A 144,179-nucleotide genomic window follows, 5' to 3' on the forward strand; every position below is an offset into this window, starting at 1 on the left:
TTGCCCCGTACGGCCCTTTTATGACCCCCACATCAAACCTAGGGGTTCAGGGGGGGTGTACCCTGCCCCCTTTTGCTCATTTCCCCCTTTGATTTTTACCACCTCAATCCTACCGAGGTACAAGATGGTGGCCGCTGCGGACTGTTTCGAATGTTTACAGACACCCGAGAGCCAATCAACTTTCCGTACGCAAGTCGCGTGGCGCGCTTTGAGCGCGGCTCTAGATATATATATTTTTTTTAACCTAAATTACTCAAAATCCACTGGAGCACATATCCTGAGACATAGCAAAGGCACATCGGGCTACAAGTCCCTACAATTTTGCCAAATTAGGTGGAAATCCATTCAGCCGTTCGGGCTAAAAATGAAATCGACCGCCCTATGGAAATTAACATGGGGAAAACGCGTTTTGGGACCCCCCTTTTATCTCGGCCCCCGCTTGACGCATCCCCCTCAAACTTTCAGGGAAGGACCGGAGCTCCGCGAGGCCATTTTGAGGAAATTTTCAGGCAGATTCGTCAACCGGCGCCAAAGTTATTCCAAATAGAATTTTGAGATTTAACATTGAAAAAAATCCTAACTATAACTACCTACTGGCGACCGCCAGTAGGATATATATATATATATATATATATATATATATATATATATATATATATATATATATATATATGTTTGCAAAGGCCCAGAAGCTTTTGAGGAAGCACACGACAGCAAAAGAAAACCAAGAGGTTTATTTAAACAGAGGAACCAGCATATGCATTCCAGTAAAGATTCATAGCGCCCGACCCGTTTCAAGGCTCCTGCCTTTCTTCAGAGGCGACTTATAGATTTGTGAATGTTTTCCAGAAAGGATTAAATACCCAGCTGCATGTAATGTTCATCAATTACTTTGCTCAGTGCGTTTTTTTATTTCAAAGCATGCTGGAATAGGTAGTCCAATTTAATACCAGTCATTCCCTTGGGTAAGTTCTGTTCCAAACTTCATTACATGCAGCTGGGTATTTAATCCTTTCACAAATCTGTAAGTCGCCTCTGAAGAAAGGCAGGAGCCTTAAAACGCGTCAGGCGCTATGAATCTTTACTGGAATGCATATGCTGGTTCCTCTGTTTCAATAAACCTCTTGGTTTTCATTTGCTGTCGTGTGCTTCCTCAAAAGCTTCTAGGCCTTTGCAAATATATATATATATATCTGCATTTTTGCCTGGGGCCTTGCTTCAATTGTGTGCTTTTCTCAAAAACAAGCTCTTGCACTTTTGTAAGCAATTCTTAGCTCTAGTTCTGTTTATGTGCTCTTGGTTTGCCTTTTAGTTCTATGCAATATCCATGGTACATAATATTCAACATTCATTTTCTGTTTTGACTATACTTCATTCTTTAAAGAAATGCTGAATTCTACCCATAACATTTGTTAGACGCCCATGTGAGTAACTTAGTTGGTGTACTTACTCTCATGGATCAACTGTTGGATTCACTTCTTCCTCGCATGCTAACCCAAAAGCTGGTGTGTGGACAAACTACGTTGCCATTGTGAAGTTGTTTGGGATGCTGTAATAAATCAGGTTATTAGTTAAGGCGGGTACAAGTACCCACCATGAATAATATTCATTATCCTTTCCAGGGTGAGCCACTGAAGTCACTAAAGAAGGATGATCTGATGAAGATACTGGAGTGTTGAGGTCAGGTTTATGACCCAAGTCTTTATCCTCAACACAAAAGAGAGCAGGTCAAATCTTTCAGGCTCATCAGGTCCCAGCAAGTTTAATAATATTCTGATCTTCCACAGGTCTAACATTGTTCTGCAATTGGTACCTTGAGGTCACATTTATGCCTAGCACAAGTTAATTAGTGGGAATGATGGATTAGTTACTTACCTGTAATCCTAGTTCTCTTCCAGGAGTATCCTCATTAAAGTTATAAGCACTTGAATAATCCCACCAATGACCGGGACCCCAGAAACACAATCATATATCTGACCCACATATATATATATAATAACTAAGTTGTTACCTGCTATTTTAACAGGTTCTTAATTTGTCCTATTTAAATCTCGTTTTTTGCTTCGGTCACCTCATATTAGTTTCTTTGCCCTATACGTTAGTTTTGTTGTCAGCTTTTTGTAAGAAATTGTCTTATGATGTATTACAGGAAGAATGGAAACCAATAGGGATTTATCCCAGAAGACTACGACATCCTGTACAGCAGAATCACTAACAGTTTCTTTATTTTGTTTACTGTTATGTTGGTACCTCTCCATCCAGCATTTATGCTGTTATATGAAATATTGCATATTGATCCAGTTCAATTTCTTATTCCCTAATTTTCTGTTTGAACAACTTTTGTTCTATTATGGAAAATGAATTTATTGCCTATCGAATGACAGTTTTACCATAATCTATCTTCTATGTCTATGTTCAGGTGATTGTTGTGACTAATGCATTTAGTGGGCATGTTTTTCACAAGCATTTATAACAAGCATTTGCAATGCAATAGGTCTCGGGTTAATTAAGTTTGAGCTATTGGCATTGCTAAATATTGCAACACAAACTGCAACAAAAGCTATTGGTGTTGCATTATTTAGCAATGCCAATAGCTCAAACTACCTTGGGAGAGTGCGGCGCCGATGGGGCGCAGGGCAGCCATGGCACACAACGCAGGTGCAGCAGGGCCCTTTTCCTATCCATCGCATGGCAGCCCAGGAAGTCCTGGTGCCCTACACTATGCATAGCGGTAGCGGGAGCAACATACCCTATGCAAGTGTGCACGAACGCGGAGCATTTCTGATTCAGGCAGACTTACGGACGTTTAAGAAGGTAATCATTGACAGCCCCTCGCCTGCTACTTTGTCTAACTGCGCGTCTTAATCACAAATATTTCCCTGAATTGTGTTTGTTCAACCTGCTGTAGGAGGCGGTGAACATCACTGAAGATTCGGTCCCTCCTTTTTTCAAAACCATCTCGCGGTGGATGTAGGAAAGCGTGGAACATTGCACTTTTATAATTAATGTTTATAAGCGTTTCCCGATTTACGCAAAACTCAGACTGCTTTCACTTTTACCCTTTCTTTAGGTAGAATTGCACCCTCCCATGAGAAGTGTTAATTTATGACCGAGGATAAATTTCCTGTAGCTTCTCCCGGTAATGTTACCTATTTGATTGATTTTTAAATTAATGTTCCTTACATTTCACGTTTATAAGCTGTCAATGATTTATGTAAATTAGATTACTTTCTCTCCCCTTAGGCAGATTTTCATGCCGATTTCCCGAATAGGTTGAATTTTCCATATGCGTCCTCCCAAGAGAAGTGGTAATCTATAAAAGAAAAAGTCTACTGCTTTATAGGATAATTCTCCTGGTAATGATACTTATTTACAAACAAAGGTATCCCAATAGCCCCTGCTAATGAAAGACTAATACCAGTTCACTGTTCAAATTTCTTTTTACATGTAGGTTTCCCACCAAAAATCGTGGGTGCCCCGAAATGGAATAGCATGCCTGAGTGATTTCTCCTACACATTTTACACAGGATCCACCTATTCTATTCACTAATCTGGTGATAGTGGTAAGCCTGTTTAGGGTGATTGTTTGAAACACCAAGAATGGTTCCAAGTATGATATTTGTTCTGCAAGTATATATTCCATCTTTCCATCTTGTAGGCTGAATAATCCCTATCCGCCGCCAAGAATTCCTAGAATAACCAGCCAAGACGCTAACCTGTAGAGGTCAACAGGTAAAAATACTTAGGATTCTATGACCCTTCATCCTTTTGAGCTTATAGCAATGTGTGCGGCTAAGTTCTTCTAAGCATAGACGGCTTTGCACATCATCATTTTTAAAGATATGTTCTAACTGTACTAGCTGACACCCCATAGACTTGTTTTCAAACATCAATCTTTTCTCTAACATCTAGAGTTTCTAACCATCAGCCTGGACTAAGAAAATCCATCCTTTGATTCTACTCCTCTCGCTCCTTGCGAAAGGTGAGCATTAGTCTATACCTTTCAATCTTACATGTGGGATTCAGACACAGATAGACAACACGGCCCCCCCTTTTTACTGATAATCATGTACCACCATCCTATGAATTTAAAGACTGGAATGGTGTGTTTCAAATTAGTTTTTCTAATTGTCCCTTAGGAGGTTGCCCACCCACAACTTTCTTTGTCCTGATGAAGACCCTTTCGTAAGGAAAAGATTCCTACTGGTATTGGGTCGAAACGTAGACGACTACATAACCACGACCAGCTCCGGTCCCCATTCAGACACTTACGGCTGTAACGGAGTTAGGCCTGTTTTGCCAGTCATAATTTTGGACTCGATAGGAGCCTCAAACTGTGGCCCTGATTTTAAGGGACCACATGTACATGGTCTTAGAAGCTTGAATAAGACTTGTCACTGAATGATTCAGACCACGTTTGTCCTATCCCCTACACTTTCCCTCACGCCACCCCCTCCCCGTTGTGAATGTGGGCACGTACACTGTATATAAACTGTTGGTATTAAATAAATGTATAATGAGTACTATATCCATTGAATAGGATGCATGCAATCTTGAATTAAAATCTTTTTTGCATCTAAAAGCTTTGTTCTTTGAATTCATGAATACAAATGGTATGAATTTGTAATTTCTTTTCCCAAGTCTCGGGACCCCTTCCTTTCATTCTCTTTCTCTTCCTATGCATAGAAGGCGGCACTCAGCGCATATCATCCATGCCTCGTGCCTTCTGCGCTGTTCGTGGTGCACAATGAGAGGATTCCTAGAGGCAACGAAACTCAGGGCATGTGATGTCCCTGGCACTATATCCAACGGGCAGCCCTGGCACAGCTCAGCAGGAAGGCACTGGCATTCAATTATCACCCCTGCACACTCAATGCAGAGGAAGAAGCACTGTGCCTCAATCCGAGAGCCCTGCACTCGGAGGCAGCGGCTGCAGCTCCCAGCATTAGCGCAGAACTTCACGATGAACAGCAAACAAGATCCAGGTGACCGCCCCCTGCTCCATCTGAAAGCACTGCACGGTACCGATGAGCACAGGACATCCATCCCTGCATCTCCCCGGGTGCACAGAGCAGCGAGGAACTAGAAGCACCACTTGCTCCGGCTATGCCCAGAATGCACTGCACAATGAGGAAGCTCTAGTTCCCATTTCAAGCCCTGCTTCACCCCAGAGCGTTTTGTGCGGACCCGGTCTTCACTCAGCAGACCTATCTGGCAGTACCCAAGCTGGCTATGCTGGTGCGGCCGGATGTGCACCTTCCTCCGCTGCCACCAACGGGCCCCAGGATCCCAGCCCCCGGGGAAAGTGCTTATGGGAGCTCCGCTCCTGCCCTGTACCAGCCGTGGCACCTCCAGTTGCTGCTCTGAACCGCTACTGCCGCCGGCCTCTGACGTCAGCGGATGGCTTCGCCACTCCAAAGCACTGCATGGAGTTGCTGTGCCTCGCTCCATTGGTAGGCAATGTTTGTATCCCCAAGAGAGGACAGGCGGCCGCTAGCAGTTTGGTGAGACCGAGGAGACGGACGCTTCGTGTAAGTACTTGGCAGGTGGGCTTGTTAGTTATCCAGGGATATAGGTTTTGCAATGTCCTAAAATAGAAACATTGGCTCGTTGTGAAATTAGCATTAAGTGCTGTTGTGAATAATTTCACATTGCAAGCAGATTGGCAGCATTTCTGGATCACCCAAAATGTGAAATTCAGAAAACACTGCATTGGCGGAGAGGAGTGAACGTGATACCATGAGGGCGTGTTATTAAAGCTACGAAAACAAGGAGGAGTTAACAACTGAAGAGGGAGAGGCTGAAGGTGGGAGGGCGGGTGAGAGAAGAGGCAGCCAGCTTGTTTATGAGCGCCACGTGCCTCTTGAACAGCGCCGTGCGCCAATCTGCAGGCTCCCCCTGCATTCCAGAGAGGCGCGCAACACGATCCGGTCAGCCATGCAATGCTGTGGAGACAAGACCTGGCCGCGTGCACAACGTTAACCTAGGGGGAAACGCTGCGCACAGCCAGGTCTTGTCTCACTTCGGCGTTCTCAGACTGCTGAGATCTAGCAAGAACACACTTTCAGCGCGTTACTAGCCAAGACCTAAAAAGGGAAAAAAATAGTAACAATACATGTGACCACTGGTCCAAAACGCCGATATATATATATATATATATATATATATATATATATATGTGTGTGTGTGTGTGTGTGTGTGTGTGTGTGTGTGTGTGTGAGTGAGTGAGTGAGTGAGTGAGTGAGTGAATATATATACACGCAAATGCAGCCTTACATACACTACAGCTGAATAATGCTGTAAGGACTCTCCAGTATATCATGAAGAATACATTAGAAAAAGGAAGGGAAAAAAAACACAGCAGAGCACGTTTGAAAAACTGTTTTAATGCTTAGCACAAACTCAGATAGGACTGAAAGCATGGACAGCTCCCAGGCTGCATTGCAGAAACCATAGCCTAAAAAGGCTGAAAAGCTAACTCATGGCAACATAGAAATAAACTGGCACCGTGCCTTTTCGGGCAGTCATGACTCCTAGCTTCCCATCATGCCTCAGGGGTGACAGGTCAGTTGTTCTTTGCAGTGACTCAAAAGCCATGGCATAAAGAGTTGACATTACCTTTAAAAATACAATGATCCTTTGCCCGGGGAGGCAGGAGGGTTGCTTATGACTGATGAGGATACCCCTGGAAGAGAACTATGATTAAAGGTAAGTAACTAATCCTTCTCTTCCAGGGGATCCTCATAAATAGTCATAAGCACTAGAATAGCTAGCCTCACCTCATCCCCCTGCAGGCAAAGGACAAGAACAGCAATTAACCAACAAGCTCAGACAGACATCTTATTATCCGAACAGATTCCTCAAGGAAGCTTGGCCTACTTGCGTATCCGCCCTGGAATCGGATTCTAAACACTAATGCCTAGTGAAAGTGTGAATCGATCTACAGGTTGCTGCCTTGCAAATATCAGCCATTGGAACATCATGCAAGAAAGCTATTGTAGCCACTTCCCCCTAGTGGAGTGTGCTTTAGGAGACAACAAAAGGGGTTTATTTGCCAACTGGTAGGTCAATTTTATACAGAACACTCTCCATCTTGAAATGGATCTTTTGAAGGCTGGAAAGCCTGTTCTCATGGCACCATGATTTAAAAACAATTGATCCGATATCCTTATGCTCTTCTATCCTTCCAAATAGAACTTGAGCACTCTTTTAAGGTCTAAGGAGTGGAGAGACCTTTCCACAGGAGTCGCAGGATTTGGAGGGGGAAAAGGACAGTAGGGAATTTGTCTGGTTACCATGAAAATCAGATACAACCTTTGGCAAAAAATACAGGGCAAGTCCTTAACAGTACCCTGTTGTGGTGAAACACAGTATATAGCTCTTTAGCACACAGCTCTTGGATCTCACTTACTCTGCACGCTGATGTTATTGCCACTAGGAAAGCGGTCTTCCATGTCAAGTGCTGTAACGTGGCTTTATGAATGGGTTCAAAGGAGGACCCATCAATCTAGACCGCACCAGATTCACTGCCCAAGGAAGAGACAGAGTTCGAACAGGGGTATACACTTTATTCAACCCCTGTAGGAAATAGTTATCCACCTGCAATTGGAAAAAAGAAGGCTGGTTGGGGACTTTCTGTACACAGTAATGGCTGACAAGTGAACCCTGATCGAGGAATATTTTAAACCTGTTTTGGCTAAATAAAGGAGGCAAGGAAGAATGACCACCTCCTGCCCCCTTTGTAGGATCAAAATGATTATGAACACACCAGAAGTAGAATCTTCTACTTAAAAGCGTACAACGCTCTCATGGAAGGCCTCTTAGCCTCCTTCAGGATGTGCATGCAGTCCTGCGGTAGATTCAAGTGTCCATATTGCAGGACCTCAGGAGCCATGCTGCCAAGTTCAGTGAGGGAAGGCTGGGATAGAGAATGCTCCCTTCCATCTTGGTCAGTAGGTCCACTCTGTAAGGTAGACTCTTGGGGGGGAGGGAGAGGGGGGGGGGGGGGAGGGAAAGAGTACTGACAACGGCAGCAGGTCCAGGTACCACCACTGACGCGGCCAGTCTGGAGCTATCAGAATCCTCTTCATGTTGGATCTGATGAGCTTGGACACCACCTTCGGGATTAGAGGCAGAGGAGGAAAGGCGTATGCAAATGTTCCTGACCAAGTCAGTGGAACCTGGATGCAAAGGCGTGGCATTTTTTTGTTTTGTTCATCTGCAAATAAATCTATTGACGGATGACCCCACTGATGGAAAATATCTTCCACCACCTAGTCATGCAGCACCCAGTCTGGCTGATCTTCAAAGCGCCGACTGAGCACGTCTGCTCACACGTTTTGCTCCCCTGGAAGGTGAACTGCCACAATGGAGAGGTTTCGAGCCAGTGCCAGATTGCTTGAGCCTCCAGGGATAGCGGGCAAGAGTGCATACCACCCTGTTTGTTTAGATAATACATGGTGGTCGTGTTGTCTGTTTGTATCAGAATAGAGTCGGACGTGATTGATGGCCAACAAGCTTTCAGAGCAAGGTGAACTGCTTGTAGCTCCAACATGTTTATATGGTAGGACCGCTCCTTGGTGGACCACCGGGCCTGCATCTGTAGGCAACCCCCGTGTGCCCCCCACCATCCTTGCAGAGATGCATCGGTTATTAAGGACTGCGCTGGAACTGGTTGATGGCAAGAGACTCCTGACAAGAGGTTCTTCGGCCGAGTCCACCATAGGATAGATAACTTGCAGCTTGAGAGCACTATTCGGTCCTCCAAGCAACTTGTTGCTTGGTCCCACTTGTCCTCTAGATCTTGTTGCAAAGGTCTCATTCTCAGCTTGGAGTTGGGAATGAGAAATATCATATGCAAGAGGCCATTGATCCCAGCAGAGATGCCACTTGCCGGACCGTTGGGCGATCTGTCTGGAGCAGAGTCTTGCACTTCTGTTGCACGAAAGAAAGTCTCTCCACCGAAGGAAACGCTCTTCCTTTGTTGGAGTCCAGAGTGGAGCCCAAATAATGGATAGTTTGGGTGGGCCGGTGAACCAATTTTTCCATGTTCACATGAAGATCTAGTCTGCGGAGCAGATTCAGACAAACTTGAAAATCGTTCCTTACTCGTAGGAGATGGCCCTTTGAGGAGCCAATCGTGCGAATAAGGGTAGACAAACAGACATTTTCTGTGGAGAGCCACTGCCCCGTACTTGGTAAAAACACAGAGCAGATTTCAGTCCGAAGGGTAAGACTTTGAACTGGTAATGCTTGCTGTCGACCACGAATCGAAGGCATTTGCGATGACACAGAATTATCGGTATATGGAAGTACACATCTTGGAGGTCCACTGAACACATCCAATCTCCTGTCTGCAGATGTGGACATACTTGCTGAAGGGCCAACATGCAAAACTTTTCCTTCACGATGACTTTGTTCAGCAAGCAAAGGTCCAGGATAGGTCCGAGTTTGTGCTCCTGATCTTTTTGGCACAAGAAAGTACCTGGAATAAGCTCCCTTCCCTCGATGAGCGGAAGGAACCTCTAAGGCCTTTTTTCACAGAAGGGCCATCACTTCCTGTCAAAGCAACTTCAACTGGTGAGGACGAGATCTTTTCAGTGGAATGTTCTTTGGAGGCACACGAAAACATAGCGCATATCCATTGCACAGTATACAGAGCACCCAACAATCTTTTGTTATGCTGCACCACTTTTTCAGATGATGTGAAGCACTCCAACCCCCCCCCCCCTCCCCCCCCCCCGACTGGAGTGGGCAACGGCACCAGAGGAAGCTCCTGCTCAATGCTTCCCTGCTGTTCTGGCCGGGTTAGAGGACTGCTGCTGATGACCTCCTCTACCTCTGTTGGACTGGGTAGAGGAGGCCTTCAAACTGCGATTTGCCTTGGTTTTATTTTGGGACCAAGGAGTGGTTTGAACCATCTGTTGGTAGCCCTTGCGTTGGGTCTGCATCTCCGTTTAAACTCTTTCTTATCCAATCCAACCCCCTTGAGGGTATCTAGCTCAGTTTTCATCCTAGCCATTTCCTCATCCGTATGTGTGCCAAACATGGAGGAGCCGGAAAAAGGGATGTTTAGGATCCCCATGCGCATATGAGTGCGCCGACAGCTTAGCACCATACACTGTTGTGCAAATCACTTGGTTGGCAACAAGTGACCCTTCCTTGATGACCTCTTCAAAATCCTTTGATCTTTCTTTGGAAGTTTTTCCTTGAAGCGGTCTAAGGAGTCTTATAAGGCTCTGTCATAGCAACCTAATAAGGCTGCAGCGCTAGAGACCTTTAGTGATGATGCTGCCAACCCACAAACTCCTGGGACCTACTTTCTTTGTCCGGCGGGACAGACGAAGATGCAGCTACTGCAGGAGTTTCTCGCTGCTGCAATTATAACAGAATCCGTAGGCGGGTCTGATTTTAAGAACACAGGGTCTGTTGCTGCATGATTGTTTTTCTTTTGAATCCTAGCCGGTGCAGCTTTAAATCGCAGCTGGTGTGAGGACAATGTCCATCATCGGTTCTAGAAGACCAGGAACTAGAGGACAAAACGGATGAGATGCTGCCCTCCGATGTATAGTCTAAAAAAATAATGGTCGTTGCCACCAGAGGAGCAGACATTTCGATGTTCAGCTGCTGAGCTCCTTTCTGAAGCACATCATGGTACATGTTAATGTCATCTATAGGTGATACCCTTGACAAAGGGCTATCTGATAGAGTGGGTGAATAGCCCCTCTTCGAGGAGAGAGTGGATGAGGAATACCATGTAGGTGCCCTTCTCCTTAAACGATGGGAACTAGGTCTGCGCTCCTGTGACCTGCCTGCACGTTCCCTACATCTGGGCGAGGGTGATCTATCCACTTCCTGCACCAATCTTAGCAGAGGTGATCCGTGAAGAGCACTGGTGTATTCTTCCTCCCCGTCAGGATGCTCCTGTAGGATTTTTACTCCAGTGATGCCGGGGGAAGGAGCCATCTCTGGGATAAATGAACAGCAGGGGAAGCCTCCCTGTGATGTAATGGAGATCTATGACATGGTCTGTCTGAATGCCTTTCTGGCAATGGCAATGGTGAATGTTCTGGGTAAGGGAGTCTCAAGGAATGAGAAGATGTGTTGTGACGCTGATTCTGTCGCTAGAACCACAGAGCCTTCTCCAGACCTCACTGACGTGGGCCTAGACGTCAGGTGTGTGACTTACCCTGACTGAGCCCTTCGACGTTGATTTCTGGACTGGTGTTGGACCCGGTCTCGACGACGACTGTTCAGACAGGGTGCCTTGCAGACAATGGAGTAAGTCTGTGCCTAGACGCTGTGCTGATGAAGGCAAAGGGCTATTCCTCAACGCCGATCGTAGTCGAGATGACAGCGGAGGGCTTCCGATCCTAGTCAAGATGAGGACGACAGAGTGCTTCCGATCCTAGACACCGATCATCGTCGGGTTGATGGCAGCAGAGGACTCCTGCCCCTTGATGCCGATCGCTGTTGGGCTGACTACAGCAGATGGGGTACCCGTCCTAGACGCCGAGCTAACAGGAGGGTACTTCTGCTCCTCAACGCCGATCATCGCAGAGTTGACGACAGCAGAGGTTCACGATTCTTCGACGTTGACCGAGAACAAAGAGACGTACCTGAATAATGATGTTCAACAGCGAGCCAACCGTCAATGGTCTTCTTTGACCAGTAACCCACCGTTGGTAAATTCTTCAAAACCGAGCCAGACACTGAAGCAGAAGAGCAAGGAATTTTGCTTCTGGGTGCAGATCTCTCCCTCTTAGAGCCCTTCCTCACTGGTGCCCTTCCTCACTGGTGACCTGCCTCTGGAAGAGGATTTATTTTTTTCTGCCAGCCCATAAAGACGGATCCTTTTGCTGTCTTTTAGAGCCCTTTTAGATAAGGACTGGCAATGAGGGCAAGTCTTGGGGACATGGTCCTTAGACTAACAAAGAATACAGACTGCATGAGATCTGACCTGGCCTTCTTTCTTCCACAAGAAGGGCAGGGGTCAAAACGAGATGGCATTTTGGAGTGGAAAAAATGCCAAATTGTCCAAAAAAGACAGAACTTTACTTCAAATGGTGAAAGACGAAGTAAGTCAAAATTTTCCAGAAAATGGAAGATTATTTCTGACTAAAATCAGAAATAAGTGGAGCTGTGTAACTAGGGTCCTTACTGAAGGAGCCGGAAAGTACAACTGACCTAACTGTCACCCCTGAGGCATGATGGGAACCTGGGGGGGTCATGACTGCCTTAAAGGCACAGTGCCAGTTTATTTCTATGATACTAGGAGTTAGCTTTTCAGCCTTTTTAGGCTATGTTTTCTGCAATGCAGCCTTGGAGCTGTCAATGCTTTCAGTCCTTTCTGAGAGTTTGTGCTCAGCATTAAACAGTTTTTCAAACATGCTCTGCTGTTTTTTCAGTTTCTAATGTATTCTTTATTATATACTGGGGAGTCCTTCAGCATTATTGAGCTCTAGTTTATGTAAGGCTGCATTTGCTATATATATATATATATATATGATTGTGTTTCCAGGGTCCTGCGCATGGGTGGGAATATTAAAGTGCTTATGACTATTGATGAGGATCCCCTGGTAGAGAACTCTGGATGCCCTAAACAATCAGGTAAAGGTCACCAAGACTAACCATACCCAGTGTGGGCATATCAAGATGGACGAAGTCTTCAATCACCCTATTGTTAGGCTCAGTGAATGGGGAGTGTGCTTATGCTAAGTCTAGTTTCCTCCCACTAGAAACACTGAAATCCTGTTTTAGACCGCCCCTATATCCACAACAATCTCCTAGACAAAAGTCTGGTATAACAAAGCAAAGTGAAAACAAATTGTTTTGTCATTCTGTTTCCCTCCCTTGAAGTGTGCCACAAATGCAATATGTAAACTCAGCAGACCTGTCAAACTGGCTGTGATATTCAAGGACTTGACACCTTCATGTCAAGACCCTCCCAGTCCCCTTGCATATTCTGTCATGCTGAGAATTGTCATCACTGCCCATTCAGAGCAGCCTATTTTTTTGCTCTGGGCATCCAGTTCACTTTTTTTTTTAAACTCTTTTTATTGAAAGATCACAATATAGCTGCAGCACTCCGAGCCCCAGAGGCACTGCAATCAAGTCATACCATCAATCACGATCTGCTAAGCATATTGCTATACCCTAATCCCCCAACATCTCTCCACCCAACGATCCCCCCCCTCTCCCATAGCACCCACCCAAAGTCCCTCCCCCCGCACAGTGTTGCCTTGTCCTCTTACAATGCAAAAACAGAAAACACATACGATAAACTCGTGTACTATATCGCCCCCTGGCACCATCACACCGGTCCCTCATGGTCTCTGGTTATTGGCGGCAGCTCTAGCCATATCCCCCGGTAATCTGCCCATCGTTTCCATATTTTGTAATGTTTTAGGGCATCCTCTGGCTTCATACACAGGTCGTTCAAATCCCATACAAAAGTCTAGTCTCTGTTTCCATACTGTCACTTTAGGAGCCCGGGGGTCTTTCCAGGCTTTAGCTAAATCCCTCTTCACGATCGTAAGGCCCAGCAATAACAAATGTCTCTTCTAAATATTGCCCCCCACCCCCTCAAGGACATGTAGAAGCCCCAATTTAGGGGTGCGTGGGAGTTCCCAACCCAGCACCTCTGACAGGCAGTCCCATACCCCTGTCCACCATTGAGTCAACCGGTCACAGCTCCACACTGTGTGCAGGAACGTGCCAACTGCTTGACCACATCTCAGGCATTCGGGGGACACAATCAAGCCAGCCTTCCACAGTCTCTCCCTGGTGTACTATGCCCTATGTAAATATTTAAATTGGATAAATCACAAGCGCACAGCGATAGCCGCCCCCCTTGGGGCCTCAAGAGCTTCCCGCCAATCTTCTTCCTCCAGGTCCCCCACGTCCCCTGCCCAGACTTCCCGCAGATGTTGTAGGGACGACAAACAATGAACAACTAGGGTCTGATAGATACGGGAAATCTTCCTGTCATTCAGTTCTCCCATGAATACCTTAGCTTCTAGTGGGCTGAATTCAGGCAGAGAGTCTAGACCCTCCAACGCCGGTGTGATAGCATGGCGAAACTGCAGGTACCGAAAAAAACTGCATCCGAGGCATGTCATTCTTGGCTAAGCTCCTGAAATGATTTAAGGAATGTGCCCTGCATAATGTGTCCCAAGTTCGAGATTCCAATAGAATCCCACCCCGGAAGCCCTGCAAGGACACCAGCATCGGAAGTTGGCCATTGCGGGGTCTCTTCGGTAAATCTGCCCCACCATCCCATTCTGCGCAGCACCCGACACCAAATTTGAAAGATCACCCGTGTGGCATCAGGCAGTCCCTTCTTCATCTGCGCCGAGTACAACATAGTATGAAGCGAGTACGGCTCCATCAAATAGCGCTCAAGAGCAAATGCTGGGTCACCTCTGTCCCCGTACCACCATTCATTTAGGACAAGAAGGTAATATGATAGGATATCCGACATGGCCAATCCTCCGCAGTATGTAGACAAAAAGCAGGTACAAAGTGCCACGAGTACAGCACCCCCTGCCCACAAAAACCGGCCCAGAGCAGAGTTCACTTGTTGGAACCAACGCGGCAAAGTTGAAAATGGGTGATTCTGCAACTGGTATAAAAGTCTCAGGAGGGCAACCATTTTAAAGATTGCCGACCTACCATAAATATTGAGAGGCCAGGACTTATTTCGGACTGAACTCTGTCCCACACCGGCACCACGTTGCGTTCCCAGGAGACGTCAGGCGAAGACTTCAGGCCTCCAACTGCTTTTTGCAAGGGCGATGCCCACTGACCCAAATCTAGTCAATCTCCCAACGTCCAGATAGTAGAGTTCTGCGGGTTTAGCTACAGCCCAGATACTTCCCTGAAGATTTTGATAATCTCTAGGACTCTAGGCCCTGACCTATTCACATCCGTGAGGAAGAACAGGACATAGTCTGCATAAAGGGCAATCCTATCAGAGGGCCCAGCTTCCAACTCAATTCCATGCATTTGAGCGTCCATCCTGACCCATGCTGCCAGCGGTTCCATGGCCAGCGCAAATAAGTAAGGCGAGAGGGGGCACCCCTGCATAGAGCCCCTCCCGATGGGGAAGGCCACTGACGTGGCACCAGCCACCCTCACCGAAGCTGTCAGACTTGTATATAGGAGCTTCACACACGACAGGAAGTGCAGCCCTAAGTTTAACGGCAGAAGAGCAAAGAGGTAGGAGCAGCTGAGGGAGTCAAATGCTCTATCAATATCCGCCAAGAGCAGCGCCGCTGGGGTTCTGGAGCCCCCAATCGCCGCCACCGCCATATGGGCACGTCTGATGTTATGTCTTGTTGCCCTATGGGGCATAAACCCCACCTGCTCTGGGTGTGCTAACTCTGTTATGTAAGGGAGAAGTCAGTTCGCTAGCACGTTGGCCAATATCTTGGCCTCGATATTCAGCAGGGAGATCGGGCGGTACGACTCATGTTTGTATGGCGGCCAGCCCGGTTTACAGAACACCACAATCTCTGCATGTCTCCAGTCCACGGGCAGGAGCCCATGCTCTCTCGAGGGCTCTTGTAATGCGGTCCCAATTGAAGATGATATCTCTTAAAGAACTCGCTCTGGAATCCATTGGGTCCCGGTGCCTTACCCGTATTAAGTTCCCCCAGAGGTGTACAAAGTTCTTCAGCTGACAGTGGTACTTCAAGGCTGTCTTTCGCAGCCTCCGACAGTGCACGCAGTGGGAGGTCTGCAAGGAATTTGTCGATATCTAGTGGGGAAAGACATTCTCGCGGGGCATACTGGGTCGCATAGTATTTGGCAAAACTGTCGGCTAGAGACTTGGGGGCCAAAAGCGGCTCCCCAGTGTCGTCCTTGAGGCCCGGCAGCACCTGCGGGTGATATGTATTTTGGCAAAGTCTATGCAGCATCGTACTCTACTTATCTCCCCACTGATCTATCCTGCTCCTAGTCACCAGCCAAACCTGGTGCACCTCAATCCGTAATATAGATGCATAGGATTGTTGTGCTAGGAGCAACTGTTGCACTCCTCTATAGTCACTTGCCGCGCCACAGCGTGACTCCAGGTCTTCCACCTTCACTGCAGCCTGTTCCAACCCCTCCCTGCGCTTCTTACAAGCCGCCGAGCACCAGGCGATGTCTACCCCACGCATTGTGGGCTTGAGGGCCTCCCAGACTGTCCGTGCATCAGTCACAGAGCCCAGGCTATGGCCGTCCCCATGTGCTCCAGGTAGTCCTCCTGCTGTAGGTGCCAAGCTGAAAGACGCCATCTAAACGGCTGTCTCTTCTTCCCCAGCATTACGGTTACCGCCACTGGGGAATGATCCGACAGCCCCCGAGATAGGATGGAAGCCAATCCCACCCTCCCCACCACAGCTGCCGGAACAAACACATAATCCCGCCTGGAGAAGGATTTATGCACTGCTGAGACATAGGTGTATTCCCAACCATGTGTGTAAATAGCGCCATGTGTCCACCAAACCCATTCCTCGAACAACATCACTTAGTTTGGTGGGTGAGTCAACCAACTGACCCCCGCCAGTCTTCCATCTGTCCATTCGGCACTGCATGACGTCATTCCAATCACCTCCTATCACCGCCAGGCTCTCGGGAATTTCAGACCACAACATATAAAGCTTCTCGATCAATGCCCATTGTAGCAAAGGGGGAGCATGCACGCTTTTAATCACCCATGATTCAGCCCCAATCATACCCTTAATATGTACCTACCCTGTGGATCAACCCACTGTGACTCCTGGACATAGGACAGCCTTCGATGCACTAGGATTGCCACTCCCCAGGAGCCTCGCACAAACCCAGCGTGGTAGACCTGCCCATACCCATATCTTCTCAAACTAAGCACCTAGGTACCCAACAAGTGTGTCTCCTGCAGCAGTAAGATAGCCGCACCCTCCCTTTTCCCAAAGCGCAACACAGCTCCTCTTTATCCAACATGCCTCATACATTCCAGCTCACTACACGCATGTTGGCCATAGACCCCCTAGATTCCACACCCTCAACTGCCATCTAGCCGCAAACATACATTTTGACTGAATGACGTGCCCAGCCGGCAAGTACACGCTTGAGTAGACAATATCAGCAACACTGTGCATGGCAACTGACCGCCCTCCCCTCCCTCACCGCCAACCCCCAACTCCCCCGTACACCCCCCACCCCGTACCTCCCAAACATGGAAGCACCTGTCACAGTCGGAACGCGGCTGGGCCTCCAATAGGAGAACCCGAGCCGCATCCTCCAATGACCCCTTTGTGGCAACCCATAGGAACTAGGCTGTCACTCCCTCCCCCCCATTCCATCTGGGGCAAGGTCCCAGCCCCTCATAACAGAGCACCTGAGCATCTATACATGGCATCTACATAGAATTGTAACCCATGTCCCACAGCAATCAGGATCAGTCGGCTGTTCCTGTGTGGAGCCCTCTTGCCGGGCAGCCGATCCCTCCCGCGAGCCCCTATTAGAGCGCGATCCCCTGCGGCGGCGCTGACTTCGGAGGCCTCCCCGGGTCACACTGCTGGCGGAGGAGTCAGATTCCCCATCTCTTGCTACGTTGACCCGAAACTTCACCGTTTCGAATGTCCACTGGAACACCTCCTCAGGGGGTGTCGAAGAACATGGTACGGGACTGAAAGATGACCCGCAACCTAGCTGGGTAGAGCAGGGCATATTGGAGTTTGAGGCCCCGGAGTCGGGCCTTGGCCGCCTGAAACGACTGGCGCTGTTGCTGCACCATCTTCGCGTAGTCTGGGAAATGAGGATACTGGAATTGTTATATGTGAGTGCGCCCTTGAGTCGTGCCTGCTTCAGGCTAGTGTCCCGATCAGAATAATTCAAGAATTTGGCTATATCGGCATCGGGCGCACACCCACCAGCGGTTTCTGCACCAGCGCCCTGTGGGCCCTTTCAACCACAAAGCAGCGAGATAATGTGTCTGTCGGGATCCAGTCTTCCAGCCACCGGGTTAGGAAGGTTTCCATCCTGTCCTCCCTTGCACCCCTCCGGAAATCCAACAAAGCGAAGGTTATTCCTTCGAGGGCGCCCTTTTGAGTCTTCCACCCTCAGAGCATCTTTTCCATGGCCGCGACTTTCTTTTTCAAGACCGCAACATCATCCTCTACCTCAGAAGTGCGGGCCTCCACTCCAGTGATGCGTTCACCGGCGTTCCGCAGGTCTTGTCTGAGAAGGGTAACATTGGCCCCCACAGCACCTATTTTGGCGTCCAACATGTCCCTCGACTGCGTGATCGCAGTCAGCAGCGCAGCATTGTCGGGCGCCGATGATTGGGAGCCGCCAGCGCCCGCCGAGCCTGTATATTTGTCCATTGGCCCCTGTTTGCCCTGGCCCCCACCGGCTCCTCCTCTAGTCATGGAACACCGAGGTGCTTCAAGACTCCGGGTCCCCGTGTGCAGATATGCGGCCCACTTCCTATCAAGACTAAAGGTGGAGGATCAGGATATAGTAGTCCAGAAAGCAGGGGCCACACCCCAAGTCGCCGGCGCCCTCACTCCTTACTGCACCAGGCGACGGAATGTCGGGTTATAACACTCTTCGGGGCACAGCAACCAATGTCACCTCAAGGGCCCCCTCCGCCTGTATCTGCGAGCTGTTGTGGGCACCACCAGTCCTCCCCACCGGGGCCTGATCTAGCCCCCGAGCAATCCCGACCGCCGCCACGCTCTGTGGAGCTCACTTCAAGCTTCGCAGGGGTCCAGGTCCCATCAACTGGTACCTTGCGGCCGAGAACTGATCCGGGCACCACTAGACCTCCCCACCGGGGCCCGATCCAGCCCCCGAGTACTCACAACCACCACCTGGATCTGCACCGCTCAAGTCGTGCACCACAGGGGACCCCGCAGCTCAGCCATATGGGGGGGGGGGGGGGGGGGGAAATCGCCTCTGCACGAGGTCAGGGCCATCAACTCCAGGCAACCAAGACGGGCCTGCCGCTCTCTCCGCTTCAATCAATGCCTCCTGCAGCTTTCGTCCGGCCAAGCGCCACGCCCGCAGGTGCAGGGGGACGCAAGATGTTGGCCGTCCCTCACAGCAGCCGCCTCTGATATTCGCCCAAGGATCCCCCAGCAGGGCATCGGGTCCACACCCAAGGGCAGGGGTGCAATGAAGTGCGGGGGGGTCACCAACCACTCCGGTCCCCCGTAGAGGGATGGGCTCTGTGTTTCCATCACCGCCGACCCCTGCAGGCTCACCCGGGCCGCACCAAAATAGAGGTCCCGGCATCGTAGGCCCCGCAGGATCAATCGCGCTGCCCAGTCGGACCACTGCGACTGCCACCCGACCTGCACCGCAGTAAAATTACAGCCCAACCAGAGATCTGGGCGCCGCACTCCAGATCTGCCTACCAGGGTCAGCTGGGAGCGGTCCGGGCCACCTCAGAACTCTAGGTCCTGGCTGACTAGGCCCCGCCGGACCCTCTCGGCTGTGTATCATCTACGGGTCACAGCACAGTCTCAGGAGCAGCCACCGGGATATAGTTTGCACCGATCGTTGCCCAGTGTTTCAGCTGCTGAATCTTCTGGGAGGGAGCACCCTCGGCTGCCCAGGGCCAGGATAATCGGACAGGATGATTTCAGGCTGGCCGGAGCTCACGCTTTAAACGACCGCCATGATTGCCGGCTAAGCCACGCCCCCCTAGTTCAAACTTTTGAACCTATTTAAATGCCATTTACTAGCTGGCCGAAGTGGGATAGCAAAATGCATATTTAAGTTGCAACTTCAGGAAGGGCAAAGTAATTTTTTAAGTTAATATTCCATAACACTTGGAGCCGATAAGATTTCACTGCTGAACTGGATTTTTACAGCTTAAAACTAGTTAAATAATTATTCTGAGCTATTCCTATTTGAGATACAGGATTATATTTAATATTGCATCCATGTGTTCTATGTAACACCCAACCCTGCTCAGTGGACATAGCTTTGAGGACACTTTTACTGCAAGGACATCTTAAATGTTTATATGCCAGACTTTTAACCCCTTGAATGCCCGTGACGGCTGGGAGCAGTCACTCGTCACAGTGGGCGTGGGACGTATCCTGCCTACTAATTAAAATGCCCGCACAGCGCGAACATTTGCACCGCATGCAAGAGGTTAAATACTGTGCACCCTGCCTCAAGGGGAAATTAAGACAGTTACTGTTCAGTCATGAAATGAGATTTTGACAGATTACATTTGCAGTTAAAACCTATACAGTCCAGCTACTAGTGGTAAGCCCGCAGACAAGTGTACATTGTCACTAGGGGATGGGGCTTCAGTCCACGTGACATTTAACGGACAAGCCCTGCACATACCATGTACTGGGGTCTCATGAGTTAAATATGCTAATTAGGAGTACACCAATCTTACCATGTTGAAAGGAGGAACACAATCACTTTACCAGCAGATGTAAAGTGTACATAGTTTTGTAGCCCAAAAAAAATTGGGTTTGGCAAAAAAATAAAACAAAAAGGAGGGTGACTGTAGGACGGGCAAACAGATGTGTTTTGGACACGGATTGCATATTATTTAAGATAAAGTCTATTAGCCCAAGGCTTTGTTGACATGGTTCCCAAACTAATCCGGACTTCACTTTGCTTGACATTTGTACCTTTGGTATGAAGCCAGAGTTAAAGTTTATTTATTTTAAAGTGGATAGTTATTAAAACCTATTGCACCAATGGTTAGAACGTATACAACATTTAAAAGTAATAGGAGCTTAAAATAAAAAATTTAAAATCACATCTTGTGCAAGCTAGCAAACGCTGAACAAGCCACACAGTTGAATAATGGAAATTGCAGCAATACAGTTCTAGCAGCCACTATTTGTTGGAATAAGTGTTTTTGATTCCTGTGGAGACAAAAATACATTCACTATCGTTATGGCGCTCAACGTACTCCTGACCAGCAGGGGTCAACACTGATTACACAGTATGGAGTTTTCAGCTCCGAGTATGCAGAAACATCAGGGCCTGTTGCTGATCAGTGAATAACAGAAGGCAATCCTTCAAGACAGGTCCCCTGGGTAACCATTGTGAAATGTCGGTTTGTGGTAAAGGTGTGTAAAGTGGCCGTGCTCAACTGCTCTTTATGTTCATAAATGCAATAAAGTGATGGTTTTTAACAGTTCGTATGCTGGAAAGATCCAGACTCCCTTTTTCGCCAAGTGCTAATTTTCAACAGGTAGGATTAGGAGTTTTTGCTCCACTCCTAACAGGTAGTTCACTAATCTACAATTCAGCTGTAGATCAGAAGAGCAGAAACAGGTTATAACAACTGGTTTGAAGTGGCGTAAAACACTTGTTTTAGTGTTGCTTTTATCCTCCAGTGCAGATTTGCAGATGCAAATGTGATGTACCATGGTTTCTGGGCACAGGAACTCTGGTCCCAGAATGGCATGGCTGCATCTACTGAATCGATGGATAGTTGGGACTAGGTTGCATGACACTATAAATGCCACCTTCCCCCAATTGTAATTCACTAGGCAGCAATGGGAGATAATTATTCTTTCGTTGTGACGATTAGTGTTTCTAGGATGAAGCATGACTCCTAGTTGCACCCCATACGTCGTTTTATCAATGCCAAGCGAAATGGATTTGAAGTTTTCCATATTTGGTATTTTTGACAGAGGGCTTAGCTTTTACTTTGCTGGAGTAAGTGTTTTCAGCAGAAGGATGGTTAGCCAAAGCTTTCGGCCACAAAACCAGTTTTCGGACAGTTATCGGTTACCTAAGTTTAAGTGAGTGGTATACACGCTATCAAAATCCTGGATAGGTTTCCCCCATGTCCCAGGCGGTCGGATTCCTCCTCATCAGAAGAGCTGTATTCTATTACTCTCGGTCCTTTTGCCTGCACCAAGAATTAGTATGCCCACCTTTGCCTCTCGCGATTGTTTGGAGTACTCACTTTAAAATGGCTGAAGTAATCAACTTACGATCCTTCAAGATACAGTAAGGGCTATTTAGTGTAACGTCCCAGGATGTAGAACCATTTCTTTGCCAAACGATTGCTTGTTAATCACCTTTAATCATTACCACAATATGTTTCAAGTTATCTTCTTTAGATTGAGAAGCCACAAGTTCGGTGGAGAGTGCTTAAGATCTTTAATGCAGTACAACATTCGCTCTACAAGTGGGAAATCCCATCACAGTAAACAACATTTGTCAGGAGTGATCATCAGGGCACACGTGGACTAACATCTCACACAAACCCTACACTGCTGGGAGTGCATGCAGCTCTGAAGCTGCAAAGATGGTGGGAGTGCAAGTAGTACAGAGGATGCATGAGACAGAAACCCAAGATTAAGCTCATGAACTCTGCAGGATATACTAGGCAGTCCTAATGTGGCGAAAAGCCATGTACACCTACAGTGGGGAGATCTATGCAGGTTTAAGACTGGGCAACAGCAATGCTGGCACATGTGAAAGGAGAGACTAATGGATTCATTCTCTGTAGTTAATCACCACTGCAATCTTGGTTCCTCGACACAGTAGTGGAGAGGACTACAAAGCAGGCCACTATGCATTTTTACATAGAGGAGCGAGTCAGAAGCATTGACAGGTGTACTGAATAAGTGCATTAATGTCCAACACATTCACACTAAAAGTGCTAAAATGCACCCATCATTCATCACCATAAATACAAATAAACATTACGCTTGGAGTCTTTGGAACAAGAGATCAGGGAATGCTCTGTTCAATGGCTTGGGGTCAGAATACAGGTACCAAGATAATGCGCAACCAATAGTACTGAGGATTTGAGATCAGACCATGGTGTTGTAACAGTCCGCAGTAGTCTATGCTTGGGTAAGGGGAGGGAACTGGGCAGAAAGCGCAAACTAATTCACAGAGGTAAACATGTGGACGAGTCGCTCCCCGACCTTACGCAGATTCATGGAGGCTTTTCCTTTGTGTTTGTTCCCAAGATACCTATAATTCAACATCCACTCTACAAATGTGACAGAACACAGCAAGCAGTCTAGGCTAATGCAAGTGAGGGTACGGGCGGAGTTTAGCAGCTTGTTGATCTTTAAGGGACTGGTACCACACGCATGGTGTTTGTGTAACCAGAACCTGGACGCCAGCCTGTCAACACGATTACCACATCACCAGACTTGAAGAAACCTCGAGCCTTGCCTGTAAAGAACAAAAACAGAAGAGTTCAATCATAATATAAAGAGAAGAGACCAGCCAGATACACATCGTGGTAGTCTTTTAAAAAAAAAACAGGAAAGGATTACAAATGGTTAATATTTCAGAGGATTTTCTGCTGGTGGTGGTTTAAGCAAGATAGTCAACATAAAAGAACTTAATGCAGAGTTAACATACCAAAGCACGGAGGTCTTATTTCCAGAGCATAGCAAGGACTCTCTCCCCATGCAGGAAACCCCTCGGGTGACCCACAGCCCTGTGTGAACCCATAAAGTAACTGTAGTATAACAATGTGCAATCATCCGGACCCAACACTAGGCGGCGATCTATGCACAGATATGAATTCAGCAGCCCACATGCCTCGAACCTGTAGTATTGGGTGAGTGCCACACTGAGCTGCTCTTGCCAAATTCCAGCTGCCAATGGACCGAGGCGGGGGGGTGGAGGGGCAGGGTATGGGCATTCTTCGAGGCATACTTTCTGGCAGCACAGCTCCCAACCGGCAGATGATACGTAGCAGTTTTGCAGCCATGGCCCTGCTGCATGCCAAACAGATGCTTACACTCCACTGGCATTCCCAAACAGGTCCCCAGATGGAGGCGTGGAGAGGGTGGATGCACAGGGTGCGGCAGCGGAGGACGCCTTTCAATATGAGGAGGCCCGCCAGTTGCCCCAGCTACCCATTTCCCCCCACTGGGCACCTCTACTCTAATGCTAAAACCTGGTGTCAGAGTATGACTTCTTGCCCCCATGAATGCACCCAACACTACCCACCCAGGCAGGCACCTCCTGGGATCAACACCCACCCTCTGTACTCCTAAGTCCGCCCCTACACGTTAAGACATGCCAGGGCACCCACCTGAACATTCTCCCGCCAAGCACGATCAGGCCAAAAACCACCACTTAAACTGAATGTGCCTGACCTCACCCACTTGGACCCTCTGCTGTTACATCAGAGTGGCATCTGCTGCAGCAGACCATACGCAGTCAGTACTCATACAGGGAAGATCTATGTGCCCAGGAACACCCAACACAGATGCCTTGACTGGTGCACTCCTGCTTAACTGAACAGATTCTTCGGCTTCATATTATTGCAATATGCGTTAAGACTTCATGAGTTACTGTTTATTATACTAAATAAAAATAAATATTTACCCCCCAAAATATGTATATTTAAAATAACTTTAGCTTTCCACCACAAGCAAATTAGAGCAGCAGAAGCCACTTAAACCACCCAGGCTACATATTAGCAAAATATCCAACAAACTGAGTTTCTCGGAGGGCTGGCAAATATGCATGCCAGCATTATATTTTCAGCTGTCAGTCATAGAACACAACTCCTACCACTAATCTAAACTATGTTCGGTGATGTCAGATTCAGTGCCTTCTCCAGAGCTAAAAGGTGTTCAGGATAGTTACACATCATGCACTATGCAGTTTATGTAGTGTAACTGTTTAACACCAATACTGTACCCTAAATCAATAGTGCAAAGATCCTTAAATAGTCAGAGGATAGTCAGTCAACGAAACTGCAGACAAAAAGTGCAATGCGTGGCAGAACAAATCTATTTATCCATAGAAATGATCATAAAGAACAAGTTACTTACCTTCGGTAACACTTTCTGGTAGATACAGTATCTGCCTGTGGATTCCTCACCTTGTGAATATCCCCTTGCGTCAGCAACATTAGGAAATTCTTTTGTAGCTTCGCACCGACGTCAAGCACGGAATCGCACGCGACTCGGCTGACGTCATCGACACTACAATAGGCCCACGCCTGCGTGATGACATCAGTTCCGCCCTTTTTTCAGTGCCTTCGAGGCAGACGGACCGACCAATGACAGTAGACATATACACAGTATATGCAGTACAAATATCAAGGTAACAGTGTGAAGCAAATGCAATAGAACATTTGTAATAAACAATTCCTTGACAATAAAGTAAATATATTACAGTAACTCTGGTATAGAAGAGTGGACAACGGGGAGGCGGGTGGGTCAGTGAGTAATCCACAGGCAGATACTGTATCTACCAGAAAAAGCGTTACCAAAAGGTAAGTAACTTGTTCTTCTGATAAATACATCTGCCAGTGGATTCCTCACCTTGTGAACAGAGTCCCACAGCAGTCCCCACTTCCGGAGGAGGGTGTCCACTCTGCTATACCAAGAAATCTTGGAGGACAGAGCGCGCAAAGTGGCCGTCCCTCCTCACTACAGAATCCAAGCAGTAATGCTTCGCGAAAGTGTGGAGGGAGGCCCAAGTCGCCGCTCTACAAATGTCCTCAACCGGCACACCTCTTGAAAGTGCAGATGTCGAAGACTTAGCTCTAGTAGAGTGAGCGCTTCTACCCTCTTGAGGATCCTTACCGGCCAAAGAGCAGCAGATCTTTTTTACAGAGGATGATCCATCTTGAAAGAGTCCTCTTATGTACCGCTCTTCCTTTCTTGCAGCCAGCAAACCAAACTAAGAGCTGGTCATCTATTCGATAGTCTTTAGTTCTATCAAGATAAAAACTCACCACCCTCTTGGGGTCCAGACGGTGTAGTCTCTCCTCCTTGGAAGGGTGAGGGGGGGATAAAAGGTAGGAAGGGTAATAGATTGACCTAGGTGGAAGGGAGTCAGCACCTTAGGGAGAAAAGCAGCCCTGGTCCTGAGAACCATTCGTTCAGCATGAATGGTCAAGAATGGGGGCTTGGAACTAAACTTTAAGCTCACTTACCCTCCTTGCCGAGGTAATCGCAACCAGGAAGACGGTCTTAAAAGACAAAAGCCTCATGGGACACTTGTGCAAGGGTTCGAAGAGAACCCATCAAGTAGGTGAAGACAAGATTTAAGTCCCACTGAGGTACAATAAAAGGAGTAGGAGGGAACTTATTTGCGAGGCCCTTCAGAAACCTCAAAACCACAGGAGATTTGAAAAGACGGCTGGTCCGGCAAACAGAAATGCCGACAATGCCGAAAGAACCCTTTACCGTAGCAACAGCAAACCCTTGCTGCGCCAAAGAAAGAGCAAACTGTAGTATATCAGATAATGGGCTTTCAAAGGGTCAACAGACTTCTCCCCACACCAAGAGACAAATTTAGACCATCTATAAGAATAAATGGATTTAGTGGAGTCACACTTAGCCAATAATATGACCTCCACCACATCGTGTGAGAGAGAAAAGGAATTCAGGTCGCCCCGTTCAATCTCCAGGCATGAAGGTGTAATGTCTGGAGGTAGGGGGGGTGTAGAACCTACCCCTCCATTTGAGAGAGGAGATCTGCCCTGAACGGGAGCCGGAGCGGCAGGCAAGAGGAGCGGTGGAGAAGATCCGTGCACCACACCCTTCTTGGCCAATCCGGGGCGACCAATATAACTTGGGCCCGGTCTTGGAGAATCTTCCTCAAAACCTAAGGAATCAAAAGGTATGGAGGAAACACGTAAAGGAGTAGTCTTGCCCAATTCAACTGTAACGCGTCCCCCAAGGCTCCTTACGTCGGATACTGGAGACTGCAGAATGACGGGCAGTGAGCATTCTCGCAAGTGGCAAACCGGTCCACCTGAGGAGTCCCCCACGTCCGAAAGACGTGACGAACCACCTCCGGGTGAAGCCTCCACTCGTGGTCGGCCGAGAACTGCTGACTGAGACTGTTTGCTCGCACGTTCAGAACTCCGGCCAGATTTGCCATCAGACAAATCTGATGGTCCTGAACTCTGGACCAGAAGCGCAGAGCCTCCCTGCGACCCCACTCCTCCCTGCTTGTTGATATACCACATCGCGGTCGTGTTGGCAGTCAGGACTTGTACCGACAGACCGCGAAGGGAAGGGAGGAAAGCCTTGAGCGCCAAACGTATCGCCCGCAATTCCAGAAGGTTGATGTGAAGCAACCTTTCCTCTGGAGACCAAAGACCCTTGACCTCCAGATGCCCCAGATGAGCACCACACCCTAGAGAGGATGCATCCTTTATCACTGAGGCCACCGGAGGAGGTAGATGAAAATGCTTTCCCTGAGACAGATTGCCTTCCACACTCCACCAAGATAGATCCGCCGCAGTTTTTCTGGAGATGCTCACCGACCCCCGAGATCTCCGTTGTGTTGATACCACTGCCTGCGGAGGCACTACTGGAGCGCCCTCATGTGCCAGCCTGCATTGTTGACCAACAGAATGCAGGAAGCCATCAGACCGAGCAGGCGAAGGACATTTAGGACTGAACGACCGCTCCATTGTAGAATAAAGGAATAATTTCCTGTATGTCGCGAATCCTTTGAGGTGGAGGGATTGCACGGCATACAGTTGTGTCCAGTACAGCACCTATGAACAGGTTCCACTGGGAGGGCACCAGGTGAGACTTGGGTACATTAATTGAAAAACCCAACCAGTACAACAACTAAGTTGTCTCCTGCAGATGCTGGAGCACTTTCTCTGACGACTCTGCTTTGATCAGCCTTGATCAGCCAGTCGTCCAAATAGGGGAATACCGGAATCCCAGACCTACTGAGATGTGCTGCCACCACCTTGGTGAAGACTCGAGGCGCAGTAGTAAGTCCAAAAGGAAGGATCGCAAACTGATAAGTGTTGCGATCCCACCGTAAAACAGATACTTTCTGTGAGACTTCAGGATTGGGATGTGGAAATACGCATCCTGCAAGTCGAGCGACACCATCCAGTCTTCTTCCAGCAGCGCTTGAAGAACCTGTGCAAGGGTGAGCATCTTTAATTTCTCTTGTTTCAGATAGAAATTCAAGATCCTGAGATCCAGGATTGGACGAAGCCTGCCATCCTTTTTGGGTATCAGAAAATACCGGGAGTAGCATCCCTGACCCCTTTCCTGCTCTGGGACCACCTCTATCGCACCTATTAACAGGGTCTGCACTTACTCCTGTAGAATTAACAGATGTTCCTCCGTGCAAAAACCTTGGCGAGGAGGGGAATTGGGAGGAAATTCCCGAAAGGGAAGGGCATACCCATTTTCTATGAGATGGAGAACCCAAAAATCTGATGCAACAGATTCCCAATCCCGTAGAAAGTAGGTAAGCCGACCCCCCCCCCCCCCCCACCGGACCCACATGATCCTGAATGGCGGATCTAGGGCTGCTTTTCTGAGGCTGGGGGGGGGGGGGGGGGAGCCCTTTGTTTTCCCCTATATGTCTTGTACAAGGGATTCTGCTGCTGCTGACCTTGCAGATAGTTGCGAAAGGAAGAGCGTCCAAAACCTGAGCCTCGTGGCTGTAGAACCTCTGATTTGAAGCCCTAAAGATTTGGCAGTAGCCCTACTGTCCTTAAATCTTTCTAAGGCTGTATCAGCCTTTTTGCCAAAGAGACCAGATCCATCAAACGGCAGATCCAGCAAAGCAGCTTGAACATCTGCTGAAAAGTCTGAGGTTTTCAGCAAAGCCAATCTCCTTGTGGCAACTGCAGTGCCCATGACACGTGCCACTGAGTCTGCAATGTCCAATCCACTTTGTATCACTTGACGTGCCGCTGCGTCTGATAACTCCTCAAAATCCTTTCTGCTGTCATCAGGGATCTTAGGAGCCAAAGAATGCATTGTATCCATAAGGGCATGTACATACCTCCCCATAAGGCAAATGGCATTAGTTGACTTCAATGCCATACTCGCAGAGGAGAAGGTCTTCTTCGCCACCTGATCTGGTTTCTTGGCATCCTTATCACCAGGCACTTTAGGAAACGCACTGTGTCTTTTTAGAACAGGCTGCTTGTAGGACCAAACTCTCAGGAGAAGGATGAGACGTCTGAAAAGCAGGGTCTTCAGGCGCAACCCTGTACCTTCTCGTCACACTCTTGGAAACCGCCGGTGCTGTTAGAGGCTTTTTCCACACCTCCATAATAGGCTCTGTTAAGGCCTCATTAAACGGAAGCAATGGTTTCACTACAGAGCTGGGTGAATGTAAAACTTCTGTAAGAAGATTAGACTTAAACTCCACTGTTGGCAAAGTCAATTGCAGAAGTTCCGCTGCCTTCTGCATCACCACATAAGGCTGGACGTCCTTTGAAGGCGCATCAGAACCGGATGGTAACTCCCACTATGGATAAAAATCCAGGCCACTAGCATCAGCTATTTCCTCAAAACAGTCATCCTCCAGCTCACCTTCCTCCATATCAGGATGTGACTCCATATATCTGCTCCTCCATAAGGTGCTGGGTCTCCCTTCTGGACCTCTCCTTAACACGCCTCGCCGCCGGATCCACCTATGACTCAGACTGAGCAGGAACAGACGTCGGTATCGAATCTGATGGTCCAGGGGTTTCCCTGGAGCGGGCGACGCCGGTACCGGAGTCTACTACTCAGCGGAGCCGGGTATTGCCATGGCTGCGTCGGAGCCGGAGCATAGGAGTGGGGGGGACTCCTAAATTGACGGCCAGAGGACCGATGGGACCCGAAGGTGCGCCAGGGGGATACCATGCCCTTAAGACACCATACATTGCGTTTAAAAACGTTGATGGGTCCTGGCCTGGGGCTGGAAAAGGTGGCTGAAGACCCTCATGCTGGTCTTAAGAAGGGTTCGGATTCGGCTCTTCAACAGGTGCAGAATCCTCATCCACATGAACTTCTTCCTCCTCTCGGGCCGGGGACAGCGCCGGAGACAGCGCCGGAGACAGATTCGAAGCCAGAGTCGGCGACTGAGCTTGCGACTCCGAAGGCAAATTCTCACCTTCCTGATCAGAGACATCCAGCGTGACCACCTTGGAACGTACCTTCTTCGGTGACCTCGAACTAGAGTCAGACTCCTTACCGGAATGATGCCGGGACTCATGTCTCTTCTTATGTCTCCTCCTAGACTTAGAAGCATGGTCTGAAGCGGACTTACGACGTCGACTCCTCTCCAGATCTGGATCTGGACTTAGACCTCGACCTTGCCCTTCTCGAACGAGATCTAGAAGATTTTCTTCCCTGGTCACCCTTCAGCTTCGCCACCAGAAGTTTAGTCTCTTTCCCGCAGGGCCTTTGGGTTCATCTTCCGACAAGACGAACCTCATATGCAGTCCTCGTGCGGGTCCGTGACGGACATCATTTTCCCGCATTCCCTGCAGGGCTTGAAACCGGTCTTGTTGACATAGTGTTGAAACAAAGAAGCAGAAAAGCAAAGATAAAGGCAACAAAGTCACTAGTTAGCTACTGAGATTCCCCGAAACGGTTAGTCGACGACGCGGAAAAAAGGGAACTGATGTCATCACGCCGGCTTGGGCCTATTGTAGTGTCGGTGACGTCAGCGGAGTCGCGTGCGATGCCGTGCCTCTATGACGTTGTCCACGCCCACGCGAAGCTACAAAAGAATTTCCGAATGTTGCTGACGCAAGGGGATATTCACAAGGTGAGGAATCCACTGGCAGATGTATCTATCAGAAACGTGCAATATTAGCTGGAGTCTTACTCACTACCTTAAACTTTCGCTGCATCTAGCATCTGGATGTAAAGGAAACTAGGCTGCGCATGAAGTGCAAAAGATAGGGACTCTTTATTGCAACACTTTACAGTAAAAATAGTCACCAAGAATGCATAACTTACCAATATCCAAGGCAAAATTCACCCGACGATCTACATCCTCTGCCCAGGACTCATCGACAGGCTCCTTGTACAGGACAGGAAAGATACCACGGTACAGATGTGCCTGTCGAGCTGTCTGCCCATTACGTGTAACTGCAATAATGGGAGCACGTGGCCGATATCTGGACAACAAGTGAGCAGACCTGAAGGAGAAAAGAGGGATAAACAGCAGCCTCTAAAATGTTTGCTCTAGTTTTTGTTTTTTCTGCAGTTTTCAAGTCTTAATCTTAGCATGTAACACCAGCAAGGGCGATCAAGTGCTTTTAAAAAAAAATGACACAAATGACTATGTACTGTATTGCCTTGACTTCCACCAAATGTTCAGCATTTGATTGCTTCCCTGCTAAATTAGCGCTATACAAATACACAAGCATAAATTGGTTGCTTTAGACAAATGTTTGTAGGGTTTTCTGTGATCCAACACTCTGGAGATCATGGTTAATGAATAAAGTTACACGATAGAGAAGCAAGATAATCACTTGATCAAGGGAAGAGGATCTGAACAAGCTGTGCCATGTAGATCTTTGCCTCAAGACTCAACCACCAGCTCCCATGCTTTTTCAATTGGCATTTCTCAGGCGGAGGCAGACTTTTCTACAAGATTGGAGTCAGTTTTGGGGGTATGCATTTCCTTCATTTGCAATGATCGCCAGAATCACGGAGGTGGTCAGATGGGGAAGTGATCCTGGTGACACTGCTCTGAGGTTGCAAGTAAGGTATCCAGTTCTGTAACTTTCTATGGATTTTCCACTCCAACTACACAGACTCCTCCGCTTCTGACGGACCCTCATGGCAACTTACACCAACTGGTTCAGAGGAGGGGCCTCTCCTGCTGCTGGGTTGTAAAATTACAGGAGACGTTGGGAAGTCCTGGGCCTTTTGACACAAGCTTTTCTCCCCCTCATCAGAAGAGCTCGGGAACATTGTCCCGCGATATGGTTCAGCATGGAGGAGATGTCACCCTGTTGGGATCAAGAACCTTTAGCATACAAGGGGACAGATTTACTGCATGTTGCCGATTTGTCAGAGTTTGATAACTTATCACACCATCAGCCCATGCAGATTGGCAATTTCTGCAGTTCATATGCCTATTCATGAAATCCCAATAGGGGAACATACTCTAGTCTGTTCTCTTGAGGGGTATTCGGTTATTCTTACCACAGGAACCCGAAATACTCCTCACTTTGGGATGTTAATGTACTCAAGAGTGCTGTATGCGTGGCAGGATAACCAACACTGGTCTTGTAAGGAGCAAACAGGTAAGTTAGAAGGTCTTAGGTTTGATTTCCTGTATACTAGTTTCGGGTGTTCGTGCCCATGACATTACGGTGCATAGGTTTACTCTGGAAGGAGTGTCTTTTACTAATTTGTGTCGTACGAAGTCCTATACTAGGGTGGTTCATTATCCTAAGGTTGCACATACAAAATTGTGTGGTCCCGCTGCCCGAGCATACATGAATCAATGACCGAGGAATATAGGCCATTGGGGGTGGCACAATAATTAATTTCCCCCAGAGAAGCTGGTCATGCCACTCCACAACAACTATCACCCATTAGGTGAGTTGGGTCCTACAGGAAGCAGGTATAGATACGGCCTCCTTCGGGCCCATTCTACTACAGGTGTTTTGGCTTCCAAAGCTTTCTCCATCTGGAAGATATTCCCAGGGTAGCCAATTGGTCTCCTGATTCTACTTTCAAGACTTTTTAAAATAAAATAAAAACTGGCATAGCTTCATCAGTTTTAAACTAGCATAATCTGAGCAGGCGGGTCCTGACAGAATACAAGATTTCCTAGCTAGCATGAAGGAAAGCTTCAATAAGGACAAGGCGAGGACTATCCCTCCCGATTGGATACAATTCGCTACCCTCCCTGCATCCTGAGAAGTCTTCAGTTGGACAAGTATGTTTGGTTGTGGTCACTTAAGGGGCATACATGGTGCTTTACGATTATGAATATCTGACTCTGTACCAATATTGTAGTTTGTTTTTCTACAGGATTGAGATTTTGGAAATTAACTTTGATTATCTTGTGATTTTCCTAGTATCAGACCAGGATGTCTCACTAAGGAAGAGAAGTGCCTTTCCTTGATGTATATTTAAGATGGACTATGGTTATGTTAAATTGCCACAAAGACGCTTGGGATTTGTAGTCTGAATAAAATATATGTCTTTTCGTAAGGCTGCTGAGAATATATCAAAGAATTCTCATTTCCGTGTCCTTAATAGAATTAAAATATTCCATCATGCTAGCTAGGAAATGTTACATTCTGCTTGCAAGGTGTAGGAGATCAAAGCGCAGGGAGTGGATCATCCCTCTACCTCCCCCTTCAATTTATTTTATAGTTGGTTTTCTTGCACTGTCACTCTATAGGTAGTCTGCAAGAAGGTTTTACTTGGTATGAAGGCTTTGGCTTTTAAGTTAAACCAAAACAGATAAAAAAAATCTGGAGGAATAGGCAGGTACTATTTCTAGAACAAGCTTGGTCACTTTATAGGATGTGTTGGTTCTGGGGAGAAGTGGGGTGGGGCAGAGGTGTTTAGATTTAGTATAATGTTTTTGAAACCTATGTATGTTCCAAGACTGGAATAATGAATTGTACCCAACGTATTGGGACAGGAAAAGGGATTAGTCCAGCAATATAGTGTGTAATGCAACTTCTTAATATTGACTGAAAATTGGCACACTGCTCATTGGACACAACTTAAGGACAAGAACCTTCAACTTTAAATTAACCATAAAAACTGAGTGAGACAAATTTATGAAGTTTGAAATGTATTCTGAAATAATCAAATGCAAGTTGGATTTCAATAACTAGATCCTAGTAGGCTTCCCATTTTCATGGTACTTTCCCAAAATATACCTACACCACATCTTCATCAATTTGTTTTTTGTTGTGAGCAACAATTGATTTATTTCGCCTTACTACATGGATGTCAGAATAATAACAGTGAGAATGATATGTATTGGCTATTTATTTTGGGTAGCACATCAGAAATCTGAGGCTACTGTAATTCCATGGGAGATATTCAGATTCCCTTTGTATAATACAAGATAGTGGAGTAGCACTTTATGTTGAGTACTCTCCACCAGCTTCAAGTAGAGAACTCACCATAAAATGGCAACACTAGCGTAGGGTTGCTGCCAACTAATAACTAGCCTAAGTGTATTGTATATTCACTGTATACCAATTGGATACATTGGTCTTCTCAAACAGTGCGGGACTTGAAATGTGCCTTAGATCTTTTCCCAGTGTTCAGCTCACACTGTTTGCATAATTTGAGGTAGCTCATTAAAATAGTTCCAATCCTTTATAGAAGTGCATGCAGTTCTTGCGGTTTTAAGAATCTTTTAAAATGGATAGTCAGCAATGCAATAACTGGACACATGTTCACAACTGTACCACCCATCAACTTAAACAGAGCCACTGAATTCATGGAGCATATCTTCAGCCCTATTACAAGTGAGTCTGTTTAATTCCGACCCATGTGTAAACCCCAGTTTTGCATGGGTCGGAATTATGAATTAAAGGTAATTAATAGATCCAATATCAGATGCATTAAATACCTCCAGCTTTGTTATGCAGGGGACATGCATATGTTAATTGCCATACCATGTGGATTTTGATAGCGTAAACCCCAAAATCTGCATGTTATTACCCACAATCTCTTAATGGGTGCCATGTATCGTACCCGATAAATAAAGAGCTCATTGGTGTAGTGGTTTATCAGGTGCTCTAAATAGCACTACACTTTTAAGACCATTCTGACAAATTACTGATCCTGTAACTATACGTTTTATAGCTTGTAATGGTGTAAACTTGCTTGCTCTGCATATGCCTGCTATATAGTGTTGTGTTGAAGTTTGTAAGTGGTTTGTTAGAAGTATTCTGCCATGAGTTATTTTGGGACTCCTCAACCCACAAAGCACCAGGACAATACTCCACCTCATACATTTTTACCCTAAAGGGTGAGTAATACAAGTGTACCACAGCATAACAAGAATGTGTACCATGCATAAGCCATACTATGGAAAAGTATCTTCGATCGTGGCTTGATTCTGGGGATGTGGCAAGGTGCACGTGCATAACTGGCCCCACTTTTCATATTTGTCTCAATCCACTTCTGGAAGAAGTCACTTGATCCCTTTTCTGAAAGAAGATTGTACAGTCCACAGCCAGGGCATTAAAAAAAGGCAATTATGTTTCTTTTAAGGAGTTTCCCAAAGTCATAAGACATAAGTCGCAAGGGTTTAAGTAAATAAATTTCCTTTTGGAACTCTGCCCCTTTCACTGATGGGATGAACAGCCCTGACCAAAATGGCAATGCTTGCCAGACATCTATATGTATTGCATGGTGACAACAGTCCGGTCCTCAAGGTATGCATTCAAAACAAATTAGATTGTAGGATTATTTCCTTGGCTGGGAGGTCTCAAGGTCTAGGCTGAAACTAGATAATCTGTAAGCTTCATATGAGCAGGCTGGCCGAACTCTGGGATTGTATCATCTTTCTGCCAAACTACAAAAGAAACTAGTTTTAGGATGAAGAAAACTGGAAAATCCACATTGACAGGTGGCACATGGCAACAACGAAGAGTAGCTGTTCTTACAAGAGAACCCCAGATATAGTGTCCTTAGGTCACAGATGTGAACTAATGCACATGTAGGGGCAGAGGTACCCATTTTACCTGATGCTAGGTCATAGGGATGGTCACATTTTTGTAATTCTATTCTTAACTTTACCAGTGTGTAAATCAATTTCCAAAGCATTCGCCCCAGGTCGTCTGTGGTGAGATGTGCTCAGATGGTCAGCAGCCAAAAAAAAACCCAGACTCAACATTGGCATAAGAACTTAGAAACGGAGATGCAGTGGTTCAAGACTAACCGCTCTGGACATGTGATTACAAGCCAATTGCTCACTAGCAGCATGTTGGTTTAGCAGAGCTGCCTTGAGGTGACTGGAGCAAATTGTCACATCCTAGAATATAATCCCAATTCATTGTCAAACTAGTTCACGGTCTGCTGTTTTACATCACATTGTACTGTCTAAAAGGCCAATTAAGAGTTGAAACCTGTTGGGTAGGACATTAAAATCCTTGCGGTATAGGCTGTAAGCACGTCAAAAATTCAGCTAATGAAAAAAATATATATCACTTTTGTGCATACCTAATTTCTACTGTAGGTGTAAACGGACATACATTTTATTAAGTTCAAAACTAGGGAATCAGAGCAGTGAGGTTCGACTAACTTCGTAAATAAAACACCTGGTTTTGAAGAGTATGCAGGATGGTTTTAGGCAGCTCCAGAGTGGGTGCTGCCCCTACTAGGACTTCTGCATGGAAGAGCCAAAAAGGTCTAGCTGTGATATTCTGAATAAACTATATCTGGCTGAGGAGATTTGCTGGATTATTTATCTGGTCATCTCTGCATAAGTGCAGCCGATTAGTGATACAATTACAGAAATTGAAGACATTAAGAGAATTTAACAGAAAATATTTAAGCAGAAGCAAGTAGATGCAATTTTGTTCATTTAGAGCAACAAGGGATGAAACTATTGAAATTAAAGTCCTACTTGCAAGTGCGGACAGGGTGGAAGTGGAAGAGATTAGCATGCTGCCAATAAAGGCTTACAGCCTATAATAACCCCAATTTTGACCGAACTGAGTTTCAACAAGTTCCTGTTCACCCGAGTCACCAGCATAAGATTTTAATGAGTCTAAGGACGTAATGCGAGCTACTAGAGACACAAATGTGTAGTGAACAGTGCTGAGTCAGGAAGACCATTCTGGAATACCAAATTAAAATAAACCTCAATGGGGATTTAACAAAATAAACTTCAGTTAGAATGAGCACCAGTTTGGCGCTCGGGACAAACAAATCCCTGGAAGAGAGGAAAGCATAAAATGTGAGTGCCAAAGGCTCAACATAGTTATGAAGAGGTTCAGTATGACAAAGCCTCATTCTTCCACCTCCAAAATGTTGGCAACATGAAATATTGCCTTCCAGGTGTATATTCAGATAGTTGAGAACCAATTGCTTTCTCTACCATTGTGGCTACATATGGTAGAAGATAGGCCAGGAGGTGCCTAAAACAGCAGAGTCTGGTGAAGGTTTCTTTAACAGGGGTCTATTAAGAGCAGCTTTAAGTTGCAAGAAAGTGAGAAACTAATATTGGAGATCCATTAGGACATGAGCGACAGACTAGGAAGATGAAGAATTTCCAGGTAACCGACTTAATGGACTAAAGTGCTCCAAAGTGGTGAAAAATTAAATGTAAAGAACTCTACACTAACACTTAAAGACCAGCTCTTAAAGAAAAAGCCTGGGATATGTTGTAGATTACTGGCATATTACAAACCTGAACTGCACAGAGAATTGGGACAGATTCACACTTTCAAGTAAAGCATTACTTGAAAGAAAGTTATAAGTGAAGGAAAAGTTTACATGGTGACTGAACTAAACACAAAAGGAGCTCAATAACGCGAAGGGCAGATGGCAGATCTTACATTAATATGGGACAGGTTATGTATTGTGCCAAGCACTGAAAGAGTATAGAGTGGGGCATACAAACTATATCTCACTATTTGGGCCACAAATAAAGGTTAATTAGGCTGGTAACTTATCTTCCAAAAAGCTGGTGTTGAAAGTGACATGTAGGATATTTGACTGGACAACTTAAACCAGGTCAAGAATCATCTGGCTGCATAATATACATTAAAATGTCTAAATTTTGACAATCCACATAGAATGTAGAACTAATCTTAACCTTAAAGTCGGTTATGCTACGTGCAGGTAACGGGACTGACTGAAAAAACAGATGTTGTGGTCTAGAACTGCATGCCTTTTCTATTCCAGGAACCCACAAGACTCATCACCTGTCACCCCAGTCATGTAGAGGAGGCTTCCCGCCCACTTTGGAGGTGGTTTACTGAGCACTATGGAGGGGAAAGGCCTCATTTCCTTGGTCACGCTATCATAAACAGGACCTCACATTTACCACTGGAAGTCTTTGTAGGTAGAACTATTCACTGCAACAACTGGGAAAGCACCTTTTAAAAGTAGTAATCAGAAATGCAGCAAGAGGGGAATAGGTACATCAGTTTCTGGTTAGATTGGGTTTGAAAGAGGTTTAACTTTATAGCGAAATTTATTGTTAAAGTACTGTCAGACAAAACATCACTACATCTGAAGACTTGAGCATTGTAAGACTTCGGGGAAGAAAAGGCTCCTTACCAGTATCTAATGTGCATTGGCAACTTTCATAGATTCACATGCTGGACATGAGACTGGGAACTCAGCAGTCCGTTATTTCAGTGTTTCAAACAGCAAATGGTATTGAAAATAAAGGAAACTAAATAGCTCATCCCCCATTATAGGAGTTGACGTCCAGCCAGTTAGGCGGAGGGGCTTAGGGCTTCAACCCTCCTCAGATTTTCATAGCTTGCTATATCGTAATTGGTAGCCACAAAGGCGAAGGAGGTGAGACGCATGAGAATCTATGAAGGATACCAGTGCTGCAGAACAGCACTTACAGGCATGCAACATTTTTCTGTTAATCAGAAACGGTGATTAAGTTACCTTGGAATAATAAGGTTTTGATTGAAGAGAATTAAGATTTCATAGGAAGGGGAGATGACATTTTGGTGGAGGGTGGTTACACCAATGATTCGGTAAAGTTAAGGTCCATTAATCTATCCCACCACCTCAAGTGTAATGACTTCAAATACAGATTTAGCACTAAAAACATTCTGCAATTAAAAAGGAAGAGGCATGCCAGAAACCGCATAAGTATAAGTATCAGTATGAAAGCTCAGCGCAGAAACTAGAGACTATGTCAGGAGCTTGAAGAAGTGGGAAAGTAGCCAGCTACACTAGGCTAAGAATACCCACTTAAAATATCAACGGTCAGACCCAGCAATGTTGCAAAGGCAAGGAGTCCAAGCAAGAGCACGCACTTGTGTCTTAGAACCATATCCCTCACAGGAAGAAAAAAACATTTCAATATATTAAGAAAAGCTTTCCAGTCCCCCCCCCCAGGATCAAAAAAGGCAGCTGACTTAACATTTGCTTTCCATCCCACACCCGATTTGTGACCTCCAACAGCTTGACCACAATATGACCTTCGATCTCCTACCTTCCAGACTTGGTGAGGACGATAATGGCTCCACTGGAGCATTTGAAGGAGGCCTCCACAGCTCCAACAGCAGTTGCTTCAGTTGGGTCACAAGTTAGGGGTGATACCCGCCGGAGTTCCTCAAACAGCTGACGGTGAAAGATGGCAGCTTCTGCCTCGCGGGCAATCTACAAAGCAATACGTGTGCAGGGGAGGGGGATGGAAACAAGTCAGTCAGCACATGGTGGGCACAGGATAGAGGCAGCCTGAGAGGAGACCACAGCAGAATTAACAAGCGTGTCATGCCTTGTAGAAACCATTACAAAGGATGGTTCGATATACACTGATGCACTGTGTAATAAGTGCACTTTGCACAAAACTCAATTAAATGAATGACATTCCTATGGAATGGTTTCACACGGTCATGCTAAAGTTTTCTGCCGAGTCATCCAAAGACCTTCCTCCTTCCAGTGTCCTCCCTGACACTCCTGTCGAACTGCCAAGATTCTGCTCCCCTTACCTACCTTGCACCAAACTGAGCAGCAATCTGCAAAATCAGATCGATTTGAAAGCTAATTCGGGTGGATGCCTGTGGAAGGAAAGACTCACATCTGTACTGCTATCACTTAATTAAACTGCCAATTTGAAGCCCTACCTGCCAGACTCTGTCAGAACTATCATAGCGGCAGCTAAGCTCTTAAAGGAGGCCTCCACAGCGCCTATCGCTACCGCCTCAGCCGGGTCTCTGGAGCTAGCAGTGACACGGGACAGTGCTTCGAACAGCTGGCGGTGAAAAATGGCAGCCTCAGCCTCACGAGAGATCTGCAGGCCGGAGATGAGGGAGGGGAAGGTGAAAGGGTAGGCAAAAACATTTGAACAGAACAGGGTAGGCATGAAAGAGGAGTGAACAGACAGGGGATACACCAAAGAAATAAAAGAACAGTTATGATCATAAGTTATGAGGCTAGACTGTACAGCAAGTCATGCAAACCACACGGGAGGGGGGAGATAATGGAATTAAAGTGCTGCTCACAAGCTATTCAGGCAGGGTGATAATTGCTAGACCTGGCCATAAGCAAGCCAATGGCAATAGGGTAGTTCCACTCAGCCAACAAGACCTCTACCACCAAGGCATGCTACTCCTTCAGTAGAGTGCACCACTATCTGAACATGCAAGCTTGGAGGGGAGTAAGAAGCTTCTCAAATGTATTTGGGTCGCTCTCCAAAATGTCAGAGGAAGTTTAATTTAGGGGATTAAAACACCGTGTTAGAGGCCAGAGTGTCATTTGCTTGGGGTTACCACAGTGAACTGCAAACTTTTTTGGGTGGAAAGTTATGGACTTTGACAGGTTTCTTCCTGAGTTGAACCCTCAGGTGAATTACTGTTATATATGCAGTACTTTAATTAGTCCAGTATGCCCTTTGACCACACCACTATATTCATCAGTAAAGACATTTTGACAGATAACTCGTTTTGGAAAAAGGTTAGGAATCAGTGGAAGAATATAAAATGAAGACTGACCCTAGATTCAAGCCACTCCATAACACTAATGTAGTCTAAAGCAATAACTCGTTAAATAATTTTCGGTTATGCTGCTTGCTGGAGTGAAGCAAGCAGCATAACCATGGGACATAGAGGCTGAGGCCACAGCCTCAGTTATGAAGGAAGTCAGCTATATATTTTAAGGGAACTGAGTCAACTGGGAACGGGGTGGTTATAAAATGGCATAGAAACAAGGTGGCTACTAGGACCAGAACAAGCAGGCTTTCTGCTTAAAGCAGGGGCTGTCTTTCAACGCGAGCAATGCATAAACATGGTCTGACAATCTGCTTTGGAATCAGTTTGGGTTGAGAGCCTCGTTGTTCTAATGGAGAAAGGAGCTTAAGCTAAAATCACAAACTAGAAAAAAAAATCGGCAACTCTAAATGCATCACTCGAAGCAATGGGACAACATAAAGTACACAAAACAATGGATCTCAAAAAAAAATAAAAAGCACGGTCTCAGGCAAAGGGAAAAACTAATGAGTACACAACCTTTAACCTGCTAAATGGTATTGGAGGTAACGCAATCAGTCATCCACGAACAAGACCCTAAGTGAAAATCGAACAATTCTTGTAGAAGCCCTAAAGGAACTTTGCTCCAAACTCACAACCTACAGCAAGTACACTCAATCCGAAGACAGAAGTGCCCAAAGCAACGTTTTAAGGCATCAATGTATCAAATAAACAGAGGACCCCATCATGTCAATCCGAAGTAATAGATATTCTACTGCAAATCAAAATTCACAGCTGTTCTCCTCTTTCAAGTTCTTTAACACATATGCAGGCCTCAGAGGAAGTACACAATTATTGAAATAGTGCACCAAATATCTTTTCTTAATCTTGAGTCCAAACAAACCAATATATCTAACCAGCTACAAGATCACAGATGGCATCGTTAGTAGAACAGCCATCCCAAGATGAACAAATCTGTTTATACTTTCAATTGCCCATTCAAATGAAACTAAATAGCACACTTGGGAATAAATATTCTCTATATGCATACATAACATCAAGAAAAACACTGCAACCTGTGCATCAATTATCTGAAGATCAACTAGAAGCAAAGATCCGTGTACCTGCATAGAAATACCTACTACTGGACGGAAAAGCAAGTCAGGAAAAACGAGTAATTTTCTACCGGCCTTGAGCACAAATGTTCCATTATGACCACCACAAATACAGTAGTCATAATGATTTACTGGCACAGATTGTGCAAGTGTAAGGGCTGGGTGGTGAAGTAGAAGGTCTATACAAGACTGATTTTCAGAAAAGCTAAAATTCCGCAGCTTAAATTTTGAATCAGTTAAACGCAAGACCGAGAGACTCCATTTTGAAGCACAATGCCGCACAAGACTTATATTACAGTAGCAGCCAAAGACCTTGAATGTTTCTCCAGTTTCCCTCAGAGTAAGACTATGTATCGCTTGCAGCTCTTCCAGATATACTTACTGGCAGGAGGCAGTCTATGTTACAGGCAAGGAATCCGAATGAGATCTGATCAGCAAGAGGTTCTTTAACACATTACTAAGAAATATGTAAGTAACAGATTGCGTTAGGGACAGGTTACTAGAATACACTAGTTCAGATACTATAGGTTCATAAGATCTGGAACTAGTGGATAAAGGAAACCATATTTGCTCAAGATGTTGAGCAATGTAAACTTAGCTCTTGCTGAAAGGATATAGTAGAATACTTGCAGGGGCTTGGCTTCTTCCTCAACTGCAAGAGATTTGACCATGTGCCAGTTGGTAGCAAAATCAAACACAATTAGTCAATAAGGTCTGAGAGCTATGTTCACATCAGACCAAAAGATCAAGAGTTGCTTCAATTGAAGAACATACATCAACATTTTCTCAATCATGATCCATTCCCAAGCTCCATCAGAGCTGCCTTCAACTTCTGCCAATGAAGACAAGCAGAATTGGGGTTATGAGCCAGACTTCCATAACCAAGCTGTACGGTGCAGAATTTTAAGGTGAAAAAAGGAAGGCGGGAGAAGTGTCATGTAAAGCTTGTACGAGGGAAGTAATTTTCATACAGCAGTGTCTCCCTGTTGAATGCATTGCAATTCGCATCAAAAGGTCTTTTGCAGGAGTCAATTTCCCCCTAAAGAGCGGTGATGAGGAGTAGTTGAATAGAGGCAAAATGGACTTCAAGACATTTCAGTTATTAGAAGGCAGCAGTCCCATTCCTAAACTGGAAGAAAATAGCAAATTCTGGGGCATGGTAAAAGGGAGGAGAGGGCTTGAAACTTCAGCCAGCCTTTGCTTATCACACACTTTATTTTAGTGTAGGGTGTGTTTGGTTTTCTGGATAGCAGGGAGGCAACTAAGCATCTGAAGATCATAGTTCCTTGCTAATGAAGAGAAAGAGGGTACGGAAGAGCCACACAACAACATGCATTCTCCTTTCCTTAAAAGTTTTTACCCATATGGCTAGTTCCTCATCCAGGTCTACTCCTCATAGTTTGACACGCTTAAGAAAGCAGCAGCCCACAAAGGACGGACACGCCTTGTGGCTTAATACACAGTAGCGGCGTTACTTGTAACATTTCTACAGCACTCTACCACACTAACACTACATATGAACAATACCCTCTTCCATACTATAAGACCTTTTGGTCTGAAATTCAGCGACTATGGTTCTAAATGATTACAGTATGACCAGTTAGCACCAAACCTTTGGCAGAGTCCATATTTCCTTTAGGATAGGATTAAACTTCATCCTTTTCACCCTTATACAGATCATGCAGCACTTCAGGCTTGTACCACCCATCATACTAAAGAACTGGGCAGACAGATTTTGCATACTAAGTGGCATGATTAGGCTGTGCACATGGGTAGAGAATCCTATGAAATTTGCATACCTTAAAGTTTCAATTTATTTTAGGAGAACATATGCACCGGGCATGTACAATGCTTCCTACAGTTCACGCGATGAGTCCATTATTAAATAGGAAAATGTGACAGAACCACAATACCAGTGTCAATTTCAACACAAAGGGTACATGGTCTGGAGTCTGGTTCCAGGACAAGTCCAGCACTACCTGGGTTGTCCCCAATGAATAGCCTGGAAAGTGATCATACTATGTTCAAAGACTGGGAAGAGCCTATGCACGCAGCACCGAGCATTTGGTCCTATTTGCAACATGGTGCTATGACTGGATTTGGGTCTATAAATCACTCTTTGTTTAGGATTGTTAAGTCGTGGTTTTGGGACTAGTTTTCATAATAGGAAGGGCACTTTCTCCTTTCAACAGGTGTCATAATATCTCCAAGTTTCTCAACTCAATCAAATGACTTTTGCAAGATGCCATCTCACCTTGAGCAATTGGTTTCAGATTACTCTGTCCCTATCAACTAACCAGACGGTTGCTCCTGAACCACTTTAATGGTTCTGAACGTTTATTTCACTTGCATAGAACACAATGTCACCAAGGACCAAACATACATTCTCACAAGGCCGCTGGCATCAAAGTCTTGCACAGAACAATGCAAGAGCCCATTGTAAATTATTCTATTCCACACGACTACTATATACCGTATAATAACCAAGCTCAACAGGTAAACTCCCAACTTGTTCCTTGTGTCTGCAGTCCCTCAGGCTTCCCAATTTCGTGATCAGGTTCAAGTGAATATCATGGAATACTTAACCCCAAGGAAGACAATGTTAAAGACAATGAATATCCACCAGCAAACTACAAATCCCTCGAAAATCAGGAAAAGCCAACTTATTAGTTTCCAAGTGTCTGGGTTACGTACAACATCCAGGACTTCTTGAGAAAGCATAAATATAAAAACCACTCAGTCTGAAACAGTCCTATTTTGTAGGGGAAATATAGGATCCGGTGATTAAGTCTGCAGTAAGGAGGGGGACACTAATTTCAGGCTAATGCAGACACTACAGTCGAGGAATGAAAGCGGCCAGAGTGCATAGTAGTCACAGAAGAGCAGAGAATCCTGGCAGTTCAAACAGAAAACTAACACTTCCTGTCTGTTTCAATCACAAAAGATTACAGAATAATAAATCAAATTTAGTAAAAGATCGAGAGCCATTCCTGTAGACTACAAAAGCTTACATCTGTGCATTTCAACAGACTTACACGTACGGGTTTCATTAAATATGAACTACAGCCAAAATAAGAGGGTTCTTGCTTGTTTCTGCCATGGGCATCTGGGGTAGCGACTCAACCGTCTAGTCATTTTGCTACAAGACTATACCGGCAAGTCCAAACTAGCAGAAAGGAGGAAGCTAGTTTGAAAGGAAAACAAACTGCCATAAGGGCATCTTCCATAATCAGAGTACATTACAGGCTTGCATTTGGGAGATGGTGCAGGAGCATACATTCTAATGGGAAATGCAGACGCAGGACACTGCAACATTTTAGGAGATTAATGTAAATCTTAAAAGTGCCTGATCTGTACCAAAGTCAAATGCAGTGGCAGAGCCGGATGTGCACAAAAGCCCAACATTAGTGCAAGATAGGGAGAGTTTGCACGGCAAGAATTCACATAGGCTGTGATACACAGAAGCCAAAGGTTTCCAACTGGCATGCACCTGCAGCACGCCAGTCCAGAGCACAGAGAACAGTTAAATGCTCTTGGTGTAACAAGCGTGCCTGCAGCCAGCCGCATACACACCAATACAAAACAGGTAGGCACAACTGGATTCACACAATTTAAAAGTTCTATTGTAGAGAACTATGCGCTACTCACAGCATGTTGCATTCTGACAGCCTCCAGTGGGTAATCTCCTTTAGCAGTCTCTCCTGACAACATGATGCAGTCTGCTCCATCCAAGACAGCATTGGCAACATCGCTACCTTCTGCACGTGTTGGACGGGGCTTCTTAATCATACTTTCTAACATCTGAAAGAGGAAACAAGTGGGTTTAGGAGATCAAAGAGAAAGCACATGGTTAAGATTGGATCTCTGGATAGGAGAGCGGTACACAACTTAATACCAGAAACCACTTAGACATGATCTTGTGTAAAGCATGTATAACTGATATGGGCAAGTAAGTTGGAGAAACAAAATATGCACAAGACAAACCACTACTCCATGTTGTATTGGATTCATGAGAGGAAGGAAAAACCCTGGGTTCAAATTAATTTGCTGGACACTAGAGTAGAAACCAATTATTCAAATTTAGACTTGGACAGCACCAATAGGCAAGGGTGCACGACATCTCCAAGTAGCTGAATACATTGCCTTGTGCGAGACCTTACACTGACTACTCACAAATGCGTAGCAATTACAAGTGGATGGCATGCATTTATATACATAGCTTGCATACTCTGATGCAAAAATGTATACTGTGTTACATTATATGTAAAATACGTAAAATACCTGTGTGGCACATATGACTGGCTTTCCTGCTCGGTTGCAACGCCCAATCATCATCTTTTGGGCAAGGAATACTTTCTCTGCAGGAATCTCAATTCCAAGATCTCCTCGTGCCACCATTATCCCATCACTGGCCTCCAGGATCTCATCAAACCTAGGTATAAAGAGGATGGTCAGCACACAAAACACATTTATAGTCTAGGGTACACACACACACACACACACACTAAGCAAAGTGTAAGCCAACCAAGTATACCGATCGCTAGTCTCTTTCACAAGTCCCTCACAGTCTGGGCATTTTAATTATTTTATTTAGAGCCTGTTCGCAAAACGAGGCAGACTTCATTAGTACCAAAACTATATACAACAATGGATCATACAATCTTCGGATGTTCAAAATGGCTTTCAAAAGCACAACTATGAATTGAGAAAAATGTAACCAATATCTGGCTGGCAGATACAATTGCTTCTATGAGGACTGCAGTGAAGGAATTAGTTACTTAACTGTAACTGCAGTTTAGTATTGACATCTTTCATATATTCACATGCTTCATTCCCTGTCGAGATGGGAGTCCCCGGAAAATTTATAAGGGTAATGTTACATTAGACAAGAGGGTAATAGACCTAAGGCCTTATATTTAGTAACATATCCAAGTCCTCATTTAAAAAAGGACCACATTTAAGAGAACCAATTAGCTGGCACCACCCTCTAGAACCTTCCTGGACGGAGCTCCAGTCACTCAGATTTTCATAAATACTGTGCATATCCAGAGATACAACTGAGTATTATGTGAGTCCTTCCAAGGGAGGCGGGCAGGTCCCATGTGAATCTATGAAGTACCAATACTGGAAAACTGCAGTTACAGGTAACTCATTTCTTCTCCAGTATTAGGATATCTTTCAAAGATCCACATGCTTGAATCAGAATAAAAACAGTAGTGAGCACTTGGTCATATACATAAGCCATACATATACGAACAGTCAACTATTCAGATGAATCATATAAGCATGCATACAGATAATTTAAATATGCATATGAATGCGAAACAGTAAATGCATAGTTAATACTGGCATAACTAATGGAAGAGAACAGAGAAATGTGCATTAGAAAGGTTGGTGGAATGGAAAGAAGGCTCACCTTTATTGAAATAAAGGTCTTCGCACCGCCTGTCCCACTAGAGCATCCTTCATCAATTCGGAATCCAAGCAGTAATGCTTAGTGAATGTATGTAGCTTTTTCCAGGTTGCTGCTCTACAAATGTCTGAAAGGGGCACGCCAGCAAACAATGCCCTAGATTTAGATATTGCCCTAGTGGAATGGGCACGAACCTTTGATTGTAGAGGTTGACCAGCTTGCTGGTGACAGAATTGAATAACACTAGAGATCCATTTAGATATGATCTGTTTTGTTAAAGGAAAACCTTTTCTGGGTAAGCTGTAAGCTACATAAAGTGGATTAGACTTGCAGAAGTATTTTGTTCTGTCTAGATAAAGTTGTAGGCAGCGCTTCAAGTCCAAAGAATGCAAGGCTCATTCATCAGCAGTTTGTGGATTTAGAAAGAAGGATTTTAAGACAACTGGCTCATTAAGATGAATGTCCGATGGGAATTTAGGTATAAATTTCGGGTTGGTACGAAGTATCACTATCGTTCTTAAATGGAATAAATAGCTCTTGTATTGTGAAAGCTTGAAGTTCACCAACTCTTCTTGCGGACACCAGAGCTAGAAGAGCAGTTTTCCATGAAAGGAATTAAGTCTATGTATTGGCATTAACTGGTGCTTCATAAGTTGAGCAAGTACCATGTTGAGTTGCCATGTTGGAGGTGAGATTTTACAGGAGGAAAAGATCTGAATAGACCTTTAAGAAACTGTTTATCAGTCTGTTTGACCACAAGGAAGAGCCTTTAGAATATCTTCAAAAATGGGAGATTGCAACCAAGAGAATTTTGATCGAAGTAGGAGCCAGACCAGAATTCGCTAGATGGAGGAGTTATGGCAAGACTTTCTCCGGAGAGGAAGTGAGGGGATGCACCTTAGAGCATCCAGACCAGGGCTCGAAAAATCCCACCCCCCCCCAAAAAAAAAAAAAAAAAAAAAAAAAAAAAAAAAAAAAACACACTAGTCCTGCAGGACTAGTACCTTAAAAAAATCTCCTCGATCTAACTGCAACCTACTTGACCTCAGTCTGTGAAAGCGGAGCAAATGTGACCAGATTAGATTTAAAGGCATCTTTATTGCTCATTAACTTTGTGAGCAATAAAAATGCCTTTAAATCTTATCTTGTCACATTTGCTCCGTTTTCACAGGCTGAGGACAAAAGTTGGGTTGTTTTCCTACTCGCCAGAAAGGGCGAGCAGGGCCTAAAAACAGCTCGACCCTGTTAAATTTAGCTCGACTATGAGAGCGGTCAAGTGGAATATGAGCCCTGCAGACGCAGAATCTTTTCCATTTTAAAGAATGTTCTGTTGGTACAGTCTGCTCTAGCACAAGACAAAATCTCCCTGCGCTCTTGAGGAATGTTTAGGTCTCAAAATTCCTGGAACTCAGGATCCACTCAGTGGGTGTGGATTCAGGTGCTGAACTTGTCCCTGGTTCATCGTTAGAAGAGTTGGAAACCGCTTCAGAGGAATCAGCGGCTGCAAGGACAGGAGATGAAGTTCCGTGAACCAATATTGGCGAGGCCACGCTGGAGCTATCAGAATTAATTTGCAAGGTTCTGCTTTCTTGGAACCCTGGGAAGGAGGGGAAACCGTGGAAAAGCGTAAGCAAATAAGCCAGACCACACTATTGAACACATTCCCCGGAGATCTTGTTGGGGATGCCAGCTTGTGAAGTGTTGCCATTTGGCGTTACTGTTTGAAGCAAACAGGTCTACTGTTGGTCTGCCCCACTGGGAGAAGATTCTGTTGAGAGCATCTTGGTTCTACTCACTCGTGGCAGGTTGTCTGTAATCTGCTTAATGAATCCACTATATTTTACTTTCCTGCTCAACAAGATTGTGTTGAATTGTACAATTCCAAATTCGTTGAGATTCTTGGGAGAGAGCCAGAGTTCCTCCATGTTTGTCTAAATAGTGCATTGTCGTAGTATTGTCTGTCCTGACAAGCAATAGAGAATTTTGTATCCTGGGTAGGAAAGCCTGAAGGGCTAGAAAGCCTGCTCTTAGTTCCAAGAGATTCATGTATAGATTTCACTGAGAAGGTGGCCACATCAAAATGATCTGAAGCTCCTGTAGGAAGGCTCTGCAACCTTCCAGAGAAGTATTTGTCCTCAGCACCAAAGGTGAGGCGTGTGGAAGAAAAGATAAGCCTTGAGACAGATAGTGAGGATGAGTTCACCAAGTTAGAGAGGAAACCATTTGTGGAGTCACTTTGATTAGGTCGAAGGTCCGGTTTACCTCAACCCACTGAGTGGTCAAGGCTTTTGAAGAGTTTTGCGGCGTTAAAAGAAGGAGCTTTGACGAGCCCGTCAGATCTAAGAAAACCAGGGGATGATGTGGTTGGAGATATGCAGCTACTGGAGCAAGGAATTTTGTAAAAATGTGCAGCCGACTTGAGCCCAAAATGTAAAACTGAATTTATTATGCCTGCCGGCTACAGCAAACCATAGAAATTTGTTATGCTTCTTGTGAATAGTTATATGGAAATAGGAGTCTTTGACGTCCAAGGATACCTTGTAGTCATTCCCATTGAAAAGCTGCAAGACTTCCTGAATGGTGACCATACGGAATGACTGAAGAATTTGCTTAGATTTCATAAATCTAAAGTTAGCATCCTCTAGTTTTTCTTCTTGCGCAATAAAAACAAATGGGAATAGAAGCCTTACCAGCTTTGATGAAAGGGAACACGCTCTATTTCTCCTTTGTGGATCATCGATGTTCTTTCCAACTGTAACAGGCACAAATGCTTGTGAGCCAGAAGTTGGTGTTGGCGGAGGTGGCTGTATAAATTCTATGGAATGGCCAAATTGTACTAGTTGTAGGACCCCAGCGATCGCTGCAATTTGCTTCCAGTTGGAGAGAATGTGATATTTTGCCTCCTACGTGTGGGGGGGGGGGGGGGGGGGGGGGGGGGTCAGGGGGGTTGGGGAAAGAGGAAGAAATTGCAGCCGGTAGTAGTGAGGTCATGGACGTATTGCAGAACCTGTCATCCAGCCTTCCCTCGAAAGCAAGATTTATTGTAGGCAGTCACCAGCTGTTGTCTGAGCGTACTGTGTCCTGTAGTGCTGGTATTGGAAGGATACCTATAATGCTGGTAACCACCCCGGTAGGATGGCTGGCTTTTGCACCACAAAAAGGGTTTCCTTTGTACTGGAGGGTGCCCAAGGCTTTAGCCAGATCAGTCTTTTTAGATTCCCTGAAGGGCTTAGTTGATATGCTTACTGAAAAGTGCTTGCCCATTGGAAGGCATATCAAGAATCTTGGTCTGGACTTCAGGCACGAATGTTGTAGCCTTTAACCATCCATGGCGCCTTAGGACCGCAGCTCCAGCTAGCAGACAGAAACCAGGAGAAGCGATATCCATCGCACGGTCAATCTCTGAAGTGGAGCGTTCGTCCTCCAGTAAAACTTGTCTTGTGGGAGATCGTTGAGGTCAGGAGCGATGTCTGACCACATCTGTCTGTTCTAGCACCCAAGTAGCCCTAAGGAATTGGATGCTCTCACTGCAAACGCAGACATAGTGGAAAAAAGTTTGCCAATGTTATCTAGCCTCCTACCCTCCTTATCTGGGGTGCTGATAGCGGAGCAGATGGGTTCTTTGACCTGCGTTGAGCTGCCTGGACTGGGGGAAAAAAAAAAAAAAATCAAATCACTGAATCAGGTTTGGGGTGGACCTAGGAGACAGGCACGTGCTTTGCATTTTGTCGAGCCTTGGTAAGACTGGAGGAACTGTGGCAGGGTCTCATTTTAATGCCCTTTCAAATAGTCGATAATGGGCATATGCCTGACCAATTTGTTAAAAAGTTTCCTTGAAATCGTAAAGGAAACAGTCTTGTTGGCGAGTAGGCATTGGAAGCTCAAAACATCTGGATGCTCTTTCCACGAGATTATGAAATCCTCCAATATACTCTGGAGGAGAGTCTAATTAAGGCAGAGAAGGGGACACTAGTAGAGGGATAATGTAATTGTCCCATTCGTCTGGACGCGATTGTGCATCATGGATTTCCCCTTCTTGTTGCTCTTCATCTGTAGATGGAAGTAGCTGCACTGACACTTGATATAGGAAGGGGTGGAGACTGAACTTGTACCGCAGGAGGTGGAGAAAGCGCTGGCACAGGAGCCGGTGCGGACGTAGGGAACCTCTTTTGTAGTCCACAGCATAAATTGTAGGTCAGTTATCAGAGCGGAAGGAAGACATACCATCTCTGGCTGTTGCTGTCGTTGGTCAGGGTGGTGCAAATGTTACTCATAGAACTGATCAGTCTCTTCTTGGTATTAAAACATTCAACTCAGAGGGGCTTTGTGCAGCCCCAAACAAGCTGTCTTCCTCAGCCATCATCTTCTAAAAAAGGAGTTGGTAATAGGGCTTGAACCTTACTAGAAGTTAATGAGGGTGTTAATCTTTGACATTTTTGCTTCAAAATTAATTGTTGCTTTGGATTTTGGTGTCATCTATGAAGTAGTAATCGGTACACATACTGTTGTCGAGTAACCATAAACTGGCATTGGAATGGATGTCCTAGACGTAACTGTAGTAGATGACAATACAGTCATCGACTGAACTTTCGTTGTCTAGTCAGTTAACGATGCAATAAGATACATAGTCGACAGTCAATGCAGGCACAGTCGAAGCACTCATCTTAGATGGACTGGTAGTTGCCATCTTCGGTGATAGCCGATTGTTTATCCTTATTGTCGATGACAAAGGAGCTTGACTCGTCATCAACGAAACAGACGCAGCGAGACGGAGGTGACTGTTGTCATCGACATAGTCACTCCGACGACAGTAAGTAGAGTTATCCTGTATTTGTGTATTAAATAGTCACATTCCACCCGCCGACCTTTCTTGGAAGGGCTCACTTAATACTCAGTTGTATCTCTGGATATGCACAGTGCTTATGAAAATCTGAGGGACTGGAGCTCCTTCCAGGAAGGTTCTAGAGGGTGGTGTCAGCTGATTGGTTAAGTTTTTTTTGTTTAAATCAACACTTAGAAGGTAACAGGCCTAAGGCCTTATATTTAGTAACATATCTTTGTCTAATGTAACATTACCTTTATAAAATGTACCGGGGACTCCCATCTAGACGGCATGGAATGATTCAAGCATGTGAATCTATGAAAGATATCCTAATACTGGATAAAACGGATTACATAACAGATATCCTAGCAATACATAGAACACAAATTACAACTTTTGACATGGATTAGTCACGGAAAGCACAAAAATGCCACTGGTAGAGACAGGTTTCCATGGATTTGAAGTAGTTTTTGGCAGGTTAAAGCCATACTCCTGCAAAAACGTGATCCAAGGAACCACATAGAAGAATGTCAAGCCACATGCATGGCCTTGTAAGCAGTTTACTGTGTAGAGAGACTTGAATCAAATCATACCCAAAAGTGATTAGACTGGTGATTAAGATCTCCGAATTAACAAACCTGATATAACTACTTAGAAATTCAGAAAGCTACTAGTCTCAAACAATGATCCACCAAAATGGGTTTACTGCAAGAAGGGCAGTTAGGAAGCAAGCTTGATTGTACATAGATGTTTTTCCATATCGTAAGTTCAAACTGATGGAATAGGTAGGCAAAACTGGATATGCTATCTGCATAAGCATCTTAAAGTTTGTAATCTGGGAATTTTCTCCCCCCCACACACCTGTACAAAAGGGAGATTGACAGCTATTAAAATCCTAGGGTAGAAGCCACACTACTGGGCAACATCTAGGACTTCATGATAAATCTCTTACAATACAGTTTATGTAATTCCTCAATATGCTTGCAGCAAACCGAAGGAAGCTGGGAAGAGTGAAACTAGACAGATTCCCCTCTCCAGAATTAGTACTCTTGCATTATCTTTCAAGCACAAACATCTTAACCGATCGAAACGGCAACCACATCTGACATCTACAAAATAGGTCAAACCTAGGCGTTTAAATCTACAAAAGCTGGAGAAGAAACACTAATTGTAGGCTAGAACCGCATTATTAAAGAATGTTTTCTTGTCCAGCTCCCCAACTTACCATCTTCCTGCTTCCCCACCCCAAGATTTCAAGCCTACAACAGTTAATTACAGATTTTTTCTTACAGGCAATGGCACCACAGTTGCCTAGGCCATAGTCATTGTATATGCTGCAGCTATTCTAGTACAAACTATCATTCACAACCTTGAAAGTTCCAAGTTGTGTGTATTTGGAGTTCTATTGGATGAGCAAACTGCAAAATCTCCTATGCCAGCACTATTAAACAAATGAGATCGTTCAACATATTGAAATCTATGTAGCTTTGTGCTAGAAAATTAAAAAAAAAAAAATACAATTTTCTAGCTAAGGGAAGGCCAAATTTAGATCTCAGTGAAAGTGAGTATGCCAGCAGTGATACGGCCTCTTAAAACTGGCTCCTCCGGAATAAACTACGCTCAACTTTGTGAGTCAGTAATATTCCTCTTACTGCATACACGGCCTCAGCAGCATCATCACCTTAATTATCACCTCTGGACACACATCATGCACCAATTAGGGTCACTCAGAAGCAGGAGCACATTACCTTTGTAACCTTCACACAGCACCGTGACCTCAAAGAAAAGGACTACCTGCCCCCTCAGAATGCAAACACAAGTAGACATCAGCAGATTACCTGCGCACGCCTTCATGGTTCTCAATTTTGCTGATGATTTTGATATTCTTTCCTTTCTCCCCAAGTACATTTCTGACCGCTTGGACATCTGCAGCTTTGCGAATAAAAGATGCGAACACCATGTCCACATCCTGTGCAACACCAAATTGCAAGTCCTGGATGTCCTTCTCAGAAACAGCAGGAAGGTCAACAGCTGCACCAGGTAGGTTCACCCCCTTCTTGCTACCCAAAGATCCCCCATTCTCCACCTCAGTGAGGACATAATCAGCACCTAAAAAGAAAGGTTAAAAAATTACACACACTTTACCAACAACCGCCCAGCTGTGGCTGAAGGTGCTCATTTGCTGGCCACTCAGCAAACAAAACTACCTCTTGGCCTCCTCCCCACAATTCGTCAAATATGGTTTAGTTATAACAGTAGTAGCAAAGTTACCTGGCCCTATGACACTTCCCTTCAGTAACGCTTTTTCTGGTAGATACAGTATCTGCCTGTGGATTCCTCACTGACCCACCCGCCTCCCCGTTGTCCACTCTTCTATACCTGGGGGGGGGGGGGGGGGGGAAACACACACACGTATAGAATAGCGGACAACGGGGAGGCGGGTGGGTCAGTGAGGAATCCACAGGCAGATACTGTATCTACCAGAAAAAGCGTTACTGAAGGTAAGTAACTTGTTCCTCCGATAGATACATCTGTTAGTGGATTCCTCACCTTGTGAATAGATTCCCACAGCGGTCCCCACTCCCAGAGGAGGGTGTCCACTCTGCTATACCAAGAAATCTTGGAGGACAGAGCGCACAAAGTGGCCGTCCCTCCTCACTTCAGAATCCAAGCAGTAATGCTTCGCGAAAGTGTGGAGGGAGGCCCAAGTCGCGGCTCTGCAGATGTCCTCTACAGGCACACCTAGAAAGAGCAGATGTTGCAGACTTCGCTCTAGTGGAATGAGCCCTTACACCCTCTGGAGGTTCCTTACCCGCCAGGGAGTAGCAGATCTTGATGCATAAACGTATCCATCTTGAGAGCGTGCGCTTGTGCACAGCCTTCCCCTTCCTGCAGCCAGCAAATCCAACAAAAAGCTGGTCATCCGACCTGAACTCTCGTCCGGTCCAAGTAAAAGCTCACCGCCCTCTTAGGGTCCAGGCGGTGATGCCTCTCCTCCTCCTTGGACGGGTGAGGGGGAGGATAACAGACTGCCCCAGGTAGTTCCCACTTCGGCAGAAAAGCAGCCCTGGTCCTGAGAACCATTCGATCAGCATGAATGGATAAAAACGGGGGCTTTGAACTATGAGCTTGAAGCTCACTTACCCTCCTTGCCGAGGTAATTGCTACCAGAAAAACAGTCTTGAAAGACAAAAAGCATCAAGGGACACTTGTGTAACGGCTTGAAAGGCGAACCCAGCAGGAAAGTACGTACAAGGTTCAAGTCCCACTGAGGTACAATAAAAGGAGTTGGAAGAAATTTATTGGTAAGGCCCTTGATGAATCATAAAACGATAGGGGACTTAAACAAAGAGGGCTGGTCCGGCAAACAAAGGAAAGCCGATAAGGCCGACAAATAACCCTTAATAGTTGCCACCGCAAAACCGTGCTGGGCCAAGGAAAGAGCAAATTGAAGAATATTGGACAAATGAGCCCTTAAAGGGTCAATGGACTTCTCCCCACACCAAGCAACGAACTTAGACCATCTATAGGAATAAATGGACTTATTGGAGTCACGCCTGGCTGACAAAATGACATCCACCACATCGTGTGGGAGAGAAAAGGAACTCAGGTTGCCCAGTTTAATCTCCAGGCATGAAGGTGTAAGGTCTGGAGGTGGGGGTGTAGAACCTGCCCCTCCATCTGGGAGAGGAGATCTGCCCTGTGAGGGAGACGGAGCAGCAAGCACGAGGAGAGGTGAAGATCTGTGTACCACTCCCTTCTTGGCCAATCCGGGGCGATCAATATAACTTGGGCCCGGTCTTGGCGAACCTTCCTCAGAACCTGTAGTGTAGTTCCTCTTTTCCCAATAGGCCCTGCGCATTGGAATAACATAAACAGTAGTATAGACGTAGAAGTGCGGATCTTCCAGGTCTCCACTGACTATGCTAAACTTAATTGGGTTTGTTACCAACTAGCTCAGAGGTCACTGGAAACTTTCTTGACTGAATAGGAAGTGATCAGCTTCCTTGGTACAGACAAGGGATTCAGTTTTCCAACAACCGCATAAACATGACAACTTTGCTCCTCAGATAAGAGTCAATCTCTAGGGTCGTGTGAAACAATACAGTTATTTTACTCAGTCAGTTTTGTGCAGATTACTTTCACCAATATGCAGAGAATAGAGAGACAGGATTTTTCAATAAAAATGTATTTATTGAACAGTCTCTCATACAAGAGAAATGAATTGCCACAATTGCAAGGCTAGTTATTATAAAAAGTGCGTACAGTAAAATGAGGATTGCAAAATACTGTAAAAGCATGGATATGGTTTCTTAGCCATACAATGGTTTAAAATGAATAAAACATATACATTCATATATATACATTTAGCCTAACGTACTCAACTGGTGCTTCTAACTACGCCTACCACAGTGTACCTGACCCAAGCCTAATACTTGGGAGGGAGTAAGTAGGTAGCAGTTTTAGTTAAGTCGGTTTTGCCAAGGTTTGCTTCAGGAATTCTCTAAGGGTTTAGTCAACACCATACCTCTGGAATAGAATGTTGGAGGTCTTGTATCTCCTTCCAGGACTCGATATCCCAGTCACTCGCAAGAGTAGGCTGGAAAAGCCAGAGCTGGATTTTCTCGGCAGGAGAAAAGACAGCGTCTTAGTGCGTCGAGGAGGAGGAGGGGTAGAGTCCGCGGGCAGCTTGCATCTGCTGGGGTTTGCAGGGGGACAGCTGTTCAGCTCCTGTGTTCACCACACCATCGTTCGCTCGTTAGCAGCGATAGCAGCAGCGATAGTAGCAGCCGAGTTAGGATCAGCTGCATCAGCGTTTGCTTAAGGTAACGTTGGTAATATTTATACCTGAAAGGTGCCTGGTTTGACGTAAGTTTTTGGACATAAGACGTCAATAAAGATGTCACTAGGAAGTGATAGTCTCAGTGCTCATTAGAGTTCTATTACTAATCAAAACATAGCAAGCGGGGATTTCCCAGGTTGCTGAGTTTATCTTGTTGAAGAACGGAGTGTAATCTAGGAATCTTAGATAGTGGCTTCTGCTGTGTCATTTGCACTAATGAGCTGCAAAGGAAGTTGCAGAGTAAGCGATTCTGAAATGTGGCTGATCGTGTGAGGCCAGAGACGAGTTTCTGAAATACACTTGAACGTTTATGCCATTATAGGGGCATAAATGTATTATAGCCGTATAGGGGCATACGGTCACAGTATCGATCTGGGTCCTAGATTAGAACACTACAAACCCTCAGAATCAAAGGTATGGGAGGAAATGCGTAAAGGAGTTGCGAGTCCCAACTCATCTGAAACGCGTCCCCCAGTGCTCCTTGCTTTGGAGACTGCAGAAAGACATAACGAACCACCTCCGGGTGAAGCCTCCACTCATGGTCGGCTGAGAACTGACCATGAGTGGAGGTCTGTACGTACGTTCAGAACTCCGGCCAGATGATTTGCCATCAGACAAATCTGATGGTCCTAAACCCAGGACCAGAGACGCAGAGCCTCTCTGCAGAGGCACTGCGACCCACTCCTCCCCGCTTGTTGACATACCACATCGCGGTTGTATTGTTCGTCAGGACTTGAACCGACGGACCGAGAACGGGAGGAAGGCCTTGAGCACTAAACGTATGGCTCGTAATTCTAGAAGGTTAATGTGAAGCAACCTTTCCTCTGGAGACCAAAGGCCCTTGACCTCCAGATCAGCACCCCACCCTAGAGTGGATGCATCAGTTATCACTGGCCACCGATGGAGGCAGCTGAAAGGGCTTTCCTTACGACAGATTGTCCTTTACGCTCCACCAAGACAGATCCGCCGCAGTTTCTCTGGAGATCCTGACTGACTCCCTAAGATTTCCGTTGTGCTGATACCACTACCTGATGAGGCAACACTGGAGTGCCCTCATGTGCCAGCGTGCATGGCTGACCAACAGAATGCAAGAAGCCATCAGACCGAGCAGACGGGGGACCTTCAGGACTGAAACAACCGCTCCATTGTGAAATAAAGGAATCTCCTGTAGGTCGCGAATCCTTCGAGGAGGGAATGCACAGCATACCGTAGTGTCCAGTAGCGTACCTATGAACAGGTTGCACTGGGAGGGCACCAGGTGAGATTTGGGTACATTGATCGAAAAACCCAACCTGTGCAACAACTGAGTTGTCTCCTGCAGGTGATGTAGCACCTTCTCCGGCGACTGTTTTGATCAGCCAGTCGTCCAGATACGGGACTACAGGTATCCCCGATCTTCTGAGATGTGCAGCCACCACTGCCATTACCTTGGTGAAGAATCGAGGTGCAGTAGTAAGACCAAACGGAAGGACCGCAAACTGGTAGTGTTCAGATTCAACCGTGAAACAGATACTTCTGTGCAACTTCAAGATGGGAATATGAAAATACGCATCCTGCAAATCAATTGACACCATCCAGTCTTCTCCCAGCAGCACCTGAAGAACCCGAGCAAAGGTGAGCATCTTGAACTTCTCCTGCTTCAGATACAAGTTCAAGATCCTGAGATGCAGGATTGGCCGAAGCCTGCGATCCTTTTTGGGGATCAGAAAATACCGGGAGTAGCATCCCTGACCCATTTCCTGCTCCGGAACCACTTATCGCACCTTTTCTGAACAGCGCCAGGACTTCTTCCTGCAGGAGAAGCAGGTGGTCCTCTGAACAATAACCCTGGCAAGGAGGATAATTTGGGGGAACTCCCGAAAGGGAAAAGCATACCCATTCTCCACGAGATTGAGAACCCAAAGATCCGATGTAATCAATTCCCAATCTCGTAGGAAATGGGTAAGCTGACCCCCCCCACTGGGCCCACATGATCCGGAATGGCAGATCTAGGGCGGCTTTGCTGCGTTGGCAGGGGGCTGGGAAGGGGAAGAGGAGGCGACTTTACGACCTCTGGGACGAGCTCTGTCTGCCCCTGTACGCCTTGTACAGTGTATTTTGCTGCTGCGGCCAAGTTTATTTGTAGGAATGAAAAGAAGATCTGCCAAACCCTCTAAAACGTTTCCCAAAGGTGCCCCTGGTCTGAAGGCCCAACAACTTAGCTGTCGCCCTGCTGTCCTGAAAACGTTCTAAGCAGAACGTGCCTTTTTGCCAAACAGACCAGTCGAAAGTAGATCCATTAATGCAGACTGGACATCTGTTGATAACTCAGACGATTTTAGCCATGCAGATCTCCTCGTAGCCACCGAAGAGCACATGACCCTCGCCACAGAATCTGCTGTGTCCAAACCACTCTGGATCACCTGCCTTGCTGCAGCCTAGTGTCCTAGATAACCTCCTGGAAGTCTTTTCTATCATCCTCAGGTATCTTTGGCACCAACTGTTTTACAGTATCCATCAGGGCGTGGATATAACGCCCCATCAGGCAGGTCGCGTTTGTGGACTTTAACGCCATGCTGGCGGAGGAGAAAACCTTTAGCAGCCTGATCCGGTTTCCTCGACTCCTTTTCTGCAGGAACCTGTGGAAAAGCTCCTGTTGATCTCTTGGAACAGGCAGCCGGGGCCACCAAACTCAGACAGAGGGTGTGTGGACAAAAATTCCGGGTCATTAAGAGCAACTCTATATCTCCTGGCAACAGCCCTAGATACTGCAGGAGCCGACAAAGGTTTATTCCAAACTTCTAAAATTGGCTCTGCTAGGGCATCATTAAATGGCAGCATTGGCTCAATCACTGAAGATGGTGAATGAAGGACCTCTGTGAGAATATTCTACTTAAACTCAGCAGCAGGCAGAGTAATGCCGCCTTCTTTATCACAACATGGTAAGGAGCCACATCTTTAGAGGGTGCATCCGACATGGAGGCTAAATCCCACTCAGGAGACCGATCCAGGCCACTAGCCACCCTCAGGTCATCAAATGGGTCCTCCGACTCCTGCAGCTCACCCTCGTCCATATCTTCAAGAAACCCTTCTTCCTCCATAAGCCTCTGGGCTTCACGCCTCGACCTGTGCCTCACAAACGATGCCGACGGATCCACTGTAGACTGTCAGACCCAGTGCCGGCGCCGATCCGGACGTCGGATGAGGTAGTTTCACACAAGGTAGTTCAGGGTTCGGCATCGGAGTTGATGGATTCGGCGTCGACGATGGCTTCGGAGTCGAAGGCCTCGCAGGCGTCAGAAAATGCCAATGTGGCGCTGGAGCCGGCATAAAGGGCGCAGGAGCACAGGTCTGAGGAACACCCAGACTAAACGCCATCGGACCCGTGAGACCAGCAGGAGCCCCAGTGGGGTACATAGCGCTGGAGTAAATCCAGAACATTGCATTCAGGAACTGCGTTGGATCCTGGCCTGGAGACTGGAAGGCTGGGTACGAACCCCCGGGCTGCTCTTGAGGGCACAAAGTCGACATGACGTCGACCTCTTCGGGCTAGTGCACTGGAGTTGACCGACACGCAGGCAACGGAGCCTCTCTCTCACCAACCACCTCCTCCGCTTCATCCTCCAGACCTGAAGGATGGGACGGAAACGGAGATGGATTCGATATCTGCCTCGGTGAACCTGGCGAATTCGCATGAGACACTTCACCCTCGGCGTCCTGCTCTTCCGAAGCCACCACTACCTTCTCAACCAGCTTCACCTGTGACTTCGGCTTTGAACCAGAGTCCTTCCTTGAGTGAGGCCAGGACTCATGGGTCTCTTAGGTTTCTTTTTTGAAGATCTCGAAGCATGGGCCGAGGAATAGTCCTAGCATGTCCTCGAACGAGACCTTGACCGCCGAGTTCGTGACCTCAAACTTTTCTCCTTTTTGCTTTTAAGTTGCGCCACAAGAAGCTTGGTTTCTCTCTCCCGAAGGGCCTTAGGTGTCATCTTCTTACAAGACGGGCAGCCTTTGACGTCATGGTCGGAGCTCAGACACCATACGCAGCATTCATGTGGATCCGTAATGACATGGTTTTGCCACATTCCCCACAAGCTTTAAACCTGGTCTTCGAAGACATGTCGAGAGAGAAGACAATGAAGCACAATTATAACAAAGTAACAAGGTTACTGCAATCACGCCGGCGTGGGCCCAATATGGTGTTGGTGACTTCAGCGGAGTCGTGCGCGATGCCGTGCCTCTATGACGTCGCCCACGTCAGTGCGAAGCTATAAAAGAATTTCCGAATGTTGCTGACGCAAGGGGATATTCACAAGGTGAGGAATCCGCTGGCAGATGTATCTATCAGAATAGAGCTGTTCAAATGCATATTGTCCCTCCAGCATAAGGAACCCATAGGCATGCAAGCAGGGTACCTGGTAATGAGTACGCCAAGCCCTCCAAATCCCCACCACCATCATTCACCTTTTCCACTAATCTTCAAGGGACTTGTCCTAACATTAAACACTGGACTCCCACCTCAAGAAAGACAGCTGATCCCAAGGCTTTAAAAAAATCTAAATCAAACACTAGTGTAAATAAAGCTTTAGCCTATTTTACAGATGTTTTAGGTCAAGGCAACATAAACATCATAGCAAACACAAGGAGATGGAGCGCTGAAACTTTAGACACTCACCCCCAGTGACAGATGTGGGGTGAATTTAGCTCACTCACTTCGCCACTTCAGTTCAGACCCAGCTATATGCAAATCAGTCTGGACCCTGTGCCTCATGGGACCAGTCCAGCCAGGTCCTTCCTGAACTGGAAACAAGCATCCTGGGACCGGTTTCGGGGTCCCTTGCTCACTTTGCCACTGGATTCAAGCTAGCCTGGCTGATGAGGGGTGTTACCCCAAAACTGGTCCCAGGATGCTTGTTTCCGGTACAGTAAAGACCTGGCTTGACAGTTTGGTCTGGACTGTTCCCATGAGGCACAGGGTCAAGACCGATTTGCATATGGCTGGGTCTGAACGAGTGGAGAAAAGTGAGCAAGACTGACCAACCGAGATCTGACAGGGGGGTGTGGGGGGGGGGGGGAAGGGTTGTGAGTGTCTTATAAGTTTCAAAGCACTGTCCATCATCTCCTTGTGTTCACATAATCATGCCAGCATTTGTCATCTGTTCAACTAACTAAATGTTAACTTAACAAAAACTAGTCATGCCTCAAGATTTCAATGCTCAGAATAGATTTTAAAAATGCCAGAAGCAATAAGTTAAAAGCTGGTATTCAATTTAAAAATCAAACACTTAGCTCTGAAAGTACGCTTTTTGTCAGTCATCTCCTCCTGCTCCATAAAGAACATTACAGTAGGCAGACTGACTTATTTTAAACACAGGATTTGTGGCTTACACCATACCCCATTTGTAAATTATATTCAAACTGTCTACAGTTGCGGCCCAAGAACTGTACACAGCACTGATGAGCCGCCAGGGGCAATGTGCAAAGATTTAGAGTAACCTTCCTACGTGAAGACAATCCCAACATTCCTTTTGCGTTTTCCAAAGACCGGTCCTACCTTTTACACCTTGATTTTCAATACAATCAGCGCCAAAACAGTCTATTGTTGTGACTTCAATTCCTGTGCTCCAACAGCCTGGACATTGTACATGGGTGAACTGAAACCTTGCTCCCACGCTACTTTAAATTTTATTTCCAACATTGTACCGCATTTATTAGCTTACCAAACAAAAGAAAAAAAAGTAGATCAGAAGGAGGGGAAATGAAGTTGAACAGACCGTTGGCAACCACACTATATAAGTTCTGTAATGTTTGAAAGGTAGTTCATCCAATAAAAGGCTTGTTTGTGTCAATACCACGATCTAGAAATGTATGAAAACCTTTCCATTTAGCTACTTTTGTGCAGTTAATTTCACTCACTTTTTGAAACAGTTAGTGGCCTAGTTAAGTCATGATGCAGAACTGCTCCTTGCAGGGACTTAACATTCTAAACTGGCATCATGAATGCTCCTTGAATAAGGTAACCCACAAACCTTTGGGTAACCGTGAAAGAGCTCCCAACACGATTGACAATAACCTCATCTCACCATAGTAAAACAAACACGATTACGAATCCCACTGAACAGCAGCCCAATATTATAGAAGAGTAAAATTGTCTCACATACCAACTTCCTTCACCAACAGGGAGATCAGGCCATCGTCTACGTAGATTTTGCTACCAGGCTGCACGACCTTGGGTAGATTCTTGTAGTCCAACCAAAGAACTTTGTCATCACATTTTTCATTGTAGGCATCATCTAGAGTTATTTTGAGCGGAGCTCCTTTCTTCAACTCGACCTCTGCTGTGCCACTCTAAAAATGACAGGATAGGTAATGTTTCTGATCCACTGACAAAAATGCTCACGGGACAGACTTAAATATATACTTACTCCCTTTATAAGCCCAGTGCGTATCTCTGGACCTTTAGTGTCCAGTGCGACGGCCACTGGGCGGTAGAGAATGGGGTTTGAAGCAAAGCTTTCTGTAGCCTCCCGTACATTCTTAATTGTGCCTGCATGGTACTGTTAGGAAATAAAAAGGTGCGGGGTAAGTAGGAAGAAGTTAGAAATTCAGTATGGAAATTCGGACACTGCAAGTCAACAAGTCATCACTTTGCAAATAAAGTATCAGTCAGCACAGATGATAGACTTCCTGATCGGAATAGAAGCCAACACCCTAAGGATCATGAGGAAAGCATAGGTATTTGTTTGGGTGGGAGTCTAGCATAGGGGAGCAGTGTTTAGTCCAATTCTGCAAATAATCATAAAACAATCTATGAAAGAAAAAAAGGAGAAGTGAGAACCCTCTCTGGCTCAATAATTAGACCTAGTCAGCAGCTTCACTTAACATCAGTTGTGGAGTGCGAACTTGGAGCCATTCGCGAATCAGACCTAAATCTTGGTCCAAATTGAACCAAATTGATGCAGGAAATGACGCTATATTGATCATTTGCAGTATAGATTTTTCGGCAGAAAAGATTCGTAATGAAGTTAGATACAGAGCATCTGTAGGTAGGATTATGAATGACATCCAAAATCTATGGACTTTACCTTTGCCTGCACTTCTGTGCAAGTTTAAGTGTAGAAGCAGGACAGAAGCCGCACATGGTCACCATCAGACTAGTAACACTGCTGGTACGAACTACTCTGTTAACCTGTGGGCAGCTTCACTGTAGATCGTTTCTTGGGAGCCACACAGTTACCTTGAAGAAACTTCCCTGTATCAATGGAACACCCGCCACTGCATGCAATTAATTTCCCTGAATACAGAGGGCATCTGTGCGCTCTCAAGATAATAAACCTGCTTTTGGAAATACTATGGAAAAGCTGAAGTTGTTTGCAGGTGAACGATACCAGAATCGGACACTGGGATTGGGAGGTAGGGTTTTAAAGAGAAATACATGCATTGGGATTTCCAGATTCCTGCATAACAAACCGCCAGTCACATCAGTTTTTTACAAAGCTTGGATGAGAAACCACTTGGGACACAAGGGCTATTGTTTCAGAGGCACAGTTTCAACACAAAGCATTGTTAAAGTTTACTGCAGTAGGCACCTGACTTTAGGCTCAAATTGCAAATGTATTCATACTGGATGTGCTTTCCCTGCTAAGCAGTAACAACTCTCCAAAACATTGACCGAGAAACCTTCAGGAAATATCTTCAGACTCGCACCCGAAAGTATTAGACTGAAAAGCAGAAATACAGTGGACCTAAAGTTGCCAAACTTACTATATACTGCACAAAAACCTCAAGCAAACGTTAGCATATCCATTACATTTTATGCAGTACCTTCGTGAGACATAACCCTCAGAAGTATGGCAAATACATATAGATGCTGACAGACCAGATTCAGGCGAGACTTCCGATGTGAGGACCATAATGGCTTTATTTTAAGCGTCTTCAGCATAAAACCCCCTCAGCTTTAATGCAAGTCAATGGGGAAAGTCGATTCCCCGATTTGGTATTCAAAAATTCCCTCTTACATTGATCAAATTGTTAACATGTATGAATACAAGATGGTTTATTTCAGCCCTCCCACTCATTTTACCATTGGCAGACATGTAACAAGAGCCCTCTGAAAAGTTTATTCCTGCACACCACAGCAGCCTTCCAATGTAATCGCGCAAGGTTAGAGAAGGACACCTCCCCCAGCAGACTGTCTATTAATAGTTCAGAGCCACGATGGATTCCGTTTCCAGTGACCTTTTGCTAAAGGTCGAGAGAAAAATCTAACGCCAGGGAAGGCACCAGCCAGACACTCACTGTAATGAGTCAATATGACAACTCTAATGGATGGAGACAGGGCAGCAGAATATGCAGAAGGGGCAGGACGCAGATTCACAGCACATGTGCAAGCAGCGTTACAAAGACTGGCTTAAGTGCAAGCGTCAAAGCTACACTAGCCCAGTCCTCACCAATACCTTACACCGAGATGGTCTTTCAGCACCTCCCTCTTACTTCAGTGCCATCACGAGTGAATTTAATATTTCTCAATCCACTGCTCTTGTCGGATCAGTCCTTACTAAAATCACTTTACGAAGCCAGTTTACTGGTCTGCCATTGTCCACTTGGACTGGTTTGGCCCTGGCTCGCCTTGCCCCCCTCCTGCTACAGGCCCTGAACGGAACAGCAGAATGCAACCTCAACCTAGACACCCACTGCAATGACTGGAAACTACATCATAGTCACCATCTTCACCTGCCTGCCATTAGACGAAAGCAGGGTTACCACTAGTCCAACTGAGGTAGAGCAAGTTGTGAAATAGAAGCAAGCAGAGGTAATGGCAGTGTTGGAGTGAATGGCCATATATAATGCTGTGTATCGAAGACCAGCATCATGGCCTCGCTTCCCACAGGGCATTGACTCTACTAAGACAAGCACTATAAAGCTCTGCTCTTATTCACGCTAGTCAAAATGCATAGTACAATTATTGCTTAGCAACCCCTGGAGAGACCCTCTCCCACTTCCCAATAAATAGCTATTCTACACCCCCCTCCCCCCAATGTTGCCCCAACCCATTATTTCCCTCCCTGAATACCCTAGAAATCATACAATAATGCCACTATCCCACATTTCCTGGCTGTTGACCATTTAATACTGGCCATATGAACTCTAGAGATGTGCCATTACCACATGTTCCCATCTCTCCTCCACACACTAACCTTATAACATGGTACTGCCTAATTAACTCAAGAGCCCTTTAACTACTTGCCCTTGAAACCAAAATTGAGGAGACAAGTCCCTTCTACACTACTGGTCCTATGAAACCATAGAGGAGTACCACTGCCTCCACTCATGGCTTTCAATGCTGTAGACTTCTGCCATGTCCTCATCCGATAGTCTGCTTCACTCATTCTCCAAATAAATCTGCATCTCCCCTGCACCCTTCCTCACATTAAACTGCACAGCACTGACCTTGCCTCACCTAACCAACTGCTCCTTCACCACTTGCCCGATGAACATTAGAGCAACACCATAACCTCATTACATACATCTATCCCCAGCTCTCCTGGCCCTATGATCTCTAGAATACAATTATCAAGCCTCCAAAAGCTTTTCATTTTTCAATACCCAATCTCATTTTGAAGACCACCTGCTGAAGACTGACCTCGACTCTGGCACTCTACCATTTAAACGACTCTTCGCCCAAAGCACTCCTTACAATCACCATTGTCTCCTATAGCACTTTATTGGTTTCACAACCCAATCAGCACTACAAAAGCCTAGTTTCCCTCAGCTACTACTACTGGCACTTCAAACTCTAAAGAACTTCCACTACCATCTCATATAGGCGCTCCACATCAAAAACGTGACCCAAAGCTGGTAGTCTGCTTTCCACTCACGGTCTAAAGAATGCCAAAACACTGCCATCACCTCTAATTTACCCGAGTTTTCATTCAATATTTTACCCATGGAACCATAAAGCACTACCATGTCCAAATTCATACCTCATGGGTTCCGTGTGAGAAATTGAGACGAGCCACGTTCATGCCAGATTTTATCATTTCTTTGAGGGTCTCCACAGCACAGGATGCAGGGCCTGCAAGAAGTGAAAGAAGCATCAGCTTGCAAAAAAACTACCAAAAAGCCTTGGCCAGGGCTAACTCCAAGGTTATTTCATCACTGAAGCAGGCATTAGCACCATATTCAAAATGTTACGTACCAATAGTACAGATAATTCCAGTATTCCTCGCCACAATTGGCTCAGAGTCAATGTCCAGGCGGCACATGTGTTCTAGGAAGGTGTCAGCACTGGCAGCATGGAGTTGCTGTGTTTGGATGAAGGCACTTCCTGCCTCCGAGGAGTGGTGCTTCGACATGGTTGCCTCGGAGATTCACCTAGCAAGAAGATCAGAATTAAAAACAGACCAACACAAAAATATGGAGACTAGCAATGTAAACTTTAGAAAAAAAATAATGCATAAACAGAACTAGCAAAGCTACCAGGCAACCAAGGCTCTGTGTCAATTCTGACAAGATCTTAGTTGAAAAGCTGATCCTCAAAATTTACTCAACTTGCCCATGTAGAAAAGAAAATGTGAATCTTTAGCACTAGAATCACATTCTGCATATCTCCCAAGTAAATGTAGAAATAGTACAAATACCCAACAACCTGCTTTTGTGGATGCCTGTACAATACCTAAACAAGGTGCTACAATCAGTCCTCGATGGCCACTGTATCTAACAGTTATATGAATGTGGGAATATAACAGTTATGGATATCTAAATGAAGACACTGACCACGCAGTCACCTTGTAGACATCGGATAGGGCCAATTACTCTTGTACTGCAGGACAACATAACCGACAAGGCTGTCAGATGAATTTTTATTCTTCCATACATGGTGCATTTGCACTCCCTACGGAGTCGTCCACTCGCAGATATCCGTCAACCATGCCGCAGAAGCCTAAGCCATGCTATAGCGATGATTCTTTTGGCCAAAACTAATCCCAGGACACATTTTCTACTTAATTACCTTAACACGGGGCCAAAAGCAATCCCAAGGTTTCTTGTTGGATCTCCAATGGGATATTCCAACCTGTGGCCACCAAGCAATAATCTTCCAGTAAGGTCAGGACAACATAACCTGGAGAAAGTCAGCTGATACAGCCCTGCAACGTGCGTCCAGGCAGGCATCATACATAGCATGCAGCGTACGTGGCGTGAGATAAGAGACGTACAAAATGATATTGTAGGGGCTTGAAACGCACATTGGAACCAGCTTTCCGGACTAACTCATGGCCTTTCACCCACTCCCTGGCTGACAAGGGTTCCTCCAAGTGTCCCATTTAGTTTTACTGACCTACACTCGCGGCAAGTCATCTCAAAGAGCCAGATACAGATAGGATATTAGACTGCCATATGGTATCCACAGCATGACCATTAGAGTATTGGACCTAGCCAGCTCATCAGGAAAAGACAACCATTCCTCCCTAGCTGTACTGAAGATTTTTATATATTAAAATATATTTACCAGTTCCCAGAGAAATAGGCCATTGCCTCCTCCAGTGTAATAAAGTACTGCTCAACAGAGATCCCCCATAAGGTTACATCCTGCGATGCAAGGTCCCAGCTAGTAGTTCCATGGCAACCACAAACAAGAGGCGATGCCCCTGTGCAAACAAAGAGGAATTGGAGCCCACTCCCGATTGCACCCTAGCATAGGGCGCAGTCGAGAAAGCGGACCCACATGATAAAGTCAGGGCCCAGCCCGATTTCCCAAAGTACCTACAACAAAGACTTAGTCAAAGGCTTGCTTTCCATCAAGAAGCACCAGGGCAAAATACTCCTTCAAGAGCTGTAGAGCATAACAAACATGGTTAAGTGGCAGAAGATTATGAATGGTAATAAATCCAGACTGATCTGTATGGATGAGACGGACCAAGAGGGAGAAGACGCCACCAGTACACTTGAATTCTTCATATCTATATTGAGGTGCGAGATCGGTCTACACAATGAAGCAGATATAGGCCCTTTGTCCCATTTTGGTATCATGACAACAAGAGCCTCTCGCATAGAAGCTGGCAAGGAACCAGTATCCAGAACTACATTGTAAACCTCCTGCAGCCCATCAGCTATTGTTTCCATACATTTATGATAAAATCCCACAGGCAATCTGTCACTACAAGGGGTTTTTGCGGGTTTCAGTTATCGAATCACTGCAATTATCTCTTTAACAATCATTGCATCTTGGGCCGCCACATAAAGGCATAGAAACTAGACAGCTGCCATAAACTCCTGCATTTAGTCCGGTCGTAGATAGTTACCATGTATACTTTTTTAGGATGGGCTTGAAACAGTTAATCGTGTATTGGGTATTTACTAGTTCCACTATATCTGTATACAGCTGGAGTACTGGGGTCTCAGGCACCTCTTGCTGGAGCAATCATGACAGAGCGTCCGTTCTATATTCTTCCATGTGTAGTCCCTGCCGGGAAGCAGTATAGGTACACTTCTCCAACTGCACCAATCTTCAAATAGTGCTTCCTGTGTGTTACACCACTCAGGCAATCTATGGGGGCAGAGGGAAGCACCTCTTTCCATTCACCCAGTTTACATTCTTTAACATGGTCTCCTGTTACAGTTGTCGACGGACCCTGTATGATGCAGAAAACCTCAAGCCAATAGTGGAACCTTCTCAATGCCAGCACCTAACCTAAAAATAACTCGTGTAAATCAAAAAAATATTTTATTTGGCATAACACAATACCATAAAAAAGTACAATGTTAAAAAAAAATGTCTCAAGCTTTTTGAAATCACACTAAAAAGTCTATATACAGGCCAAACATAAAGAACGATTGGTTCATCTTACAAGGATCATCTCAAAGAGCTGGCATAAATTATCCTAGGTTAGAATAGGTAATCCAAAAAAAATATAATAAGATATCACATAAAACAATTACAGAGTCCAGACACGGATGATTAGATCATGTACACCCGGGGGGTGGGGGGGGGGTGGGGGGGTACCATCCCTTTTCTGAACAGATGTTAAACCCAAGACATTTATCCCTCCCCTCTACCAGTTATAAGTTTCATCGCCAGTCTTAGGAAATTAACTGAGCAAAATAGCGTTAGGGGCTCTACAGACAATTTCAGGAACAATAGGGCCACCTTTGCTTGTTTAAACTTAGCGTTTCTTAAAATATCTTTTAAAAATAAAAAAATCCACTAGGGCAAGTATAGACAGAGCATAATAAAACAAAGTGAAGCGTGTCCTGCAGAGACCGTTGGTCGCAACCGCATGGAGCCTTCATCGCCAACTGCGTTGTGTACCCTGCCGGAACAGCCAGAATGTGGTGGAGCAAGTTTAGCCTGAAGCAGGTCATAAGAAATCTGTCCTGGTGATTGGGCTTGGAGCCTGATCTGTCCTCCATTTACAAACACGACTTTGCTAGCTGGTGGGTTCTCTCCAATAACTTGGTCAGCTCCCTTTCTTCCCTATTGCTCTATTTAAAAACTGTCTTAATGTGGCCCTTGTCCCTGAAAAACAATTTTGTTGGCTGGAAAAATATTCAGCATGGCCCAAGGCCGACAGGTTTTCCCTGACATATTGGAGCCATGAAATATTATGCCTGATCCAGTGTCATACAATCCAATATTATCTGCTTACTCGGCCCGCCTCTGGATTAGTCCATATTTTAATCCAGTATGCAAGGGTTTCCATTGCAGCCTGTCAGTGATGTGGCCCAAGCCCAGTTCCTCATGAACAATATACGAAGGTGTGCTCTGTGGGACCTTTAGTACCAGTTTCAAATATTTATTTTCTTCTGTTTGTAATTTGTGTGGATCTGTGAAGCCCCAAACCTCACTGCCATATAGGGCTTTAGCACAACTTACAGAGCTATACAGGTTCAGTATTTGCTCCAGGGACCAGCAGCCTAGCCTTTTCGCAAAATTCATTGTTGCCCCTGTTGAGTTAATTAATGTATTACATTTCTCGTCTGCAAGGGCTTTGAAACTGAGGCGACTGTCACATAGAATCCCCAGATATAAAAATAACTTGACCTTTTCCAGTCCCCGAGTGCCTATTGTATACTTAGTTGTCCTGGTTGGTGCTCTTCCTATCTCCATGACATACGATTTGGTAAGGTTCGGTGACAGGTCTAGATTATCCATAAAAACGGACAAAGCCATCTATAAGGCACTGGAGTCCCCGTGCAGTGAGAGCCAGAAGCACTGTGTTATCCGCGTACAGTAACACAGGGATGCTTCTCCTTCCTATCTGTGGGCAGTCCACCCCCAATGCTACCAGCGCCTGGGCTAGGATATTATATAATATAAATATATATAGTGAATAGGAAGGGGGCCAGGATACACCCCTGCCTCACTCTCCTTGAACATGGAAAGCAATCGGTGACGTTTCCCCCCCCTCATCATATCTAACCTGGGCAGAGGTTCTGGTGCAATGCTCTTAGTATATTTACCAAACCTGGATCAACTCCCAAGGCCTCCAATAGTTCCCACAATTTTTCGATCGAATGCTGCCGTAAGATCCATGAAAGCAAAGTACACTGTCCTCACTGGCCAGTGTACTTGGCTGCCAGAAGATACAAAATAAGGCATTGATCTGTGGTAGAGGCGCCATGCCTGAACCCATACTGGGTATCAGTGATAATGTAGTTTTCTTCCGCCCAATCCATTAGTCGGCTAAGAATAGCCCTGCCTAGGACTTTCATAGTCACATCAATAAGTGAAATGGCCCGTTAACATTGTGGGCTAGGTTACCTTTTTAAATATGGGTACTATTGTGGCCGTAGACCAAGACACTGGCATCTTTGTCTCCACTGCAGTATTTATTACCCTGGTAAGTATGGGCGCCCAAAGATCTTCCTGGCTCAAGAGAAGGTCTGGGGGAATCCCATCGGGGCCTGGTGCCTTAGTGTCAGCACCTCAATCCCCGCCTTTATCTCTATAATTGAGGAGGTAATCTGTGATGGACTCACACTTTCTGGTTCCGCAATGGTCAGATCGGTGGAGCTGCCGTAGTTGCAAAGACCCTGAAAGTGCTCGAGACAGGTTCTGGCAGAACTCTAGAGTGTAACTATTACGCCTTCTGTCTACACAGGGGGCCCTGTACGATGTTTTTATACACAACGCTCCCCTACACTTTAATACAGCCTTCATAGCCTCCCAGTCAAGTGCCCGCTTTGACGCAGAGCCCCAATATTCCTCACGGTAACGTACTATTGTATCTGAGTCAGTCGCTGCGAATGGGGGAAATCAGGACCTCTGCACTAAATCATAGATTGCCGGTCGCTCAGGCATGCCACCAAAACTCTAGACTATATGTAGTATGTGCCGTTGCCTCTCAGATACCTTTCACATTACTTGACAGTGTTTTCAGAACCTAAACAAAATCAGCAGCTAAAAGGTACCAGTCGCTGAGTAAGATAGGAAAACTGGCGCTGCTCAAGGTGTATGGCGTGAGCGACAAATAGGCGGAGGCCTTCCATCATATCCCGAAGTGGCCCAATTAGTTGGGGTTTTTTGCAGGTTCGAGATCTAACATTCCATCCACCACACAATTAAGATCCCCTGCCAATACTACAGTTCGACCCATATAGGGAGCTGCCGCCGCCAACCAAAGAAGTTTGGAAAATCTGACCTGGGAGCATAAACATTAATGAAACAAGTTTCCTGACCCTCCAGCATACCATGAAGTATGACATACTTCAAGCTCCACCACATGATTCAAGGGTCTAAAAAGAGACACTGGCAGTATACCAAATAAGTGTTCGCTGTGCATATCCTGCGTAGGAAGTAGCATATATTTGCCAGTCCACCGTTTCTGCAGGCAGTGGGTTTTAATCTCCCCAGACATTCATAACCTGTAGGAATGCCACATCGACCCTGTGCCGCTAGAAATAAGCAAACATTTGCCCACACTTCTCAAAGTTAACTATTCCACGGACAATACAGATAATCAATTTAGTCATGAGGTAGTCATACTGCCAACATCATCCATTCATCTTCTCCTGCAGGTCCACATCTATACCAACAAAAGGGCCTGGACAGCATATTTCACAAGGCATTTAAACACAGACCCAACAAAGCTAACCTAACCGTATCATGAAAAAAAATAACCTATTCCTCCCCCACCCTTGGGCAGTACCACCAACCCACCCAGTCTGATTCAACGAGCTGGGAATCAGTGAATGTCGCCCCCAAACCCAATGACTATAAAATGGGAAAAAAGATAACCTGAAAATACTCCACCCACCTCCCATCTTGAGCTATGCAAGGGGCAAGGTCACTGGGATGGGATGTGAGGCCAAAGCACTCCAGCCCCCCCTTACAGCTATCCACCCTTAAGAGATAAGCGCCCCATCAACAAAGCTAACACCTAAAAAAAATACAGAACAGTTTGAGCATTGTGCAACCGAGTAGGAGTGCAATTCACTGTCCATCAATGCACTTCATTGTTAATTACGTTTTTCCGTCCAAACAACAAGCCTTGGGTTTTCAGTTCCTCCTGGCAGTGGCCTCGCAGCAGTACAGTTGTCTTGAGTGCTGTACTATCATGGCCTTAGTGGGACACTTTCTTACAAGTAAAACCAAGCAATGAAGTGCATGTAAAGAAAAATATGGGGGGCCCCTAAACACCCTCGAATCTGAATGGATCTGAGACATTACCTATTGTGAGGAGCAGCTGGAGACTTTCTGGGATCTCATGCCAATGGCATCGGGTCCAAAAGATACATGGGAGCCTTTTATAACGTGGCTTAAGGAAGAAATTAACACATTACTGTTGGTACTGGACCATTGAAGGCTACTGATTCATAGGACATACCAACTGAATAGTATGGTTTGAGGTTTTAGGCAAGTTGATACATTTGACATGCTCTGGTTGAAGCAGTAATCCATTAGGGAAGGACTAGGTACGGTGACCAATGTATGTTGCGCTATGCAAGATCAGAGCTACAGCAAACTAATGGAAAAGTCAAATAAAGAAACACATAAGGAAAGGCCAACCAAGAATCACTCTTCAATGGAAAGGACAAATCCATAGCACAGTCGGGCCATTTAAACTTTTTTTTATCAAGAAAGAACCAAGCGAGGTGTGGGGTTGTGGTGAAAAGCAAGTTGTGACTCACAAACCAAGGTTCACAGCTCAAAGCGCTCCACCAAGCAGCAGTACTTCAAAGGAGCAGAAAAGGGCCAACAACAAAAAAAAAAAAAAAAGGACACCAGCTGTATGCCTCTGAAGGCGCCTCCAGTCGCACTGACAACAAGACAAAAGTATACTAGTCAGTCCTTGGGCACCAAGAAAATGTAATAATGAACACTCCAACTTCACCTCTCCCTGAAAGCAACATCTGGCATCGGATCAGTCATCACAGACAACTGGAGCCCAGGGGGGCGGAGGCTGGATCCAATATTGAGAGTACATGGAGGCTGCAAGTGGCCAGAACACCCCAAAAATCCCACCAGCCCGGTCTCCAACCCTTGGAGCCCACCTATAAGACCGGCAGGAGACCTCAGAGCTCCAACTGCCTCTGAGGTCTAGGCGGCAATAAATCCGAGGCAATGTAACAAATGGCTTGAGGGGCCAGGGGGAAAAACAGCAACCAAAAATATGCTTGCCAAGTCTGGGTGGAAGAATCTTACTAGGTGCTACAATAGTTGCCATACATCAAGTAACCAATAAAAATTTGATTTCCAACCAGATGCAAAAAAGTGACGAGAGCACAAAGCCTCATCTTCCACTAGAGTTACACCTCCCAAGACTCCTGGAACAGCGTCAACTGGGGCAACAGTTAAAATATGTAACTCAATCTAGGACTCTAGTACATAAAGAGCAAGGACCCGGTATATGTGACCTTTATGCATACTAAAAACTGCAAATCAAACATGAGAACTACTGATGTGCACCTCTGCAATTACTAAATTGTAGAGTCACTAATGAACAAGGCAACAGTGCTGAAGACTTGGAGGAATGGAGGGAGTGGATGAATGTGCAACGCTGATGAAAATAGAGATTGAAAAATGCCCCATCATTTTTAAACACTGCTAGGGAGAATGTAAAAGGATTGAGGGTTCTCCTACAGACAATTGAACTGAAAATAAGGGCCCAGTGCTACTCAATGCAAAGGGCGTGACCGTGGACTTTTCCAGGACTTCAAGCGAGTGGATGATCGCTAATGCCACTGGCCATCTAGGTACACAGCAGTGCAGGATCCCCAATCAACAATGAGGATGAACCGGCCAGTTGATCGCCAACAGCCCTGAAACAGCTGGAAGAAAAGGGGCTGAACTTCAAGCATCAAAGTCCGGAAGATGAAACTCAACCAATATAAAGCAACGTCGATTTAATGTTTACAACTACTAGGTTAATTTTGAGGAATATAACAGGGGCCAGCAAACTGGCCCAGGACCCGAGCTTGGAACAGTTCTTGTGCAACTTTGACATCTGTCTCCAAGAAACCTGGCAAAAAGCACAGAACTCACTGCCAGGCTATGTGGAATTTACAGATCTAGCAGAGACGCAAAGACCAAAGGGCACCGGAAAGGCAGCTTATCACCAGCAAAAATGTAAGATATTAGATCTAAAGGTCAGCCACATGCTGGCAACAATAATTACTAACTGGAACTCAGGACTGCAGGTAACATCACTCATAATGGTCATTATTTACATAAATCCTAACTACTCGAACAAATCAAAATTACAGGGAACAAGCTACTAGAATTACGAGGTACCCACAAGGAAACACCATGGATGGCACATTACAACAAGAGAAGCACTAGAGAAAGAGTCAGACATTAAGTCAGGAATTCCAATGCAGGCATCACAATTTCTGAACAATGACAAAAGCAACCACATCCTCCTGCGTGTGCTGGAGGCTCTGGTGCCGAGCCCTCAATGGTAGAACCCCCTCAGATTTCCCCAATGGCAGCAATACAATTCTTCTGAGGAAGTCTGGGTCGACCGTGGATTGCAACTTCACATCTTCCTCTAGATTAAATGACATTCAGATCTTTGATCTAGAGGTTAGATGTGAAAGTATCAATTGGCGCACGGACCGCATGAACAATCTTGGTTCACAAGATCTAGGCAGCTACTAACCACGAGAAATGGAAAGCAAGTGGAAAAAGATTTAATCTTTAACCGCTTCAGAGCGGCGCGAATTCTCCGCCCGCGCAAGGCGGAGTCATGACGGAACGGTTCCGTCATCCGCACAGCTCACCTGACGTGCATGACGGAACCGTTCCGTCAACAGCAAAGGGGTTAAAGGGAAAACTATGCACACAAAAAACAACAAAACACAAATGTTTGCCTAGGCCTTAAGGCAACAGAGACAGCAAATTAACAAAGAAGCTAGGAACCTCAAGTTTCAATATACAGCAGGCACCTCCCCCACTACTTTCCATGTACAAAATGGTAGTATCGGAGGCTAAGCAAGCCTATATGGTCCAGGAGTGGATAACAAATCGTTGAGGCATGTAAGACCAGAAATAGCGAGCTGCTATGATCCATCATTAACTTACTAATTAGAGCGAGAGCCTGCAGGAATATTAGGAAACACTTTGCCTGAAGAAAAGTGGCTAGAGCACATCTCCAAATTATGTCAGAACCCAAACAGGAAAGAATTTGGTAGAGTAGATCCAGTGGATTTCCATGCCTAAACTTCACCAAATGATCCAACTAAGATGCAGCCCATGGAAGCAGCGGGGCTCCAGGCCCCAACAGCACTATTTAAAATCAATTTAGTGTTCTGGAACAGCCAGTCTGGAAGAATATGAAAACCTGCCTAGGGGATAACAGGGGCCCAGATTCCTGGAAAGGGGCAGCCAATTATACATCCCATCTATTAGAAAGGTCCATAGGTGAAACCGCATGGTTACCACATGATTGCGCTCTTTGGTATGGATACAAAAATATTTGCAGGTCTACTACTTTAAGAACTAGAATCCTGTGCAACGATATTGAACTTAATACTCTCTAACCAGACAGGCTTTCACCCAGCACTGAGCACCAACGACAACTTGACAGCCAGACTATGCGGACTGAAAAAACAAGTAAAACATTTTCCTTCTAGATTTGCTTTGTGGGACCTTTAAAGCATTCGATCTAGTCAACAGAAGCCACCTCTGGAGAAGACTAGTTGAATGGAACATCATTCTAAACCAGCTATGATGAATACAGCTTATTTACTCAGACAACTGGGCCAGGGTGACCCTGGGGTGCAACAAGGGCTTCACATCTAGAATTCAGATAGTTATAAAACAAGGGTGCGTGTTGACCCGGACTATTTTATACTTCGCAGATTTGAGTGCAAAACTATATTCCACATGCCCCATCCCCAAAGTTAGGCCAACAATTAATATCCATACTATTATTACGCAGTCAATCTTGTTTTATTAAATCTTTCAGGCATAGGCTTGCATACTTTGCTAACCTCTTTGCATCAATACTGCTTAACTAGTGGACCATAAACTTTGAGAAAAAGTTAGCCCTATTTGGCAAAAGGATAATTAAGAAGAATACCTGGTACTGCGGGGGAACTCCGTGGGTAGAAGCAGAAATAGCATAAGGTATTTGCCTACCTCAAGAGACATACAATTGTTATTGTCAGTTACCGGAAACCGTCTGCCTGCAGATAGTAAAATGCTCACACACCGAAGACTGCAGGGTTCTTTTCATGCAGCCGGTTTTTCGACACATGCAACATGGGTCAACTCGAAATAATGTTTCACACTAGAGGCAAGGCGGATTCTGGGGCCAGATATGCTATTTCTAGATGTAGAGGAAGGGGTCCAGACCAGTTAGTTGGTGGTTAATGTATATGGGCCAAGTTTTGATAACCCTCTGTTCTACTGCAACCTACTTGAACCAGCCTCTGCTAAAACCATTACTGATCCTATGCAACTAGACATTACTGACGTTTGAAACACCCGTTCCCCTGCATTAAGAGGTTTCACCCACTACTCGGCCCGCATGATTTGCACACAAGCATAAATAATTGCTTCATAGCTAGAACTTTATACCCCATAGTTAGGGAATGCGCGACCCTCCCACGCTCATCAGATCATTCACCTATACTTCACGAGTTGCTACGCCCACAGAACAAGCCAGCCCCGTTCACATGATGCTTCCCCCTTATTAATTATTAGACAGTGCTTTTAAAACTGAGACACTAAAGTAGATTTTAAATATTGGCTCTGTACCACGATTCGCCACAGTTTGGGAAACCTTTAAGGTTTACGTTCGAGGTATTGCCATCTCAAAGCACACAGGTGTACTCCGTTCACTTAAAGGGCACATGGATAACCTAGAAAAACATTTGCCCGCATTAGAGCAAGCGGTCTTGCGGGGAGGAGGCTAGCAGCGCAGAATACCGAGAAGAACATTGGAGGAATACCATGAAATTGCTGACTGAGGTCAAACATGGGTAAATATGTGGTGGCTAAAACGTGTGGGGAGGGTGACCACTCAGGGGCTGCCTTGGCTGCATTGTTGCGGAATTGCATGTGATCACGGGTGAGTTGCTAAGAGACCCGCCGTGCATTGCAAACAGATTTAGTCAGTACTAAACTGATCTATACTGCTCTCGGACGACAGTCGACGAGACTGCTATCTTAGATTTAGGGCACATTAAGCCCCCCTGGCTGGCAAATGAGCACAGCGGGTATCTTATGAGGCACCTGGAACCTTGGGAAATACAGGCCTTGAAAAATATGCGTTTGGGCAGCGCCCCTGGACATGACAGCCTTACAGTCGCTTTTTATAAAAAATTCAGAGACCTTCTAGTCCCACATGTGGTAACACTGCGAAGAAATTAGCGAATCTGGTGAGATGCCCCCCCTCTATAAGTGAAGCCCCGATAGTCACGCTACTGAAAACAGGCAACCACCTAATGAATGCTCCTCATTCCAGCCATTATTGTTAAACGTAAACACAAATATACGCCAAGGTTCTAGCCAACCGCTTGGCCCAGTTAGTACCAAATCGGGTCTTCCCAGAACAAGCAGGCTTTTGTCCGCCAGAATAAGAATCGTAGATCTAGTCACTGCCCCCATTAAGATATCAGGAAGCAGCCGGAAGGGCTGTCTGCGATCACCTTTCCTGTATGCAATAGTAGCAGAACCCCTGGCCTGTGCTGTCAGAGTATCACGGACAAAGGGGTATTTGTACATCCTACCCCGATTACACTCTTCAGTACGTTAGAAATCCAGAGTTAAATGTAGCTCCAGTATTGAGAGGGGTTGTGTGCTTTCGAACATTCAGGCCTAAAAATTGGACTAAATCTACAATATTTTCACTGACCTCAGTCTCTGCACCTATCAAATTAGACTTTCCTCTTACCTAGTCGAATGATCCAGAGCGATACCTAGGAATTCAAATTCCTTCACACGCCGAGAGAATTATGGTAGGGCAGTCACCAAGTTAGAGGAAGACGTGGAACGCTGGGTCCCGCCTCCCGCTGTCCCTCCTTGAGCGCATCTCACCAATTAAAATGCTGATGCTTTCCAAGTTTCTATTTTTGTTACAAAACATACCAATAGTGCTTCCATCACACTTTCAAAACCATCAGAACACTACTGACTAAGTTAGCCTGGGCTTGTAAGGAATTGTGTCTCCAATGGAAAATCCTAAATCTCCCCTATGCCCTGGGCGGTCTGGGAGCCCCAGACTTGGAACATACGGTTGCACTATGCTTGCACACATGACTGGGGGTGAGTGTTTGATTTGCTCAAACGCTCCATTTATCATCCCCTTTAGTATCGCTTTGTTCGCCCTAAGTTGGCAGGGTATGCCCAGCCGTGGGTCCCTTGCTCACTTTGCCACTGGATTCAAGATAACCCTCATCAGCCAGGCTATGGACCCGAAACTGGTCCCAGGATGCTGGTTTCCAGTCAAGGGAAGACATGGCTTGGCAGTTCGGGCTGGACTGGTCCCATGATGCACAGGGTCAGACTGAATAGCATATAGCCATGTCTGAACTGGAGTGGTGGAGTGAGCTAAAGAATGATGATTAATTAAACCCAGATCAGTTGACGGGGGGGGGGGGTGTGTTTGATTTGCTAAAACGCTCCGTCTATCATCCCCTTTGGTATCACATCACTGGATCCATCAGCATTTTAATCCTCCTCATTTGCAGATAGAAAAGATAGTAGCTGCACCCTCTCCGCTGCCTCCAGGTTATTTAAAGCCCGGACCGTCGCACCAGCATATTGGATTCGGCCTGTGCCACGGTACATGTGTTGCATGACTTGATGAAGAGACAGGCGAGCACTATATTATACTCCCCACTTACTTCGCTTGAGTGGTGTCATTGGCTGCCCATTAGTAGGGAAAGAGCGGTGGTCAAGGCACTAGAGGCACTCAACATAAACTGGGGACCTCTTTCTTGCTGGTAGTGTGCGTTATTGGGCTGGGCTTGCAGCCAAGAAAAAAAGATACCGCTTAACTAGTGTGATTTCACTTCGGCATAGTGGGTCATGCTCTTAGGGAGCTTCTAGGAGAAGCTATGGCAGAGAATCCAGAGGGCAACCCCCTCATTTTTATTGTGGTCTGATTTATAGTACTGTCCAGAACTACCTTAAGAATTTCTATACTAAGCCCTGGCTGGAGCGGCAGTGTGATTTTGAGGTGACCACTGAGGAAGACAGAGCTACTGCTAAGTTGCTAAGCAACGCAGCGTATCTCATTAAATGGCCTCTATCGATTAATACATTTTACATTTCTAATTAGAGTCTACTATACACATGGCCAACTGCATTACAGCTTGCGGGAAACAGCAGATTGTGAACGATGCAGGGCTACCCAAGGGATTTCCTACATGTGGCCTGGTTATGCCCGGATATAGCCTATTATTGGGGTATGACATTCCAAAAGTTGAGTGAAATCACAGGAGATATCAATATCCCCGATTCCTTATTGGCCCTTCTTGGGTACTCAAAACGGATTAAGACACATCTGTCGTTTGATATCATACGTGCCTGGCGGTCCATAGACAGACTCATGGTGGCAGTCTCTTGACTGCCCTATTACGACTAGGTCGGTCTGCCCTGGGACCACCATATCCACGGTTGTGCTGCAATGTAGAGGCCTCAATATATGCTTTGTGGGGCCGCTGCAGCCCCAAGCACATTACGAGTACACCGCCATACTTCAAGGCGGTGCGACTGCATAACATGTGTGGCAGTGAAAAAACAAAAGGGGACCTACAGGGCCCCCTTATGGCTCATGCCATGTAGATGCACATGGTATTCCCATCCCCCCCCCCCAGTGTCCATGCACACCAGTATCCGCATGGCATTTACTACACTGGTTTGGCGGTGCAACCCTTTCAGTGTCACTTGTGAATCTTATCAACCAACCCAAAAAAAATATTGTGTTTAGCCCGCTCGCTCATGAAATCACCATTGATTGGCGGTGCCACTAATTTTTTTCCTTGTCATCGGTGAGTGCTGTGGGCCTCACTCTGTGCGTTTCCTGAAGCATGGATCACATACAGATTGATTTGTGTTCTTGCGTTGCTTGTGCTCAAATCGTACTTTTTACCATATTTTTTTGCGTACAAGACAGGTTGAAACCACAATAGTGTAAGCTTACACTTCCCGGTATTTCGAAGAGCTGAACGCAAACAAGCAATAATGAAACTTTGTTGAATTAAACAAATATCTGAAGCGTACATTTTGGCTAGCTTTCGCTTCAACTGATGACTGTAAATATACCATCTTTGTTTAGGACTGTCACCATGAAATAACGTTTCCCCCTGTATCATATTTACTTATTTGTTGGTTATGACTTATAATTTAGGAGGATGTTTTTATCAAACTGTTTTCCAAAGGTTTGTTTCACCCTTACCTGTCAGTGATCCCTAAAATCACCCTTTACCTCCTTTAACCTTTGCCCATCCCCAACACTAAAATCACAACAAAAATGTATATAAAAAGGTGTTCTAGAAAAAATACTCATGTGGTAAATTACTACATAGTAGGAGGTAAAAAATACTTACCTGGGTGGCACTTCCTATTAAGACCAATCTGCATTGCTGTACAGCATGGCCATATGACATGGCAAAACCAATAGCTCTCTCATAGGCGGGACCTATTGGATGTACCAATGCTTGTTTGTCACTGCACATGAATTTGAGAAGAGATATGGGGTGGATATTTTGAGTCTTTCATTCTTCTTTAACTCTAAATGAAATTTGGCAAGTAGCATGCAATACATTAACTTTTGAGATGGTGTAATATACATGAGATGGTGTAATATACAAGTTTGAGCTGTCACCTTTGCATCACCAGAGGACTGCTAAAACTTTCTCTACAAAGTGGACTTGTGATGACGGTACCTTTCTAGCTAACAAATACATAACGGAGTTTACTATTAACATAAAAGGCTTACTGTACGTTCAGGTTAAATATTTCAAAAACCGTCCGAATAATACATTCCTCATTTGCAAACACAGCCAGGTTAAGGAAAGAATTTTAACCTTCACTACACTGTTTTATCTGCAAGCCAGTAACTTTGAGGTGCCACAAATGAATACAGCCATAGTATATTTGCAATCTACTGCAAATACCCAAATGTGCTTAACAGTTCTTTTAAGGGGAGTAGGCCTTGTTCCATAGTCTTAACTGATGCTCATTAAAGGAGCACAAGTTATTAGATTTGTTCTAAACTGGGCAAATAGGCTGCCCCTGCAATCTATGTAATCTTACTTTATCTTTAACCTTCCAGCGCGTTATCAAGTAAGCATTTCATGAATGGAGACAAATTTACTTCATTGGTTGCACTTCTCCTTGGCGCAAAAGTCGTCCAGAGGAAATATTTTAGGCCAAAGAAATAAAACACAAAACCGTCACAAATTATTTTTTTTTTACACAAGAGCTCTCAAATACGTATCTCCAACACTTGAGTTTTATATTACTAGGCAACAGCAGCTATTTGAGCAAAGGAGGGGTCATTAGTTAACTAATTCCATGAGTGAGGCAATAAATGACACAAGTAAAAAACAAAATGACAACTGAATTCAAAAGCAACTGTCCCGTGGTCACACTTAGATCGGTAGGGTCTGCATCATAAGATAAAGGCTTTAGAAAAGCACGAAAATTGGATTCAGTGCCAAGCATCTTTTGGCACCAGAAACCATACACACTTGAACAGATTAAATGTGCAGATTTTGTAAGCCAGCTATACAGGTCTCAATAGTTAGCTTCAAACAACATACTAAATTGCCATCATCCATGTCCATAAACTGGAATTCATAAGGTGGTCAAGTAGAAAACAAATGGTACCGTTCAGAGCACGTACAATCTACACACCATTAGCCCAAAACAGTTTTTCATGAACTGAAGACAAGAAGGCGGAAATGCACATCTTAAACAAGAGGACTTAAAAGCAAAACCTGAGAGAAGGTCTCTAGGTCTACCAACCAATGACTGCGCCAGTCAAGGATAAATACTGTACTGGTAGTACGTTCAAGAACATAAGAGGCCATGGGAGAATGATTGCAATAAGTCTAACAATTGGCATTTGCTCAGGGTAGCATTCACTGCGCTAATGGAACCAAGCTACACCCAACTTTGGTTGCTTGTATTCTGGTTCAGATGGGGGTGGGATCTGCCCAGGAAGTTTGTACTGGAATGTTTCTATTGAAGCAGGATCAAGACTGGTTTGCATATGGCAAGCTGAGGTGGCATGGTGTGCAAAAGAAAGATGCAATCATTCCTCCCATCTCCTTTCGTGAGTTCTTTATTCAAATAATAAAGAATTGGGTCAGATCTGTCTCTCACTGCACATGTACGCTCCCCTCGAATGCTGGAAAGACATTTCAAAGAACCAGCATCCCATACACTTTAAAATTCATGGGTAGGTGCAATATTCTGTCGGGATAAGGTAGGATCTAGGATCGATCCTGATTCACGACTGCAGCTTCTCCTCCTCGGGCTACCCCGTCCAACAGTGGTGTGAGCCCGAGACCACTAATCCCCCCACAGCCTCCCTGGGCTCCTCCTCTGCAGGCCCACATAAAGCTCCGTACGTGCAGCTGCTCTCGTACAGGAAGGCTGAGTCACCAACGCACATGCAACAGGAGACCGGCGGGAGTGCTCCGGTGACAGAATATGCCAGATGGGGAAGAAAGGCAAAGCACAATAAAGCAGAAAGATAAAAGAAAACGCAGAGCAGGGACCAGCTCAATGCAAGGGCAGAGCATCAGTGTGAATGTCACGGCAGCACGGTCTCTCCTCAGAACCCGGGCAATGGCGCATCACAGAAATAACAGATCCGAAGCTTGGCACCCGTTCCGTTACACACGTCACATATAAGGCCTTATTTGAACGGGGGGGGGGGGGGGGGGGGGGGTGAAATTATTCATGGTGCAGGGCACGTATCGGCATTCAACCATGCGTGAAGGGCGGGCATTAAAGAGGTTCAGTGGTAAAGGGATTTGAAGGTCACAGGAGAGCTTGGAGGTCGTTCTGCAGGGACCGCGCTGAGGCGCGCTAACGTAGCCCAATTACGTTCTGACTATCTAGAGGTGCTCAAAGACAGCCCAGGGCGGCATCGTGACAGATGTGGGAGGGGAATAAAGGCTTCTATATCTGGAGAAGTACTGTACCGGACTTGCGGTTCGTAACTGTACAGATGCAGTAAAAAGCCAACAGGATTGGTGCATATGCAGCACTAAGTTTTATTACGCAATCATACATACTGGCAGTACCAATTAAAAGATACTACAGTTTAAAAGCCCGGCATCCATGTATGCTCGAAACTCTGAATAAGGTTAGGTGACGAAGTGACCGCACAGATGCGCAGAACGAGATAAAAAAAATTGCAGACGTTATGATATACCCTGCGTGATTCAACCAGAGAAAAAAAGTCATGCATCTTCCCAGGAAAGCGCAAGAAGTCGCGCACTTTTAATCAGCCACTCCTGCCGAAGGACATGACTCAGCTTAGTCAAGGCGATTGGTCACCTTCAGTAACGTGCACATTTTATGCAGCAGACGCCCTCGGCTTTTTTATTGTTACGTATGCGTACATATTGGCTGTAGGTATTAATAAGTATTGTAGGATTTGTAGTGTAAAAATCCGACATCCAGGGACTCTGCAGAAGGCTGGGAGCGACTACTCTCCGACAACCGACCATGGGACCTTCACAGATACCTCAACAGAGCCATCCGTTGTCGTAATTTACATATCACAGACACCTTTTATAAAAAAAAAAGGCAGATGTTACAATAGATCCTACGTGATTCAACGATAGACCAAACGTCATGCATCTTTCCAGGAGGGTACCAGCAAACGCGCACTTCAATCCCCCACTCCTATCGAAGACCATGACTCTGCTTAGCGAGGGCGATTGCTCACTTTCAGTAACGTGCACTTTTTATGCAGCATTGAGCCCCCGGCTTTCTGATGCCGATGCGCGTTCAAAGCAGTTAGAGCTCAAAAGAATCGGTGTGACCTCCCTGGTAACCAACCAGCCAAGCCCGAACAGGTCATTTATTGACCAAGAGAAGCAAGGACATGTTTGGGAGCATCAGGAAAAACATGTTATCAGCCATCACCCTGCCAAAAGGCTCGTATACACAGAAGCCAACCTGCCCGAGACAAACTGGCCCTTGAAACACAAGCCCCAGGCAGCCCATTCGGAGGCGCGGTTCACAGGCCACCTCAGACCATTCATTCAGGGACCCATGAAAGCCAGATTTTGAGAGATCATTCACGAGCCAAAGACACAAGCTGGACCACTTACTGCTCATCCAGGTGTCTGAACAACTGACCAGGCCTGAGCACTTCAGCTGGCACACCAACCTCTCACAGCTCGCTGACTAAGTAGCAGTATTGAACTCAGAGCACAAACCCACACTACACTTAGCAGACCTCATCTGTCATATTTCAGTCAGGCTCAACATGCAAAGCGAGGAGTAATGAAATAACCATAACCCTACCCTGACATCAATGTAAAGTACAGACCTCTCAAAGCCCCATGAAGGCCTTACTTAGGATAATTCTGGCCACTCAGCACTCACAGGTTTGTGAATAATAATTGATCCCACACAGGTAGCCGCACTCAGCAACGTACTCATTCTCCCATAAATGAGAAAGAATGACAAACAGTGGAGTGAAAAATTGCAGGGGATACTATACAAAAAGCGTTCAGGTTGGTTAGAAAATCTTAAAATGAAGGCTGGACACCATATTACACGTGGGATTGTTCAGTCCCCCGCCACCTTCGGTTCATGGGTATGTGTTCTCCTGTTTTCCCTCAGTAGAGGCAGTGATCACTCAGAACCCAACCTGGCCTCCTACACATGAAGACAGAGTGGCTAGCACTTACTACTCCATTAGAATGGTTCAGCTATATCCACAACAGCAGTTTATCTTAAACAAGGTAGAGCAGCGACAACTCATCTGTTCTTTAGGTTTATCGCCCATACATCAGGCCCCGTACTTACTACTTCAGGGTAGGTCACACAAGTCTCCTTCCACCTCTGTATAAAGAGGAAGAAGTTTCCACCTTTCTCGTTGTCAACTCTGCAGAATACTCTCTTCCACCTCTGCATAGAGGGGAAGAAGTCCCCACCTTTCCCGTTAATTCGGCAAAATATCCCCTTCCACCTCTGCGTAGAGGGGAAGTGAACACATTTCCCCTTCTCAATTTTGTAGAACACCCCACTTCCACCACTGCGTAGAGGGGAAGAAGTCACCACCTTTCCAAGTTTCAAATCTATAATCATCCCTTCAAGATTAGACATGGAGCACCACTATCTGACCCAATTTTCTCAAATCCTCCCATCTCTTCGCCCCAATGGGGTTAATACATTCCAGCTCAAAACAGAGGTAGAGTCAGTGCCAGTTCTGTTAACAATAGGTCAGCATGTCCCCATGTTTTATTACAATACCAGCACTCAGCCTTTGTTAGCATGTGTCAACAGCACAAAAACATTCTTTGTAAGGGGGTTCAAAGCATCCAATTATGCTAGTATGGATCAAGCCTAACCCCCTCGCAAAAACCCTCCTCGCTCCTTCGGATCAGCACATTTCCTTCATCCACAGAAGGAGCTGCACCCATCCTCTCCCCCCCCCCCCCTCCTTAAAATGGCATGCTCCCGTACCTCATCCTCCCTTTAGTCTTTGGAATTGGTCAGGTCCCGTTCGACTATCCGGAAAGAGGTTGAGTTCGATTGTCACCCTCCTCTACTTAGGGTGGCTCACCCTGCCCTCGTTCGTTACACTCACGATTAATCAGCACGCCCCTGGAACCATTAACGGGTTAACATCAGATAGACCAGTTTTCCGAAGGGTGAGTCGGTACCATTGCCTCCATTATTTATTCGTAAGAGGGGTGGCCATCCACAACCTTCATTACCCGAATGGGTAGTAGGCACTCTCGTACTCTACCTAGAACAGTCAGCAAATCTTCGCTTGCCCCCTTCACCCCCGAAAACGAGTGAACCTGCTCCTTATCCGCCACCCCCGTCCGCAAGACGAGTGAACCTGCTCCTCAACCGCCATTCTACCAAAGCTGTATTTGCCCTCACATTCTATTAGGAGCGGTTTACCTTCCCTATAGTTTTTCTCCCAGGCGTTATCAAACCTTTTTATATGCTGCCCCGCGACCAGTTTCTCCCGACGCCCCCATCAAATACCCCGGTCCACAGACCAACCACACCTAGTTCTACCTGGTATCTCTCGACCCTGTTCCTTTATTTAAATTTGGAAGGATGTCCCGGTCCACCGATTCCAACCCTCAGCCTCACGTCTAGAATGCATATAATGATTAATATCCTCCCTCCAGAAGGCTCCACGAAGGAACCATTGGCGTTTCTGGAGCACCTCCCACATACTCACCTGCTTCCTACTCTGCGCTCTCTGTCAGCTCGTCTGCCGGCTTCTGGCTTCTCCTCCCCAAGGTGAACTATTGGCGCAGCACTGCAAATCCCTCCGCCACTTTAGTACCCGCTCTTCAAGGACCCGCCCAGAAGAGCCTGAAGGTCCGAACTCCTTGAATTGCCTTACCTCTCCCCTCCCCTATGGAAGGCGTGGCTACGCGAGTCAGACGAAAAGAACCCCCTCCTCCCTTTTCATGGTGGACTACATTTCCTAGCGGATGGATCAGTAATTGAACATGACGCTAAATACACTAACCAATCAGAAGGCAGGCATTAGAGGCCCACGACAGACTCATGCAGCCTCATCCCGTTAAGGCTAGCGGTCCTCTGTGTTTGTCGAGTTGTTATGCGCATGGCCGCGGTGTGACATTGCAGGATTCACGCATGCGCGGGTCTGCATTGCGGACTACGGCTCTTTGAGCATCTCTTTACGATGTCATCTAAGTAAGCCTGAACGATAGTCACACACGTTTAGCTCGATAAAGAGGAACAAGACGATTAGCAGTTGTTCGCGCGAACTTCTTCAATTCCTATCTCTGAAGGTGGTGGCCATATTGGAATGCTGTCTTTCTCGTCTACCATTATTGGCTACCATCCACAAGTCGAAATCAGGGCACCGATATATCACTAAGTACAGACGACCATTTGTTAACAGCGTCTATGAATTATTGGCGTTATTGTGCGCATTTCGTGTCTTCTTAACAGCAATTTGGGTGCACAGGGTTCAGGTAGGATGACCAGGTTTCCAAAATAAACAAGCATTGAAAATGCAATAGGTCTCGGATATATTTGATTTTGAGCTAATGGCATTGCAAATGGCAATGTCTTTTAGCCATGTGTTATGGAGTGTATGCATGTGGTGTCTAGTGGGATTATGTGGCTTGGATTGGAATTGTAGCAATGGTGGCATGCTGCGCTTTAGATGAATATGTGTAAAAGTAAACTGCACCATACTGCGATTGCTACTGCAGTCACTTAAGCTGTCACTCTCGCTCTGCTGTCACTCATGTTGTCACTCTCTCTCTGCAGTCATTCTCACTCTAAAGTCACTCACTCTGCAGTCACTCTCATGCGGTCACTCTCACTCTGCAGGCACTCATGCTGTCACTCTCACTCTGCAGTAATTCTCACACTGCAGTCACTCTCACTCTACAGTCACTCACTCTGCTGTCACTCATGCTGTCACTCTCACTCTGCAGTCACTCTCACTGACCTTTGTCTGCAGTCACTCTCACTGACCTTTGTCCCTGCTTGCAGGGCCGGTCGCTCCACACACCGCGCGGCTCCCCCCCACCTTGAGTGCCAGGACCCCTGACCCCTCCGCTGCTGCCTCGCTCCAGCTGAGTGCCGGATTGTTTGCTTAGTGACTTGTGCCAGTTTCTTTGTTCTGCCTTAGCTTGTGCCCCTGTATTTTTGCCAGTCTCTTGTTTTCTTGTCTTAGCTGTGCTCCTGTAATTTTGCCGTCCCCGTGTACCTGTGACTGTTTCTCGCCGCTTCTCCCCCTCCCCGCTCCCTGCCGCTACTCCCCTGCGGCCCGCCCCCTTTTTCTTCTGTATCCCGTCCATTGGCCACCCCGCTCCCGCCTCCCAGCTGCTCCTCCCTCCCACATCGCCATTTATGGAGGTCGCCGCACGGAAGCGCAGCGGACGTGCGCAGCGGGCGCGCCGATTGTGCGCCAGAGGCAAGCCTGTCAACGCCGGTCCGCGCCTGGACCACGCCCAGCGCCAGGAACCCTGGTACTCGAGGATGCCAGCGCACCCGACGAACTTACGACGCCGCCACCCTCCACGCACTCAATGCCGGCCGGAACCCCGCCTGCTACCGAGCCACCCCGAAACACACCCACGGACCCTTCACCTGCCAAGCCTGCCAATACACCTGCCTCCGAACCTGCACCGCACCCGCCAAGCCCAGCTCAAGCAACAACCACCTCAAGTGCATCCTGCTCAACACCCGCTCCATCCACAGGCACGCCGTCGAACTCTGGAACCTCCTCGACACAACATCACCAGACGTCGCCTTCCTCACAGAAACATGGATGAACGCCTCCTCAGCCCCCGACATCGCCATAGCCATCGCGGAAGGCTACAAGATCACCCGGAGGGACCGCGTCAACCAAACCGGAGGAGGCATCGCCATCGTCCACAGAAACACCATCCGCATCACGACCAACTCTGACGACACCCTGACCGCCGCCGAGCACCTTCACTTCCAGATTCACACCGACCCCAAGACCACCCTCAGAGGCACTCTCATCTACAGACCCCCGGGACCACGCACACAATTCTGCGAAGCCATCGCAGACTTCGTCAGTCCGCACGCCTTCATCTCCACAGACTACATCCTCCTAGGGGACCTCAACTTCCACCTGGAGAACAACAAGGACTGCAACACCACCGGCCTGCTGGACAACCTCGGACTCAAGCAACTGGTGAACACCCCCCACCCATTATGCCGGACACACGCTTGACCCCATCTTCTCCTCCAGCAAGCACATCTCCTTCAGCCACTCCACTGGACTACACTGGACAGATTACAGCTGCGTCCACTTCAACTTCACAAGAACCACGACCCACCACCACCTGCAACAGGTTCCCCGCAGAAGCTGGAGCAAGATCACCGCCGACCAGCTCACCACTGCCCTCAGCCAAAACCCGCCCACCAACACAACGGACCCTAACGAAGCAGCCCGCAACCTCACACAGTGGCTCACCAACTGCACCGATGAACTCGCACCACTGAAGAATCCTCCCAGTAGACCTGGCAACAGGAAAGCCTTGTGGTTTACCAACGACCTCAAAAACTCAAAGAAAACCTGCCGCACCCTCGAGAAAGCCCGGCGCCACGACCAGACAGCAGAAAACATGACAGCCCTCAATAACGCCACCCGCAAACACCACCAGCTGATCCGCACCACCAAGAAGACAACATTCAAAGAACGACTGGACAACAACACCCAAAACAGCAAGGAACTCTTCAGCATTGTCAAAGAGCTCTCCAACCCCAGCGCCTGCAACGACGACATCACACCCTCGCAAGACCTCTGCTCACTCGCCTCGTTCTTCCACCGCAAGATCGCCGACATACACAACAGCTTCGGCGCGCTGACCACACACTCAACCACCGAACCAGAGAACCCCACCACCACCCTTTGCACCTGCACCCCTGTCAGCACCGAAGACACCACCCGCCTGATGAACACCATCCACTCCGGCTCCCCTACCGACCCCTGCCCACAACACATCTTCAACAAAGCCGACTCCATCATCGCACCCCAACTCCGGAACATCATCAACAGCTCCTTCACATCCGCCACCTTCCCGGAGAGCTGGAAACATGCCAAGCTGAGCACCCTCCTGAGGAAACCCACCGCGGACCCCACGGACCTCAAGAATTTCCGCCCCATCTCACTCCTCCCCTTTCCAGCCAAAGTCATCGAGAAGACCGTCAACATTCAACTCTCCGCCTTCCTTGAGACCAACGGATCCCTCAACCTCTCACAGTCCGGTTTCTGAGCAAACCACAGCACCGAGACCGCCCTCATCGCAGCCACCGACGACATCAGGTTCCTGCTCGACAACGGGGAAACTGCTGCCCTCATCCTCCTAGACCTCTCGGCAGCCTTTGACACCGTATGCCTCCGCACCCTGATACAGCGCCTCAGCAATACCCGAATCCAAGGAGCGGCCCTGGAGGGGATCATCTCGTTCCTCGCCGGAAGAACCCAGAGAGTCTGCCTCCCCCGTTCCGATCCGCGGCCACCAAAGTCATCTGCGGCATTCCGCAAGGATCCTCACTCAGCCCCACCCTCTTCAACGTCTACATGAGCCCTCTCGCAGCCATCGCTCGCCAACACAACCTCAACATCATCTCCTAAGTGGACGACACCCAGCTGATCCTCTCCCTCACCAACGACCCCGCCACCGTCAGAGCCAACCTCCAGGAGGGAATGAAAGACTTCACAGAATGGATGAAGATCAGCCGTCTGAAACTGAACTCAGAAAAGACGGAAGTCCTCATCCTCGGACCATCTCCCTCTGCCTGGGACACCTCCTGGTGGCCCCCTGCCCTGGGCACCGCCCCCAAGCCAACGGACCACGCACGCAACCTGGGCTTCATCCTGGACTCCTCCCTCACGATGACCAAGCAAGTCAACGCCGTCTTGTCATCCTGCTTCAACACCCTGCGCATGCTCCGAAAGATCTTCCGATGGATCCCCACCGAAACCAGGAAGTCGGTCACCCAGGCCCTGGTCACCAGCCGTCTGGACTAGGGGAACACCCTCTATGCTGGAACCACAGCCAAACTCCAGAAAAGACTCCAGCACATTCAGAACGCCTCAGCACGACTCATCCTGGACATCCCTCACCACAACCACATCTCCGCCCACCTGAAAGACCTACACTGGCTCCCCATTAACAAGAGGATCACGTTCAGAATCCTCACCCACGCACACAAGGCTCTCCACGACAAGGGCCCGAAGAACCTCAACAGCCGCCTCACACTCTACACACCCACCCGCCAGCTCCGATCCGCCAGCCTCGCCCTCACCTCGGTCCCACGTACTGGACCATCTCTCCTTCAGGAAACAACTCAAGACCTGGCTGTTCGAGCAGTAGCGACCCCCCCCTCAGCGCCCTGAGACCCTTACGGGTGAGCAGCGCGCTATGCAAATTTTGTTGATTGATTGATTGACTCTGCAGTCACTCAATCTGCAGTCACTCACTCTGCAGTCACTCTCACTCTGCAGTCACTCACTCTGCAGTCACTCACTCTGCAGTCACCCACTCTGCAGTCACTCTCACTCTGCAGTCACTCATGCTGTCACTCTCACTCTGCATTCACTCTCACTCTGCAGTCACTCTCACTCTGCAGTCACTCACTCTGCAGTCACTCTCCCTCTGCAGTCACTCACTCTGCAGTCACTCTCATGCGGTCACTCTCACTCTGCAGTCACTCTCATGCGGTCACTCTCACTCTGCAGTCACTCTCACTCTGCAGTCACTCATGCTGTCACTATCACTCTGCAGTCACTCACTCTGCTGTCACTCATGCTGTCACTCTCACTCTGCTGTCATTCATGCTGTCACTCTCACTGTCACTCTCACTCTGCAGTCACTCTCACTCTGCAGTCACGCACTCTGCAGTCACTCCCACTCTGCAGTCACTCACTATGCAGTCACTCTCACTCTGCAGTCACTCACTCTGCAGTCACTCTCATGCGGTCACTCTCACTCTGCAGTCACTCACTCTGCTGTCACTCATGCTGTCACTCTCACTCTGCTGTCACTCATGCTGTCAATCTCACTCATGCTGTTACTCTCACTCTGCTGTCACTCATGCTGTCACTCTCACTCTGCAGTCACTCTAACTCTGCAGTCACGCTCACTCTGCTGTGACTTATGCTGTAACTCTCACTCAGCTGTCACTCATGCTGTCACTCTCACTCTGCTGTCACTCATGCTGTCACTCTCACTCATGCTGTCACTCTCACTCTGCTGTCACTCTCACTCTGCTGTCACTCATGCAGTCACTCTCACTCTGCAGTCACTCTCACTCTGCAGTCACTGTCACTCTCACTCTGCAGTCACTCTCACTCTGCAGTCACTCTCACTCTGCTGCTGGCCCGCCCCTTGTGCAACTGATGTGACATTGATGGAAAATGCTGCAACAAATGTTGCCCGGCCAGGGTGGGGGCGGGGTCGTGGGTTTAACTTGGCCACAGGGCAAGCGCCCACAACACAGGCGGAGCAGCGGCCTCTCCCAAAAAAAATAACGTCCGATCTGTCCCTCCTTGGCACGCCATCGGCCATAGGGGCAGCGCTGCAAACCGGCCGGGCCAGCTCCGCAGTCGCTCCAGTGGGATTTAAATCACAAATACGGTTAGTATGCAGAGAGGGATCGGTGACCCGGCTTTAGCCCCTAGAGGTCGGAGGCTGCTTCCCCCACCCTCACCAATACTGTCAATAATTATCACTACAAAACAAAGCTTTTCCAGATGGCCGCGCGGATTACGGAATTTCGATTGTAGGAGTCGCAGAGCACACAGCGCGTGTGCCTGAAATCAGAAACTGCCCGCAACTGCCAATTCAATCAGGCTCGCAAATTAGTGGGCTGCAGCCCTAATTCTTATGTAGAATAAAAAAAAAAAAACTTGTAATTGCCCTTAAAAGCATTACAACTGTAAAACGAGCAACATCTGAAGTCGTCAAAATGATTGACAGTGTGAAGTTAAAGGGGGTCCCAACACATGCCACAACTTTCGCAAATTTATTCGGAGACCGTTCGTATATTTTGGGGGGTGCCCTCAAACTCCACTTTTCCATTTTACGAATGAATCTGTTGCTCACTTCCCCATGGGTCCATTTCATGCCCCTCCGAGTGTGCTTTGAAGCCATTTGAGGGCCAGCGAGCGCTTCAGGCCGGCCAGCAGCAGCGGTCTGGTGCCCAGCCTCATGTATCCGCTGCCAGTCCTCCCTCTCCAGCCTGGCCTGCTGGGGCAGCCACCCTCACCCCTGCAGGTCAGTTTACAAGCTGGTCATGTGATGGCAAAGTTCAAGCCCTAAGGTCACAACTTGCTTGGAGTCCATTTATTGCTACAGGGTTATCTGAGTGGACTGATTTATCCAGCGGTCAACAATGCGCCCCTCACACTTAACGCTTCTAGCCTGCCACATTAACATCTCGGGTTAAAAAAAAACAAAAAACTGGAAGTTTAGGAAAATGCTCACATTGCAGCGCTAAGATCATGCAGAAAAAAACACAAAATATAAAAAATAATGAAAGAAACCAAAACTCAATGCAATTTTAAAATCGCTATATTGATTTACTGTGACTCCTAATAAGTCTGCTTTTTAGTTTTGGCAAAATCGAAAGAACCTCTCTCTTGGAAGAGGGTTTCCCTCATAATATTTCAGGGCTCATTACAGAGATCACTTTTGTTAAAAAAAAAACGGGGAGTGGTGCACGCGGGGGCGCCACTGCCAGCATACGTCTTCAATTACCGCGGCCCTGACGGCTGCGATAATTGAAGATATATGGCCTCTGGTGCGCGTAACAGACACCAATCGGCCATGGGCGGAGCTACGTGACCAACCATGGCCTATTGTGCTTTCAGTTTTAAAAACACACGCACTGAAAGGCCAATGAAAATGAACCTTGGAAATAACACGCACGAACTGCGTGGAACTTCCAGGTCCATTTTCAAATCCCCAGGAAAAGGACTCTCGCTACGCGGCACTGCCTGCGCAGTGTACGGCAGGCCCAAGCCCTAAAAAAAGATAGAGACAATTGTAATAATACCAACTTTCTTTTCTACAGAGCAGTCTGACGCGAGCACAGCAGCAACAACACTAATAATGCCGTTAAACTCTCAACCCTAGAACTTCGTTGCTCTAACATTCTAAGGAGCAAACCACAGAGAGCAAGCATTGGCAAAGCCAATAGGTCTGGCATTAACTGCCACCCACTTGGCTTTAGAAATGTTTGTATTCTGTCATGATTTGTAAAAAAAAAAACTTTATTGTTGGGTACGCAGCCAGGGCACATATATATATATATAGTAGCTGCAGCGGGGAAAGGGGGTTAAAAAAGAACACTTTACTGTAGAAGTCCCTGAAGCACAAGAGGTTTTCTTTGTGTGTGGATGTGCTCCCTGTGAAAGCTATACCTTGCTGATGAACCTAACCAGGGGAAACTGGCCCTCGGTTGCCTGTGTTCCGTTTCAGGGAGGACTTGACAGTTTGGGTGGGGCTGTTCTCAATGAAGCAGGTTTAAGACTAGTTTGCATAAGTGAAGTGGCTTGTTGTGCAGAATAATGATGAATTGGGATGAAGCCACTCACAATTAAGAGTGGCTGCAATTAATTCAAGCATTCCATCCATCCCTTTTTTGTATGCTTTCTTGAGAAAGGGCAGTATGATGTAAATCATAGTGAAATCAGCCAGTGATTGAGGTGTGCTAAGCCATTCTCCGATGATGCATACTTTAGTAGCTGACAAACAACAGTGAATGACATAACAACAGACTAATGGACGAAGTCTGGCCGAAAACTCCTATAAGTAACTTTGTTATACGCATATCTGTAGAAAAATCAAAAGGCCTTAGCTAACCCCAGAACTAAAAACCCAATTGTTTTGCCAATGGCTAACAGCCGCTTGCCTTTGCTAATGCTTTTTTGCAATATTTTTGTGAAACTTTGTTACAGACTGACAAAGAAGCTTGCAAAGACAGATAAACAGATGCTTGCACAGACCGACAGGCTTGCACAGAACAGGCGGACAAAGAGGCTTACACAGGCAGACAGAAAGAGAGACTTAGCAGACAGACAGAGGCTTGCACAGAAAGACAAACAAACAGTCATAGAGGTTTCCACAGGCAGACAGGATTGCACAGACAGACAGATACTTGCACAAACAGAGAGAGGCTTGCATAGACAGAAGCGTTGCACACGACAGACAGAGAGACTTGCATAAGCAGACAGAATTGCCAGATAGAGATGCAAAAAGAGATAGGGTTGCAAAGGTTAATGCACAGGCAGTCAGATAAATAGATGGTGTTGCAAAGGTAGATGGACAGACAAGCCGAGTTGCAAAGTGAGATGGACAGACATATGGATTTGATAGGGTAGATAGATAAAATGGGAAAAGTGGCAGAGGTAAAATTAATAATATAATAGTTAAAAGTTCATATAAGGAGGGCATATAGGAACACTGAAAGCACGCTAGAGAACCACACAAACAGCACATATGGACTACATTGGTTTGCAAAATATAACTTGCTCTGAATTAAAATGCATACCAGAATAACACAGGGGTACAGTAAAAATACACGCTAAAAACAACCATTTGCAATGCAATAGTTTTTTTTTTTTAGAGTTAAAGCTGTTGGCGTTATAAATGGTAAGGTTTTATACATGTGTTTTGTTTTTTAGTGTAGTGTATCTATGTGTTGTGTAGTGGAATTAAGTGTGTTTTGTATTTGTTAGTTGTGTATTGTATTTGTGTAGTTAAATGATGTGGGAGGTTGTCTAGTGAAAAAGGATTATCAGCCTGATTCATCATAGGGAGGTTTTGCGAGTCTGAATTAGCGAATCATAAGGAATCGCTATTCCAGACTCGCAAAACAGGATTCATGTAAGAATAGCAAAATTGTATGCGATTCCTACAGATTCCTTATTTGCGATTAGCAAATTGCTAATCGCAATTAAGGAATAACTCCCCATTCATTCCTATGGGCCAAAAGGCCAAAAGGCCCATAGGAATGAATGGGGAGTATTCCTTATTTGCGATGAGCAATTAGCTAATCGCAAATAAGATAGCGATTTAAAGGGTGCCAGGGGTGTCCAGAGGACACCATGTAGCACCCCTTAAATGCTAATTTAAACAGGTGGTGCGCACACACATGTCCAAAGGACATGTGTGTGTGCAACATGCAACTCAGAAAAATGCTTTTAAAAGCATTTTTCGGAGTTTTCGCTATTTACCACGAGGTTTGACCTCGCGGTAAATAGCGGGCCGAAATTGCGAATTCGCAAATTTTAAATGGATGATGAATTGCATTCAAGGAATCTCAAATAGAGATTCCTTAAATGTAATTCCTTGCAAAATAGCGAAATCGCTATTACCGATTTTTGCATTTGGGATGATGAATCCCAAATGCACAAATAGCGCTCGCAAAGGGCCAGATTCTCAGAATCTGGCCCTTTGCGAGCCGATTTCGGCTTGATGAATCAGGCTGTATGTGATTAATAGATAGAGTAGATAAAGAAAGTATGAGTGGCAAAATTGAAGTGAGAGATGACAGAAGGAAGGTGTAGGTAGACTAAGCAAGAAAGTAAACTGAATGTAATTAATAAAGAAGAATGTATCCTTATTTTTTTTAAATGCGGAGACAGGATGGAGACATTTGTAATGCGCAGACTGGATGGAGACATCTGTTGATTTGTGTTAAAATCTAGTTTGCGACATCAACATTATCCGCGCCATCTTGTCCCATTCTAGGCTCTTCCGTGCGCGCAAACGGCCGCCATTTTGAATGCCATGGCCTCTCTGCCCACTGCCGATAGCCAGCGCTTCTCTCTCTCTCTCTCTCCTAACCTCGCAGGCATCCCCCGCGCGCTGTCAGCCCCCGCTCTCACATGCTTGGGCCATAAACCCCTCTCCAGCGCAACCCTGCCTCGGATCCCCATCCTGTTCCCAGCTCAACACCTCCCTCCATTCCTTTCATGATCCCGTATCCTTTGATAAAACCCCTTTCCTCTGTGCCCGATTGTCCTGCTTGTTCCCAGGCCGCCACCTGGCCCTGCGGATGCTGTTTATTGCCCCCATACAGTAGGAAGCTCCCCCATCAAAGGAACCACAACTGATCAAATCCCCCACCCCATGAGATCCGATCAACCACATGCATTCCGGGAATCGGCGGAATGCCCAGCTGCATGACAATCATCACCTGTTGTGATCGGGGTGGGGACTTCTACTGTAAATATGTGTTGGAACAGGCTTGAAGTGGGGAGTCCGAGGACGTCTTTCCATACATCAAAGTGTTGACAAAGATGTGTTTCTTACAATAAAGCAATAAACCTGTGTATAAGAGGCCAGGCCTCAGAGATGCGGTTAGAGCACCTCAAGAAGATACCCTGTTGTCTAAGTTGACGTGTTCTGCTCCGTCGGAATAAAACTTCTGTTTCCTGCCTTCCAGTCTCCAGCGCCTGCCTCTTGTTTGAAAGATTTGAGTGGTATGAGAGGCGGTTAGCGTCGGGCAATACTTAAAAAGGTTATCGATCAACATCGGCCCTACCTTTTTCTACAATTGGCGTCCCAAACGTGGGGCCCATCAGTGACACGTGGATCCAGTGGGAGAGGTCCTGACGACAGAGTGAACGACTGCAACGATCGGGAGAGCTCCTGTCCAATACACCCTCGTCTGACAGCCGATCATCCGAACTTCACCGGTTCCGAGCAGACCTCTCTCGAGTGATCTACAGTCCTGACTGGGTACCATCAGGAGTGCCACGACAGTCACGGAGAATAGCGGACGATCGGGCGCTGGATTCCGAAGACAAGAAACTGTCCATGCGGTCCGGGTAAGGTCCTGTAACACGACAAATTGCGAAATGATTGTTTGATTGTTTGGAAAATACTAGTATTACTCTTCGAATTGTTGGTTCTTTTTGGAGATTCTCTGTCTGCAAACGGAGAAGAATAGAAAGATTCTCTCTTCCTTTGCAGGTAGTGAAGGGTAGGTAACGCAGACTTTTGTCCCCGTTGTAACCCGTCGTGCCTATCTTTCTCCCCCACTGATTGATTGTTTGCCCGAACATTGTTTGTTCGAAGATTGTTCTCTTGAGATTATCTCTGTCTGCAAACGGAGAAGAATAGAAAGATTCTCCCTTCCTTTGCAGGTAGTGAGGGGTAGGTAACGCAGACTTTTGTCCCCGTTATAATCCGTCGTGCCTATTCTTTCTCCCCACTGATTGTTTGATTGTCCGAACATTGACTGTTCGATATTGGTTCTTTTTGAGGTATTCTCTGCTTGCAAATAACGTAGAATAGAAATATTCTGTCTAGTCTTTGCAAGTAGTGAAAGGATAGGTAGTGCGGACCTTTGTCCCCCGTTGTAATCTGTCATGCCTATCTTCTCCCCACTGATTGGTAGTTGGTTCAGCCCGGACCGCTTATTAGAGATGAACCATCCAGCTCCACTGGAAGGCACCCCTAATAAGGACATGTTCATGAAGCATGGATTAATCGCCATAGCCTATAGCAAACTATGGCATAAATATACAAAAAAGGATCAGAAAAGTCAGTGGCCACTGATAGGATCCTTTGATGAAGATAAAATAAGCGCGCTAGAAACAGCCCTTTGTAACAATAAGACAACGTCCACTATGCTTGATAGTCTCGGCATGTGGCGCAAAGAAACGGAACAACGTAAAAAGAGAAACGAAATTAGATTAGAGAAAGAGCTACGAAAAGCAGCTCACCTAGCTGCTAGAAAATTAGAAGAAGAGATAAAGGAGAGAGAGGAAGCCAAACGGAAACAAGAGTCCGAAACATCGAGTCAGTGTCCTGTTAGAACACCCTCTACGCTCTACCCTGAATTACCCTTGAAACAGCTAGCCAACGATGATCTTTTATTAGGTCCTCCGATCATCTACATGCCCCCTCTATATGCCCCTTCCCAATCTTTAGCACAGCATCCGCTGCCCCCAATCACAGGCGAGAGTAGTACCAGGGCCTCGGTCCCCATGGCCTCCGCGCCGGCCGAACCCCTTGTACTAGATACAGCACAAGCAACAACGTTAGTTGACCCTGAGGCCGGAAAGACAGATTCCACAAGAACGAACAGTTTAAGCAAAGATGAGCGAGCAGGGATCGACAAGGTAGTAAGGACACTAGTAGAACGAAAGGAGAGTGAGGAACACATCATGGATATGTTCAACTCATATGCTGGGAGCCACAGACGGCATTTTGTTGTACGATTATGTTATCATGTCCTAAATGCTTATGAGGATCGATATCGAGACAAAGGTCCCGAGAGCCTAACGACTCTGTATGGAAAGGTCAATATCGGGGATGAGGGCAAGTGTGATGTGATGGACCTCCTTGTGCGAACGCTTGAGATTTTCCGCCACCTCACTGAACAAGGGTTGGAAGCTAAACCTACGACACCTGTAGCGACCGAACCACAAATAGAACAAGCTAGCACCATGATGCAAATAAGAGAGGCTGCCCCCTACTGGGTTCCCCCACGAGGTCAGGGAACACACGATGACATCAACCACCAAGATGCAAGAGGGAGGATAGTGTATAACTGGGTCTACCAACCATGGGATCGGCAAGATATTCTGACGTTCCGGAAATCTCTGCCTGATTTACATAAAAACCCCACTGCCTTCTATACTGAACTAGGTACAGCCCTAGGTTCAACGATCATGACTCTAGCTGACATCGATTTGTTTTTCAGGTTATGTCTGCCAGCTGATGTGTGGAAGCAAATCCGGAAAGTCGACCACCTTGAGCTGTTTGGACATACCTGGTCACAACTCGATGGCATAGATAGACAGCGAGAGTCTGGACAGAAGCCTTTGAAATCCATTTTAGAACTCCCAGACAAAATTGTGCAGAAACTGAAAACTCTGATCCCAGAAAAGAAAGTGGACTGGTCGATAGTGACGGCCTGTCGCCAGAAACCCCAGGAAGACGTATCAGAATACTTCTCCCGGTTTGAAACGGTGTTCTCCGATTACAGTGGCCAAGACATGACCACTGCAACCGGACACCATCTGTTTGTCCAGAATTATGTCAAAGGTCTGTCGCAGGAGGTCTCTCAGAAACTGCAGGCCAGCGAGAGTAGCTGGACAGCCTCCAAACCCGCGGCTATCCTCCAGATGGCCCAATATTATGAGCATCAGAAAAACGAAAATGATAGGGCGACTGAGAAAAAGAAAAAGGACTTGAAGGAGAGAGTGATGATTGCACAGTTGCAAGGGGTGACTGTAGGTCGAGAGCAGTACAAGGGGAATTACCAGACAAATGCCCCTAGGAATCCACCCCCTAAAGACCGTACTCCCGCAACCTATGTTGGACGTAAAGATATTAGCGAAGACCAGTGTGCATTCTGCAAGGGATTCGGCCACTGGAAATCCCAGTGTCCGGTTCTGTTGGAGATAAACAAGAATTGGGACCCTAAAGACGTAGCGGGTGGACTGAGAAATAGAGGACAGGGACGAGGGTCCACGAATGATACGAATAAAGACAGATCAGGCAGATCGAATACATTTGACCGTCCCCGACAGAACCAGTACCAACAGTCTGACTGCGACGTCGCCCACAACTTCGCATAGGACTGCCTAGGGCAAGGGAGGGATCCAGTCGAGCTCTATGTTGACCAGCAAGGTCCTTATGTCACCGCTAAGGTCCTGGGTACGAAGTCTCCATTTCTGGTAGACACTGGCGCGACACGTAGTGCGTTATCAAAACGACTGATTCCAAGGGCACCCTTGTCTGGCTCGCTTGTAACATCGATAGGTTTCGATGGAACGCCCTCCACTAACCCTTTGTCCACACCGATCTCCTTTGACCTAGAAAATAACATCACTGACACAACGTTTTTGCTTTCGTCCAATACCCCTTAGGCCATTATGGGACTTGACTTGCTGAAACATTTCCGAGCCACTATTAGGTGTTCGCAAGATGGAGTTCGGGTCTTTTTGTACGACAACCCGGCTCTGCTCCGACTTTGTCCTTCCCGACGCATGTTTTCCATTTCTGACGCTGACTCGTCCCTACTTGACACTCTGCCTCCGTATCTGTGGGCCAAAACTGACTCGGACGTAGGACGCATGATGATCGGCCCAGTGCACATAACTGTTCGACAGGACGCAATACTCCCAAAACTTCCACAATATCGGATATCGCCCGAGGGCGAGAAGGCATTGGTAAAGATTATTCAGTCCCTGATAGACGCAGGAGTGGTAGAGGAAGTAGTTAGCAACGTTTGCAACAGCCCTATCCTACCCTTCATAAAGAAGTAAGGAGGGGGAGATGAGAAAGCGTACCGCTTCATCATCGACCTACGAGAGATCAACAAAGTAGTTGTACCTCAGTACCCCGTGGTCTCAGACATCACCACTATTCTGACCCTGATTCCTTCCACTGCCACCACCTTCACTGTCATTGACCTAAAGAACGCCTTCTTCTCTATCCCCATCCACCCAGACAGCCGATACCTCTTTGGCTTCACCCTAAAAGCCCGCTCATATAGATTCTGTCGAGCACCCCAAGGCTACACTGAAAGCCCCAGCATCTACAGCCAGGCCCTCAAGAGACAACTGGACGCAGTGCAGTTACCCGACGGAGTGGTGTTGATACAGTACGTCGATGATATCCTTTTGGCGGCCGACACCACTCCACTTGCAGTCACAGCCACCATCCAACTCCTGCACTTCCTTGCAGAAAATGGCCACAAGGTCTCCAAAAAGAAATTGCAATTCTGCCAACCCCAGGTCACTTACCTAGGCCACCTTTTGTCCAAAGACGGAAGGAAACTTACTCCCGACCGAATCCAAACCATTCTAGAGACCCCTGTCCCTAAGACTCAGAAACAAGTCCGCTCCCTACTAGGCCTCACTTCCTTCTGCCGACAGTGGTTACCAAATTTCAGCCTCATCGTGAAACCACTGCTTTCTCTGCTAGCTAAAGATGTTCCCTTCCCACTCCCTTGAACCCCTGAATGTCAATCCTCCTTCATAGAACAAAGAGATGCCCTCTGCTCAGCCCCTGTCCTAGGAACCCCCGACTACACGAAGCCCTTCTCCCTCTACACTCACGAAAGGGAGGGATGTGCTTTGTCTGTCTTGACCCAGTCCATTGGCCCAAAGCAACGCCCATGCGCTTACTTCTCTGCCACTCTTGACCCCGTAGCCAGAGCTTTGCCTGCCTGCCTTCAAGCTGTAGCTGCCGCTGCTATCTCTATCCGACAAAGTGAGGGGATCGTACTCTAGAACTCCCTCACAGTGTTAGTACCCCATGCGGTTGACACCCTCCTGAACCAGACTAAGACGCAACACCTGACGAGCGCACGACTGACTGGATACGAATTGACTCTGCTTGCACCCCACATCACCCTGAAGAAATGCACCACACTGAACCCAGCGACTTTGTTACCCCTACCAGAGAACGATCCCAATGTGTCCCCTGTACATGACTGCGTGACCCTCACGGACGAACAGACTAGGAGTAGGGTTGACCTCGGAGACACAGCCTTCCCAGACCCTGACGGAGAGCTATGGGTGGACGGCTCTTGCATCAAACTCCCCGATGGTACCACCTCAGCTGCTTATGCAGTTACCACAGCCCGAACTGTAGTAGTGACAGCCCGCATCACACAACGATCTGCACAGGCAGCAGAACTGATTGCCCTCACACGAGCATGTATCCTGGCAGCAGGAACCACAGCAAACATTTACACCGACAGCCAGTACGCCTTCGGGGTGGTTCACCATTTTGGGCTCCTTTGGAAGGAGAGGGGATTCTTGACCTCACATGGCACCCCATCTTACACGAAGATCTAGTCTCCGCCCTAACTGAAGCAGTCCTTCTTCCCAAACAACTTGCAGTAATAAAATGCCATGCACACAAAAAGGTGACGGACATCATTGGGCAGGGGAATGCACTGGCTGACATCACTGCCCGAACCACAGCTAAGAATAGGACGACGACACGCATGTACGTGACCAGGTCGCAAGCAGAGAAATGGACGGACGCTAGGGAAACTATTAGGGACATCCAAATGGCCAGCTCACAACACGAATTGACTGAATGGGCACGGGTTGGACTGAAAGACGATGAAGGCTGCTGGCGAACAAAAGACACGAACAAATGGTTGCTACCTGACTCATACCTGATCCCCATACTGACCATGGCACACTCCCCTGCACACATAAGATCAGCCCCTATGATCGAACTTGTCTCCAAAGTTTCGCACAATAACAAGATCGCAGACTCCGCCAAACGGCGTCTCCAACAATGTCTGATATGCGTGCAACACAACCCTGGGAAAGGAACTGTAGTACCACGGGGAGGGTTTGGGGTTCCCAATCACCAGTTTGAAGTCCTACAGATGGACTACATCCAGCTAGACAGATGCCAAGGCCTGAAGTACGTACTAGTTGTGGTGTGCGCATTTAGCAAGTGGGTGGAAGCCTATCCAACCTGCGACAACACTGCCATTGCCACTGCAAAGGTACTACTAAAGGAATTCTTCCCTCATTACGGCCTTTGTCGAATTTTGTGGAGCGACAATGGCCCCCACTTCGTAGCCGAAGTTATCCAACTCATCTTGAAGGGGTTGGGTGTAAAACAAAAGCTCCACGCAGTCTTCCACCCCCAATCTGCTGGACTAGTTGAACGACATAACGCCACTTTGAAACTCAAGTTAGCTAAAATAGTGGCTACCACAGGACTGAAATGGCCAGACGCTCTCCCACTGGCATTGCTCTCAATGCGTTCCACCCCCACCAAACACCACTTGACACCTTACGAGGTCGTTTTCGGTCGGCCAATGAATATCTGGTCTGCACCAAAACCGACATCCATTCATGACGTCGCGGACGTCCTAATGTCTGATTACTTGTACCAGTTGACTAAAACACTGTCTGTTATCTACCAACAGGTGCTGCATGCCATTCCTGATGCTTCCAGGGGTCCCGGACACAACCTGTAACCCGGGGATTTCGTGCTGATCCGCAACTTCCAGCGTGCAAAGAGTCTGGAACCCCGGTGGACGGGCCCCTGTAAAGTCCTGATCACCACCCGAATAGCACTTCGAGTGGAAGGAAAGCGCAATTGGGTGCATGCACACCACACTAAGAAGATCTCCTCGACTCTGATGACGACCGAAGACGTGACCACCCAGGAAGAGCTCCTGAACAAAGACCGGCCATCTCTGAACTGCTATCCTGATACAGAGACACTTGAATTAGCAAAACTTCCCGATCCCACTGTGCCATCCAGAGAAGGGTATAACCTGCGGCGAAAGGAGGGAGCTTCGGCTAAGCAGACCACTGACTAAGTCGTAATTCTCAGAGCGGTGGCCTAACACTACTAAGGCTGTCAGGAGAGAAACCAGACGAAGTTTGTGGTTCTGCCCGCTACCGAGCCCCCTTGAAGATGATGGAAGCGCCCGATAAGAAGATGATGGAAGTGCCCGATAAGAAGATGATGGAAGCAACCGGACATCCGAAGATTCGCTACAGAAACCCAAAGACTGACAAAATCCACAGTTCAAAGACTATTGTACTTTTTATCGCCCTTCTCTTTTGCCTCCTTCTCATGACTACCCTCTGGATTGTGGAAGAGAGCGCACCAGCTCATGAGACATTCCTGACCACTGCACAGCCTACCACAATGAAAGAACATTATCTGATTTCTCTTTCACCCCAACTCCGAGAAAGGCGAAAGGAGTTTTGGAACAACTCCTTCGTGCAACTGCTGTACCAGCACAATCTTGCTACCAATCCAACCAACTGCTGGATCTGTGGGTTGCTACCCCACGCCACTGGACATTCTATACCCTTCATCCCTTTACCCTTCTCAATTCACGGCTCCTGCCTTGCTTGGCTGATCCTCTTGCAAGAAAGCTATAAGGATAATGCCACCTCCAGCAGAACTATGACACATTTCTTTCATGAGGTCTGGCAGAACAAAACAAAGAAAACTGCTGCACACTTCTGCCCACAGACCTCCAACGATTCTATCCACATGGACATCTCCGTCAAAGAATGGATTGATATGCAGGTGTTTAACAATCCGACCAGACCCACCTTCTCCTACCTCCGGAAACGAACAGCTGCCACCCTGACTGTGGCCCTATCCGTCATCAACGTCACAGGCCTTATGTGCATCGAAGGGCTTGGGACGTAGCTGGTAGGCCGCAGCGCTTGCCGCATCATCAGAACTTTGGACTCCATTGATCCACCCTCTTTTGTCTCCTCTCCGAACATGTACTTTGTTTGTGGTACAAAGGCTTACACCTGGCTCCCCAAAGGCTGGGGGGGGCACCTGTTATATCGCCTTCGTCCTTCCTCCGACCTATGTGGCTCCAGCGAATCATCACAGACAAAAACGAGCCAAGGACATTGAGCAAGCTGACTTCACCGGAGCACAGTTTCTCGATGCAATGAAGGGACTTGTTCCACTCTGGGGCCCGATGGCGAACAGCCGTGCCATCCGACATTTGACCCAGGCAGTTGAAACAACGATGAACATTACAGCTGGCATCCTTACGAACAATACAGCCGAGCTTCAAGCGGTCCGCCTGGTGGCTATCCAGAACCGCCTTGTTCTAGATGTGGTTCTAGCGGATCGTGGAGGAGCTTGCCGTATCATTGGGTCCAGCTGCTGCACCTATATACCGAACAATTCACCCTCAGTGTACAAAGCCATCGAACATCTCCACAGACTCTCCTCAGAAGTTCACCAGGAACAAGAAGAATGGTCGCTTGGTGGATGGTTCTGGAGTACTGTAAAGAACTGGGGGTGGAGGTTATTTACGATTATACTGGTTCCTTTTGTTGTGATATGTGGGTTCTGCCTAGGAATCTAATGCCTGCCGCCTCTGTGTTCACTATGTGTGAACTGTATCTGCCCTAAGACTCTGGACTTTGAAAAAGAACGCATGAGAGCATTGTACGATGTCGAGGTTAGGAATTTGATGAAGATAGATATCGATTAAACAAGCTGGCTAGATATGTTGAAAAGGGAGGACTGTTAAAATCTAGTCTGCGACATCAACATTATCGGCGCCATCTTTTCCCATTCTAGGCTCTTCCGTGCGCGCAAATGGCCGCCATTTTGAATGCCATGGCCTCTCTGCCCACTGCCGAAAGCCAGCGCTTCTCTCTCTCTCTCTCTCCTAACCTCGCAGGCATCCACCACGCGCTGACAGCCCCCGCTCTCACATGCTTGGGCCATAAACCCCTCTCCAGCGCAACCCTGCCTCGGAACCCCATCCTGTTCCCAGCTCAACACCTCCCTCCATTCCTTTCATGATCCCGTATCCTTTGATAACACCCCCTTTCCTCTGTGCCCTATTATCCTGCTTGTTCCCAGGCCGCCACCTGGCCCTGCGGATGCTGTTTATTGCCCCCATACAGTAGGAAGCTCCCCCATCATAGGATCCACAACTGATCAAAGCCCCCACCCCATGAGATCCGATCAACCACATGCATTCTGGGAATCGGCGGAATGCCCAGCTGCGTGACAATCATCACCTGTTGTGACCGGGGTGGGGACTTCTACTGTAAATATGTGTGGGAACGGGCTTGAAGTGGGGATTCCGAGGATGTCTTTCCGTACATCAAAGTGTTGACAAAGATGTGTTTCTTACAATAAAGCAATAAATCTGTGTATAAGAGGCCAGGCCTCAGAGATGCGGTTAGAGCACCTCGAGAAGATACCCTGTTGTCTGAGTTGACGTGTTCTGCTCCGTCAGAATAAAACTTCTGTTTCCTGCCTTCCAGTCTCCAGCGCCTGCCTTTTGTTTGAAAGATTCGAGTGGTATGAGAGGCGGTTAGCGCCGGGCAATACTTAAAAAGGTTATCGATCAACATCGGCCCTACCTTTTTCTACATTTGGCAAGATGTGTAAAGTAGGTCAGCTAGGTGAATGAATAGGGAGAACCTCTTCCCAGTTGACTGACTGCACGCACAGCTCTCACCAGTTCTCGCCCCAGAGGTCGTATTGGACGCATCAGACGCGTCGGACGCCTGACGTTTCAAGTCCAAGTACACTCGCGCATGCGCGGACCTGCTGAACCCGCACCCGCTGATTGCCGAACGTACGGAAGCCCGAGGTACCCAGCTGGAGGCATAGGCCGTGAGCTGCAGCCGAGGTCCGGGTGGTGGCTGCCGCCGCTGTAGCAGTATTCGGAGATCAGCTGTGAAGCCTGAAGCCTGGCACCGGTGAAAGTCCAAAAATACGGGCTCCAAGGAGTGCTGCTAGCACCAGCAGAACCAGAGTTGGTGGCAGCACCCGTCGTCAACGGGATTTCAGCTAGGGGCTGGATGAGCGAAGGGTGCAGCGGCAACCGTGGAATAAAGGTAAGTGAGGAGCAGCTGACTTCGCATAAAGTTTAAACTGTGGAAGGGATGTTTTTTAAATAACTAAGGACATCAAATCTAACGTAAAAGCAACTGTTGCAGATACAAGACATTGAGTTGTTAAAAGGGGCTCGGTAACCCCTGTGGAGGATTGTAAATGGGAGGAAGTATTCTAATAAGATATATGACTGGAGAACTGAGGGCGAGTGATGAAGAAAGAAATTAAAAGATGGCCCCTGCCAAAGCAAAAGCCCGTAAAGGTTTAAAAAATGGGAAAACAAATGAGACAAGCACTGTGGTGGCAGGCGAAGTGAGCGAAATTTGTATTTCAAAAGGGGCGCAAAGTAAGCCAACCGGAAGGAAAAAACAAGCAGCAAGAAATACACAATAACTGACGCTAACACCGAAGTCAGCAAGCCGGGCTGAAGACGGCTGGAATGCCAGAAACCGGTCCTCGGAAGCTTGTTTCCGGTCCAGGGAAGGCATGGCTTGGCAGTTCGGGCTGGACTGTTCCCATGAGGCACAGGGTCAGACTGATTTGCATACGGCCATGTCTGAACTGGGGTGGTGTGGAGTGCAAAAAAACGATGGATTTAGGCCCAGACCTCTATACTGGAGTGAATGTATGACATTGTTCTGCATTCTGTCCATCAACTGTGGTTTTTGCATTTGTCACCCCGAGTGGGATGGGTATGCTCAGACGTGAGTCCCATGCTCTCCACACCACTGGATTCAAGCAAGCCGGGTTGAAGACGGCTGGAATGCCAGAAACCGGTCCTCGGAAGCTTGTTTCCGGTCCAGGGAAGGCATGGCTTGGCAGTTCGGGCTGGACTGTTCCCATGAGGCACAGGGTCAGACTGATTTGCCTATGGCCATGTCTGAACTGGGGTGGTGTGGAGTGCAAAAAAACGATGGATTTAGGCCCAGATCTCTGTACTGGGGTGAATGTATGACATTGTTCTGCATTCTGTCCATCAATTGTGGCTTTTGCATTTGCCACCCCGAGTGGGATGGGTATGCTCAGACGTGAGTCCCATGCTCTCCACACCACTGGATTCAAGCAAGCCGGGCTGAAGACGGCTGGAATGCCAGAAACCGGTCCTCGCAAGCTTGTTTCCAGTCCAGGGAAGGCATGGCTTGGCAGTTCGGGCTGGACTGTTCCCATGAGGCACAGGGTCAGACTGATTTGCATATGGCCATGTCTGAACTGGGGTGGTGTGGAGTGCAAATAAACGATGGATTTAGGCCCAGATCTCTGTACTGGGGTGAATGTATGACATTGTTCTGCATTCTGTCCATCAACTGTGGTTTTTGCATTTGTCACCCCGAGTGGGAGGGGTATGCTCAGACGTGAGTCCCATGCTCTCCACACCACTGGATTCAAGCAAGCCGGGCTGAAGACGGCTGGAATGCCAGAAACCGGTCTTCGGAAGCTTGTTTCCGGTCCAGGGAAGGCATGGCTTGGCAGTTCGGGCTGGACTGTTCCCATGAGGCACAGGGTCAGACTGATTTGCATATGGCCATGTCTGAACTGGGGTGGTGTGGAGTGCAAAAAAACGATGGATTTAGGCCCAAATCTCTGTACTGGGGTGAATGTAAGACATTGTTCTGCATTCTGTCCATCAACTGTGGTTTTTGCATTTGTCACCCCGAGTGGGATGGGTATGCTCAGACGTGAGTCTCATGCTCTCCACACCACTGGATTCAAGCAAGCCGGGCTGAAGACGGCTGGAATGCCAGAAACCGGTCCTCAGAAGCTTGTTTCCGGTCCAGGGAAGGCATGGCTTGGCAGTTCGGGCTGGACTGTTCCCATGAGGCACAGGGTCAGACTGATTTGCATATGGCCATGTCTGAACTGGGGTGGTGTGGAGTGTAAAAAAACGATGGATTTAAGCCCAGATCTCTGTACTGGGGTGAATGTATGCCATTGTTCTGCATTCTGTCCATCAACTGTGGTTTTTGCATTTGCCACCCCGACTGGAATGGGTATGCTCAGACATGAGTCCCATGTTCTCCACATCACTGGATTCAAGCAAGCCAGGCTGAAGACGGCTGGAATGCCAGAAACCGGTCCTCGGAAGCTTGTTTCCGGTCCAGGGAAGGCATGGCTTGGCAGTTCGGGCTGGACTGTTCCCATGAGGCACACGGTCAGACTGATTTGCATATGCCCATGTCTGAACTGGGGTGGTGTGGAGTGCAAAACAACGATGGATTTAGGCCCAGATCTCTGTACTGGGGTGAATGTATGACATTGTTCTGCATTCTGTCTATCAACTGTGGTTTTTGCATTTGTCACCCAGAGTGGGATGAGTATGCTCAGACGTGAGTCCCATGCTCTCCACACCACTGGATTCAAGCAAGCCGGGCTGAAGACGGCTGGAATGCCAGAAACCGGTCCTCGCAAGCTTGTTTCCGGTCCAGGGAAGGCATGGCTTGGCAGTTCGGGCTGGACTGTTCCCATGAGGCACAAGGTCAGACTGATTTGCATATGGCCATGTCTGAACTGGGGTGGTGTGGAGTGCAAAAAAACGATGGATTTAGGCCCAGATCTCTGTACCGGGGTGAATGCATGACATTGTTCTGCATTCTGTCCATCAACTGTGGTTTTTGCATTTGTCACCCCGAGTGGGATGGGTATGCTCAGATGTGAGTCCCATGCTCTCCACACCACTGGATTCAAGCATGCCGGGCTGAAGACGGCTGGAATGCCAGAAACCGGTCCTCAGAAGCTTGTTTCCGGTCCAGGGAAGGCATGGCTTGGCAGTTCGGGCTGGACTGTTCCCATGAGGCACAGGGTCAGACTGATTTGCATATGGCCATGTCTGAACTGGGGTGGTGTGGAGTGCAAAAAAACGATGGATTTAGGCCCAGATCTCTGTACTGGGGTGAATGTATGACATTGTTCTGCATTCTGTCCATCAACTGTGGTTTTGCATTTGTCACCCTGAGTGGGATGGGTATGCTCAGACGTGAGTCCCATGCTCTCCACACCACTGGATTCAAGCAAGCTGGGCTGAAGACGGCTGGAATGCCAGAAACCGGTCCTCAGAAGCTTGTTTCCGGTCCAGGGAAGGCATGGCTTGGCAGTTCGGGCTGGACTGTTCCCATGAGGCACAGGGTCAGACTGATTTGCATATGGCCATGTCTGAACTCGGGTGGTGTGGAGTGCAAAAAAAACGATGGATTTAGGCCCAGATCTCCGTACTGGGGTGAATGTATGACATTGTTCTGCATTCTGTCCATCAACTGTGGTTTTGCATTTGTCACCCTGAGTGGGATGGGTATGCTCAGACGTGAGTCCCATGCTCTCCACACCACTGGATTCAAGCAAGCTGGGCTGAAGACGGCTGGAATGCCAGAAACCGGTCCTCGGAAGCTTGTTTCCGGTCCAGGGAAGGCATGGCTTGGCAGTTCGGGCTGGACTGTTCCCATTAGGCACAGGGTCAGACTGATTTGCATATGGCCATGTTTGAACTGGGGTGGTGTGGAGTGCAAAAAAACGATGGATTTAGGCCCAGATCTCTGTACTGGGGTGAATGTATGACATTGTTCTGCATTCTGTCCATCAACTGTGGTTTTAGCAAAATCAAAGACAACAAAAAGTTGTTGATCAGTGTCAAATTCGATGAAAGATTTTTTGGGGTGACATTTCAAGCGGAAGGACATGACTGATAAGGAGTCAAGCGCCGTGGCATACCCACCTTTGGAATCCTTGGGCCAGTTGGACTTAGTCTCTCCAAATCAGACCATCTTTAATATCTCTGGGGTATCTTTGAATCCACAGTTGTCCTCTTCGCCAAGAATGTTCCAGCAGTCACTTGAGCACGAAATTGAGGATGAAGGATGAAGATGAAATGCCAAGTAGCAAGGAACTGAGTATAAAGATTTTCTTAAATGTGCCGGGATGATTATTGCACCCGGTTCATTAGTACCGTCGGGACCCTGCTGAGTCGCATCTACTGCTGGTGCAGCGGTTCAGTTTTCTCCTGGCATTGTATAAATGCAAGGTTTGCAGAGCAGGTCTCCAAGGAGACAAAGATTAGGTGCACAATATTTTGGAACACTGTATCCTTCAACGTTGAATAAACCAGAGCTTTACATAGGAATCTCTTCCTACTAAGGTCGGGCGGATTTTAACCTTTCACCTACTCCAGACGTCTATTGGAGTATTTACGGGAGAAAGGGGTCTGTGTGAAAAATGCACGACTGAGTTACTCTAACGTCTGGCGTTAGTTTATCACCTTACCAAACGTTGGGCGCCATGTAGTGTAGTTCCTATTTTCCCAATAGGCCCTGCGCATTGGAATAACATAAACAGTAGTATCGATGTAGAAGTGCGGATCTTCCAGGCCTCTACTGACTATGCTAAACTTAATTGGGTTTGTTACCAACTAGCTCAGAGGTCACTGGAAACTTTCTTGACTGAATAGGAAGTGATCAGCTTCCCTGGTACAGACAAGAAGGGATTCAGTTTTCCAACAACCGCATAAACATGACAACTTTGCTCCTCAGATAGGAGTCAATCTCTAGAGTTGTGCGAAACAATAGACAGTTATTTTACTCAGTCAGTTTTGTGCAGATTACTTTCACCAATATGCAGAGAATAGAGAGACGGGCGTTTTCAATAAAAAGGTATTATTTATTGAACAGTCTTTCTTCTCATACAAGAGAAATGAATTGCCACAATTGCAAGACTAGTTATTATAAAAAGTGCGTACAGTAAAATGAGTATTGCGAAATAATACTGTAAAAGCATTGATATGGTTTCTTAGCCATACAATGGTTTAAAATGAATAAAACATATGTACATTCATATATACATTAGGCTAACATACTCAACTGGTGCTTCTAACTACGCTTACCCCAGTGTACCTGACCTAAGCCTAATACTTGGGAGGGAGGAAGTAAGTAGCTTTAAGTTAAGTTGGTTTTGCCAAGGTTTGCTTCAAGAATTCTCTCTAAGGGTTTAGTCAACACCATACCTCTGGAATAGAATGTTGGAGGTCTTGTATCTCCTTCCAGGGACTCGATATCCCAGTCACTCGCAAGAGTAGGCTGGAAAGGCCGGAGCTGGATTTCTCGGCAGGAGAAAAGACAGCGTCTCTCTCAGCGCGTTGAGGAAGAGGAGGAGGGGCAGCGTCCGCGGGCAGCTTGCATCTGCTGGGCTCTGAAAGGGACAGCTGTTCAGCTCCTGAGTTCACCACACCATCGTTCGCTCGTTAGCAGCGATAGCAGTAGCGATAGTAGCAGCCGTGTTAGGATCAGCTGCATCAGCCTTTGCTTAAGGCAACGTTGGTAATATTTATACCTGAAAGGTGCCTGGTTTGACGTACGTTTTTGGACATAAGACATCAATAAAGATGTCACTAGGAAGTGATCGTCTCTCAGTGCTCATTAGAGTTCTATTGCTAATCAAAACATAGCAAGCGGGGCTTTCCCAGGTTGCTCAGTTTTATCTTGTTGAAGAACTCGAAGTGTAATCTAGGAATCTTAGATAGTGGCTTCTGCTCTGTCATTTGCACTAATGAGCTGCAAAGGAAGTTGCAGAGGAAGAGATTCTGAAATGTGGCTCCGATTGTGTGAGGCCAGAGACGAGTTTCTGAATATTGCATTTGATCGGTTATGCCAATATAGGGGAATAAATGGATTATGGCCGTATAGGGGCATAAGGTCACAGTATCGATCGGGGTCCTAGATTAGAACGCAACAGCCCCAGTAAGGAAAGTGGCGCAAAGGTCAAAGGAGAATAAGGTAAAGCCCCTAGCTGAACAAGAAGGATACTTGAATCAGCTAGATAGATCAAAGAATAGCAAAAGCAATCTGATGATAACTCCGAGAGTGAAGGAGGGGAAAGTCACAGAAAAGAGGATAATCGCACAATCGGAACGTAGAAGTCCTAGGTGTAGTAAGGCCCTTATGAAAAACGATAAAGGGGATATACTAACCAAGAGAAGGGTAGCTGGATTTATGGGGGGCTCCCATGGTGTAAGGCAAGAATGTATCCCTGACCTATGGGTTTTCCTAGAACCTTCCGGCCAGGATAAAGGCGGGAAAAAAGCTAGGAAATTAAACCCCTTAAATCAATTACAATTTCTATTCTCCCTGTCAAAATGTGTAAGCCTCCGCAGCATTGGCACAGAGGACTTAAGAGAAGTAGGGTTCATCACAAGAAGTAAAAGGGGTGAAGTAACCAAGGTTCTTTTCTACTCTGCCTTGGGGGTGAAGTAACCAAGGTTATTTTCTACTCTGCCTTGGTGCTGCAGTGTAAAAAGCTAAAAATGAGCTGCAAAAGGAGGGGATTAGATTGGTAAGAAGGGAGGCAGGGGCAGTACTTCCTTACGAACCATGCTGGTCTAGGGTTACGGCAGATAAGATTAATCAACTCATGTTGGAATAAGAAGGAGGATCTTGCGATAACTATAACTGATAACGAAACTGCAAAATACGAATGAGATATACTTGCTGGAAACAGGTTTAATGTCCTAGCATCCCCAGAATTTGTGGAGTATGAAGAGGAGGGGTACCTGAGGGAAATCGACTAGGAGCATGGGTTGTCACACAGCCTATCAATCCTATCATGGAATATAAATGGCTACAAGAAAATATCGATTCAAGAGAATTTTGATAAATTCATTAGGAGTAACGATATTGTGTGCCTGCAGGAGACCTGGCTGTGTGACGATACCCTAGCAACCCTAGTTACAGAAGGATTTGTCCAACACTCTAAAGCAGCAAAGAAAAACACCTCGGAGAGGCCATCGGGGGCAACTAATGTTGATCTCCACACTGACAGCCAGGAAGGTTGAAAATTTGAAGCTACATTGTGAATGGGCACTAGGGTCCTGCTAACGAAGTCGGATCCCTGTTATGATGGAATATGTATTATAAATGTATATATACAGAAGGGAAAGGACCATGATTATAAGGAGAACCTGGGAAAGCTGAAAGAGGATATAGCATCTGTAAGTGTAAATTATCAGAAGGATGCATTATTGGTGCGAGGTGATTTTAACCATAGATTGGATCCCCGAAGGGTGGATAGCTGGAGAAATTACTAACATCTTATAATATTGAAGTGGCCAGAGGAGAGACTTCGCCACAGGATGCGACTTTTACACAGTTGATGGGCTCATTAAGCATGGTATGTGTAAATGGGAGATTGCAGTTGAATCGGCCAGCAAGACACACTTTTTTGAAGGGCCAGCAACACTGCCCAATAGATTATGTGTTTTCCCATGACTGGTGTTTTGGGCTAATCAAAATTTTTGAGGTGGTAAAAATGAAAGGCAGCAATCGTTACCCATTGTGGACAGAATTATATTTATATTTATCAAGTAGCAAAAATAGAGTAAGGGTTCTACATGTACATGTGGAGTACCCTAAATGGCTGTCAACTAGTATAACAGAGGAACATATTGAGAAGCTAAAGCAAACCCACCTGGCTATCCCCTTAGAAGAAATCCCATCTAGAAAGGGAAGAACCTGGTTTGAAACCACCACAAGCAAGTTTGTGGATACCCTAAAGATACAATTTAAATCAAGAAAGTCAGGGCCTGAAAGTCACAGAGTCAATAAAAACGTGCATGCCTGGTTTGACGAAGAATGCAGTGCAGCCAAGGCACAAATCAGTCAGGTGAGAAGATTAAGGGTAAGGTTTAATGTGGAATTATCTCAGTTCCTCCAGTCATCAAGGATAAAATATAAAACGTTAATTAAGAATAAAAAAATAATTTATAAAGATAAGTGCTGGGCAAATATGTTGGAGGTAATTGAAACTAGAAATGTCAAAGGATTTTGGAAATTGATCCAAGAAAGTGCGGGCAGAAAAGTAGGATCCCTAGACTGTATGGTCCCTGAAGATGACTGGGTGGGTTACCTGGGAGAAATATATGGGAAATGGTCAATACAAGAGGAGGCAAGGACGTTAGTTTGGTCACTGGTGAGGGACAACATAAAAGAATATTTTACTTTTAGTTATATAAAGAAAATGATAGCAAGTTTGGACCTTGTTCGTGCCGCAGGTCCAGATAATCTTCCGGCAATGATAATAAAAACTAGACCAGAGTGGCGGGCAGAGTTTTTCGCAAAAATGTTCCAAGTGATCTTGGAGACAGGCATTGTACCAGAAAGCTGGAGGGGTCCAATTATAAGACCAATTCATAAGAAGGGTGATCTAAAATCACCGAACAACTATAGGTTAATAAATCTCCTGGATATAGGGAAAAAAGTCTTTGCGAAATCCATTTTGGGATTACTTAAAGACTGGGTGGAGGAAAATCAGATTATACCCCCAGAACAGGGGGGGTTTAAAGCAGGCCACTCCACAATTCATCATTGCTTTGCTCTCTGGTCCATAGCGCGGAAGTCGATCGAACAGCGGGGAAGCTTGTTCTGTGTTTTGGGGACATCCGCGCAGCCTTTGATTTAGTGGACCGGTAGCTGTTGTGGGAGACACTGATTAAATATGGTATCCCAAAGGATTTGCTAAGCCTGATACAAATTCTCCATACAAAGAACTGGGCACAGATAATCTAAGACACAGATGGAAGTTTATCTGGGAAGATTGAGATTGGGAACAGGCTGCGGCAGGGATGTATATTGCCCCCCTGCTGTTTTCTCCGGTTTTAGCAGATTTGCCATTGACCATAGGGAACGTAAATGGGGCAAGCCCGAAACAAGTTGGTAAGCATATTGCATGCTTGCTCTATGCGGACGATCTTGTGATTATGGATCAAACCGAAATTGGCTTGCAGAGGAAACTAAATATATTTAATGATTATTGCTGCAAGAAAAAACTTGTTGTTAATATGGACAAGACTAAAACCTTGATCTTTGGCCAGAGTAAAGTTGGGATCACATGCTTTTTGGGGGCTGAGATAGTAGAAACGGTTACAGATTATAGGTATCTGGGAATATGGCTTGAAAGAAGTTTGTAATGGCATACCCACCTAGATGCGCAAAAATTAAGAACATCAGCATTGATTAGAGGACTGAAACTTTTCAATAAAGCTTGTGGTGTGATGTCAGATAGACCAGTTTTAAAAGCGTATTCGGCCATGGTACCCCCGCAATTTCTGTATGGCGCGGAATTATTATACCTGAGCGGCAAAGAGGGTTGGGATGTTGAGGAAGGTAAAAATAAAAAAAAACTATTCACACTCCCCTTGTCGGCAATGGTCCATGCCGTAAGACTTGAATTGGGACTGACCTCATGGAGCATTTTAGCAGGTATGGCCCCACTTTGTTTCTGGCAACGCCTAGGAGCAGGTGAGAACTTCAAAATATCACAATGGTGTAAAAACGAAATTCAGAATAGCAAATTAAAATGGGCGAGAGAGACTAGAGCTATCATGACGAAGCTGTGTTGTCTGACGAAGGTTAAATGGTGCCCCATTACTTAATGATTAATATTGATAAGAAGGTACTTAGGACACAGGGGAAAGAAATATCGCAGGTACAGGACCAAAACTACCTTTCGAACAAAATCTCAGTACATTTCATGACTGCTGCATATAAAAATGAAAAATGCTTCCCCTACGTTGACAGGTTACCCGATTGTCATTTACGAAGAAAGGTTTTAAGGATAAGAATTGGGGTGAACCCTTGTAAAACGCTCAATGATCGATTAGACTGAAAGTTGTATTTGCACTTTGGGCCCCTCATGTGACCTGTTACATATCTTAATGGATTGCCAGAAGTTTCTTGATATTCGAATTATGTTTTTAAGACCGATATTTAGGAAATATGAGATTAAAAATTGGACCCAGGCAGTAATTTTGGTGACTGAAATGAGCCTTTTAGATATTGCCATTGCCATTGGGAAATTTATGCAAAGAGTGGAGGCATTTTTTCCTTTTTTTTTTAAATGAGTTTTATCATAATAACTCACCCTGGTATAATTGATGGAGGGTTTTATAATAATGTGTGTTTTAAGATGTGTTTTAATGTATTTAAGGATGTGTAATTTTAGATGTATTTTAACAAATATAAGTAATGTTTGAGGACCAACGGTTCAAATAAACGTGAATTAAGCGAAGGTCAGCTAGGTGTGAAAAGTACCTTGTATTGTAGTTGTTTGTGAAACTAGTTGGTTGTGTTTGATGTAGATTGCTCAAGGATGGCAACGTAGATAGGCAACAAATGGATGATGTTGAGATAGTAACAATGATTAGTTAAGGAATATTTTATTCGTGAAAATAAATATAAACTTATGTGTGCTAATAAGGTATATGTGTGGGGTTTTAAAAACATTTATTTAAAATACCTTTATGCTTGTGGAAATGCGGTCAGGAATTCGGCCCGTGATGCCCGCAACAAAATATGGTCTTGTAAATGCAATGGGGAAGCCTGTTGCTGCATATGCAAAAGAGAGACAAACATGAAATAAAAATGCCATTATGGTCCAACAGAAACTGTTCACACACACCAAAGATAATCCGTTACAACTGGGGAAGTAAGAGAGCACTACTATTTTAGCTAGCGTAGAAATTGAAGAGCTTATAACCTACAATTTATTGGATCTTTGAGTTATGATGGTGCTGTTAAACACCAGGCTGGGTAAGGAGTTACCGCATACAACCCGAAAATGTAATAAATAATATTAGTGTTGGTGAATGTTGTTGCTGTTTTGGCTTTAATACCACAACTACATTTTAAGGGAGCTCTCCAATAGGGCAAATACATTTTACAATTAATGATAATTTTGTTTATCCCATTGTAAAAAAGATAAACGTTTTGCCTGTAAAAACGTACCCACAAACTCAAGTGCAGTTCAACCCAGGGCAGGTGAGAAATCGCCGCAAATATTGTAAAAAATAAGATAAATACATTACTGTTGGGGAAAGTGGTTGGTGATGCAAATTAACTGCAGACACAAAAATACATAAAACATTTTTTTTGCTGATTTATATAGCACAAACTTGACCCAAAGGTATTGGAGTGCTTTACATGAGCACCAGGGACGTTACACAAGGAAACATTCATTTTTAGGTCTCGCCTGAGCCTGTGCGCATGCGCTGCTCTGCGAGGCTTCTAGTAAGGTCTTTCAACTTGGACCACATGCTCATGTGTGTGTTTTGTTTGTGCTCACACGTTATCGGCCTTTGCGTGCGTCCTTCCAAGAAAGACAGTATGCAATTGGCCAAAGGTGGGGTGCATGTCCCGCCTTCTCTCTCCCCTAGCCTAGGGAGCTCGGTAGCAAGCAGCGGCCCGCACTGTACCTGCTGCATTCTTTAAAATGTTTGCAGTGCGTGTGCCACTCACAAGCTTTTTTTTCTGGATTGCGTCTTTAAGGTCACACCATTGTTACAAGGTGCCATCATTTACAAGCGTACAATGCCAGTCCCGTTTGTTTTACGATAGAAGAGTTTTTCAATCGCTGTTGCAGGGTGGGTGGAAGAGGTAATTTGCTGGTGAGATGATCAAACATTTAATTGTTTCCAAGGTGTTGGGTCTGGAACTTGAAAGTAAGCCCTCAAAATTGTTTAGTGAACGTCTGCAGGCTATCTGTTGGACCCGGTCCAGCAAAGAGTCGTTATCAGAAGAGAGTACGATTCCCTGCCCGGGCGACGCTACTGCCACCACTCAGAGCTCGCTAAACCAAGCTAGTACTCCTCACTGAAGTCATACACTTTGTTGCTGTCACTTAAAAAGAGCGTCGCGTCCCGCTGTCTCACAGAGACTTGAAGGCGTCCCACCAGGCACTAGTACAGCACAGAGCTATCTTCAGACAAGACCACCGGCGTGCGGGAATAAGGATCAGTGGGCAGCACGTCTAACGAACCGTGGCCACAGTCACACAGCGCCTTAGGTGAGATGGTGAAAGATACTTGATCCCCTCGATTTACAATGACAGCGTAACAACATCGGTGAGTATCCGCTGAGATCTCAACTCTATTGGTACTTTGTGTTGATGTTCTTTCCGCCCCCTCCCATGCTCATCATTGACCCGCATAGACATAACTGCCTAGCTAAAAAAAGGCTACATTCACCCAACCCCCCAACCATATTCCACTGCATAGTTAGACACTTATAAAGTCCCATTGGCGAGACCCATTGGCTTGTTTTGGTTGGCGTGGGGAGATTAAGTGATTTGCGCAGAATCACAGGATGCTGAACCTCGAACCCAGTTCCCCAACTTCAAGGTGGGCAGCTCTAGCCATAAGGCTACATCCTCTCCCCTATTTATTGTGAGTAATAAAGCATAAATGCTTGAGAAAGTGCAGTTAATCCCCCTACGTGTATCCCGGTGCAATTACATCCCAGGACTGATGAAAATTCGCAGCAGACAGTCTGGGAAGTCCGTAACTGCACAATAAAATGCATTAAATTCAGGGAAGAATAAAAGTATGTAAACAAAATAATAATTCTATTATGGTCGATGACATGTAGTTGGTAAAGTTTATAGCTGTTGTTCCTGCAACACTAAATAGATAGATCCAGTAAATACGGTTTAGTACACCACTGTTTCTTTAAAAAACAAAGTTACATTTGGGTCAACTGTGACAACATTAAAGAGCCAATATACACTGTAAGTTATTTAAACACTGTTAGATATCGTGCGCATATCACAGTGCAAAAACACCCCTGTAGTAATTGCAATTCAGCGTAAATAGTCTGGAAAGTCCATACCTGCACACACAACAAAAAAAGAACAAAACAAAGATATTAATTACATTAAGGTCGGGGATATGCAGTCTGTCACAATATTCATCAGTGCACCAGGGGCGTAACACAGGCCCCTGCAGCCCCCGCGGTGCGGGGGGCCTCAAGCTCCAAGGGGCCCACCCGGCACTGCACTCTGGCCGGAGAGCTCCTGATTGAGCTCGGAGGGGCCCCTCTACATACCGTGCAGGGAGGCCCCCTCACTTTTCATTACGCCAGTGCCGTGCACAACTACAATAATGAGGGTGCCGAGAAGTCCAAGACAATTCCAATATCATTGAGGGAACTACAGATCCCATGAGGCCGTGTGCCCCCGCAGGATTGGGTGGGACGCCTATTTAGTCACGTGGTCCCTCAGGAAGAGTGTCGGAAATTCTACCTGCCGGGCTGCTGTTTCACAAAGTACTTTCTTTGACTCTTACTGAGGGAGATTCTAGAGGTAAGCCCTCTCTCTTAGTATCCTGGATGGTCCGTGGTGAAGGGGTATACTTTGTTGAGGCCGAGTTACGCGGCTGCACTTTCTTGGCGTTTTTTGGCCGTATCATTTCCAGTCCTCCATTGGTGAGCCCAAGCCGGTACTCGTGCGGAGGACGGTTCTTGTAAGTCGGATTCCTTTGGGCACATCAGAGTCCTCCGTTGGAGAGCCCCAGGCTGGGTGCTCATGCGGAGGACGGTAATAGTTCCCGGCGACTTTTGGGCAGATTAAGGTCCTCCGTTGGTGAGCCGAGTCAGGTGCTCGTGCGGAGGACGATTTCTATTCCGGACGGCATTGTAGGCCGCCATTTCCTCAGTGTCCTCTGTTGGCAAACTCCTTGGTCGAGTTCATGCAGAGGACGATTTAAGTTCATTTGTGATTCCGAATATCGGCTGGTATTCCCGTTATTTCGATCGTTCTACCAAGGATACACATTACACTGCGCTGCCTTGCAGGTACAATTTTCCGATTGAGTGAAATTAACCCAATCAAGATTATTTACTTTGATGCCACTGTTCTTAATGCATTTGCCTTTATTTGGATAACTGACTTTGGGTCAATTCAGTGCAGGATATATTGAACTACTCCTGTTGAGTGATTACTTGGATATCTAATTCAGGAGATTAATTATTCTGACGATAGGTATGTGGGTCAACTCGAATGACTAGATCTTATCTATGTATTTGTACATTACCTAGGATTAATGGTACAACTGTTGGTCTTGTACTCCCTCTGCAGTTACACCAATACCTTCTTGCCAAGACCCAGGGAGCTCAGCAATCCAAACTGTTTGTGCTATACAAAGATTGTCTCTTTATTATTTTCAGGTATTGAGAGAAAGTATTATATTGATATAGTGTTAGAACATAGGTGTTGTATCAGGTGGAGTGATTACCGTGTTTTGTCATTTCAGATCTCCCTCCTTGCAGTTCCCTTCCCTTTCGTTCTCTCGCTTGATCCTTCTATTGACCTGTGCCATTATGGCAATCAGGCTTGGTTAGATCAAGAGGTGGACCCCTATGAGCAACAACCGATCCCGAGGACTTGTGAAGTAACACAGTCCAAGCAGTCCATAGCTGTCGTGCCTGCAAAATGCGGTCGGGGAAGATATCGTAATAACGGAGATATCGCACCTGCAACACCAGCTAATAGAAAATGCAGTCGGGGAAGTCTGTACGTATCGTGCATGCAACACCAGCTATCAGGAAATACAGTCTGGGAAGTACCTAGATATCTTGCTTGCAACAGCAGCTACTTAAAAACACAGTGCTTGCAAATTGTAAATGAAACATACTGAGAACATCACAGTAACAGGGGCAGTCCTTATTGGAGGTGACAACTGGAGAAAAGGCAGGACTAAGGAGGGACTACCAATCAAATTTGCCAATGTGAAAAAAAGCATTTCCAAAGATAGTGAAAGGAGCCAATTGAAAATATGTGCGGGAAATGGGCATAGCATAAAGCCCATGTACTGAATACTGCATGTCTCGAAGAGATAGCGCAAGCGATGCCTCAAAGAGACCCAAAAATGGCAACTCCATTAAAAAGTTTCAAAAGGAATTATGTATTCTGAGAAACAGAAACAGCCAGAAAAGAAAAAAATAAAGGCCACTAAAAATAAATTTACACCATTAGCAGGAAATAGCTACTGATGAAGCTGGCATGTGCCTTGTGCCCCATGTAGAAGAGCTGGTAGAAAGCGTCCTGCTTTCATATCAGCCTCTGAACACAAAGGCATCACCAGTGCAATAAAGTAGAAACCCAAACACTGGCACTGAAGCGAACTGCCTTGTGTGCAGATGTGCATCTTGTGAAAGATCAAAATGCAGTCACTCAAGGTGGTCGAGAAAGGAACAGACTGCAGGCTTCCACTAAGCATTCATGAACTAAATGCAGAGGCGCAACTAGAGCCAAATTTCGGGGGAGTGAGGGCTAAGAAAAAATTTCGGTGGGGGCTGAATCTATAAGCAATAGGCAGAGTGGAGCTGCAGGGTCTCTTAGAAGAGGTGAAACAACAGCAAGGCCTCATTAACATGCAAACGGTCTTTTAAAAACCTGTGAAGTGCTCGGGTGCGGCTGTGTGTGTGCCCGGAAAGCTGTCTCAGCCGGACTGCCACACACGACGGGAGGGGGCTGAAGCCCTTTAAGTCTAATGGGTGTTGTGCGCCTGACTAAATGACATACACGAACGGGCCAGATGTAGGTCGCCCAATACCGGTCGGTAACGGCCGAAAATCGGTAAATTCGGCCGTTACCGACCGGTATCCATGAAAAGAGATATAGGAGCTGATTTCTTACCGAATCGGAAAACATGAGTCTGTAAAAATCTGACTCGGTAATTATGAGTCGGTATAATACCGACTCGGTAAATATGAGGCGGTTTTTACCGAAGCAGAATTTTCCGAATACATATTTACCGAATTCTTATTTACCGAATCGGTAAATAAGAAACGGTAAAAAAATGGCCATGGAGATGTAGAAAACCCGAAAAATACCGAATTCACTGGAATTCGGTATTTATGAGTCGGTATTTACCATGGAATGAATGCAGGTGGTAACCAGGTGAAGGCTATAAAAAGAGTCCCAAAATGCAACAGTGGGTTCAGAATGGCAGCTTTCTACGTCATTGGAAGGCGGCTGAGACTACAGGCAGCAGAAGAGAGGGAATGGCAAAGGGAGGAACAAGTGTACAGGCAGAGGATAACACTGTTCCAACTGACAGATCCTGAAATACTCCAGAGGTACAGGCTACATCTCCAAACCATCATGGATTTGATCAGGGACCTACACCCACTCCTGGAGCACCCAACACCCAGGGCACACGCCACCCCACCCCATGTGCAGGTGCTGTGTAGCTTATACCGGCTTGCCTCCGGGTGCTACCAGAGTGTGATAGCTGCAGTGGGTGGTTTGTCCCAGAGCTGCCTGTCCCGCTTCTTCAGGAGGTTTCTTGACGCCATGATGCAGAGGATGGAGCATTATATTTCATACCCTGACACACCTGCGGAGCTTGCAAAAACCAAGACTCATTTTTATCAACTGGCACACTTCCCTCACGTGATAGGCTGCATAGATGGCACCCACGTACCACTCTGTCCACCTGCAGCCACAGAACACATATACAGGAACCGCAAGTCAACGCACTCCATCAATGTACAGGTCATATGCAACGCTGGCAACATCATCACAGACATCATTGCGAAATTCCCTGGGAGTACCCATGATTCGTACATATTCCAGAACAGTGGAATATACACACGCCTAGTTGCCGGAGAATTTGGAAATGGATACCTGCTAGGTAAATTACATTGACACACCCTGACACCTACAGCAGATCATTGTATCATGTACATGCAACTAATGTCAATCTTTCTCCCCCCTAGGCGACAGTGCATATGCCCTGCGGTCCTTTGTGCTCACCCCCTACCTCAACCCATCCACCAGGAGTGAAAGGCGGTACAATGTGGCACACAAATCCACACGCAACGTTGTAGAGCGCACATTTGGACTGCTCAAGAGCAGGTTTCGCTGCCTCCACAAGAGCGGAGGGGCACGACAGTACACTCCAATCCTGTGCTGCAAAATCATTGTGACCTGTGCAATATTACACAATCTCGCCACCAAGGAAGGCACAGAGGTGGAGATCACACATCATGAGGACATTGATGATGACACAGAACTGGCAGAGGCCCATGTGTGATCACGGTTAACACATCCGTGACCTGTACCTTGGGTGGAGGGCATAGTCAATGTTTACGTCCACGGGTTACAGGGTGGGACTGATGTTGCTGTGTGTCATGGGTCTCGGTGTGGCCTGTCTCTGTCGAATGACGCCTGCCGCTCCTGCGTATTTCAGGGACAGGGATGCTTGCGCACTCCTGCTGGTGTACTCCTCACTTTCACCCACACATGTGTCGCCTCGAGTGGCAGTCTGTTGTGCGAGCATGGGCTCCATGGCAGAGGTCACTCTGGCCATTCCCACAGATAAATTGGTGCAGCACTGAACTACAGCATCCAGCATCCCCACTGACCGTCTGCACAGTAGGGAGGTTGCAGTCGCAAATCTGTTTAGGGCTTTTGTCTGCTGCCGCACATCCACACGGGCCTTGCGCCTCTCCAAATGGTCCCTGTCCAACTTGTCGCACAGGACAGTCATGCACTGTGTCATGTCTGTAATGCCAGATGCCATTGACTGCATGCTCTCTGATAAATCTCCTATGCCCTTGCCTATGTCATCCAGCTTGTTGTTGATGGTGTGTGCCTGCCTCTGAACACCCATCATTGCTTTCGCCTGCAGGCGCTGGACTTTGACCATGGTGGCTCCAGACCGCAGAAGACCCCCTGACCGTGATGCTCCTTAGCTGCCTCCCGTGACCTGCGTCCTTGGACACTGGCCCGCACAGCTCTAGGAGTGGGCAGCTGCTCAGCGTTGGCTGACTCTAGTGGGTTGATGGCCATGTCACCCTCATCCTCTTCCTCCTCTGATGTTTCCAGTATGCGGGGAGGGGGCACAGCAAGCCGCCTTGCCCTTTCCAGCACCGGGGACGGAGTTGTCGGGGTGGGGGACTGTGCAGCCGCTCCTGACTCCTGACTACAAAACAAAAGAGGAGACTGTGGCTGTGGTGGTGTTGTATCCTCAGGTGACTTGGCTGCCTGCTCTTTGTCCTTCCCTCCGTGTACTGTGCTGGGACCAGCTTCTTCCCTCCTCTTCTCCCTGTCCTTCGCTGTGCTGCGCGATGACTCTCCTGTGGACGACATGGACATTGTGTCAGTGGAGTTGTTCACCTGTGTTACTTGATTAAACACACTACTATCGCACATTTGCCTGTCCCTCATTTGCTTATGCTAGTAGTGTGTTGCATCCCTTGCTGTATGGTATGCTGACTGCATAGAGGTATCTACCTATGACTACATCTCCCATGATGCATTGCTGGGCATTGGTAAAACCTGTTCAGAAGTGTGATGTAGGCACAGAGAGTGTGGAAGGGGAATAGGGAAATGGGATGATGACAATGTACATGCATCTTACCTTGTTTCTTTGCAGCTCTTGCTGAGCTGTCAGCGTCCCCAATGCCATGGATGGATTCAGGCTCAAGGGTGGATTCCACCTGCTCCTCAATGTTGGTGAGTCGTGGTGCACGGTTGTTTCTTCCTCCCCCTGTTGCTGCAGCTTCTTTTCGGTGGGCAGCTAGTTTCTTTTTTGTTATGATGCGAAGATCATACCACCTTTTTTTCAAATCGTCTATTTCACGGTGGGTGACACCAATGGCATTTACCTTTCCTTGTATGTCAATCCAGGTAGTGTGCTTGATGGACTCGGCAACATGCACTGATTGTTTCCCAAAGATCTTGCTGTAATGTCTGACAACCTCTGCAACAAGCACCTGCAGTTCTTCAGGGCTGAATTTCAATTTTCTTCTGCGCTCAGCAGTATCTCTCTGTCCTTCCTGACTCTCGATGGTGGTGTACAGGTAAGCTCAGGGAAGCCTGCTCCTCAGTCTGTCCTCCTGCTCTCCTGACTGTTGGTTTCTGCACCTGCATGAGCGTGGCCACTCCCAGGTACTGGGGAGGGGTGCTTGATTCTGATTGGTTGATTCCACTGTACCTTTGGGTTTGGGTGTGGTTGGTGTTCCTGATTGGTTCACAGGCTCACATGTTTGTCAGTTTCAAATTTCCGATTCGGTATTTTCCAATTCGGTATTTACCGACTCGGTAAATTCCGATTCGGTGAAACCCATTCATTCCTATGGGCCATGGGCTCAGTGGAATGTATGGGTTTTACCGATTCGGAATTTACCGAGTCGGGAAATACCGATTCGGTAAATACCGATTTCAGATTCCGAGTGATTCCGAATCGGTAATTTTTACCGATTTTTTTACCTACATCTCATTTTCCGATTCTAAAATACCGATTCGGTATGAGTCGGTATTTTAGAATCAGTAAAAAAAAATAACCTACATCTGGCCCGAAATGAGGTAAATACTTGTAACTGTGTGCCATCTCGATATCGCCTGACCACTGTGTTTTTATGTATACCTCGCATTAATGTCCTGGGACTTTGAAGTGGCATGCTTTTCCCAAGTCATAATGAGCACATTTAGAACAAGCAGCCCTCAGGCCACACTCGCCCTCACACAACGCTGCATCACTGTCACTAACCTGTTCAACGGTGCATGGTGGAACGGGAGTGGCGCACACCCTCAACTACAAACATCCAACAGCTCGGCCCAGCTACAACCAGCAAAGCCCTCGCCACCCCAGTGCACGTCACATGGAGCTCTGGATCGGCCTTACGTCAGGCTGCAAGGCTAGCTACGGGGACAGAGTGTGAGCAAACATAAGCAGCGTGAGGGAAGGAGAGCAGTTTTCGTACAGATGACATCCGTTAAAATATCAACAACGAGACGTGCATGCTAAGCTGCGGTTCACGGACACGCCTTATTGGTTAAGGGATTGGAAAACAGAAAAACATGACAACTGCCATGTCTCGTGGCCAGCTACCCCCACTGGTGGATGGCATCTCCCCCAACGAGGGCATTTCATGGACAAAGGATATCATTCGATGCATGAACTTGGGCACTGGGACAGCAGATCTCATATGTTTAACAATTTGTGGACACAACTGCTTACTGACCGCAGAATGGATGTCTGCCAGTAAGACTGTCTGCTGGGTCGGACAAGCTAAAAATGATAAAGTGGACATCATTGTCACAACTAAGTCAGGAGGAAAAGGAACATCTACTGTTTCTTTCAAACTGCTGAAACCTGAACGGATAGGTATTTTGGATCAGTCTGCCATCTGGGTTGAGGAAATGAATTATTATGACATTCGTACTGACAGAAATAAAAGGATTTCCCCTCTCTCCCTACGTCCAGCTAATCCTCTTGGTATCGAGATAGACAAGGGAAAGGTTTCACAGAAAGATTTAGAAACCCTGTTTCATGGAATGAGTGGAGATTTTACAAATGAAAATTTCTCTGCTACTTGGTACCTGATAGAAAATCACTCCTCAACAACCTTTCATCAGCTCCCGATAACAGCTAACGACCTAAGGAAGCAGTCCAACAAGAAAAACGAGGGTAACCTGGCATATGTGAAAGGAGTTCTGAGCACTTTCTTTAAAGCACAGGATGCCTTGTCAGCCATACATCAGAAACTCGAAGCTGGCGGAACTGAGAAAGTGGAAGGCTCGATGACGCAGAAACTGGAGAATGTGTTTAGCCGAGCAAGCAATACTGCATATACACTATTCCAGGAAGTGCTAGGCCGTAAAGACAAAGCAGATTCTACAAAAAATGCACTAAATGTGCTCCAGCATTTAAAATTTCTTTCAATCTCCCACTAAATATTGAAAAGAATATTCAAAAGGGGGATTACGATGTGGTCATTAATGACTATGGGGCCGATTCACAGAACTAACTTAAGACAAAATCCTAAACTTACTACTTTTGGTATTCACAGAAGGCATTTAGTAGTAGTAAAGTTAGGCTTTTGTCTTAAATTTGACTAAAGACAAACTTAAGACAAACTTAAGAAAGACTTAAGACAGACTTAAGACAAAATCCTAACTTAAGTCTGTAAGTCTGTCTTATGTCTGTCTTAAGTTTGTCTTAACTATGTCTTAAGCAAAGTCAAACTTAAGACAAAATCCTAACTTTAATACTACTAAATGCCTTCTGTGAATACCAAAAGTAGTACGTTTAGGATTTTGTCTTAAGTTAGTGCTGTGAATCGGGCCCACTGAGAAAGCCAAGCCACTCTTTGGGAAGACTGAGGTCCAGGTATTTAAGAAAGTTTATGCTGAAGTTGAAACCCGGATTGAAGCATTAAGACAGTGTCTGCTGGTTAGGTTGCTAGAGACTCCATCCACGTTGTTCAACCAGAAGCGTTATATAAGATATCTTTCAGATCTGCATGGAGTTGGAGACCCAGCCTGGCAGTGCATCAGTGTTCAGCACTAGTGGATTCTCCATCTAATGCACACCTGTAGGAATGGCTGTATTAAGGAACAGAAAGGAAATCTAGTGCAGCACAGTCCAATGCTTGACCTGGACAGCAAAGGGTGCCCTTCTCCGATAGGCGGACTCAGCCAGACAACTTCTCTGAAACTAGGCAGCAGCTTTCAGTCAGCTTGAGCTGATGCTTGGGGACGAGAGCACTGCGCCAGAGCTGTCCGGAACCGTGAATGTGCACATCGCCTGTCTGGAAGAGTGCACAGTGCGTGAGGAGTGGAGAGTAGTGCGCCCGAGCCCTGAACGTGCACATTGCCTGTCCGAGTGCGTGCACAGCGTGTGAGGGGAGGAGAGCAGTGCACCTGAACCGGCCGGAGCCGTGAACGTGCACATCGCCTGTCCAGGCGCGAGCACAGCTCCTGTCCCCCTTCCCAACACAAACCAACAATAGATCTCGCCAAGGCGAGCAGCGCATGCGCTGCGTCGCTAGGAGAAACCTAAAAAAGAGTCGGAACACAGTTTGCGAGAAATAAGCATGCTTGAAAGCTAGGGATAGACCAAGTTCTGGAATATAGATCATGTATTCACCGGCATAGATTTGATCATCGGTATCCTTTTGACTTCTTTCTTGAATGAGGCAGTTTAGGGATTCATTCTGATTTCAGGGGGACGGCCGTTCCAGATTCCTGGGGCCATGCCTGGGAAGGTTCGGTTGTAAATTTTCTTTTATGAAATTTTGGTGGTGCACGGCTTTTCATTCAAATATCAGTTTTAAATATAGGTTGGAAATTGTGGATTCTGAAATTACACATGTGTACTCTTTGAATACACATTTCAAATGATATTGGATTGTCCGGGTCCGCCATGGTGTGCAAAGAGAGAAGAAGCGGTTGTCAGGATATTATCCTGGCATTGGGCGGCATGCATTGTGCCGTAGCCCCAGTGGAGTATTAGACTTGGACATCGCGGCTGAAGCGGTTTGGGGGCACAAGGAGACATTTCCGTTTTCACTACAAATGAGACTGGGCACAATCTGCGCAATTTTGCTTCTTCTTCCGACCCTTGGGTCTGCACTTCACTCCACCACTTACCTGGATGCAAGGCCTTGCATTCTGGGATTTGCAGTTCTGGACTACGCCCGGATTGACAACAGGTGGGGTCAGCAACATCGGAGGCGGAGCTTCAGCCAATCGGCTGTAGAAGGTAGCAGAACAAACATTTGGGGTAAGATGGAGGGTTCCAAGACAGTTGTGGCGCTGAGGAAGGCAATCAATTGCCGAAATGCATTCGCCTGTAACCTGTGAAAATAAATGCCTCCAATCTTGTCCCCAGTAGTGGCCTTCGCTCTTTCTTGTGGAGGAGTTCTCTTGGATATATATATATATATATATATATATATATAATCTCTTCTCAGATGAAAAGAAGTTGGGTCGCACACCAATAATCTGTTAAAGTTGATTCAAAGTATTTATTTTTAACAACTCCAAACACTCCAAATACCAACGCGTTTCAATCTCCTACTGAGATCTTGTTCATGGTGCCGCCTCCATTTTCTCATTCGTTTTTAAAGCTCATGTGTTACATCGACATCCTCCTCCTACATGAAGGGCATTGTGGTTATTGTAGTGCGATCTATGTTACAGTGAAATTTCATCCAATAAAATCACCAAAATTATATACAAAAGTGACAAAAGAAATATTCAAATTAAACTAATGTAAATCTTTGTGTGATGATTGTATACATTTTAAATGGTATCATGGTTACAAAACATTTTTGAAACTATACCCTGGTATTTTCTAAAACAACCTCAAGTTCATTATTGTACATCTCATTCAATGAAATGTTTTTACCTTTTTAAATTAATGCCTCCAGTGGCCCTTTGTATCATTATTCAAGATCACTATCTCTGTTATTGACAATATTGTGCATCATATTGTGCCTCATTTGTTTACCTCTCGTGGCCATTTATTCATTTACCTTTTTAACGCCTTAACAAAGTCATTTATCATCAACAATTCTAGATTATATGTGAAAAAAAACTTGTGCACTCTAATCAATTCACTAATAAAATTAAACCTAAACAAAATTATTTTGTGATGCGAAAAGACGCATCTGTTTCAGCTCTGCCAAATTTACATAAAGTTCATGATATTGTCTGTCCATGTGTCTATTTACAAATGTATATACATTTCCTCGCTCTGATTCATACCATACGGAGTCATGGTTCGAAGACTGAGAATGTATCTTGATTCTTTCTTTCTCAGCAGAATTTCTCTGTTTCCTGCTCTCACTGGTTTCTTTACCGTGTCAATGCCATAGAATTTTAAACTTATCCACTCGCTGTTATGATGAGACTCCATGTGTTTGGCAACTGCATTACTTCTGTCCTGATGTATGGTTGCCCTAACATGTTGCAAAATCCTCTTTTTCAGTTCGTTCTTAGTGCTGCCCACATACTTTAATTGACACAGGCATTCAATTACATAGATTACATACAGTGTCGTGCATGTGATAAGTTCATCAATATTCCAGATTTTTCCATTTGATAACATAACCTCTTGGATTAGTCTCCCTATCTGACACACTTTGCAATTGTAACATTTTTTAAAACCTTTTCCTTTCAACCATACTTTCTTATCCTCTTTGAAAAAATGACTCTTAGTCAATCGATCTTTTAAGTTCGGTGCTCGACGATAATTTGAAATTTGCAGGTGATGAATTGAGGATTTCAAAGTTTTCTTTAAATTCATCTTCTGAACCATCCCACACTATAAGGAGGTCGTCGATAAAGCGTAACCACAGTATCACTTTATTCAACATAGTGTCATTTTCAGCTTGCCATGCCCATTTCTGGTCCCAACACCCGATGGTGAGACAGGCAAAACTTGGGCTAAAGGAAAAACCCATAGTCGTCCCTTTTGTTTGGGCGTAGATTTCATCTCCAAAGTAAAAAATGTTATGATTCAGGTATAGTCTCATCATATCTTCCAGCATGATGTTTTGACGTGAATAGTGCATGTTTCTATCCTGGAGAAAGAATTTACAGGCTGAAATTCCAAGCTCATGGTCTATATTCGTATATAAAGATACGACATCCATCGTTATCAGTCTATACGATGATTTCCAGGAAATTCCATTAAGTTGTTTTAACATATCCGTCGTGTCTTGTATGAAAGAACTTAATTTTGAAACATACAGAAGTAAAAAGAAATCCAGAAAGTTAGCTATTGGTTTAAACAAGGAGCCCATAGCCGAGACAATCGGGCGCCCTGGTGGTCTAGTTCGATTCTTATGTACCTTGGGTAAGAAATACATAGTTGCGGTCACCGGGTCATCCACTGTGAGATATTTGTGTTCATCAAAGTCAATCAAACCTAAATCTAGCCATTCTTCCAATTTTATATCCAATGACTTTTATTTGCTTTGTTGGCTGTAAATTTCTTATAGTACACTTCATCTTGTAATTGGTCATGGGCTACTTTTGCATATTCCAATTTGTCGCATACGATGACATTTGCGCCTTTATCCGCCATATTGATTTTAATAGTTTTGTTATATATATGTGTGTGTGTGCTCGATTTTCCTCCGAACTCCCATTCCACTTCTGGATTTCGACGAACGATTCACAGCTCCACGTCCAGAAGGTGTTTCAAAAAGTGCTTTATTTAAACCATAGTGCAAAATACGAACGGTAGAGGACGGTCTTCGCATTTCAGCTCTCAGCCTTCTACTGAACCATAGAGTCCTGGAGCCTAGAGTGTCTCTTTTAAAGTGCTCAGTGCAATTTGCCCACATTCCTTTCTATTAGAAAACAGACTAGACTTAATGTCAATCCTGATGAAAAATGTGTAAATGTAACAGTCTACCTTTCTTAATTAAGACATTCATTTTTAAATTTCTTAATTAGTATACAAAGTGCGAGTTTTAAAGGAATTAGAATATGTATATTTGTGAGCATCATGGATATTCATTTGTATCCTGCCATAAATTGTCATTATCCACTGTGATCTTCTTGATTCTATAAATGAAATGATATTATTTTTCACAATATATATAATCACTATCAATTAGGTACATTATTGAACACAAGGTGTTTGGTACATGAGCCGTTAGATGTAAAGTATATTTATAGCCTTGTTTAGAAAACCAATATGTTTTTGATTTCTTTGATTTTTTCTCTCAAAATTATATCTAGACTATGGGCCAGATGTAGGTAAATTCAATTTAGCGAGTCCTTAATAGCGAATTTTACTGATTCGCTATTAAGGACTCGCTAAATTGAATGTAGGTAGGAAACGCTAAAATATTAACGATTCGTTAATATTCCTTAATAACAAATCGCTATTGAGATTCGTTAATATTGAATACTTACCCATTCATTCCTATGGGCTAAAAGCCCCATAGGATTGAATGGGAAGATATTCACTATTTGCGATTCGGTATTAAGGAGTCGCAAATAGCTGGAGCTATTTCAAGGGTGCCAGGGTGTCAAAAGGACACCCTGTTGCACTCCTGAAATATGCATGTGTGCACATGAGGCGCACATACATGCCCTAAGGGCATGGATGTGTTCCACATGGAACTTTAAAAAAAGCAAAAAAGTGCTTTTTTAAAGGAAATAGCTAATTACCACCAACTTCGAGTTGGTGGTAATTAGCGATTCCTTAAGGCTGAAGTGCACTTATTTTGTGCCACTTACATTGCATTTAAGGAATCGCAATTTCCGATTCCTTAAATGCAAGAACAAAATAAGGAATCACAATTTTGAGATTCCTTATTTTGCATGCAGGTTCAAACTCACCTACATTGCGCTCAGCCAAATATCGGTCGGTAACTGCTCGGTATTTGGCCACTACATCTAGCCCTCAGGTGCATTGGGGCGTAGGGGCGTAGCTTCACTAAGCCTCGTGGCGTGCACAAACCGCACCTGCAAAGCAGAACAGACTGCAGTCAGTCAGTCAGTAACAGGACATTGCTGTTCTCACCTCACGCCCGAATATCGGAGTGCGCCGCGCGGTGCCAGGAGTTGGGGCTGGGCTGAACTGCTGTAGCTTGAGTGACAGTTCACACTCAGCTGCAGCAGTAGTGCGCAAACTGTACATGTGTATTTTTGGGCTTTATTTAGCCCGCACATGCGCTTACTCTTTCCACCTTAGCGAGGGACCCAAGGGGTGCTGTTTCATACAGCACCCCCAGGGCCGCAGCCCCCAGGGTTCAAAGGGGCAAATGGTATCTGTGCCCCCCTAGCCAATCCTGGCGCTGCATGCTGCGCCAGGATTGGTTGGTCCCAATGGTCCACCGCGCAGCAATCCATTATTGGGTGCGTGCGTGGGTGGTGCCACACTGCCGCATCCGCACTTGTATGGCCAATCACTGTGTGACTTCATGTGAAGCCATGCAGTGATTGGCCATTTCGGTACGCCCGCTGTCTGTCTGTTTGGAGTCCTGACACCGGACAGTCTGCTGCCTGTGCCTGCTGCTCGTCGTCGACTTCGCTTCACACTTGGAGTTGGACTTGTGCGTGTGTAGTCGCTTGTAACAGCACACAACATATCCGCCAGCAGCAAGTAAGGTATTTTCATCATTTGGGCACAGATATGGTCTGTTGATTGTCGAAGAATGCTTAATGAGAATTCACAACTATGTGCATGCTCAAGTGCCTTTTCCTGGAATACTGAATAAACACCATCTATTTTTTATTCCTACCTGTAACTTTCACAATGCCACCATCGTCCTTCAATTGCTTCTCTTCTGAATCAATTTCTTACCCGGGGTACTCTGCTGTGATTGTGGCCATTAGCTGAAAAACAGAACTCTGTGGTTGCAACAGATTATCGAACATAAAACATAAAACTCAACCACAAAACAAACATAACCACAACACACATACTGCTAGCCTGTAGGAGTCAATCAGCCAGTGCAAGCCCGTCAGGACCGGAGTGATGGGGTCACGCCTGAGAAGGTTTCACAGTTATCGGTCCACGCCTACAGTCTTCATTTTACACGGGGACAGTCAGTGGTGAGGCTACGCTGCAACGCCTGCTTTGTGCCCGTTTCAGGTGGATGGGAGCATGGCAGTCTTTGTGCGAGTATTCACACTTCACTTCATGCCTGTATTTCCTCAGCTGCAGACTCCAGTTTGGCAGACTGTGAAAGCTAAAGAGACTCAGCGACGGGCAGGGGGATCTCCATAGCGAGAGGTAGTGAGAGACACACAGAGGAAGATAAGGAGAGTGCAAGAGACAAAAACAGCAATAAAGGCAGGGAGGGATAAATGGAGAGAGCGCTATAGAGAAGGAGAGTGGGAGACATGGAGAGAGATCTAAAAAGAGGTTGAGAGACAGGCAGAGACATCTAAAGAGAGAGTGAGAGACGGACAGAGCACTCTGAAGAGAGAGAGAAAGACAGGCACAGAAATCTAAAGAAAGAGTGAGAGACAAGCATGTAGACATATAGAGAGTCTAAAGAGAGTGAGAGATGGCAGATAGATCTAAATAGAGAGACAGGCACATAGGTCTAAAGAGAGAGTGAGAGACAAGCAGAGAGATCTAAAGTGAGTGTGAGAGACAGGCAGAGAAATCTAAAGAGAGTGAGAGACAGGCAGAGAGATTTAAATAGGGTGAGAGACCGGATCAGAGACCTAAAGAGAGAGTGAGAAACAGGCACAAAGATCTAATGAGAGAGCGAGAAGCAAGCATAGAAAGCTAAATAGAAAGTGTGAGACAGAGGAGACAGCTAAGGAAAGAGAGTTAAAGAGTGAGCTACAAGCAGAGATTGCTAAAGAGTGAGAGACAGGTAGGGGAAGATTAGGAGAGTGCAATAGGCGAACACCCCCTGATGCCCCCGTAGGTTGTTCGGTCTCAGTTGCTACGCTCGCTTGCCGCAGCAGTTCAACCTTCACTCATTTTCCTGGTTATCAAGTTGTTTAGCAGCAAATGGATCAAAATCTCATGAAGTATATCACAGTTGATCTTCGTATGTGAGTGCGTTTTTTTAATAGTTTCTCATGCAGGGTCCAGCCATCAAGTTTTTTCGACTTTAACAATCTTCACTGGTAGTAATGGAGATAAGCCTTTTTCTTCCAGTTCCTTTCTTTCCCTTTCTTTTCTCCATTTTTTAATCATTGTTACTACCATTACAGATGGATGTGCAATTCTGCATCCAGATTATGGCCAAACGGGTTTTCGGTGATTGACTGGTTTTGATGCGAGTTATTGTTTTGGAGGAAGAGGTGTGGCGCTGCGGCTAGGGCGATTGACTCCGGAATCTGGAGATCATGGCACCGGCGGCAGGTTAGCCCAGCAATATGTGACTCTGGGCAATAGCTTGCTTAATCTTCCCGACCCGACGGCGCCTCTAGAGACACTTACGGGTGATTGTGCGCTTTACAAATGTGGATTATTATTAATATTATTATTATTATTAAAATTACTAAGCATTTGCCGAAAGGGGAATTCTTTTTTTGACTACTGTCTATCTGGTGCCCTACCCCCTTTGTGGTAAAAGAGCCCCTCTCAATATCTTACTGTTACTTTTGGAACAGATCTTCCCTCTTGTTTGGCACACCATCATCAGGTGCAAGGACATTTTGGAGTACCCTTCTGCTTTTCCCCCTCTTTCTGTGTTTTCAGTACGCCCCGGTATGTGCGGCACTTCTGATGTCATAAGCAGTTTCTCTTTTGATCGTTCTGTGCTCTTCAAGTTCATCCTTGACCAAGATCTTGACCAACTCCAATTTCTCGACTCTGTCAGTGGAAAGTTCAGGGGGCCTGGTGATGATTAGTATTCCGTCCAGCAAGATGCCAGGCTTTCTGAAGATGAGGCACCTCCAAACTGCCAGTCTGCAGCCTTGGATTATCTATGGTTTTACCTCTTTGTTCCCATCATCCTTGTGCAAATGCTGAATAAATCTCACCATCTCGCATGGAATATGTTGACGGAATAACCTTCTCTTTGTTAGGCTTGTCTCATTTTCAACCTTTCAAAGTCCAGACTCATCTGTGTATCGAAGTAAGTGTTGAATGCAGCTATTGCCCTTATGTACTCCTGTTCACATCTGGTGTTCTGAGGTTGTGAAAAAGTCTGAAAATGTCTTCACTTGCATAGTGCAGAAAGAAGGGATGCTTCACTTCTCCATCTTTTTCCTAGTTTGTCTCCTTAAAATAGTTGTTGAGGTGAGCTACCCAAAAATGCATTAGGTTATGTAGTGACTGGAAATTAGCTGAAGCATCTCCCAAGCTTAATGGATGGTCCAAGTGCATTTAGCATTCTCCGAGTGCTGTCTGCGTGTGGAGTGCAAAGAAAGTACAATAATATCTATGCCACGCTGTGTAGCCCCAAGTCTGAGGCTGGGATGGGCTGCTAGGTCAGGCACATGAGTTTCTTTTCAGCAAGCTACATTCTGATGCATGCCACTGCTGTGCCTTAGTAGCCAGGTGCAGTCATCGCAGTGTACTTTCTGTGCCAATCTGCCAATCTGCTTTGACTCTCTGAAGATTTTGTATGGCCCTTTGTTGAGTCTCTCTTTGACGTTGCTCAGAACATTCTGTACATTAGATACTGAGGATGGAGAGGAATTTAATAGCCATATACGAAGATGATACACATATGAGCAAAAAAGGAGAAAAACCCAGAGCACTGCTTACGGAATTGTTATAAAAACTAATCTGAGGGAAGCCATTATGACCAGTGTTCTTGACGGTCCATTAAGAAACAATGGTGATAGTTTTTTAAGGCTTGGTTAACTCTGGTCATCCATATAATGATGGTAACTGGTGGAATGGAAATACATTATGCACATCTGAGGGTTAATTCTTTCCAAATTATGGAAGGAAATTAGTGTTTTCTATCCAAAATTTTGATCTTGGGTAGTCCATGAAGACGAACAATCTCTTTGAGGAAAGCCTGGGTTAATTCAAAGGGATTATGAATCTTATAAAGTGGGATAAAGTAAGCAGTCTTGGTCAGAGAATCGACTACTACCATAATTGTAGTGTATTGTTTTGAATTAGGAGCTTAACAATGAAGTCCAATAATGTACAACTCCAGGGTTGACCGGACATGATTAAGGGTTGTGACAGACATGCGGGCTTTTTATGAGATGACTTGGCACTGGTGGCACAATGGTTTATGCATTCTTTCACATCTTGATCCACCCTTTTCCACCAGAAATGCCTGGTAAGAAGTTCTCAAGTCTTTCTACATCCTGCTGTTGGTGTGTCATGTCATGGCACTAGTATAGAACACATTGTTAACAGATCCTTGTTTGTAAATATATAGTTATTTTGCATGCTGTGGCAGACCATTCAAACTTTTCCTTGTTAAGGGATCCTTCCTTACCTTTTCTTGTAGATGTAGAGCAGCATCTTGATCTTTGAGTGATGTCCGAAATGAGTGAGCATCATTTTCTTTCACCGACTCAAGGATTAAGATGGTAAGTGGTTCCACCAGTGCTGTTTCTTCTTCCATGTGCCTGGACAAGGCATTTCCTTTTGAGTGAAGATTTCCAGTTCTGTCAGTAATTTCAGATATAAGAATCTAGATAAGAAAAGTGACCACTGTGCATATTGAGTTTTGGAGCACTTCATTTCTTAGAGATAAGCCAGATTCTTATGGTTCCAAACAATAACTGGATACCCGGCCCCCTCCAGATAATGTTACCAATGCTGGAATGCTTCTTTATGGCCCACAACTCTTTTTTTATATATTGTGTAATTCTGCCTAGCTGAATTTAAAACAAAGAAATAGAAGGCTAAAGGATGCAGATGTTGTTGTGATAAAATAGCCCCAATGGAATAAAATTAGGTATCCGTTTTCACAATGAAATGGAGTGAATTATCTGGATGCCAAAGTGTTGGAGCAGTCGTAAAAGCTTCCTATAATTCAGACAATGCTTTCTCCAGTTTTTGGACTGCATGCAGAAGGAACTCTTTTTTTGGTTAACTGAATGGTTGGAAGGACTGCGGATGAAAATTCTTGAATGAACTGTGGATAAAAGTTAGCAAACCGAGGAATCTCTGTATCTCCTTGACATTTCAAGCAATAGACCATTCTCGTACGACTTTAACTTTATCTGAATCCATATGTACTCCATGATAGTGAGACGGAAATCCAAAAAGGCGGCAGTGGTAACCTCAAATAAGCACCTCTCTGTTTTTGAATGCAGGGAATAGTCTCTCAGTCTCTGCGAGACTTTTTTAGCATTTTATTGGTGTTACTCTTTGCCTGGAAAGATTAGAATATCTTCCAGCTATATTACAATAAAATGGTCTTACAGATCCCATAAGATGTCATTAAGGACGTGTTGAAATTAAAGAGACTGAATGGCATTACTAATTACTCATAATGGCCATAACGGGTGTTGAAGGTTGTCTTTCCTTCATCACCTTCCCAGATGCACACTAAGTTATATGCACCCTATAGAACCACTTTTGTTTAGATCTTGACATCTTTTAGTTGATTTAATACTGAAATGAAGGGTAGTGGATACCGATTTTTGATGATAATTTGGTTCTATTCACGATAATCCACACATCATAATTCTCTTCCTTGTTAAGAAACGGAGAACATAGATACCCCTGCAGGAGTATCCAATAAACCCCTTCAATAGGTTATCATCCAGATGTTCTTTAAGCACCATATACACTTTAGGTCTTAGAGGATAAATACTTCCATGCATTATCTTGGCACCAGGGACTAGATAGATGGATCAATCATAGGGTTGATGCGTGGTAATGTATTAGCCTCTTTTTTGCTAAATACATCCAGCGACTCTTAATGAGTATCAGGAATCTGTCATTTTTACTTCGAAGCATTTCAAGTGGTGTTATATTGCAAAGTTAGCATGGGGTAAGCAGTTATTTGTGCTGTAGGGATAAAGGGGCAGATGTATCAAACCATTTTTTTGTCGCAAACGCTGCAAATCGCTAAAAAGCAGCGTTTGCGACATAAAAATAGGAAAATGGAATGTATCAACTAAAAAGCCTCGTAATATTAAGGAATCGCAAATTTTGCGATTCCCTAATATTGCGTAAGCATTTAAGGAATCGCAAATTGCGATTCCTTAAATGCTATGTATGAAGCATTTAAGTTTTGAGAATTTAGCTAAGAAATCGCAAATTACCACCAACTTGTAGTTGGTGGTAATTTGCGAATTCTTTTACAAATGCACTTTTTGCAATTTGTAAAGGTGCCATGTGACACTCATACATGCCCTTAGGGCATGTATGTGCGCCATATGCGCACACATGTAAATTTCAGGGGTGCAGCAGGGTGTCCTTAAGACACCCTTGCACCCTTGAAATGATTCTCAATTTGCGAATAGCAAATTGCGAATCGCAAATTGAGAATAACTTTCCATTCATTCCTATGGGCCTCCTGGCCCATAGAAATGAATGGGAAACTATTCCTTAATTGCGATTAGCAATTTACTAATCGCAATTAAGGAATTTTAAGAAATCGCTAAAAAATAGCGAATTTCTAGATACATACCATTTTGCAAGTCTCAAAAAGCGATTCTCAAAAAATCGCTATTTGAGAATCGCAAAAGGGTATCTTGATACATCTGGCCTAAAGATTTAAGGGTTTCTTGTTGCCAGTCAATTTATGGATTATGTCTAATTAACAATCAATCAATCAGGGATTTGTGAAGCGCACTACTCACCTGTGAGGGTCTTAAGATGCTGGGTGTAGGATGGAGGGGGCGTTCGAACAGCTCTGTCTCATCTGATGAGCCAGGTCTTGCGGCTCTTCCTGAATGCTTGCAGTGTGGGGGTTCATCTGATGCTGAGGGGGAGTTTGTTCCAGGTCTTGGCCGTGATCTAGAAGGAGGCTCTTCCTCCCGTTGTGGATCTGCGGATGCATAGGATTTCGGCCAGGGCAAGGTCGGCAGAGCGGAGATTTCTCTTGGGTGCATAGAAGGAGTTTCTTTTGATAAGGTATTGGGGTCTGGTGTTGTGGAGGGATTTGTAAGTGTGAGTGAGCATCTTGAAGATCACTTTCTTTTTAACGGGGAGCCAGTGGAGGACTCCCAAGTGCTGGGTGATATAGTCTTGTCGTGGGAAGCCAAGAACGAGTTTGACTGCGGTGTTCTGGATGGTCTGGAGTTAACCATGTAATTCCTATTACAGTACTGAAAGCATATATCAAATCAAAATCTAAAGGTTCTATATGTCCATGTAGTGTATCCAAGATTACATTTTTTGTTTCTAAAGCAATATCTCCAGAAGTCAATTCTTCACCATTGTTACCTCTAATAAGGTTGCTTTGTTCTTTTCTCTTGTTTGAATTCTGTACTCTTTCTGAAAAGAATAAAACACCCTGAGGCCTCCAAATAAATAAGAGCCAAGTGAGAGTTGACTTGTAGGAGTGGGCAAGTTGACCAGCAAGTAGCAATGCTCCTTTACATTGATGAACTCTTTTGTTGTAAGTCTGCTCAATCTTGGTTCGCCACTCAAGGGCATCGGCGTTACCCAGTTGAATGGGGCAGTTCTTAAGGAAATGGCCAGGTTTTCAGCAATATATACATATGCCTTCTCTCCTTTTATTTTTTTCCTAAGCTTTAAGGTGTTTCTCTAATTGACCAATCTGCATTGTGTCTACCGATCCTTCTGTACACTCAGATTCTCCTGCTGGAATCAGAGGTATTCTGCAAGCTATTCGCCTTCTCTCCCATTGGCGTTCTTTTTTTCCAGGGAGTCCATTTGTAGAGCTAAGTGTTTGAGATTATTCATGTATGCTCGCTTCTCTGCTCTTGTCATTCTTTTGACTGCTCTGTTTGCTTTCATGCATTGTTCCTTGCACTTCAGTAGCCTCTCACATTTGGCCTCCCTGAGATTCAGTTTTTGCTGCTCTCTTGGCTTCAATAGCTTGCCATGTACTATGTTTTACCAGTTCCTTCAACCTTCCTCAGCTTGGCCCTCAGACATGTTCCCCTGCTCTAAACATATATTCAAGAGACCTGGGTTCTGTAAATTTGGCACATCAAAAAGCTGTCATCCTGATGTGTTATGTTCTATTTATCTGAGCTTCAGCTTCAAGTAAGTGGTCAATAGATGATAATCACTGCCGACTTTCACTTCCCTCCTTACTCTGACATTTTGAAGTACGTGTCTCCAAGGGCTGCTTATCATTCTGCTGATCAACTTGATTTCTAACCTTGCAAGCCAAGCAGATGAGGCACCCAAAAGAGAAGAATGGGGATGGTCTTCAAGACCATAAGTATAGTCAGTGGTAAATCTTGTGCAACATACAACACCCATACCATGGACAAGCAAGGCAGACTATTCACAAAAGAGCAAGAGCAGGTAGGAAGCTGCAGTGAGCAATTCATAGAAGTCTTGAAAAGACCAGTGGCAACAAGCAAAGGGGACATCCAAGAAGCATAAACAGTGTTAAATGTGAATACCGCCCCACCACAGAAAGAAGAAATCTTCACTGCCATTCGATCTCTCAAGAATGGAAAAACACCTGGCAAAGACAACCTGAATGCAGAAATGTTCAAGTCAGAATTTGAAAGATCAACCAAGATCCTCCAACCACTTTCTACATTAATTTAGGAAGGAAAGAAAGTATGTAACGACTGGAACCAAGGCATCATTGTCTAGATTCCAAAGAAGAGAAATTGAACTAACTATAACAACTGGTGTGGAATCAAACTTCTGTCAATCCACTGTAAAATCCTGGAGAAAATATTTATGCAGCGTATTTCTGATGCCATGAACAAATATTTAAGAGAAGAATAGAGTGGATTCCGCAAGGGCAGAGGGTATGTTGATAAGATCCCTACTATACGCAACATCATAGAGCAGTGCACAGAGTGGCAGAGACAACTATATATCAACTTCATTGATTTTGAGCCAGCTTCTTACAGTATTCACTGTGACAACCTCTTGTGCATACTTAGAGCCTATGGCATACCACAGAAAATAGTTCTCCTCATCAATCATTATAACTTTACCTGCAAAGTCGGAAATAGTGAGTATAGCATCAAAGTCAATACCGTTATGAGACTGGGGTACGTGATGTTAGCATTGCTCAATAACCTAGTCATCGACTGAGTGATTCACAACAGCAGACCAAGCCAGATGCATCAGATGGACATTATTCTCTACACCGGAGGACCTTGACTATGTGGATGATCTAGCTTAACGCCCTCACACACACCAGCACATGCAGGAAAATGTATCATATCAATATCTATGCGCAGCAACTGGGCCTGAAGATCAACACATAGAAATCAGAAGTCATGCCACTGAACATCCCAAACCCTTCACCAATCAAGGTGGATGGAGAAGACTTAACCATGACTGAAGAGTTAACTTACCTAGGCAATACTATTAGACATGATGGTGGGCAGGCAGTGACATCAAGAGCAGACTGAATGGGGGACAACCACCAGCCAGACCAAGATAGATAAATATGCCACCACCATAGCAAAGCTGCCTCAGGGGCTGAACCTCCCTTCATAAGTTGTGGGTATGCAGGTCACCCCAGAGCAAATCCTGCAATACATTTGTGAGATGGGCACTACCATGGAGGCACAGATGGGGGGATTGGTATGGGACTATTCTGACAAGACTTGCCCAAAGTCACAGACAGAATCACAGATGCAAGCAACGGATTTCCACAGCAGGAGATATGGTACACACACTGACCACGGATGTCACCCACTTGAAAGAAAGAGTTAGGTATATGGAGCACAGGGTGGGGAACGTCGAGGCATGCTCACAGTGGAATGCCCTGCACCTCATACTAGATGGCGAGTAGAGATCCCACCCAAGGTGTTCCTGACTGCTTGGCTTAAAACATGGATGCCCACAAATGTGTTCTCGTCATGCTCTGTTATTGAAAGGGCCCACCGGTCTCCTACGGCACAGCTGCCCCTGGGGGGCCCGACTCTGCAGCCAATGATCACAATACTTTTGAACTACGCTGATCGGGACACTGTTTTGAGACAGGTCAGACTCCATGCTACTCTAACAATCGATTCTGCGAAAATCAGTATATATGTAGACTATACGATTGCAGGTACAGACACAGTGAAAGTCCTTCACCAATGTGAGGCAAAAGTTAAAGGTGATATAACTGACTTACATGCTG

General features: G+C 46.0%; 1 protein-coding gene and 1 pseudogene across 2 annotated transcripts; one reads left to right on the forward strand and one right to left on the reverse strand.

Moving 5' to 3' along the window:
- Window positions 1-22,100: 22,100 nt before the first annotated feature.
- On the reverse strand, window positions 22,101-87,535 carry PKM (pyruvate kinase M1/2). 2 transcript variants are annotated; one of them, XM_086959236.1, is made up of 11 exons: window positions 87,345-87,535; window positions 66,695-66,870; window positions 66,480-66,571; window positions 62,922-63,053; window positions 62,658-62,844; window positions 53,513-53,783; window positions 45,721-45,871; window positions 45,088-45,240; window positions 38,851-39,017; window positions 30,681-30,862; window positions 22,101-23,151 (listed from the first exon to the last, which is right to left on the reverse strand). In XM_086959236.1, the coding sequence occupies exons 2-11, from the start codon at window positions 66,849-66,851 to the stop codon at window positions 23,045-23,047; spliced, it is 1,599 nt and encodes a 532-aa protein (XP_086815362.1). In that variant the 5' UTR covers window positions 66,852-66,870; window positions 87,345-87,535; the 3' UTR covers window positions 22,101-23,044. The 2 variants fall into 2 exon arrangements, with proteins under 2 accessions (XP_086815362.1, XP_086815361.1); XM_086959235.1 differs by lacking the exon at window positions 38,851-39,017 and adding an exon at window positions 39,485-39,651 and having other exon boundaries at window positions 87,345-87,516.
- A 40,073-nt stretch (window positions 87,536-127,608) lies between these two features.
- LOC147728973 (exocyst complex component 2-like) lies at window positions 127,609-129,262 on the forward strand (annotated as a pseudogene).
- Window positions 129,263-144,179: the final 14,917 nt, after the last annotated feature.

This window comes from Lissotriton vulgaris, chromosome 2_2 (genome assembly GCF_964263255.1).
Source record: "Lissotriton vulgaris chromosome 2_2, aLisVul1.2, whole genome shotgun sequence".
In the NCBI taxonomy this organism is placed as follows: domain Eukaryota; kingdom Metazoa; phylum Chordata; class Amphibia; order Caudata; family Salamandridae; genus Lissotriton; species Lissotriton vulgaris.

Excerpts from the sequence above, each read along its gene's own strand:
- PKM (XM_086959236.1), bottom strand. The coding sequence starts at position 66,851 with ATGTCGAAGCACCACTCCTCGGAGGCAGGAAGTGCCTTCATCCAAACA. Across the intron at positions 53,784-62,657 it reads CCTGTTGGTGAAGGAAGTTG|GTGCTGATTATGTCCTCACT; the intron begins GTATGTGAGACA and ends CTTTCTTTTTAG. Across the intron at positions 39,018-45,087 it reads CTGTCAGAATGCAACATGCT|ATTGCCCGCGAGGCAGAAGC; the intron begins GTGAGTAGCGCA and ends ATTGCTTTGTAG.